The following is a 133182-nucleotide window of genomic DNA, read 5'->3' on the forward strand; positions in this document are numbered from 1 at the left end:
CCACCCACCACCCAGACACAAAATAGCTTTGGGGACATTATTTGCACCATTCCAGGGGCTAAATGCACATTATGGAACAAAGAGAGCACATCTAAATCTAGCCGAGAAGCGGGAAAGGTTCGGCAGAGGCCAATTTACTGGTGGTCCGTGGCCCCTTGATGATGCGGCTGGCCTCTACTTGGGCCAGGGCTTTAAGGGCCCTGGCCCCTGCCTGGTGGAACACTCTTCCTCCATCTGTCCGGGCCCTGTGGGATCTTGGTGAGTTCCGCAGGGCCTGCAAGACGGAGTTGTTCCACCGGGCTTTTAATGGGGCCACAGCCGCTGATTGCGCCCCCCCCCCCCCCGCTAACCTGGATAGCTTTAAAAAGGGCTTGGACAGATTGATGGAGGAGAAGTCGATCTCTGGCTACCAATCTTGATCCTCCTTGATCTGAGATTGCAAATGCCTTAACAGACCAGGTGCTCAGGAGCAGCAGCAGCAGAAGGCCATTGCTTTCACCTCCTGCACATGAGCTCCCAAAGGCACCTGGTGGGCCACTGCGAGTAGCAGAGTGCTGGACTAGATGGACTCCGGTCTGATCCAGCAGGCTAGTTCTTAGGTTCTTGTGTTCCCCTCTACATCTGGGATCCTGCTAACATCACCGAGACCATCGTCCCCCCCCCCTTTTCTTGGGGAGGGTTTTCATGTGGGTTTTAATTGCAGAACGCTGCCAAATTTGTATTGATTGCTGCATTTTAAAGAGTTTTTAGCATTATGACTTTCGGGCCGACCGTGTATTATTTACGTATATCTTGTAATTTGTTTATGTGCCCCACTGGCTTTATTGTTATATGTTATATTGTACGCCGCCCAGAGCCCTTTGGGGGAGGGGCGGTATATAAAACTAACAATAAATAAAATAAAATAAAAATTTATTTATTTTATTATTGGGTTTTGTATCCCGCCCTACCCCCGAAGGGCTCTGGGCGGTGAACAACATAAATCACATATATACAATAACCCTTAAATACATTAAAACAATTTAAAACGCAGCGATCAGTAACAAACAATGTCCGCAATAACCCTCATTAAAACCCTCCCCAAACGGGGGAGAAAACGGGTCCCATAGATGGTAAGAGACCCAGAAAGGTGAAGAAGAGGAAGAGGAGGGGGCACCTATCAGCGACCGACTGGACACTCCAAAAGCCCGGCGGAACAACTCCGTCTTACAGGCCCTGCGGAACTGGCCAAGATCCCGCAGGGCCCGGACAGCTGGAGGAAGAGTGTTCCACCAGGCAGGGGCCAGGGCTGTAAAGGCCCTGGCCCGCGTGGAGGCCAGCCGCATCATTGAGGGGCCAGGGACTACCAGCAGATTGGGACATATGGGGTAATGCTAGTAGGGACATATGGGGTAATGCTAAGGTGACCAGATGGTCACCTTGTAAACCCGGGACAGGGGTAGGCGGATGCGCGCGCAGCCGCAGGAGCACACTGCCTTCTGGGGCGCTGCCGTTTCCCGCCGAAACAGCAGCACCCCAGAAGGCAGTGCTCCTGAGGCCACGTGCGCACGCTTGCACGGCCACAGGAGCGCACGGCCTTCTGGGGCGCTTCCGTTTCCCACCCTGTCACAGGGCGGCAAACGGCAGCACCCCAGAAGGCTGTGCTCCTGCGGCCGCACACGCGGGAGGCTGCCACACTGCCTTGCGCCCCAGAAGGCAGTGCAGCAGCCTCCCAAAAATCGGGACAATGCAAGGAACCCGTGGGACGCGGGACAAATTGTGCGAAGGCGGGATTGTCCCGCCAAAAGCGGGGCGGCTGGTCAGCCTAGGTAATGCCAATGAGGAGGACAGTGCCAGCTTGGTGAACACTAGTTGGCAAACGGCACATTTTAGTTTATTATAAACAGACTCCTTCAGATGGGCTGGGTCGATACCGGGTTTAGCTGGTTGCCGCGCAACATTCTCTTCTGACACCGTCTCCTCCAAGCGTGTTGCTGAAAGACACCAGAGAGGGACTTTAGCACATCTGCATCCTTGGCGTGGACTTTGTTTCGCAAAAAGCCATGGCAAAGTCACCGGCTGCCCCTCTGTACTTCGTGCCAGCAACACCGTGCCAACCGTGCCAACGCTGACGCGGCCGGCCGAGGGCCTGGCAATTAGTGTGACTAATTAACTCTCGGAGGCTGTTACTCATTAGCCCGGCGACTGCCTCTCGGGGGCGAGAGCCTCACACTGAGGTCTGGGAACTGGTGTGATGGCCGGAGGGAGAGTAGCTGGCCTTAACGCTAGTCTGCCACTGCAGTCATGAGGAGATATGGGGAGGAAAGAGAAGTCTGATGGGAAATGGATGCCTTAAGGGGGCTGGGGGGGGGGAGAAAAGACCCACAGAAAATGACAGCCACGAGGGGAGATGAGAGAGTAGTTGGATGGGAAATTGAGGCTTTGAGGAGTATGTGGAGAAAGCCCACAGAAAATGGCTGCTGTGGTGTAGGAGGTTAAGAGCTCGTGTATCTAATCTGGAGGAACCGGGTTTGATTCCCAGCTCTGCCACCTGAGCTGTGGAGGCTTCTCTGGGGAATTCAGATTAGCCTGTGCACTCCCACACACGCCGGCTGGGTGACCTTGGGCTAGTCACAGCTTCTCGGAGCTCTCTCGGGCCCCACCTACCTCACAGGGTGTTTGTTGTGAGGGGGGAAGGGCAAGGAGATTGTCAGCCCCTTTGGGTCTCCTGACAGGAGAGAAAGGGGCGGATATAAATCCAAACTCTTCTTCTTCTTCTACTGTGAGTTTTGGGAGGTCCATCAAAACTGGCCGTCACAAGGGGACATAAGGAGAGACAGAGAGACATTTAATGGCTACTGTAAATTTAGTGGGCCTGGGGAGAGACGCTGCCCCCAAATGATGGCCACCATGACGGCTTCTGAGGAGATAATCCCACTGAAAATGGCTACCACGTCAGAAATGTACATTTGAATGGATCTGGGGATGAGACACAGCTCACAGAAAATGGCTGTTGTGAGGCGTTTGGGGACAGAGTCCCACACAAAGTGACAACAATGAAACTGACCATCTGGAAAACACCAATCCGTGGTGGCAAACCTTTGGCACTCCAGATGTTATGGACTACAATTCCCATCGGCCAACTGGCCATGTTGGCAGGGGCTGATAGGAATTGTAGTCCATAACATCTGGAGTGCCAAAGGTTCGCCACCACGGAGTGGAGCAAACAGGGCAGGAAGCCAGATAGCCCTCTCTTTCTATCTGCTGCCAACCTTGGGGCACCTTAGCCTCCAAAGACTATTTTTCACAAACTCTTGGGAAAATGGGAGTGGGTTCTCTATGGGGAATAAAGGGGACTATGGATGCCAGCTTTGTCAGTAAAATGAAACAAAATGGATGAATGTAGGTTCAGCTTCTCAGTCCAGCAGAAAGCATCATGAAGTTAAAGGTTATGTAAAGTTCAAGTGACAGTTAGGCTCAGTGGTGGGATCCAAAAATTTTAGTAACAGGTTCCCATGGGGGTGGGATTCAAACTGTGGCGTAGCGCCAATGGGGCTGGGCGGGGCACGACGGGGGTGTGGCTGGGCATTCCGGGGGCGGGGCATTTCTGGGCAGGGCTGTGGCAAGGACGCAGCCGCTGCGCCAGTCCTTGGGCGAGAAACGAATGCACGCAGGCGCAGGCTGATGGAAAATCTTTATTGATCTTAGAAGGATAGAAGGCCGAGCCAACTCTGAGCCGGCTACCTGAAACCAATTTCCATCAGAATCAAACTCAGATCGTGAGCAGCAGAAGAGTTGGATTTATATCCCCCCTTTCTCTCCTGTAAGGAGACTCAAAGGGGCTGACAAACTCCTCCCCCCCCAAACACCCTGTGATGTGGGTGGGGCTGAGAGAGCTCCAAAGAACTGTGACTAGCCCAAGGTCACCCAGCTGGCATGTGCTGGAGTGCACAGGCTAATCTGAATTCCCTAGATAAGCCTCCACAGCTCAAGCAGCAGAGCGGGGAATCAAACCCGGTTCCTCCAAATTAGAGTACGCCTGCTCTTAACCACTGCACCGGGGCAAATCTGGCAGCCGTTTTATTCACACACACTAATGCACACACCATGAGTTCAACGAAGGTCCCTTGCTGTGGCATCCCACGGGTATGCAGGAACAACAGGATGAGTGGGCTATTGTGCATAGAGGTGGGCAAAGGGCAGTGGTGGGGGGGATCTTCCGTAACCTTCCCCTGCAGAGGACAGACAGCTCAGCCGCTGAAAAGGGACTTGTGATGAATTCAAATCCATCTGCCTTTTCATCATTCTGAGCTGCAAAGCCAAAGATGTGACGTCTTGGATGGGAAAATGCCTCCCAAACCTGCATGACTGACTTTTCCCTTCTTTCCCTGGACTACCGTGTTTCCCCGAAAATAAGACAGTGTCTTATATTAATTTTTGCTCCCCAAGATGCGCTATGTCTTATTTTCAGGGGATGTCTTATTTTTCTGTGCTCTGTTCGTCGGGCATTCTTCCAAACAAAAACTTTGCTTACTTTCGGGGGATGCCTTATATTTCGCACTTCAGCAAAACCTCTACTATGTCTTATTTTCAGGGGATGTTCGGGAAAACAGGGTACGTGCCATGGGTACCTCATCCAGTTTCTAGAAAGATGGTTCTCTCTGGCGTCAGGATTTCATCAGGATCACGGCAGGGTCGATTACCAGGATGGAGCCAAAAATGGCTACAGGGCTGGGTTCCGTGGGAGGGGTGGCCTTTCAATGGGCCCAGCTGGTCTGGGAGAAACGAGTCTGAGGGGGTGGTCCGATTGTCTGCATCCCTGCCTGCATTGGAGGTATTCTTGGGGCAGGACAGAGAATATTTACTTTCAGTCAAAACAAAAAGGCCGAGCATGTCTGCGCCTGGAGTCCACTGGATCTCAGAAATGAGAGAAGAGGAAAAGTTTGGATTTTTACCCCCCTTTCTCTCCTGCAAGGAGACTCAAAGGGGCTGACAAACTCCTTTCCCTTGCCCCCTCACAACAAACACGCTGTGAGGTGGGTGGGGCTGAAAGAGCTCTGAAGAACAGTGACTAGCCCAAGGTCACCCAGCAGGCATGTGTTGGGAGTGCACAAGATAATCTGGTCCACCAGTTAAGCCTCCACAGCTCAAAGGGCAGAGCTGGGAATCAAACCCCATTCTCCAGATTACAGCGCACCTGGTCTTAACTGCTACACCACCGCTGGCTCTCTGGAAGGGAATTAAGATGTCTAAAGCTTGGTTTCAGTGCCTGCCACATCTCCCATGACTAGAAAAATTATGCCAGTCGGCGGCTACGTCAAGTGGTGCTTCCGCATTACGCTGAGCACAGAATTCAAGCCTTATAAACCTAGGTGGGCTCAAGAGATGGAGAAGTGCCTTAATCAATGTGGCCTTCCATATAACATCCATATGATCAAAAATGGGGATCATTTTAAAAGTGAACTTACCCAAAGAATCAAAGATGTATCACGGCAGTCTGATCTGGCAAGATATTCAGATTTTCCTCTAGGCTATACACAGGAATATATCACCGCCCCTGCTCCTTATTTAACTTTTCTGGATAACAAAGATCTAAGGAGAGCTTTTTCTCTTGCAAGAAGTGCACATTTACCTTCTGCTGTCTTAGAAGGGAAATATCAAAAGATACCTTACGCTGCAAGGTTATGTTCTTGCTCTCTGAATTCTGTAGAAACCATAGAGCATGTTATTAGTGTCCCCTTTATGAGGAGGCAAGGAAAAAATGCCTGTCACATCTACTATACAAAATGACATATTGTTCTGATAAAGTTTGTTGTGAAAAACTATTACAACATAAGGAGAATATTACTAAATGGGTAGCAAAATTCTGTCTATTCATTATGAAAAAGAAAAAAATGATCTGAATATGATATCCCCCTTAGATATTTTTGTTTTGTTTAGTATTTTTATGCTGTTTGGTGTGTTTACAAAGTATAATGATATATATAGATGGATAGTGCTGGAATACGGGAGAGAGATCTGCATTCTTGTTTTGTTGTAGATATTTTCGAGATTTGTAATATATCTGGTCATTGACTGTAAATAAAGTATTCTTCTTATTCCCTGTGATTCTCAGCTGGCAGCTGGAAACAACAATAACAAAACAGGTTTCTAGTCCTAAGTGAGGCTCCTTGCTTCTTAAAATGCAATCCTATGCAGAGTTTGATTGGATTGTGTTACTGGTAAGCAGTGTAGGGAGGCAGGTGCTGTTTCAAGAGTTCAGCCTTTGACTGTGACCCTTTAAACCTTTAAATACAGTGGTATTTACTTCTGAGTAAATGTACATAGGATCAAACCATAGTTTCTTAAAACAGGAGGCCTCGGGGCATATTCTGGGCGTTCTTTCACGGCTAACGCGGAGATATGGGAGGGTAGGTGTGGGCTGCCAAACTACAGAAGCCACTCTGTGTGTGCTCAGGGGTACTATGACCTTCATAATGTGATTTGCCTGTTCCAAGGCAGAAAGCTGGTGCTAAAAACAGGTTTGGAGCAGCAGAGGAGCCCAGGGGCGCCAGGACAGAGCACCTAAAGCACTCCAGTCCAGCAATCTGTGGGAAAACCAGATGCCCACAAGAGAAACACTGTTATTACCCCCCCCCCCCGACAAAGATATACTGCTTCTAAGTAGGGGAGTTCCATTTCGGCATCTTGGCTGCCAGCCCTCAAGCTATCCTCAGTGCCAGATTTAGAAGAAGAAGAGGAGTTTGGATTTATATCCCCCCATTCTCTCCTGTAGGAGACTCAAAGGGGCTTACAATCTCCTTGCCCTTCCCCCCTCACAACAAACACCCTGTGAGGTGGGTGGGGCTGAGAGAGCTCCGAAAAGCTGTGACTAGTCCAGGGTCACCCAGCTGGTGGGTGTTGGGAGTACACAGGCTAATCTGAATTCCCCAGATAAGCCTCCACCACTCAAGCGGCAGAATCAAACCCGGTTCCTCCAGATCAGAATGCACCTGCTCTTAGCCACTACGCCACCGCTGCTCCTTAGTTGAAGAGAAGCCCTAGGGCAGGAGTATCCAACTCTGACCCTCCAGATGTTCATGACGTACAATTCCCATCAGCCTCTGCCAGCTCTTGAATTGTAGTGTATCGACATCTGGAGAGCCAGCGTTGAATACCCCAGCCCTAGATTATTCCACTTGTGAGGCCCCTCCCAATCCCCACCCTCACAACCAGATGGAAGAGTGTTTTAAACAAAATTGAGTACAGTCAAGAATGACAATGGGTGTTTAAAACTCCGCAATTTACAATTCCTTCTTTAAAAGGCATAAGATGTTATTGTTAAATACCAAAGTGATTGGGGCGGGGGGAGCATGAATATATTCTTCTGAAATGGAGCGCAAGGAAAATTACTGAAGGGTTGTTCAAGGTTGTTGTCAGAGACCACAGTGCGTTATGACAATATGTGTTAAGAAAGGCCTAGGCCAGTGGTGGCAAACCTATGGCACTCCAGATGTCCATGGACTACAATTCCCATCAGCCAATTGGCCATGCTGGCAGGGGCTGATGGGAGTTGTAGTCCATGAACATCTGGAGTGCCATAGGTTCGCCACCACTGGCCTAGGAGACAATACCAAAAATATGATACACCTTGGCCAGAGGCTGCCTACTGGGCTTCAGTCTGCCCAGCCTAGACAGAAATCTGGCCCTGGCTATCCGGCTTGAAGATGAATGTGCAGGAGAGGCGGCCCTGGGAAAAGGGACGCTGGAAGGCTGAGCCCCTGGCGGCCAGCAAGCCAGGCAGTCATCCATCAGGGGCGCTGTCTTCCGCAGTACCACAGCGCCATCTGGTGGCTCCTGGCAGCAGCAGCAGCCACCTGGGCTCTCCTGGCTCGGTGGGGCTTAGAGCGCAGCACAGCTCCTAGGCTGTGAGCCCCTCCCCATTTGCAAGCACCGCTGCGGGAGGGCACTCTGTGCATGCTCAGAGAATGCTGGCCTTGAAGCCAGAAGTCGAGAGGCAAAGGCTGGCGGAGTCATTTGCAAGGAACAATGCCCATAAAAGCCCTCCTTGGGTTCTACTCGCAACTCTTATAAAAATATCTCTATGCAAATTCCCACAGTCTGTCCTTTTGCCAGGTCACCCAACATAGCCGCATTCTGCAGGCGAAACAAATAGCGCCGGATTTTAAGAGTATTTGCAGCATTCCAAGTGGAGCCGGTTCGGAATCCAGATTTCTGTGCCTTTGACTTCCCCCAAAGAACCTGGGGGTTGTGATAAATGGAACCGGGGTGGGGCCCTAGATAAGTGGTGGCGAACCTTTGGCACTCCAGATGTTATGGACTACAATTCCCATCAGCCCTGCCAATTGGCCATGCTGGCAGGGGCTGATGGGAATTGTAGTCCATAACATCTGGAGTGCCAAAGGTTCGCCACCACTGCGATAGTTAATGGAGCATAAAATTGGCCAAGATCCGTCTCACAGACATTACCAGCCTGAAGGTTACTCGGAGAGCGGAACAGAGGAGCTCTTTCTCCACCTTAACTCCCCAATTCAATGCTTGCCCCAGAGGTCTGATCCCTTCTCTCCACCCTCCTGAGCCACATGGTTGGAACCGGCCGGTCGGCAATTTAGCACAACACCCTCTTCTCCAGTAAGTCCCTCGCAGCACCTCTGGCCTCTCCCAGACTGCCTTTCCCAGGCGGCTTCTTGCAGGATTGATTTGTCAACGGCCCAAGATCCCAAAAACAGACCCTGGACTGCTTTGGATGGGGGAGGTTCAGGGATCGCTGGCACTGATATTTTCTGTCCATCACCAGCATCTGTTGCAGCACAAAACAGACAAGCGGGCTCTTTGAGCAGGAGCAGCAGGTGTCAGCAGGAATCAAGAGCCTCAGAGCGAACTGAGAAATCTCCAAGTGCTGAGCAGGTCTTCCGGGATGAGCCTCTGGCCTCCACAAGGGCAGTTGGGCTGTGCACTGGGATGCGATTGGGACCAGGGGTCAGGAACCTGTCCGAAATAGGGCCTCCTAACCAATGCAGTCTCCTTCCAAACCAATCCCCTCCTCTGGTGCAACAGGTCTGGTCAAGCCAGGGTAGCTCCCAAGCGGCAACAGTTTTACCCACTAGTCATTTGTCACATCCATTCCCACACAACGGACCAGGGAACAGAGGCGTAGCTGCCAGGGGGAGGGGTGGGGCTTCAGGCATCGGACATGTGGCTGTGTGGGGGTGGGCAGGGGTACAGAAGAAGAAAAAGAGTTTGGATTTATATCCCCCTTCTCTCCTGCAGGAGACTCAAAGGGGCTGACAATCTCCTTTCCCTCCCCCCCTCACAACAAACACCCTGTGAGGTGGGTGGGGCTGAGAGAGCTCCGAGAAGCTGTGACTAGCCCAAGGTCACCCAGCTGGCGTGTGTGGGAGTGCACAGGCTAATCTGAATTCCCCAGATAAGCCTCCACAGCTCAGGCGGCAGAGCTGGGAATCAAACCCAGTTCCTCCAGATTAGATATACGAGCTCTTAACCTCCTACGCCACTGATGCTCCTCCTGCACAGTTTCCTCTCACTATGGCTCTGCCAGGGAGAAAGGTCTGAGCTGCGAAGGCCGGCACCAAAAGGCACAGCAGAGGCACAGAACCTGCCTTGGTCCATCTGAGCCTGGAACTGCCGGGTTGTGGTTCTTTGGATCCTCCCTCCCCAGTAGCTGGGACCCAACATCCTTTCCGGAGCAGGGCTGACTCTCTGTGTAGGAATCAGGGGCTCTGGCCCAGCCACAGACTTCCCCCCAAGAAAACAAAGAGTGCCCCACCATGCAATAAATGCCCCACTGAAGTGCTTCTCAGGAATCACAAGTGGCCAGTCAGAGAACATTGGATGAGCCGGCAGAGGGGTTTAAGGTGTCAGCGAGATATTACGCTCAGTAAGTGGAGGAACCGGTCTACTCCGACTCCGAGTGGGAGTCTGGTCCAACAGAGTCATCTTACAGTGGTAAGGACGCAGCCTGGAGAATTTTCAAGGGGGCTTTAAAATAAAGGCGTGTTTGAAATAAAGTTTTTAAAAGCCCTCCCAGTCATCGAGGAGGGCAGAAGTTGAGGAGGGCAGGTGGGGTGGAGCTCAAAAGAGACCCGGCTTGTACTGCTCCTTGGAAAAGCCCTCTCTGTTGTTATTATATCGAGATATTACTATCTCAGTATGAGCATTTAGAGAATCTCGATATAATAACAGAGAGGGCTTTTCCAAGGAGCAGTACAAGCCGGGTCTCTTTTGAGCTCCACCCCACCTGCCCTCCTCAACTTCTGCCCTCCTCGATGACTTCCAACCAGGGGCCTAATGTGAGAGCATTAACCCCCTAAGTTGAGACCTTAAAAGGAGCCAGACTGGGAAGTGGGACAGAGGAGAGCACACAGCTCTGGACATGCACTGCCAAAGCCGTCGTTGGTATCCCCATGGAAAAACAAGGTTTGAGTCTATGAAAAATGCTGCTTAGTGTGCAATCGCAGACCAAACAGCATTTTTCATGGACACAAACCTCATTTTCCCACCGCATCCTACGCATTCGGGTCAAGAAGCTGCTTAGCGGACAGAATCTGCTCACCCACCAACTTAAGCAAGACCTGGTACTCAGCATTCTCCTTTTCGTCTGGAAAAACATCAGCGATCCAAACCATCAGAGTCCAGCAATCAAAACTTCTAGCTTTTTGCCCATACATCAACTGCACCCACATCAGTGCAATCCTCCTTGCGTACTAAGTATGACATTTGGAACTTGCTGTCACCAGAGGGCAGAGTTTAGAAAAATCCTCCGGAAAGTTCCTTCGCTGCTGTAGCTACATTGCACGTCCTGGCTCTGAGGCGGCCAATAGCAGATGCCAGGACAAACTGTAAAATGGCAGACAGCCTTCCCGGAAGGAAACCCACAAGCGAGTTGGGACTTCCCAGGGGCCTTTAACTGGCTGCTGCTGAAAGCAGGCAAAGATTGACAACTGAGTAGGATACAGTGCTTCTAAACATGGCGGTTCTACCTGTTGTCCCAGCAAAATACTGAATCATAGTTGAAGCACTAGCTTATCCTATACTCTGTTCCACAGAAAGATTATAGCCGGGTTGCATATTCCTCCACCACAGAACGAACCCTACCAGACCTTCTTTGTTGTAGGATGCTCTACCTGGGTCCTACCCTGTTTCCCCGAATATAAGACATCCCCTGAAAATAAGATGTAGTAGAGGTTTTGCTGAGGTGCGAAATATAACGCATCCCCCGAAAGTAAGACGTAGCAAAGTTTTTGTTTGGAAGCATGCCCGACGAACAGAGCACAGACAAATAAGACATCACCTGAAAATAAGACATAGCGCATCTTTGGGAGCAAAATTTAATATAAGACGCTGTCTTATATTCGGGGAAACACGGTAGTACCCACCTAGCCCTGCTCCCCCATCCATTTGAAAGTAACAATACATTTTGGCATAAAGGCTCTTGTATCAAAGTACCGTGCTCAACAAACGCACCAAGTTCTAATGGTTTGACAAAGGCAGAGCACCAAAAAATGAATAATTCTCACATTCGCTTGACAGAGCACAAAAAAATGAGCAATTCTCACATTAGACAACAGTCTAATGCGGAAACGTACAACTTTCTCAACCGCCGCACCTCGAGCGACCAAACTAACATCTTCATGTGAAACAGAGTATGGCGACGGCTTACAAAAAATCTGCAAATATGGGGAGCTGAACAGATTGCTGAGGGGAACTGAGGACAGTCTGTCACACAATCCTCTTAAAGCTTCGGCCGCTCAGAGTTTTAAACAAGGCTGTCCCCTTGCTGTCACACACACACACACCCAAATTTGCAACAACAGAACACCCCAAAGAAGACCTGATGGGGGCAGGAGGGGGTTAAAAAAGTCAATTCCTCCCCAGGCCAAGACTCAGTTCCTCGGAAAGGCGCCAGGGGGCGCTCTGCTCCAGGCTTGCCGCACGAGGCCGGGGAAGCGAAACGCAGTAAAGAAAGAGCGCCTCCCCGTCGGCACGAAGCGGCGCTTCCGGTCCCGCAGGCCCCCCCCCCTCCCAAAAACCAGACGAGACACTGCCAAAAAGTCCTGCGAGAAGTTTTTTTTATGGAATGTGGTGCATACAAGGCCAACGAAACGAGAAAAAAAAAAGAGGGGGGGGGGAGGCGCGAATATTAACATAAATACGGTTCGGCCGGAAAGAGGGGGGGGGAAAGGGGTGCAGTCTGGGCGGGGTCCGCACGCCAAGTCTCTCCCCCCCCGCCCGGAGTGGGGGGGGGGGGGGAAAGAGAGAGAGAGAGAGAGAGGTCGGCGCAGGCGCCTTGGGGGCGTCCCCCTCCGCCCGCCCCGTCTGTCCGTGTCCGTGTCGGTGCGGGGCCGCCGGGCTCAGCAGGCGGGCACCTGGCGCGGCTGGGGCAGGAGCTGGCAGCCGCTGTTGACGTGGCTGAGCACCTTCTGCTTGAGCTGGGCCACCTGCTCGCGCAGCAGGGAGGCGGTGGAGGCGAGCTCGGTGTTCTGGCTCTTGAGGCTCTTGACCTTCTCCTCCAGGCGGGAGATGCGCTCCAGCTTGCGCCGCCGGCACTTGGAGGCCGCGATGCGGTTGCGCAGCCGCTTGCGCTCCGCCTTGATGCGCTCCTGCGTGTCCATGTCGATGGGCGACAGCGGCGGGCTGTCGCCCAAGCCGCCCGCCTCCGGCACCGTCTGCGGCTCGTCCTTGGCCGGGTAGGGCGCGGGGCCGCCGTCGGCGGGGCCGTAGCCGAAGGGGCTCAGGTTGGCGTAGATGGGCGGCTCCGGGCCCGGGCCGGCGGGCGAGGGCAGGTCCGGGGGCTGCCGGTGCAGGTCCTCCAGCGCCTTCACGAAGCCGGCGGCGAACTCCTGCTCGTCGGCGCCCTTGGCGAACGGGAAGCCGCCCGCGCCGCTGGTCGGCGTGGTGGTCACGAGCCCGTTGGACTGGATGATCAGCCGCTCCAGCTCGGGCGAGGCCAGCTTCAGCAGGCCCAGCTCGGAGGCGGCGGCCGAGGCGGCCAGCAGCGCCTGGCCGCCGTCGGGCGCCTTCAGCTCGCCCGGCGCCCGCGCGTCCTTCTTCAACATGGCGCCCGCGGGGAAGGGCCGCAGCCGGCCGGGGCTGGGGGGCGCCAGGGCCGTCAACGCCTCGTCGTGGTAGAAGGGAACGTCCATCCTCGCCCCCGCCGGCCGGGCGGGCGGGCGGCGCGGTGACCCGACGGGCGAACCGGACGACGCGCTCCCCGCCTCCTGCCGCCGCCGCCGCCGCCCGCGCGCGCTTAAGGCGTCCGCCGCCCGCCTCGCCGCCCTTTTATAGCCTTCCCCGGCGCGATGAGCTCACCGCGCGCGCCTCCCATTGGCTGCGGATGACGTCTCGCGGGCGAGCAGATTTGCATAGAGGTGGGAGGGGGGGCGGCTGGCCACGCCCCCTCCCTCCCGGCGCGACCGTCGCCGAGGCGACCGCCTCGTAAACGGCACAACAGCGCGCGGCCTCTTGGGCTGATGTCATCGAGGCCGGAGCCACGTGGGGCCGGCAGGAGGGGAGGGGCGGGGCGGCTCGAGGCGCGGAGGAGGAGGAGGAGGATTGATATTCACGTTATAAACAATACTGTAAATACTATTACTCGTAAGTAATGTTACTATTATATTATTGTCAATATTGAACTTACTATTAATAATACTATTTTAAAATACTATTTAATAATATTAATACAATAATTTCTTGCAATCCTGGCATTCGTGGAACGTGCCCTGATTCAAATCAAATCAAAGAACCCTTATTGGCATAACAATATTATATTCACAGGTCCACTTAACTAAATAGAGGAAACTAAAATAAAATACAAGGAAAAGAGGGAAAAGTTCAGATTTTGCTCCTAGAGCGCTGTTTCATATACGAATCCAAGTATTTGGCAACTGCGTTATTTGCGTCACTACTGGGGTTGTCCAACAGAAAGGAAATCTTGCAAGTCAGATACATGTTCTTTTTTGAGTAGCAGGGATGACAAATATTTAACTCTGGGTACAGCGTAAAGTGGGCCCTGATTCATAGCAAGATGGCAGTGGGTGGGGAGCCGCCCTGACAGATTGGATTTAAAAATCCAGGACCTCAGAGCCTGCAAAGATCCTTGGAACTGTCTTGAAAATTCCTGGAGATTGGCTTGGATGGGGGGACGGGAGGGACCTTAGCGGGGCATGATGCCATGATGGTGCCCACCCTCCAAAGCAGGCATCCTCTCCAGCTGGACTGAGCTTTGCAGTCTGGGGATTCAGTGTAAGTCTTGAAGGTCTCCAGGCTGCTCCTGGAGATTGGCAAGCCTCCCTGCAAGGTCTCTGGTCCAAAGGCCCGGCAGTGGGCACTGAGTGGGATATAAGCATAAGCATTTTATTGTCATTGTGCACGCACAACGAAATTTACAGCAGCATTCCTCGATGCACGCAATTTCAGACTCATACCCCATCCTCACTTTCCCCTTCCTCCACCCATCCCTACACAGCCCCAAACACATCAACACAAAGCCCCGGAGTTCAGCATAGCCACAGCTCTAGAGTAGAAGCTGTCTCTAAGCCTCTTTGTCCTAGTTTTGATAGACCTGTATCGTCTGCTGGATAGTAACAGTTCAAAAAGAGAGCGTGCTGGATGAGACGGGTCCCTCAGAATATTTTGGGCTTTCTTTAGGCTTCGGGAATTATAGAGTTCTTCCTAGGAGGGGAGAGGGCAGCCGATAATCCTCTGTGCAGTAGTGATCACCCTTTGGAGCGCCTTCCTATCCGCCACTGTGCAACTGGAGAACCATACACAGATGCAGTAGGTTAAGACACTCTCTATAGCACAGCCGTCAAAGGACACCAAGAGTTTTCCATTCAGTTGTTGTTTCCTTAAAAGTCTCAGATAGTACAGTCTTTGCTGGGCCTTCTTAACCACCGCGGCAGTCTGTACGCCCCAGGTCAAGTCCTCTTTAATCATAACGCCCAGAAATTTTAATTTTAATCATAACGCCCAGAAATATTGCCTCTGTGACTCAGCCCTGGCTGGGCTTTCCCTCCTCCGTGAGGCGCGTTCCTTCTTTCGGGAGCCCCCTCTAGTGCCCCCCACCCCCACCCATCACTACATCCCAGGACAGCAGGTTCTAGGACGCCTTGTTCAAACTAGTCTTTTCTTTCACCTGCCTGCCCCCGGTTGACTATTGTATGGCCCCCAAGTGCAAATATTTTGAGAGAGGAAGTTCTGCAGATTCATAACTCTGTTTTTCTAAGCTTTTCAGCCATTAATTCACTTGTTTGCTTCACGGGGCCAGGAGAGCAATGAAACAGCCATCTGAGCCCCAGAAGGGTCAGAGCTTCAGCGACTGGGGGCACGGAAGAAGAAGAGTTTGGATTTATATCCCCCCTTTCTCTCCTGCAGGAGACTCTAAGGGGCTTACAATCTCCTTGCCCTTCCCCCCTCACAACAAACACCCTGTGAGGTAGGTGGGGCTGAGAGAGCTCCGAGAAGCTGTGACTAGCCCAAGGTCACCCAGCTGGCGTGTGTGGGAGCGCACAGGCTAATCTGAATTCCCCAGATAAGCCTCCACAGCTCAGGCGGCAGAGCTGGGAATCAAACCCGGTTCCTCCCGATTAGATACACGAGCTCTTAACCTCCTACGCCACTGCTGCTTGCCCCGTGGGACTGCCCCAAAGTACAAGAATTCTCCTCTCTGTGCCAAAAGACAACCTCCAGGCCTGGCTTGGCCTTGAAGGCTTTGCTGCGGATGGAGGGGGGGCTGCTTCTTCATCCTGGCAGCGTGTCAGGGTGGGAGGTACATAGAGAGGGGTTCCCTCCCCTGGGAAGGAGGGAAAGAAGAAGGTTAACCAGGAGCAGATGTGAGGGGCTGGCAAAGGCCCAGCTCTGGCAGCAGAGGCCAAAGTGGCCGGCTCTTTCAGGGCACGAATTACTTGGGCTGAAGCATAGGGAGGCAAACGGCATCCTCAAAGGCTGATTCTGCAGCGGGCAGGAGAGCTCTCCACTCTCCTGGGCAAGAGCCGTTCCTTGGGGCTCTTCACCTGTTGGGTTGCTCGCAAAAGGCGCAAACCCCAGAATTCTTCAGCTGCCCTTAGGAGCCGGGCCTTCTCCTAGCTAACATGGCCACGGGTAGACTTTTCATTAAACCTCCTACGCAGCAGTGGCGTAGGAGGTTAAGAGCTCGTGTATCTAATCTGGAGGAACCGGGTTTGATTCCCCGCTCTGCCGCCTGAGCTGTGGAGGCTTATCTGGGGAATTCAGATTAGCCTGTGCACTCCCACACACGCCAGCTGGGTGACCTTGGGCTAGTCACAGCTTCTCGGAGCTCTCTCAGCCCCACCCACCTCAAAGGGTGTTTGTTGTGAGGGAGGAAGGGGAAGGAGATTTTAAGCCCCTTTGAGTCTCCTTACAGGAGAGAAAGGGGGGATATAAATCCAAACTACTACTACTACAACTACAACTACTACGACTACTTCTTCTTCTTCTTCTTCTTCTTCTTCTTCTTCTTCTTCTTCTTCTTCTTCTTCTTCTTCTTCTTCTTCTTCTTCTTCTTCTTCTTCTTCTTCTTCTTCTTCTTCTTCTTCTTCTTCTTCTTCTTCTTGACCCGCAGTGGCCGGTGATTGTGATTTCTGCAAGCGTTGTGGCGAAAAGAAACCCTTTCCGTCGCCTGCCGGTCTTTTTACCTGCCGGACACAAGCAGGAAGGGGGCTTTATGACCCTGGGTTGCAAAAACTGATCAAGGCCCTGCCTGCCTCAGATGGACCATCTGGTGGTGGGTGGGGTGGACTCGAGACAAAGAAAAAGAGCCAGAGCCGTGACCCTCGCTGGCTCTTGCTCAGTCACTGGGGTAGTGAGCGGGGGAAGGAGAAACTCGAAAATCTCTCTGTGGACAATGGCTTGGAGAAGTCGCAGAAAGCCACAGAAGAGGCTGAGGGTTTGGGGGCGCCTTTCGCCCCCTGCCCATGCACCCCCCGAATGTGTTGCAGGCCCAACAACACAAGCAGGCAATGCTCTCAGGCTCAGCTCAGACCAGTGATGGCGAACCTTTTCGAGACCGAGTGCCCAAATTGCAACCCAAAACCCACTTATTTATCGCAAAGTGCCGGCAACTTAACCTGAATACTGAGGTTTCAGTTTAGAAAAAGCAGTTGGCTCCGAGGCGTGCGTTACTCAGGAGTAAGCTTGGTGGTAGTCAGTGGCTTAGCTTTGAAGCAACCGTGCAACTCTTCCAACGGGTGAATCACGACCCGAGGAGGGTTTACTCAGAAGCAAGCCCCATTGCCAGCAACCGAGTTTACTTCCAGATAAAGGATCGCGCTTTAGTTCTTTGCATGAAAATCAGTGGGGTTTAACAGCGCTTATCAGGGTTACCTACACTGCTTCCCCAAAACTAGGTCTCAGGTTTAATGCTAATAAGAGCCCAGCGGCCCAGGCCAGCCTAGATGTGGGGCGGGGGGGGGGGGGGGGAGCTCTGTTTGTGCTTGCCCACTGAGAGGGCTCTGAGTGCCACCTCTGGCACCTGTGCCATAGGTTCGCCACCACTGGCGCAGACCTTCCAGGTCTTTGCCAGCAAACGTCTGGCCTTCCTGCTGCGAGACTGAGGGTTTTTACATGCTGCTGCAGCAGCAAAGTTTACAGAGGGCTGGGTCCACACCTTTCCCCCGCCATGCTGCTAATGGGGATCTTTTTGATATGGCGATAATGCCACTCTGTTGGTATTTCAGTGTGTCACTTACCAATTGTGGGGGGGGGGGGGCTCAGGGGATTGTGGCAGGGGGAATGGCTGCCATGTGGGCGGGAACGGGGGAAACCTGGACTTTCCTGCCCCCCACAGTGGCCAACCAGACTTTGCTGGGATCTTTCTCAATGCAGGCAGGGGAAGGTCAGAGAGGATCCAGGAGCTTCGATGTCGTTCAGAAGGCTGGGATTGGGGGGGGGGGGGGAATCCCCCTCAGCTCCTGCACAGCATCAATCCCAGGATAAATAATCTGGGCTGGAAAGCCCCCAGAAGGCCACGCAGAGGCCCGCAGATACGCCGGCTTGCCTTGCGGTCTCTGCTGATGCTTTGTGTGGTCTACAGAGGATGCTCCCTTCAGGACAACAATATTTTCCTAGCGTTCAAACTGGAAAAACTATTGTCAGTATGAGGTCCTTACCCCCAGCAAGCGAGAATACTGCAATTTCAGGCACCAGTGAAGAATCCGAGAGTGTGGCTGAGCAGTGGGGCAAGTGTATTGTGGGGTGCTGTGTGGTTTCCGGGCTGTATGGCCGTGTTCTAGCAGCATTTTCTCCTGACGTTTCGCCTGCACCTGTGGCTGGCATCTTTGAAGGATCCTCTGAAGAGGCCAGCCACAGATGCAGGTGAAACATTAGGAGAAAATGCTACTAGAACAGTGATGGCGAACCTTTTCGAGACCGAGTGCCCAAATTGCAATCCAACACCCACTTATTTATCGCAAAGTGCCAACACGGCAATTTAACCTGAATACTGAGGTTGTCGTTTAGAAAAAACGGTTGGCTCTGAGGTGCGCGGTACTCGGGAGTAAGCTTGGTGGTAGTTGGTGGCTTTGCTTTGAAGCAACCATGCAACTCTTCCAAGGGGGTGAATCATGACCCTAGGAGGGTTTACTCACAAGCAGGCCCCATTGCCAGCAACCGAGCTTACTCCCAGGTAAAGGATCACGCTTTAGTTCTTCGCATGAAAATCAGTGGGGTTTAACAGCGCTTAGAAGGGTTACCGACACTGCTTCCCCAAAATTAGATCTTATGCTAATAATCTTATGCTAATAATCAAGCCCAGTGGCCCAGGCCAGCCTAGATGGGGGAGGGGGGGGACTCTGTTTGCATGTGCCCACAGAGAGGGCTCTGAGTGCTACCTCTGAAACCCATGCCATAGGTTCGCCACCACTGTACTAGAACATGGCCGTGATCCTCTGAAGATGCCAGCCACAGATGCAGGCGAAACGTCAGGAGAAAATGCTACTAGAACACGACCATACAGCCCAGAAACCACACAACACCCCAGTGATTCCGGCCGTGAAAGCCTTCGACAATACACGTGTGTTGTGTTGGAAGGACGTGGGGTTCAGTTTCAGGCATCTCCCATGAAAGCATCTCGGCAAAAATCGTGAAAGGCTTTTCGGTGTTTGTGGTGGGGGACAGCCACAGTTGTTCGAGAGAGTTCTGAACTAGACGGGCCAAGATTTCACCCAGTGACTCACATGGGGTTCCGATCTGGTATAAACCAGCTTCGTATTTCTTAGCTTCGCGGTGCATCACCTGCATGCAGAACCGTTCTTCCCTCTGGTTGTGGTGGGTTTGTCACTGGACACAGTGTGTAACAGACTTCCCTCTGTGATACACCTCTGAAGATGCAGGCAAAACGTTAGGAACAAAACCCACCAGACCACGGCCACACAGCCTGGAAAGCCCACCACAATCCATTGAATCCGGCCGTGAAAACCTTAGACAATTCTTCCCTCTGCTGAAAGTTCTGCAGTAACATGGATGGGAAATACTGCTCCCCCCCCCCCCAAATTGTCCCCCATATTGGCAATCCTAAACAGAGGTCACTTTGTATTGTCGAAGGCTTTCATGGCCGGACTCAACTGGTTGTTGCGGGTTTTCCAGGCTGTGTGGCTGTGGTCTGGAAGATCTTGTTCCTAACATTTCGCCTGCACCTGTGGCCGGCATCGTCAGAGGTGTATCACAGAGGGAAGTCTGTCACACACTGCGTCCAGTTGGGAAAGTTGCCAAAAACACACGTGGGAAAGGTGCCCAGACAGAGTGTGTGACACACCTCTCTGTGATACACCTCTGAAGATGCCAGCCACGGATGCAGGTGCAACGTTAGGAACAAGATCCGCCAGACCACAGCCACACAGCCCGGAAAGCCCACAACAAACCAGAGGTCACTTTGCATACTTTGGTTGCCAACTCTCCCCTTTCCCAGACAGGGCTTGTATGCCCAGATAGGTTGATCCATCCAAGGCTTTACTCCTGAGCTGCTGAAAGTCTATAAAATTATGCATGGGGTAGAAAATGTTGACAGAGAGAAATTTTTCTCTCTTTCTCACAATCCTAGAACCAGGGGGCATCCATTGAAAATGCTGGGGGGAAGAATTAGGACTAATAAAAGGAAACACTTCTTCACGCAACGTGTGATTGGTGTTTGGAATATGCTGCCACAGGAGGTGGTGATGGCCACTAACCTGGATAGCTTTAAAAGAGGCTTGGACAGATTTATGGAGGAGAAGTCGATCTATGGCTACCAATCTTGATCCTCCTTGATCTCAGATTGCAAATGCCTTAGCAGACCAGGTGCTCGGGAGCAACAGCCGCAGAAGGCCATTGCTTTCACCTCCTGCAGGTGAGCTCCCAAAGGCACCTGGTGGGCCACTGCGAGTAGCAGAGAGCTGGACTAGATGGACTCTGGTCTGATCCAGCTGGCTTGTTCTTAAAGACACCGGAGCCCAGTGGGGTGGGGAGTCCTTGGCAGCCCCGCCGGAGGAGAGCACTTGTTTTTGCGGCCTGGGTTGCAAGCGAAAGCGATTCCAGCTGTGGCCGAGCTGGAGTGGGTGTTGGTGTTTTTGCTGTGAGCTGAATCACCGGTGCTTGGCCTTTTGCGATGGGAGGAGAGGACAGCTTGGCCCCTGGTTGGGCATCCTTGAGCGGCTGGGAGGGGTGTGTTTTCTCTCTCTCTCTTTCTTTCTCTCTCTCTTTCTCCACCCCCCCTTCTAGTCCTCCCTCCTCCAGTGAGGTCAGGCTCCTTTGGGGGCCTCTCAGCCAAAAGATCTGCTCCTCTTTAACTCCTTGCCGGCTGGACGCAACCTCTCTCCCTCCAGCCTAGTGGCCCGACTCCACCATCGAGGGTTTCGTTGGCCCGCCCTGCCTTGCTGGACAGGCAACGAGGATGATTGAGGGACTGGAGCACCTTCCTTATGAGGAGAGGCTGCAGCGTTCGGGACTCTTTAGTTTGGAGAGGAGACGGCTGAGGGGGGATGTGATTGAAGTCTATAAAATTATGCATGGGGTAGAAAATGTCGACAGAGAGAAATTTTTCTCTCTTTCTCACAATACTAAAACCAGGGGGCAGACATTGAAAATGCTGGGGGGAAGAATTAGGACTAATAAAAGGAAACACTTCTTCACGCAACGTGTGATTGGTGTTTGGAATATGCTGCCACAGGAGGTGGTGATGGCCACTAACCTGGATAGCTTTAAAAAGGACTTGGGAACGGAAAGTCGATCTCTGGCTACCAATCTTGATCCTCCTTGATCTGAGGTTGCAAATGCCTTAGCAGACCAGGTGCTCAGGAGCAGCAGCAGCAGCAGCAGGCCATTACTTTCACATCCTGCACGTGAGCTCCCAAAGGCACCTGGTGGGCCACTGCGAGTAGCAGAGTGCTGGACTAGATGGACTCTGGTCTGATCCAGCAGGCTAGTTCTTATGTTCTTATGTTCTTACAGGTAGAATCTGAGCCCGGACGCTTCTCCCTGCTTGGAAATAGGAATGGCCAAGGACGTGAGAGAGATGGCTCACCTCCTGTTGGCATCCTGGGCACGGTGTTGGTTGCCCATCCCTGAAAACAGCTGGGGAAGGTGCCAAAAGAGGCCGCCCAACGGAGCCAGGTTTTGGAGCACTTTGCCAAGAAGAAAGACTAAAGAACCGGGAGCAGCAGTGGCATAGCGGTTAAGAGCAGGTGCATTCTAATCTGCAGGGAGCGGGTTCGATTCCCTGCTCTGCCGCTTGAGCTGTGGAGGCTTATCTGGGGAAATTCAGATTAGCCTGTGCACTCCCACACACGCCAGCTGGGTGACCTTGGGCTAGTCACAGTTCTTCGGAGCTCTCTCAGCCCCACCTACCTCACAGGGTGTTTGTTGTGAGGGGGGAAGGGCAAGGAGATTGTAAGCCCCTTTGAGTCTCCTGCAGGAGAAAAAGGGGGGATATAAATCCAAACTACTACTCCTCCTCCTCTGTTTCGGAAAAAAGGTGTCGGGAGGGGGCAAGATAGGGGTTTGTCTGATGAGCAGGGTTGTGGGTAATGTTGGTGCACTGCGGGTCTTTGGTGTTGGCTCGGTGGGACCCCGAAAAGCCATCCGCTGTTTGCACAGGAAGTGAAACTTTCCACAAGAAGGAAGCCCTCTCCGCACAAAGGGAATCCCAGCAGGGTCTAAAATGACTTGGTCATGGAGAAATACTGCAAGCTGAGAGCGGCCTCTAAAATGGATGGGCAGTGGATTCGGCGCTTCATTGATTTGTGCACCTCCCAGAGAGCCAGCATGGTGTCCCCGTTAAGAGCAGGCGGACTTTAATCTGGACAACCAGGTTCGATGACTCACTCCTCCACATGAAGCCTGCTGGGTGACCTTGGGCTAGCCACACTTCTCTCAGAACTCTCTCAGCCCCACCTGCCTCACAAGGTGGCTGTTGTAGGAGAGGAAAGGGAAAGGAGTTTGTAAACCGCCTTGATTCTCCTTACTGGAAAGAAAGGCGGGGTATAACTTCACATCTTCTTCTGCTACAAGCTGTCATTGGCGCCCGTTGGTTTAAATGGCTCTCAGAGGGGAATAAACTAAAAACCTTGCCTGGATGAACCTCCATGGAGAGAGGCAGTGTACCAGATGCAGATGAGAACAAAAGCAAGGCAGGCTTGGGCAGCCGGACTTGAAGGGGCACTCGGGAGGCATTTAGCAGACCGCTGCTGGGGGCAGAATTCTGCACCCGGTGGAGCTTCCTGGGCCTGATCCTGCCTGATCGCCTTACCTGGAGCCCCTGAATCCACTGCCGCTACATTTCCTGCCGAGAGCTACATTTTGCATCCGTTGCTGTAGCCCCACTTGAGCCAAAAGCCTAAAAGCAGTTAGCTTAACCCAAGCTGGAGCCAAAATTGGTGACAGCTTGTAGCAGAAGAAGATGTGAAGAATAGCGACGGGGAGGCTTCGAGACCCTGCTGAGCAAGACAGGCAGGTATTCCACGGGTGCAGCTTGCCCGGGATATTCCACAGGTGCAGCTTGCCCGCCATCCCGTCTCCGTGCCAGCCTCCCTGAACCGACAGAGTTCATGAAGCCGACAGGGGGTAGCAGGGGAGGCTTCACCGAGCGAATTTCTGGCTAGCACGCGGCTCTTTAAGGTGACTGGAGAACGGAGGCGGCCTCGGGAGCGCTGTACAGAAGGCACCGGGCAGCAAGGGGTTAAGGTGGTTGCCGAGCGTCACCAGCGGTGGGGCGGGGGTGGGTGTAACGCGTCAGCGGTGACGTCAAAGCCCGGGACTGGAGCGGCGCGCGGGGGCTGGAAAGCACGCGCCGCCCTGCAGGTGCGGCCCGAGTTGCAAAGATGCAAAGCATCATCGTTTGCAGTATTTTTTTTAAAGCTATTTGCGTTCGTTAGGATGGAGCCTTAGTTGTTGTTATTATTTTTAATTTAAATGCTTTATTAAGGTACATCAAGCCGTAAAAACAACATCTTACATTCTAAATTACATCATTCTCAATAAACAAACTAACTTTTTTTTAATATTCGCGAACAAAATCATTACTTCGCAGACTTTGCTCACCTTTGCTCACAGGCGTCTTTAATATTGCAGTGGGGATCGCCCAGAAAACAGCCACCCCAGCGAGGAATTAATTCTTCTTTGCTTAGTTTTCACTTAATTTCGACCAACTTCAACCAGATGTAACAAACGGACATAGTTCTTTCAGACTAGGTTCTTCCGCAGTTTAAGCAATAAAGAATAACAACCTTAAATACCTTAGAAAGGTTTGATTTGATTATCGCAGGTTTAAATAAACAAAGAATTCCTTCTGGGTTTTTGTCCTCCTTGTAACACAAAACCTGAGATAGGTACTCCAGGATACCTTGACTTCAGCCATAATATTAAGGGATCCCGTTTCTGAGAGAGAGGTGTAATTTTGATCTCTTAAAAATGAAAATTTATCTGCTTCAGCAAGGTCTATTAGATTTAGTATCCAGTCTTCAGAAGATGGTGTTATTTGGACGTTCCGTAGCTGAGTGTTAGATAACCTCGCCACAGTAATCACATATAATAATACATCAAGTTTTAGTTTTCCAGATCTCACCGTCTTAAATAGAAATATTTCCGGTCGAAAACGTAACTCTAATAATCGTTTTAATCAGCCTGTACATCCTCTTCCAAAACTTTCTAGCTTGTTTACATATGCACCACAAAGGGAAAAGGGTTAATTATGGTGCCTGCCATCTTTGTTAATTATACAGGGAAACTAAAGGGCTTTTTAAGCAACCCCACTAGACCAGGCTGTCTGCCCTCGGGGGAGGGATCCTAGCTGGCACAGTGGAGCCTCCTTGGACTGCAAGAGTCTTCCTGCGAATGTCATTACATTCGCAGGAAGACTCTTGCAGTCCAAGGAGGCTCCACTCAGCTGTGAAGCAGGAAACCATTCCACAGGGAACACTGGCCTCAGCCCTCCATTGTTATCCCCCCAGGAACTCCCGACACGGAACTTGGTATTTCTCTCCTCCATTTGGTTTTCACAACAGCCTTCCAGAGTAGGTCCAGGACAGCAAGAAGAGAGTGGCCCCAAGTCTCAGCTAAACAGAGCTGCATCATCTTAAGCTTGATGCTTTCATTTGGAGTAATAGATAGAATAGAAAGCTGGAAGCTTCTAGGTTAGCACCTGCTTGTTACTGCAGGGTAACGGGTTCAAAATATTTAAAAGCCAAAAGAAGCTTAAAGCCCGACAAAGGGAATAAAATCAGATGAAATATTTTTTATTCAACGTAACATGACTTGGGGCCGAGCAAAGACCAGCATCAGAGGAGCTGCTTTAAAATGCGCTTGCTGTCTCTTACTTTTATGCCGGTTTGCATCAGAATAGCTTAAGTAAAAGAAAGAATTGCACCCCAAAGAGTTCATCATCATCCAAATCCAATCACATTTGAGAAGGGGTGGAGATGCGTCCCCCTTGCTCTCCAAGGCAACCTTTAAGGGGCAAACTAAGTGCCCTTATTGGAGAAGATATCAAGTATACTGCTTTTTGGCAGTCTCTTAAGAACTTAGGCCCAACCTCCCCTTATCAGTTATGTGTTTTCCCCTACTGTCCCTACTTTTCTAGACAAAAGAGCCTAAAACATTTAGCCCATGTTCTTGCTTTCCTTAGCTAGTATCAGAAAAGAGAGCATGACTCAAAGGTGCTTGGCTGGGGAGCAAGAGACCTCGAAAACAACAGTTCATAATCTCATACATTCCCAGGTAGAATTGAGAACAAAGGGCATTTCATCCAGGCTGTTTGCTGATCTGGCTAGTAACAAAAGCCAGAAAGCAAAAAGGCCGACTTTGGTTCATCTTTAATTGATCATAATTAAAGCATAAAATCATAAAGGCAATGCAATTAGAGAAAATATCAGTATGGAAACTTAAAAGGTTTTTCAATACTCGTTCTGCGCCTACATGCTTAGGATGTAGGAGTTGATAATAAAACTGCAAGGATTGTCATGCCCTTATATAAAGCCGTGGTGTGACCGCCCTTGGAGTGCTGTGTTCAGTTCTGGTTGCCACATCTGAAAAAGGATATCGAAGAGATAGAAAAAGTGCAGAGAAGGGCAACGAGGATGATTGAGGGACTGGAGCACCTTCCCTATGAGGAGCGGCTGCAGCGTTTGGGACTCTTTAGTTTGGAGAGGAGACGTCTGAGGGGGGATATGATTGAAGGCTATAAAATTATGCTTGGGGTAGAAAATGTGTGACAGGCAGAGAAATTTTTCTCTCTTTCTCACAATACACTAGAACCAGGGGCATCCATTGCCAAGAAATGTCTAGGGGAAGAATTAGGACTAATAAAGAGGAAACACTTCCTTCAACTTGCAACGTGTGAGTTTGGGTGTTTGGAATATCCATACTGCCACACGGAGGTGGTGATGGCCACTAACCTGGATAAGCTTTAAAAAGGGCTTGGACAGATGTATGGAGGAGAAGTCGATCTTTGGCTACCAATCTTGATCCTCCTTGATCTGAGATTGCAAATGCCTTATGCAGCAGATAGCCAAGGTGCTCTCCCAAGGAGCAGCAGCTACATGAAAGACCATTTGCTTTCACCTACACTGCCTGTGAAGCTCCCAAAGGCACCTGGTGGAATGGCCCTCACTTTCGCGAGTAGCAGCAGGGAGTGCTGGACCCTAGATCCTGAGACTCTGGTCTGATCCAGCAGGAAGGCTGAGATTCTTATGTTCTTCACTTGAGTGTGGAGGGCTGTTCCCTTGAGGCTTCCAAGGCCAGAGATGGGACACACGCAGCCCCCCCCCCCCAAATCTGTCAGGTGTGCCTCTGGTTGCCACCTGCCACACTGGCCTCTTCGGGGAAACCGGGCCCCTCCCGCGCTGGGCATGCAGCTTCCCAGACGCCCAACCGGCTGCTCAACCTCTGCTGCTCGAGGCCGAGTCACTGCGACGAAAACAAAACACCCAACAGGAACACACCCCAGCCGAGCAGGAAGTCCAGTTTGGGTGCTGAAACCTGGAGGCAGGAAGAAGCCTTCCTTTGTGGCTGGGCTCCCTCCGCCTCTCCTCTGCAGGGAGAGAGGCTGGGCCGCGTCCCCTCCCAGCAGGGCAGGCGTGCCGGCAAGGGAGATGGTATCACACGGGGCCTCCACAGCTGGCTGCCTCTCTTTTCCAGTCCCAGAGAGCACACACCCAGGGCTGAGCCATGGAAAATCCAAGGCGGATGGAAAACCAGCCGGTGCTGGAGGAGAACCCCCAACAAAAAAAACTTCGCCAGCAAGTTGCATAAGGGATTCTTTTTAAATGCCTGGGATGAGTCAACAGGGATGCGGAGGAAGGCGTCACTTGTGAACGCAGGGAAGTTCTCGCCCCAGGTTTGCTTTGCAACGCAGCTCCCTTCCCCACTAAGCATTTGGCCTGGCTCGGAAGTTGATGGGATCTTCCCTGCAAACACAACACAACGCTTCCACACAACTGTCCGGTTGCTCTCAGCTTCTCGTAGTCTTTTCTGCAGTCTCTCCTAAAGTTGCTTTGCCAGGATTTTTCGGGAAGTTTGCATGTAGCAAAGGAAGACGGCTAAAGTTAAAACCAGGGGGCATCCATTGAAACTGCTGGGAGGAAGAATTAGGACTAATCAAAGGAAACGTTTCTTCACGCAACATGTGATCGGTGTTTGGAACATGCTGCCACAGGAGGTGGTGATGGCCGCTAACCTGGATAGCTTTAAAAGGGGCTTGGACAGATTTATGGAGGAGAAGTCGCTCTCTGGCTAACAATCTTGATCCTCCTTGATCTGAGATTGCAAATGCCTTAGCAGACCAGGTGCTCGGGAGCAGCAGCAGCAGCAGCAGGCCATTGCTTTCACATCCTGCAGGTGAGCTCCCAAAGGCACCTGGTGGGCCACTGCGAGTAGCAGAGTGCTGGACTAGATGGACTCTGGTCTGATCTAGCAGGTTCTTTCTGATGTTCTTATGTTCTTAAAGTTGCCATGGCGGAGTAACTGTGGCACCAGAGCACTGCCACAGCAGACTACAGAGAGAAAAAAATATGGGGAACTTTGTTGGCAGCTTCGTGGCAGCGAAACCCTAAACCACACGGAATATTTCCTCTCTTTGTGGCACTGGCCTGGGATTAAAACACTCACAAATTGATTAGATTTGCTTCCTAGGCAGTTGGTCAAAAACCCGGAAGTCCTACAAAGAAAAAAAAAGCGATATCTGGAGAAGTCACTTCTTTATTTACATTGTTAACGGTCAGTGCAATCCATGGGATGAAAATCTAATGAGCAATGTAATAGGACTAGGTTGGCAGGAATCTTACACAGAGCATAAAGTACTGGACACGATATGTTGAAACAAAGCAAAAAAGGGTATTACGCACATAGAAGACAAGGCAGCGGTAACAGGATAGCGTGGAGAGCAAACAACATTGCTTATCTATGTAAGAGGCACAGTGATAATGGATGTGAAGGGTCTCTGAACATGTGCTGAGGGCTTTCCCCAACTGCAGCAGAGCAACAAACAACTCTTATATATCTGGCCAATTTGGTGGCCAGATAATAATAATAATAATAATAATAATAATAATAATAATAATAATAATAATAATAATAATAATAATAATAATAATAATAATGAGGAGGAGGAGGAGGAGAAGAAGAGGAGGAGGAGGAGGAGGAGGAGTTTGGATTTATATCCCCCCTTTCTCTCCTGCAGGAGACTCAAAGGGGCTTACAATCTCCTTGCCCTTCCCCTCTCACAACAAACACCCTGTGAGGTGGGTGGGGCTGAGAGAGCTCCGAGAAGCTGTGACTAGCCCAAGGTCACTCAGCTGGCGTGTGTGGGAGTGCACAGGCTAATCTGAATTCCCCAGATAAGCCTCCACAGCTCAGGCGGCAGAGCGGGGAATCAAACCCGGTTCCTCCAGATTAGATACACGAGCTCTTAACCTCCTACGCCACTGCTGCTCCTAAGATTAACCTGAGCCCCGGCACTTCTTTGCTCATGGGCGCGACAGCATTCGGCCACTGAAACCGGCAGCTGGATTTGGTGCCGAACACCTCTCACCAGCCCCGAAGGCCTGAACCTGTCCCTCCAGCAGCAAACCCCACCCCGGGTTGCTAATTATGGGCTGGCGAGGTGGTGTTTTCCACAGCACACGCTTCAGCCCAGAACTTCCTCTCTCTGCAGGAGGTGGCCTCGAACGTAGGCCTCCTCCCTTAACCTCTCCGATAGCTCTTTGGCCCATTAGAGAAAAACAACCCACGAGGCAAAGGGCTATGATTTGGCTTGTTGCTTTCTCAAGGGATGCTCTGAAGCAGGAAGCACACCCCCCCCCCCCCAATAGTTTCTGGCATGAGAAAAAACTCTGGCCCGTCCCCTGCAGCAACCACACGCCCCGTCCAAACTCTTGTTTGTAGGCACAGAAGTGACGATTGGATGCCAATGTAGCATTATTGATTGCTGTTTTAATGGGGTTTTATTGTAACTATTGTTTTATTGTGTTGTTCACCGCCCAAGAAGGCCCCTATCGCGAGCCGAGGAAGTGCATTCGCTATAAAACCAATTATAAATAAATAAATAAATAAAATAAGGAGAATATACTCTGTGAAAAAGCAAAGGTTTTCTTCTGGCCCCCCATTACTTTCTTTCTGTAAAGGGGAGTTGGCAACCGTAATGTAGCTGACCAAAGTAAAGATGCAGGCTTGAGAATCTATTTTTTTTCTTGTTACTAGGCAAGCTTGACAGCCCAACAGAATGCCCCTTGTTCAGAGTTAACCAGAATGTGCAAACTCAACTGTTTTAAGGTCACACTGCTCCCGACTAGATACCTTGAATTTGCCCTTCTTCTAGGAGACAGAAGAAAGAAACATGAAAATGTTTAGGCTCTTTGTCTAGGAAGAAGGGCAACAAAAAGGCAATAGAGATAAGAAAGAAACAGGCCCTAGTTCATCTTGCGTCAAAGGACCAGGTGCCGACACCTTCCAATAAGGGTCTTAGACATCCCCAGATGTTTTGGGAAAAGGGGAAATCTCCACCTTTCTGTATGACTGATGGATGATGTGGGCATTTGGGGGTGTATTCTTTTCTGCCATTTTGAATGTAACCTGCGATAATGCTATAAAAGTAAGAACACGCTGCCATTTTGACTAGGCTCCTCTAATACTATTTTTTGCCCCAGTTGGCTGAATAAAATTCAAACTGATTTTATTCTGTATCGGCTTGAGCTTTCTTGAGCTTCTCTTACTCTCTGGGTTAACCCGTGTTAACATGTTCAGCTCTGATCCAGTATAACTTAACGTGTGAGGAGATGGGTGGGGGTGAATGTTAGGCCTTAGGAGCAGCAGTGGTGTAGGAGGTTAAGAGCTCGTGTATCTAATCTGGAGGAACCGGGTTTGATTCCCAGCTCTGCCGCCTGAGCTGTGGAGGCTTATCTGGGGAATTCAGATTAGCCTGTGCACTCCCACACATGCCAGCTGGGTGACCTTGGGCTAATCACACAACTTCTCCCGGAGCTCTCTCAGCCCCACCTACCTCACAGGGTGTTTGTTGTGAGGGGGGAAGGGCAAGGAGATTGTCAGCCCCTTTGAGTCTCCTGCAGGAGAGAAAGGGGGGATATAAATCCAAACTCTTCTTCTTCTTCTTCTTAACCCGTGTTAACATGTTCAGCTCTGATCCCGAAGGCAACTTAGCATTACGTGCGAGGAGGCCGAGCAGGGGGGTGAATTTTGGACCCAGGCCTTTTGCCGTAGCCCTGCTCCCTGGGTTTCAGAAACCCAAGCAGGTGCAGGGACGGAGAAACAGGGCGCCGAACTCTCATTGCAGCTGGAAGAATAAAGGACAGCCTTGCCTGCCCCCACCCCTCGCCCCCTCAAGCGCCACGGGTTTCCAACTGAGCTGTGCGCCAAACTGGGCCCCTCCGGCCCGGCCCGTGTCTTGTGGGACCCTTGCCCCGGCCCCTTTGCACAGGGCGTTCCTCCCCCATCCCCGCCCGGCTCTCATTGGAGGCCGCTAAATGAAAAGCAGCTGGCAGGGTCTGCTCTCCGTCACAGGCCTCTCCTGGCTGGCCGCCAAGGATGAGAGCAGCTCTTTCTGGGAGAGAGGCCTGGCCCTGCTGGAGTTGCCGTTTGACGGCTGCGGCACCTGGCAATTAAGCAGTGGGCGTTCCCGGCTCTCCCCTTCCAAGGAGGCTGATCGCAGCCTCTGGTGACCATGGCAACCAGGTTGCGCCCAAGTCGTGGTGGCGATGCCTGGGGATCCCATCTTCCCCCAGGAGCAGCAGTGGCGTGGCGGTTAACAGCAGGCGTGCTCTCATCTGGAGGAACCGGGTTTGATTCCCCGCTCTGCCACCTGAGCTGCGGAGGCTTATCTGGGGAACTCGATTAGCAGCTTCTGCGCAACTTACACGCCTCAGCTAAGAGTGCGGACCTTGGGCTCTGAGTCACGAGAAGCTTCTCGGAGACTCTCATCGGCCCCACCACCTCACAGGGTAATTGTTTGTTGTGAGGGGGGAAGGGCAAGGAGATTATGCCAAGCTCCTTTGGAGTCTCCTGCAGGAGAGAAAGGGGGGATATAAATCCAAACTCCTCCTCCTCCCTCTCCTCACTCTCTCCTCCCTCTATCCTCCCTCCCTCTCTTTCTTCCCTCTTTCTCTCTTCTTCTCTCTTTCTTCTTCTTGCTTCTTCTTCTTCTTCTTCTTTCTTCTTCTTCTTCTTCTTAGTGCTTCTTCTTCTTCTTCTTCTTCTTCTTAGCTTCTTCTTCTGTGTCCACTGTTCTTGGTAAGAGTCTCTCTCAGTCCCCATCCCCTAAGCTCACAGGAACGTGCACATTTGTTGTTGTGAGGGGGAGGGAAGGAAAAGGAGATTGTAAACCCCTTTGAGTCTCCTTGCAGGAGAGAAAGGGGGGATAGAAGTCCAACTCTTCTTCATCTGTAGGGGTTTGGTGACAGGTGATTGGGGCAGACGAATGAGGAGCCGTAGCAGTGAACAAAGAGGCTATGGGTGAGGGGCGGGGGGGAAGAGCTTTTGAGGAAAACGCTCCTTGGCTTGCTGGGGGACCCACCCTCTTTTGTCTTTAGATTAACCTACAGCCAACAGATAGGGCCCAGCAGCAAGGCCAAAACTTTTGGCGTCCGACAGCCCAAAGCAACCGACGGCCCACTTTTTTTTGGCATGAGAACTAGGAACATGCTCCATTGGGTGGTTTACGTGCGTTTCTTCTTCCAGTTGGCCTTCCAGGTGGGGAAGGTTCCGGGCTACGTCCTGTTGTGGGCAGTCCCCAAAGAAGCGTAGTGGTTAAGAGCAGGTGCATTTTAAGCTGCAGGAACCGGGTTCGATTCCCTGCTCTGCTGCTTGAGCTGTGGAGGCTGATCTAGGGAATTCAGATTAGCCTGTACACTCCCACACACGCCAGCTGGGTGACCCCAGAGCTTAGTCACAAAGATTCTTCCGGGAGCTCGGCTCTCAACCCACCCATTCCTCACAGCGAGTGTGTTTGTTAGTGAGGGGCATGGCAGAAGGGCAAGGGCAGATTGTCAAGCCTTTGGAGTTCTCCTTCAGGAGAGAGACGGAGAGATATAAATCCAGCTCTTCTTCCTCTGGGTAGAAGTTGAGCTGGCGGAAATAACAGGGCAGACTTTTTTTCCCTCTCTGGTGTAAGCTTTTCGGTTCACTTGCTCTCCTGGCCGGAGGCGCCGGGATGAGGCTGCCGTTCCCAAGGCGAAAGATTCCGGCTTCTATTCTTAGCTTTCCTTGCTGAGGGCTCTGGCGTTTCAAGCTGCCCCTCTGATCTGTGATCTGGGTCATATATATAGACACAGACACATACAGACATGCCTGAGGGCAGTATTCGTGGCATGTGGATGAGGTTGCGGGGGTCTTTCCCAGGTCCCCACGCCCTAACCCAGGTAAGCCCGGGCTAGCCTGATCTCATTAGCCCTTAGAAGCTCAGCCTGGGTTAGTACTTGGACAGGAGGCCACCAAGAGAATACCACGGTCGCTATGCAGAGCAGGATCAGTGCTAGGGTTGGTGTTGTTGGAAGAAAAGGACTTTATGCTGTTACGCTGTTTCCTGTCTCGACCTACAGAGAGGGTTTTACTAGATAGTCAGTGACTAGATAGGGACCTAGGGATTGTTACCTTTACTCTATCATCCTGGCTCTAGGAGCAGCAGTGGCGTAGGAGGTGAAGAGCTCGTGTTATCTAATCTGGAGGAACCGGGTTTGGTTCCCAGCTCTGCCGCCTGAGCTGTGGAGGCTGATCTGGGGAATTCAGATTAGCCTGGGCACTCCCACACACGCCAGCTGGGTGACCTTGGGCTAGTCACAGCTTCTCGGAGCTCTCTCAGCCCCACCCACCTCACAGGGTGTTTGTTGTGAGGGGGGAAGGGCAAGGAGATTGTCAGCCCCTTTGAGTCTCCTGCAGGAGAGAAAGGGGGGATATAAATCCAAACTCCTCCTCCTCTTCCTCCTCCTCCTTCTTCTCCTTCTTCTTCTTGGTCCTGGAGGCCAAGCACCCAGTGGCTCTTTCCTGGCTAAGCCCTGGGCCTCCCGGGAGGTGTATTGAGCTCTGGTTTGCGCCTGATCCGTCTCTCTCCAGCGCTCACCTCCACCTGCGAAGCAAAGCGGCAGGTGCTCAGGCCCGACCTGGGTGCCAAAGGATCGGGAATCACACGTGTGACCAAGGATTTTGGGGAATCCCAGGTGAATGCACACACAGGTGCGACTAATCTATGAAACTAACCATCTATGGATGGGAGCTGTATGGTAGAAGCAACGCACCGCATGCTTAACAAGATGATTCATTCCAAAATAATGTGTGACACTGCTTATTGATATCTAAACTGGAAACTTTAGCCAACAACACTGTTCAGGAGCAGCAGTGGCGTAGTGTTTAAGAGCAGGTGCATTCTAATCTGGAGGAACCGGGTTTGATTCCCCGCTCTGCCGCCTGAGCTGTGGAGGCTTATGTAGGGAATTCAGATTAGCCTGTGCACTCCCACACACACCAACTGGGTGACCTTGGGCTAGTCACAGCTTCTCGGAGCTCTCTCAGCCCCACCTACCTCACAGGGTGTTTGTTGTGAGGGGGGAAGGGACAGGAGATTGTCAGCCCCTTTGAGTCTCCTAAGGGGGAGAAAGGGGGGGATATAAATCCAAACTCTTCTTCGTCTTCTCTTCTTCCTCATTCCAGAGTTACACTGTATACAGTATTTGTTACGCTTTCCCTTTAAGAAGATCGGAGTCCACTCCTTCTGGTTTGCAGGTGAATAGAGAATCTGAAGGGGATGTAGAGACTCAGTACAAAACACAGAATCTGCTGAAGGATCTTGCGCACAAATGGGACTATTGAACTGTACAGACGCGTGTATACGTTGTCCATGTTACAACACTGTTGTGTAGCCCTCGAACCACCCTCACTTCTGTGTGTCTTCTTCAATGTGTTGTTTTTGCACATACACCCTCCGTCAATAGTTGAGCGGCAAGAGTTTAACGCGTTCTGTTCTTAATTACCGTATTGTTACGCTGCATTCGCTCTGATTTTTTTCCCTGTCAAGGCTGCCTGCGGATATGCTCGAAAAAGCTGCGCTGGACTCTTGGGCTTAGCTCCGGACTACTGCTTGCCCGTGGAAGGTGAGCCGGCACCGAGGCCCCAGGCCCCTGTGACAAACCAGCTAAAAAAAAGAGAAAAGGCAGCAATACAAAGGAAAAGGGGGGGGAGGGTAAGAGGTGGTATTTTTAGCAGCTGAGCACCAGCCTTTGCCTGCCCAAACTGGCTCTTCTTCGTAGTCAGTGAGTCACCGCCAGAGCTCACACCATTCTCCGTGCGCACGTCAGACAAGTGCGTTAGAAAAGGCCGCGGCTGCGCTCCTGGCGGGGAAGGGGGTGGGTGGGAACACACACACACACACACTCCTACTCCTGACAACTCTGCAGGATACCAACAGCCCCTGGAAAGGGAAACAGGGAGGGAGGAAAGAGACCGATCGATGGAGGCAGCAGAACCGGTTCTACCGCCAACCCCACCCTCGGCAGAGCTTTCCAAGAAAGGCCAAGCTGGGTTGCTTGTGCCTGCAACTCCCTCTGCTGACGGCTTCCTCTTAGGACAGTGGTGGCGAACCTATGGCACGGGTGCCAGAGGTGGCACTCAGAGCCCTCTCTGTGGGCACACGCAAACAGAGTGCCCTCCCCACACATATATCTAGGCTGGCCTGAAGAAGAAGAGAAGAAGAAGAGTTTGGATTTATATCCCCCCTTTCTCTCCTGGAGGAGACTCAAAGGGGCTGACAATCTCCTTGCCCTTCCCCCCGCACAACAAACACCCTGTGAGGTAGGTGGGGCTGAGAGAGCTCCGAGAAGCTGTGACTAGCCCAAGGTCACCCAGCTGGCGTGTGTGGGAGTGCCCAGGCTAATCTGAATGCCCCAGATAAGCCTCCACAGCTCAGGCGGCAGAGCTGGGAATCAAACCCGGTTCTTCCAGATTAGATACACGAGCTCTTAACCTCCTACGCCACTGCTGCTCCGCCTGGGCCGCTGGGCTCGATTATTAGCATTAAACCTCAAACCTAGTTTTGGGGAAGCCGTGTAGGTAACCCTGTTAAGCGCTGTTAAACCCCACTGATTTTCATGCAAAGAACTAAAGCGTGATCCTTTACCTGGGAGTAAGCTCGGTTGCTGGCAATGGGGCTTGCTTCTGAGTAAACCCTCCTAGGGTCGTGATTCACCCGTTGGAACAGTTGCACGGTTGCTTCAAAGCAAAGCCACCGATTACCACCAGAAACTTACTCGAGTAGCATGCGCCATTTTCAGAGCCAACCATTTTTTTCTAAACTAAAACCTCAGTAATCAGGTTAAATTGCCGTGTTGGCACTTTGCCATAAATAAGTAGATTTTAGGTTGCAATTTGGGCACTTGGTCTTGAAAAGGTTCGGCATCACTATCTCAGGAAGATCTAGTAGAGAAGGCACCCGGCTGCTGCTCTGGTTCGCAGCCCTTCGGCGAGGAGGGCGTTTCCAGTGGGGAGCAAAGAGGAGAGCCGCAGCCCCTGCTTGACGGGCCAAAATATCTGCCCAGGTTATTTTCAGAGGACAGCGGTGTTATCCTGCCACAGGAGAGCTACAAAGACCAGCAACTCCTGAGAGACCAGCAAGAGGTTTGGGGAGTACGAGCTTTCGAGAGTCAACGCTTCGTTCGTCAGATGGCGCCTAACAAAAGGAACTTGAAATCTTGAAAGCTCACAACCCAGAAATCTTGTCGGAGCTCCTGCACTCGGATCTCGTTCATCTGCTACCCTGTTTCCACGAAAATAAGCCCTACCTCGAAAATAAGCCCTAGCATGATTTTTCGGGGTTTTTGGAGGATGCTTGAAATAAAAACCCTGCTCCAAAATAAGCCCTAGTTACAGATTCCCCGACGCAGCTGATCCGGTCATGCAGGAGGGGTGCAAAATCATGGAAAATAACAAGACCTCCCCTGGAAATAAGCCCTAACGCACCTTTCGGAGCAAAAATTAATATAAGCAGTGGCGTAGGAGGTTAAGAGCTCGTGTATCTAATCTGGAGGAACCGGGTTTGATTCTCCGCTCTGCCGCCTGAGCTGTGGAGGCTTATCTGGGGAATTCAGATTAGCCTGTGCACTCCCACACACGCCAGCTGGGTGACCTTGGGCTAGTCACAGCTTCTCGGAGATCTCTCAGCCCCACCCACCTCACAGGGTGTTCGTTGTGGGGGGGAAGTGCAAGGAGATTGTAAGCCCCTTTGAGTCTCCTGCAGGAGAGAAAGGGGGGTATAAATCCAAACTCGTCCTCCTCCTCCTCCTCCTCCTCCTCTTCTTCTTCTTCTTCTTCTTCTTCTTCTTCTTATTATTATTATTATTATTATTATCATCACTATTATTATTATTATTATTATTTTTAGGGAAACACGGGAATAGACTAACATGACTGCTATGTCTAAACTCTGCATCCTGAGAGTTTTGCAGTGTTGCTGCTACAGATAAACATTGCAGATACACATATATTGATTACTAAAAGCATTTTGCACCAGATCTCAAAGGAGAATAAAAAGAAGAGTTTGGATTTATACTCCTGTAAGGAGTATAATCAAGGCAGCTCCCGTCCTCTCCCTGCAATAGACACATTGTCAGGTAGCTAGGGCTGAGAAAGTTCTGAGCGAACTGTAACTAGCCCAGGGGTCTGCAACCTGCGGCTCTCCAGATGTTCATGAACTACAAATCCCATCAGCCCCTGCCAGCATGGCCAAGTGGTAGGGCTCATGGGAATTGTAGTACATGAACATCTGGTGAGCCACAGGTTGCAGACCCCTGAACTAGCCCAAGGTCAGCCAGCAGGCTTCACATGGAAGAGCAGGGAACATCTGGAGAGTCCATGAACATCTGGAGAGCCGCAGGTTGCAGACCCCTGAACTAGCCCAAGGTCAGCCAGCAGGCTTCACATGGAAGAGCAGGGAACATCTGGAGAGCCGCAGGTGGCAGACCCCTGAACTAGTCCAAGGTCAGCCAGCAGGCTTCACGTAGAAGAGCAGGGAAACAAACCTAGTTACCAGATTAGAGTCCACTGCTCACGTGCAGGAGTTGGGAATCAAACCCAGTTTTCCAGATTAGCGTTCATAGGCCTTAGCTGCTACACCATGCTGGTGTAACCCCTATGTTAATAAGAACATAAGAACAAGCCAGCTGGATCAGACCAGAGTCCATCTAGTCCAGCTCTCTGCTACTCGCAGTGGCCCACCAGGTGCCTTTGGGAGCTCACGTGCAGGATGTGAAAGCAATGGCCTTCTGCGGCTGTTGCTCCCGAGCACCTGGACTGTTAAGGCATTTGCAATCTCAGATCAAAGAGGATCAAGATTGGTAGCCATAAATCGACTTCTCCTCCTCCATAAATCTGCCCAAGCCCCTTTTAAAGCTATCCAGGTTAGCGGCCATCACCACCTCCTGTGGCAGCATATTCCAAACACCAACCACACGTTGCGTGAAGAAGTGTTTCCTTTTATTAGTCCTAATTCTTCCCCCCAGCATTTTCAATGGATGCCCCCTGGTTCTAGTAGTGTGAGAGAGAAAAATTTATCTCTCTCAACATTTTCTACCCCATGCATAATTTTATAGACTTCAATCATATCCCCTCTCAGCCGTCTCCTCTCCAAACTAGAGTCCCAAAGAATGGGACTCTATGTTAAGAATGGGATGACCCAGAAAGGGGCGGAGTTTGGAAGAAGCAGAACTCATGAGGTTGGAGGAAGCAAGGCTACCAGGCTGAGACCTGGACACATTATTATAGGCTCTTAACACCTTGTTTAAGGCTTTTTGTGTGTGAAAGGTTGAGAGTTCTTTTGGGGACCTTCATCATCTTGAATCCAATACACCCAGCTTCTGAAGTTTTCATGAGCCACCCGCTCGCAGGAAGAAACGGACTTAAGAACATAAGAACAAGCCAGCTGGATCAGACCAGAGTCCATCTAGTCCAGCTCTCTGCTACTCGCAGTTGAAGAGATAGAAAAAGTGCAGAGAAGGGCAACGAGGATGATTGAGGGACTGGAGCACCTTCCCTATGAGGAGAGGCTGCAGCGTTTGGGACTCTTTAGTTTGGAGAGGAGACGTCTGAGGGGGGATATGATTGAAGTCTATAAAATTATGCATGGGGTAGAAAATGTTGACAGAGAGGAGACATTTTCTCTTTTCTCTCTACAATGCTAGAACCAGGGGCATCCATTAGAAAAATGCTGGGGGGGAAGAATTAGGACTCAATAAAAGTAAAGTACTTCCTTCCGCGCCCACGCAACGCATGTGGTTGGTGTTTTGGAATATGCTGCCACCAGGAGGTGGTGGATGGCCACTAACCTGGATAGCTCTTTAAGCGGGGCTTGGACAGATTGATGGAGGAGAAGTAGATCTATGGCTACCAATCTTGGATCCTCTCTTTGATCTGAGATTGCAAATGCCTTAACAGTCCAGGGTGCTTAGAACTTAGCACACCGCATGAAGAGCCATTGCTTTCAACATCCTGCATGTGAGCTCCCAAAGGCACCTAATTGGTGGGCCACTGCAGTAGCAGAGAGCTGAACTAAGATGGAATCTGGTCTGATCCTAGCTGGCTTGTTCTTAAGTGTTCTTTAATGTTCTTGAAAGTGGCCCTGCCAGGTGCCTTTAGAAGCTCAAGCATGCAGGATGTGTGGGAGAAGCAATGGCCTTCTCGCGAACCCAGGTAATTACAAGGCTGGAATTAGGACTTGAAATGAAACTTAACAGGACCGTGAAGTGTTAAGTTAAATGTTAATGTTTCATAGGTGTTATATGTTAAGAAAAGTAAACCATTTTGTTTAAAATTTAGTTGTTGCCGACTCCTTCCACATTCTGCCCGACAGAACCCATAAGCTGAGGTTCCGCTGGCTCACGACGCCTCTGGCTTCGAGACGGCCCAACCTGCTCGAGATGCATTTTGAGAAGGAACTTTGTGTCGGACCTCGGATCTGGAAACAACGGAAACTGTAGATTTGTTCTAAAGCAGTGGTGGCGAACCTTTGGCACTCCCGATGTCATGGACTACAATTCCCATCAGCCCCTGCCAGCATGGCCAATTGGCAGGGTTTGACCCAGCATGCAAAGTGCTCCAAACGGGAACGGAGACTGGATAGTCAGCCAGCTCGAGCACCCCGCTGAAGAGTAACCAGTCTGCATAACCAAGTGGTCGATCTATGGCAGTGATAGCAAACCTTTTCAGGACCGAGTGCCCAAATTGCAACCCCAAACCCACTTATTTATCGCAAGGTGCCAACACGGCAATTTAACCTGAATACTGAGGTTTTAGTTTAGAAAAAACGGTTGGCTCAGAGGCATGCGTTACTCGGGAGTAAGCTTGGTGGTAGTGGGTGGCTTTGCTTTGAAGTAACCGTGCAACTCTTCCAACGGGTGAATCACGACCCTAGGAGGGTTTACTCAGAAGCAAGCCCCATTGCCAGCAATGACCCTCCCAGGTAAAGGATCACGCTTTAGTTCTTTGTATGAAAATCAGTGGGGTTTAACAGCACTTAACAGGGTTACCTACACTGCTTCCCCAAAACTAGGTCTTAGGTTTAATGCTAATAATCAAGCCCAGCGGCCCAGGCCAGCCTAGATTGAGGGGGGGGGGGCACTCTGTTTGCGTGTGCCCACAGAGAGGGCTCTGAGTGCCACCTCTGGCACCCGTGCCATAGGTTCGCCACCACTGATCTATGGCAAGCGGTCCAACTGTCATGTTGGAAACTTCCACAGGAATTCATTTCTGTGATTTACAGCCTGGTTTCCTCAAGGCCGAGCGAATCGGTACAATTAACAAAAACGGGACGTTCAATAAACAATGCGTTACGACCGTAGAAGCCCAGAACCAGCCAGAAAGAACTGGAAACAGCCGACACGCAGCATTCCGACACTTCGTTCTCTGCAAAGGCAAGGCTGGGTTGAGAGGTTCCTTTGGGAGCCCTACAAATGCTCACCGCTCCGGAGATTTACCATCGCTTAAAGCTAGATTATTCGATCGAGAACATCAATTTCTCCTGAGCAAAGTGCAAAGCTCTTGCTCTCCAATATTCTTTGGGATTATCCCTCAGAAATCTAGCCCTGCTATATACCTGGAACATCTTGTTAATTATAATTGCAGATGGGTCATGACTAGAGCAAGGTGTAACTCTTTTCCGTCAGTACATCTTCAAGGTCGCTTCTCTAATATCCCACAAAATGAGCGCTGCTGTCGTTTCTGTCCTGATACAACTGATTCACTTTCTCATATTCTGCTTCACTGTTCAAAATACGACAACATCAGAACTGATTTGAGAACTGTATTACCAACAGGATTTATGCTCCTTTCTGATAAGATAAAAATGGCTAAGCTTCTAAATAACTCTCATGCTGAAATCTCTGAAGCTGTTGCTACATTTTTATTCTGTGTACTGCAAGTTGTGCAATAATGATCTTTTTACTGTATTTGGAACTCATGACACACATCGGTTTTATGCCTAATAAAGGATTTGGATTTGGGTTGAGAGGAGAACGTGGTGTGTGTGTGTGTGTGTGTGTGTGTCTTCAAGCCTATCAAGAGGGAAAAAAAATACAGCAGAGATTTCAAATGAACAAACTTTATTTCACTCCCAGTTTGGAAACCGAGTAACAAAAAGAAATATTTTCACAGACAGCATAAACGTACAAGCCTGTCTATTCTAAACCGGTGGCAAATGGCAGCAATGCTCGCTCAGCTGGGACGTCACCTTTGCTGGGGGAATGACAGGATCTCAGCCCTGTCGTCGCAGCCAAGTCCCTCCACAGGATTGTGTGAATGTGGCGTCGCCCCCCTCCGCCCCCGAAACCTTCAGTGCATCTATGGGCTACTTCGTCTGCATCTTGGGTGGGGAAAGGGGAGCCAGCGCTGGATTCCCAAAGGAGAATGCTCAACGTCAGGGCGACCGCTCTTCAGTGGCTACCCGGCCGTGTCAGAATGCAAAGCCCTCTAATCTGGATAGCTCAGGGGTCTGCAACCTGCGGCTCTCCAGATGTTCATGGACTACAAATCCCATCAGCCCCTGCCAGCATGCTGGCAGGGGCTGATGGGATTTGTAGTCCATGAACATCTGGAGAGCCGCAGGTTGCAGACCCCTGGGATAGCTGAAGGGGAGTAACAAAGACCCCCTCATCCAACAAAGAGGTCCAATTCTGACTCTCTTGCCCATGACACTCTTACCAGAAGGAAGCCAGCCTGTGAGATGCAACACAAATGTGTTCCCAGGGACAAGATGGGTGGGTCAATCCAAGTTCACTGGAAACAGTGGCTTTACACATTTCTTTGCCACAAGGGGGTCAGTCCTATCTGGCGAGAGCTGCCACTCAATTCTGGCCATCCTCATTCTTGGGCCTTACTGCGTGTTTGTCACAAACGGTCTTTATAGGGCAGAGCCAATGCCCCTTAACAACCCAAAAAAGGAATAATTTTGTTTAAACGTAGTTTGCGGAAGGGAGGAGGCCGGGGATTCTTGTAAATATGGCAACCATTTTCAATTCTATTGCTTCTAAAGAAGGTGAATTACTTCTGTTTGCATCAAAGCTATTCCAAAAGGGAAACAAACAAGTTTTGCACAACCAAACGGGGCTGAAAATACAATTCGCCGGGGCACAATGACAAGTGTCCACTAAAGCTGATTTCAGAAAAGTGGCCAAGAGGCCTGCAATACCCCGGGCATGATTTCTAATCACAAACTTTGTCTAAAACCACTAACAAAAGCCTCGTTGGCAGGGGGTGGGGGTGTGGAGTCGAGTCAGGCCTCACTTCTGGATCTCTGCAAGAAGGAAAAACTGAAGAACCTAGAATTCGTTGTGTGGAGAGACTGCGGGAGACGGCAGCTCTTCCTCGCTTGAACACACAGAACTGGAAGCCAACGCAGTCTCTCACAATGAGCGCTTCCTCACTGTTTTGCTGGCTGTCTCCCCGGCTTCTTTTCTTGCTGTCCTCGGCCACTCCCGGGTATGGCGCCTCGGCCGCGGCCACCGAACACCCCTTGGACAGAAAGAGCAGAATTGAATCAGAGACTCCCTTCGGCAGGAGTTTCGCCCACTCGCCCCAGGACTGGCCCAAAGGGAGTCCCAGTCTTGTTCACCCCGGCAGCTGGTACTCAGCTAGCCTGTCCTCCCAGTGCAGAGGCTCCATTTCCCAGCCCAGAGGCAGCCTAACTCTGGAGCTGGAGCTCTGCCACCACTGAAGGAATACCTCGCCCTGCGCTGCCGATCCCGCGCCCCTTCTGCTGCTTCTGCTGCTGCATTCCGCCCCGGCCCCGGCCTTTTGACACCACTTCCTCCTTCACCATGTCAATGATCTCATCTGGGATGCGCAAGTACTTGATGGTGCTGCCACGGATGTAGCATTCGGGCATCCTCCAGAACTTGTCTCCATCCTGCCCGGGAGAGAGGAGAGGAAGATGAGAAAGAACTGAGCTGCCGGCTCTCCCAGCTGCACGGCATCAGGCTCTGCCTTACCTCGCGAAGAAGGGCTTGGAGCTGGCTCTGCTGCCTGTATTCCCTTGTGAGGAGCTAGCTCCAAATGCACGGTGTCTCCAGGCTCCACATCAGGGTTCTCCGGGCCCAGGGATTGGCTCACGACACCTATCTTCCCTGCTTCCTGCACTCCACCTGTTGCATGTGTGGCCCTCCAATGCTAGGAGTTTGTGGCCTTGCTGACTAAGCAGCACGCTCGTTGGGCTCTAAGAGTACAAGACCCCTAGATCAGCAGTTCTCAACTTGGGGGTCGAATGAGCCTTTCACAGGGGTCGCCTAAGACTCTCTGCATCACTCCCACCCAGTTAATCACCAAAGGGAAGGAAAGTTCAGGTCGATCGCTTATCCAAACTCTTTTGGCTGACAGGAATGAGACAACAGCAGCTCCAGAGGCACTTTTTTCTGACCACAGGACTGATTGAAAGATCTCAAACAGATCCTGATCTCAAACAGATCTCAAACAGATCCTGAACTAAAAAGAGGAACAGCAACATCAGGATTAGCCTTTCGGACAACGTAATATCTGGAGCAGTTCACGCCGAGCACAATTTAATATTTTGAAGCAGTTACTACATGAAATGAGGACCAATTAGACCTCCGTTTGTTTTTTTAAAATGCCATTAAAGGTTTCTGATTGTGATTCTATCTTTGATCTTAAGGTGATCTGGCCCCTCCTGCAGACTTCCCATTTTCCACCCAACAGCGTGCCCTTTGCTTCCCGAAGGCTCAACCTGTGGATGACTGTTGCCCAAAGAGAAAACTGGAGCCTTCCGGAAGGGCCTTCCACTGCCCTCTAGTGGATGCGAAATCAGGAAGGAGGCATGCAGAACGAGGCTCGTTTACAACACATAAGAACATAAGAACAAGCCAGCTGGATCAGACCAGAGTCCATCTAGTCCAGCTCTCTGCTACTCGCAGTGGCCCACCAGGTGCCTTTGGGAGCTCACGTGCAGGATGTGAAAGCAATGGCCTTCTGCTGCTGTTGCTCCTGAGCACCTGGACTGCTAAGGCATTTGCAATCTCGGATCAAGGAGGATCAAGATTGGTAGCCATAAATCGACTTCTCCTCCATAAATCTGTCCAAGCCCTTTTTAAAGCTATCCAGGTTAGTGGCCATCACCACCTCCTGTGGCAGCATATTCCAAACGCCAATCACACGTTGCGTGAAGAAGTGTTTCCTTTTATTAGTCCTAATTCTTCCCCCCAGCATTTTCAATGGATGCCCCCTGGTTCTAGTATTGTGAGAAAGAGAGAAAAATTTCTCTCTGTCAACATGCACAATTTTATAGTCCTCAATCATATCCCCCCTCAGACGTCTCCTCTCCAAACTAAAGAGTTCCAAACGCTGCATCCTCTCCTCATAAGGAAGGTGCTCCAATCCCTAAATCATCCTCGTTGCCCTTCTCTGCACTTTATCTCCTTAATATCCTTTTTTGAGATGTGGCGACCAGAACTGAACACGGTACTCCAAGTGCGGTCGCATCACTGCTTTATATAAGGGCATGACAATCTTTGCAGTTTTATTCTCAATTCCTTTCCTAATGATCCCCAGCATAGAGTTTGCCTTTTTCACAGCTGCCATGCACTGAGTTGACATTCCCATGGAACTATCAACTAAGATGCCCAAGCGTCAGGGATGCTGACCAGCCGACTTGGCATCGTCGACGGAGGAAAACAAATGCCAGTGAATCCAGACCATTCGCTGGCATTTGTTTTCCTCCGTCGATATCCAACGCCTATGGCGTGATAGTTTTGGCTGCATTATCAAAACAACTCACTGACGCAACTCACCTTGAGAGAACCCCATCACTCTAAATGGTGCACAACAGTTATAACAAAGATTGGGGAATTGGGCTATGATAGTGACTCTCTGAACATGCTAACCCTTACTGAGACATTTGCCCTCACCAAAGAGCGGCTACTAGCAATGGATTATCAACAACTGCAGAGCTTGGCCAACAAAGCCTGCTCGCCAATGAACGTGGCAATTCCATTTGTGCAGGGAAACCCAGCCTACTATATTGCAGCGCTTACCAACCCTATATATAGGAGAGCCTACACGCTGGCTAGGTTTAACATTATGCCATCCCCGCTCCGTAGAGGAAGACTCAAGGGTCTACCAAACGATAAGAGGCTTTGCCCCTGCAGCCCAGGGCAGTTGGATTCCATTGCGCACATCCTCTTCACAAGGGCTTTGGGAAAAGTTGAGAGAAGCCCAAGGTGGGGAAGTTGTCCCAAACCGCATTTTGTTCGTTCCTGAGCTTCGCCTGGCAACTTTGGGAGGCGGGAGGGAGGGGCAGGATCCGAGGGCGAACCTGGAAAGCGTGGAAAGAACAGGGCTCCGTTTCAGCCTTCCACCAACATTAAAGTCTATACAATTATGCCTGGGGTAGAAAATGCTGACAGAGAGAAATTCTTCTCTCTTTCTCACAATACTAAAACCAGGGGGCATACATTGAAAATGCTGGGGGGAAGAATTAGGACTAATAAAAGGAAACACTTCTTCACACAACGCGTGATTGGTGTTTGGAATATGCTGCCACAGGAGGTGGTGATGGCCGCTAACCTGGATAGAAGAAGAAGAGTTTGGACTTATATCCCCCCTTTCTCTCCTGTAGGAGACTCAAAGGGGCTGACAATCTCCTTGCCCTTCCCCCCTCACAACAAACACCCTGTGAGGTGGGTGGGGCTGAGAGAGCTCCGAGAAGCTGTGACTCGCCCAAGGTCACCCAGCTGGTGTGCATGGGAGTGTACAGGCTAATCTGAATTCCCCAGATAAGCCTCCACAGCTCAGGCGACAGAGCGGGGAATCAAACCCGGTTCCTCCAGATCAGAGTGCACCTGCTCTTAGCCACTGCTCTTAGCCACTACGCCACTGCTGCCAAGCTTTAAAAGGGGCTTGGATAGATTTATGGAGGAGGAGATGTCAATCTCTGGCTACCAATCTTGATCCTCCTTGATCTGAGACTGCAAAGGCCTTAGCAGACCAGGTGCTCGGGAGCAGCAGCAGCAGGCCATTGCTTTCACATCCTGCCTGCGAGCTCCCAAAGGTATCTGGTGGGCCTCTGCGAGTAGCAGAGTTCTGGACTAGATGGACTCTGGTCTGATCCAGCAGGCTCTTTCTTATGTTCTTATAAGGGTGGCAAGACTCGACTTCCGACATGGTGACCCTTGGAATCCACGTCCTCCAAAACGTTCTACCATTAACCGCCTTGCTCAGGTTTGCGAACTGAAGGCCGTGGCTTCCTTTGTAGAGCTGATCCATCTTATGTTGGGTCCTCCTCTTTTCCTGCTGCCTCCAACCTTTCCTGGCACTATTGTCTTTCCAGTGACTCCTAATTATGTGACCAAAGTACAACAGCCTCAGTTGCCACGGGTGTCAAACTCGCGGCCCTTCAGCATGATGCTGGCAGGGGATGACGGGAACTGTAGTCCATAACCTCTGGAGGGCCGCGAGTTTGACACCTATGACTGGTTCTAGAGAGAGTTCAGGTTTGATTTGATCGAAAACCCACATTGGTCTTTTTGGCCATAGCATTCATAAAACCTGCCTCTGGGCAGGCCCAGGATCAAATCCCCGCCGCTCTCTCAGCCTATCATACCTCACAGGGCTGTTGTGTAATTGCGAATGAGAACAGGACAACTGCATATACCAGTGATGGCGAACCTATGGCACGGGTGCCAGAGGCGGCACTCGGAGCCCTCTCTGTGGGCATGTGCACACAGAGTTCATCATGTGGGTGGTGGAAAATCACCCCCACACCACACACACATATCTAGGCTGGCCTGGGCCACTGAGCATGATGTGCATGCACCGTGGTGAGCAGGGAGGACTTGGCTGGCGGGCCTGGTGCCTGTGCTCCGGGTGGCTGCTGCCCGAGGGGGGGGGGTCGCCGAGGAGGCAGAGATGCTAGAGAGGCACAGAGCGGTGTGCGCGGGACTTGCTGGAGGCTAGAACAGGCTGGCCCCTGCTCGAGCGGGTGGGGCAGAGGAAGAGGGAGCCAACCGATTTTTTGTAAACTAAAACCTCAGCATTCAGATAAAATTGCGGGGTTGGCACTTTGCGATAAATAAGTGGAGTTTGGGTTGCAATTTAGGCACTCGGTCTCAAAAAGGTTCACCATCACTGGCATATACTATACTGAACTTCTTGGGAGGGAGGGTGGGACAAATATACAATTACTTATTATCCCAAGCATACTGGCTTGCTTTTTAAGTTCAGAATATGAAAGCAGACCATGTGGATTCCAGTAAAGACCAGGAACACATTTTACGGGACTAAAGTCAACTGTTGGCAGGCAAGCATGGGGCAAGGTGTGTGTGTGTGTGGTGTCTTCAGACTGACCCCTACCAGTTACCCTATTTTGGGTTCGTATATGGTTCAGGCTAAAAGATGGATGCCCAATATTAATCCTGGACTTTTTGATTCCCCAAATGTCAGGAGGCCTGTGATTATGGGTTTTGCTTTTGCTGCTTTCTAAATGCACGGGGGGTGGGGGGGGTGGTGGAGGAATGGGTTAAATGCATTTCTAAAGGATCATTCCGCACATGCAGAATAATGCACTTTCAAACTGCTTTCAGTGCTCTTTGAAGCTGTGCGGAATGGCAAAATCCACTTGCAAACAGTTGTGAAAGTGGTTTGAAAACGCATTATTTTGAGTGTGCGGAAGGGGCCACTGTCTTTCTACTGTTTCTGTAGGATGTTATGCAGTACCAGGTGGTGCCCAAGGTCACTGCCTGACCATCTCACGTTATCTTTCTTATGGTAACTTTTAGGCGTGCTTTCCCAGGCTGGGGAGTGCAAGTTGTTTTAACTATTGGGTGTTGCGCGGGCAATTCTCAGTACTGGCTTTGACCAGGGAAGATCCAACACTATTAAAAACTACTGTTCTTCAACAAGAGTTTGCGTGTGTTTTGGGGATTCTGACACCAAATGAGAGGCTTTGCCTGAAGCTATTCTCCGCCCCCTTCCTCCCCCCCCCCCCAAATTAAATATGGATAGCAGCTAACAATGTCTTTCCTGCATCTTTGACCATTTAGCCATCTGGATAAGCGAACTCCCACAGCCTGGGAAAACAATAACAAACAGCCTGGGAGAGCCACACCTGTGCTCTCCCCAAAAGGGGCCATGCCGGGTGCCTGGCATCTGAATGGCAATTGACACCTTGCCCCTTCCTTCCCTACAGTGTTCATGGGATTCCTTATTCATTGCTTATCAACTGACTATGGCTGTCTTCCTTCCAGGGAGACCAGAGCACTGCGCTAGCCTCACAGCGTGCTTGCCATATAGCTGAATGGGGATTTGAAGCAGGCCACCTCACCTGAATCCCACACTCTAACCCAGTGATGGCGAACCTTTTTGAGACCGAGTGCCCAAACTGCAACCCAAAACCCACTTATTTATCGCAAAGTGCCAACAGGGCAATTTAACCTGAATACTGAGGTTTTAGTATAGGGTTGGCTCCAAGGCATGCGTTACTCAGGAGTAAGCTTGATAGTAGTCGGTGGTTTTACTTTGAAGCAACTGTGCAACGCTTCGAACAGGTGAATCACGACCCTAGGAGGGTTTACTCAGAAGCAAACCCCATTGCCAGCAACCAAGCTTACTCCCAGGTAAAGGATCATGCTTTCGTTCTTCCCATGAAAATCAGTAGGGTTTAACAGCGCTTAACAGGGCTACCTACACTGCTTCCCCAAAACTAGGTCTTAGGTTTAATGCTAATAATCTCCCTGAAATAATTACACTATTATCACATGATGAACTCTGTGCACGCGTGCCCACAGAGAGGGCTCAGAGTGCCACCTGTGCCGTAGGTTCGCCACCACTGCTCTAACCCCAGAGGAGCAGCATAGGAACCACCAAATGCAGCGCTCAGACACGAATCAAAGAACACGAAAGGCACTATTTCAGCCAGAAAAATCAGAAATAGCAGAACACATAATAAACCAACCTGGACACAGAATATTTGAAAACACAGAAATTCTGGACCACTCTGACAACCACTACGTCAGACTACACAGAGACGCCATTGAAATCCACAAGCACGTGGACAATTTCAACAGGAAGGAAGGAACAGAATTTGGCTGCCAGTTTTGAAAAACACTAGAGTCAAGACAGTGACTAATCAGCTCCACACAGACACAGGATGGCTATAGATAATCAAAGGGAACAAAGGCCAGACTACTATTCAGATGCCTCACCTATTGACCTTGCTATCTCCATTGTTACTCACATGCTACACTTCATTGTTACTCAGTTGCCAGGCCACTCCTATTCAGATGCTCTCACCTATTGACCCTCACTCACAAGTATATATACTCCACTTGCTTTCCTTTCCAACTATCAGATCCTCTGAAGATGCCAGCCACAGATGCAGGTGAAACGTCAGGAGAGAATGCTGCTAGAACACGGCCATATAGCCCGGAAACCACACAGCACCCCAATCATTCAATAAAACAGATTTCATTATCAATCAAGTCTGGATATTGGACAAACTAGGGCCACGACAGTTTGAGAAGACTGCTTTTTGGCAGCCTAAATTGTGTATATGGTGTGCATAACACAATAGAAGCTGTTAGAACAGCTAGCATAACAATGTAGGATTAAGAACATAAGAAATAGCCTGCTGGATCAGACCAGAGTCCATCTAGTCCAGCTCTCTGCTACTCGCAGTGGCCCACCAGGTGCCTTTGGGAGCTCACAGGCAGGATGTGAAAGCAATGGCCTTCTGCTGCTGCTCCCGAGCACCTGGTCTGCTAAGGCCTTTGCAGTGAGATCAAGGAGGATCGAGATTGGGAGCCAGAGATCGACTTCTCCTCCATAAATCTGTCTAACCCCCTTTTAAAGCTATCCAGGTTAGTGGCCATCACCACCTCCTGTGGCAGCATATTCCAAACACCAATCACACGTTGCGTGAAGAAGTGTTTCCTTTTATTAGTCCTAATTCTTCCCCCCAGCATTTTCAATGGATGCCCCCTGGTTCTAGTATTGTGAGAAAGAGAGAAAAATGTCTCTCTGTCAACATTTTCTACCCCCTGCATAATTTTACAGACTTCAATCATATCCCCCCTCAGATGTCTCCTCTCCAAGCCAAAGAGTCCCAAATGCTGCAGCCTCTCCTCACAAGGAAGGTGCTCCAGTCCCTCAATCATTCTCGTTGCCCTTCTCTGCACTTTTTCTATCTCTTCGATATCCTTTTTGAGATGTGGCGACCGAAACTAAACACAGTACTCCAAGTGGGGTCACACCACTGCTTTATATAAGGGCATGACAATCTTTGCAGTTTTATTATCAATTCCCTTCCTAATTATCCCCAGCATAGAGATTACAGAGGTCACATCCCATCTGGCAGACATGGCAAGAGCTGAGCAGGTCTTGACACCACGGCTTGTCCATTCCAATCTTGCGCTAAAATGGAATATGGCAGGACGGGGGGTGGGGGTGTCCAGGTGTGACTTAGCATCTTATTTTTGAAGCTGAGCACCTCTTCCCCCAAGCTGGCATCCCTGACGAGAAGTTGCGCCTTCTGCCAACCCAAAGGGGGAAAAGGACAGCTGTTGGCCTTACCCTAGAGGTACAGATGACTTCCCGCAGGTTGATGTTCATCCAGTTGTCACAGCTCACCAGATGGCCGTTGTAAGTCTCTCCATTTTTCAGCTCCACCAACTGGAAGAACAATGTTAGTTACAAGATCTACCATTTGAGGACGGATTAGCCTGAAGCCCAGTACTTCCACATGTGGGGGCTTCAGACTGAAGGGAAGCAGGGGCTTCAGACTGAAGGGTCTCCCACCCAAGTATTGACTAAGGCCAACCCTGCTCAGCTTCAAGTTTTTGCCCAGTCTGGGCGTTGTAGGCTGCTGTGCTATTGATACATAGATTGTGAATTCATTTAATACAACAGTATTTGTGGTATCGTACATCAATATATAAAAATTAAGGATTTTTAAAAACATTGCACTAGAGGCTTCTAGGAACTTGCCAGCCAGGATCTCATCTGGGGGCAAAGCTTCCTCCCAAACTTGCAGCAGCAGGGACTCGCGGGCTATCTATAAACATTGTATGTTTGCTGCAAGCCCATGTGAAAAGCAGCAAGGGCGCAACAGAAATGTAGAGTGAAGTCAGTTGACTTTCCCCAAATGCCACTTCTTTAAGGACAGAGATACTGCCAGTGTTTTGCATGCGGAAGTTCATAACATCACACAACTGGTTTGCTCTGGGAACAGCACAGCTTTGGGGTTCTGAGAACAGCCCTGATTACTCACCATGGGGTGGTTCTGTGCCGTCTTCAGCAAGGACAGGGGAAGCTGCAAGGGGAGAAGAATTGGACAGATGGAGCAATAGGCCAACCAAGCAAATCAGCTTCCTGAATCAAAGCCACATCTACTGTTATCATCCTGTATCCAACTGGGGACCAGAGTTGGTGCAGCTTTTAGAAGCAGACGTTTCCTCCCCGCTCAGCCTGAAGAGTTACAGTCTGCCGACACCTACTGTGCTGCCAGGTTTCATTTCCATGACTAGAAGGACCCCCACACGTTAAGAGGATGAGATGGTTATCCTCAACCAACCTCAGATGGTGCTATGGACACCCCAAAAATGGTTTTTCCTGCATCATCTGCAATTTTTAGAAAATGTCCACATCCACCGATTTCCCTGCCTTAAAGTAGTGGTGCAGCCCAGAAGCAAGGAGTGCAGATTAACAAAGCCTTAATTCAGACCTCCCCAATTACTGCTTTAAAACTACTAAAATCTTCAAGTATTTATCTCCATTCCCCACCCCAAAAATCATTTTCCATTCCTACCTCTCCCTCTCTTCCCCCGGGGACAGTTTTATGTAACCCAAAGGTCTGCAAACTCCATTGTCAACTTCAATTTATGCCAATGACACAGGAAAGAGGTGCATAATATGGCACCCGTGGGCATTACGGCACCCACTGACACCTTTCCTGGGCTTACCCCCCCAGGAGGAAAAAACAGACTACTCCCTCTCACATGTTTTCTTTTTAAAAAGCAAGAACAACTGGTTTTGAGACCCCCTCAGCCATCAACGTAACAGGCAGCATCAGGCACACTGCTGGGACATTCCAGCCTCTTTGCAGACGATGATACTGCCTTCAGTTACAGGGATGTGGCAGACCCAAGCAGGCTCGCAGTCCTCCTTTCCCATAATACCAGAATAATGGTGATTATGACAGCCTTCCTTAATGGATGGCTGCCAGGCTAATAAGGGCACACGCATTATGCTTCGCGAACTTCAATTCATTATAGACAAGACACTGCAGCGCAACCAAGGTAGAAGAGGAGGAGTTTGGATTAATACTCCGCCTTCCTCTCCTGGAAGGAGACTCAAGGATGGCTTACAAACTCATTCTCCTTTCCCCCTCCCCATAACGGACACCATGTGAGGCAGGTGGGGCGGAGAGAGTTCTGAGAGAACTGGGACTAGCCCAAAGTCACCCAGAGAAGGCTTCATGAGTAGGAGTGGAGAAACAAAGGCAGTTTGCTTACTCCCGAGGAAGCCCCTTCAAAGTCAACAAGGCGAATTTAGGAGCCCAACTCCCCCCCTCCACTCCCCCCAACCTCACCATCTTCCCGCGCCAGACACCGGCCCAAAGACGCCAACTTCCGCCGGCACTTCCGCCCGCTCTAGGCTTTTTGGAGCACCAGCGAGCTAATCAGCGCTCGGCTCCGCTCAGGGGAGGGCGGGGGAGTTTCGGCGCGCAGTGACGCAACGCGAGGAGCTCCTTTTACCCATAATGCTGCAGGGTGAGCAGCAATGGAGGGAGGAGAGTCGCTGGGCTGCCCACAATGCCTTGCGGCGGCAGAAATTGCCCAGGCGGAATTACCCGCTAGCACCACCCACCCACCCACCTCTCTCTCTCTCTCTCTCTCTCTCTCTGAATATATGATTTATTTGTTTCGTTTATTTATATATCCCACTTTCCCCTCCAAGTGGGCTCAGAGCGGCTAACAATCCACACATAAACACAATCTTAAATAATAAAAACATTTTAAAAAGTAACGCTCCAGCACAGTAGTGCCCCCTCTTTTTTTAACTTGCACACCTCTTGGCAACCCATTTCCTTAAAATTGTGCCTCCTTATTGTCAGCGCATCTGCAGATCAGCTTCGAATCCGGATTCTGTCAGGCGTAGAATTTCCTGGAGTCCAAAAACCCAATCAATGGCTCATTCCGCACATGCACTTTCAAACTGCTTTCAATGCTCTTTGAAGCTGTGCAGAATGAGCCCTTCGGGGGTAGGGCGGTCTATCAAATCGAATAAATAAATAAAAAAAATAAAAAAATCCACTTGCAAACAGTTGTGAAAATGGTTTGAACACTCATTATTTTGCGTGTGCGGAGGGGGCCAATGACTCCAGAGACTTCAAAATACAGATTTTTCCTTGAGCCGTATCAGAAAAGTGGATATAAATAGACTTCAATAAAACAAACTAAGGGCAGGTAAGAAGAATAAAACAAATAGTCTTTACCTAACAAATAGAGTTTCTAATAGATTTTATCTAAAAAAAAATTTTACCTAACATTTTTTCCTGCTGTAAAAAGCAAGAAGTCGTAAATGTGGCTTTTGGGCTCCTGCTGGGGCAAAAAAGCCAATAAACTGTATTTCTGCCTTCTTGCTTTATGTACTTATGTGTAACCCCAAACACTCTGGTGCATACTCCAGGGAGTACAGGTACGCCAGGTTGGGAACTTCTGCTCTAGCTCTAGCAACATGGCGTACAATATCATACTTCCTTCTTTACATCCCACATTTCTCCAAAACAAGGATAGAAAATGGCTTACATAATTCTCTTCTCTATCTTCACAACGACCCTGTGAAGTGTGTTAGGCTGATAGTGTGTGACTGCTCCAAGATAAAAAATATGGCAATTTTATTTTTTATCTTATTTTATTATTCAGTCACATAAAGCAGACATTACCAAAGCATAACAATTAAGGGAAAAGCAAAATAATTGTTTTACAGTTTTACAAAGATGCTTTTATTTATTCACAATGTTTATAGTCTACCATTCTTATCAAGGATTACACAAAGTGAATACAATCAAGAGGCTGGGACATCCAGTAAAACAATTCAATAGGATTTGTATTGTAAAAACTGGAAATGGAAAGGGTGATCGCGTCTGAATTCCAAAGGTCCCTTCAGGCTCAAGCAGGTTGGGGACACCTGTACTAGTCTACTGACAACCCACTGTTTTTCCATGTTATTGCTGCACCTTTTCTCAACCCAAATCTAGGGATAGTGTTGACGAATGCACGCAGGCGCAGGCTGCCACGCACGTCGGTGCACCTCCTGCTAGACTGCATCAAGTTCTGTGCGCTACTGCTGAGAGGAGGGGCGTAACTAAGGCAAAAATCACGTGGCAAAATCACCCATTAGTAACCCCCTCTCGGCACACACAAATAATTAGTAACCTACTCTCGGGAACCTGTGAGAACCTGCTGGATCCCACCTCTGGGTCCAGCACAGAGAAGAAATGTGTGTGAATTAACATGAGTGAAGCCATCATTATTTTCTGCAGGGGTCCTTCCTGGCTAAAACAAGAAGAAGAAGGAGGAGGAGGAGGAGGAGGAGGAGGAGGAGGAGTAGTTTGGATTTATATCCCCCCTTTCTCTCCGGCAGGAGACTCAAAGGGGCTTACAATCTCCTTGCCCTTCCCCCTCACAACAAACACCCTGTGAGGTGGGTGGGGCCGAGAGAGCTCCAAGAAGCTGTGACTAGCCCAAGGTCACTCAGCTGGCATGTGTGGGAGTGCACAGGCTAATCTGAATTCCCCAGATAAGCCTCCACAGCTCAGGCGGCAGAGCTGGGAATCAAACCCGGTTCCTCCAGATTAGATACACGAGCTCTTAACCTCCTATGCCACTGCTGCTCATCAAAAGATGAACTTTTGCGCTCTAACAAGTGTTTCTGCTGGCTTTGCTGTTCTAAAGACGGGCATCCCAACCTCCAGGGGCCGGTAGCTGCACGGCAGGCCAGATGACACGAGGGTTTGGATTCTATTTTGAGCCAGGCAGAAGCAGTTATTCCACCTCTTCAAGCAGGAGGTATTGGTCTGACAGGTATGGCTGAGAGTGAACACCCGTTCCATAGATGAATCCCAGAACCTGTGACAGTGAGCAGTGGTGCTAACCCAGCAGTCCGTTGTGAGGATAGAGGTGGCATAGTCAATAATGAATCAAAACAGGAGGTCCTTCTCAGCAACCCTTGAAACTCCATCATGGCGCTCTTCATGGATGGATTGGAGTGGCATCTATCCGTCCTGTGGGAATGTGCACGCCCACATCCCTCCCAGCTTGGATCAAAGCCACCAAGGTAGCGGATGCACCGGGCTAAGGTGACTAAGGTGCCGACCTCAGCAGCAGGTGGGTGCCAGGCAGGTAGGCAAAGAATGGCAGGGGCCAGTGTCCCATGTTTGATTTACACCCACTCTTCCCCCACTAGGGTGGTCCCCCCAGACTCCAGCGTGGTGGCCATTCTGGCTGCCCCCACCGGCGATCGCCATGTCTGGATTGTTGTGCAGTGGCAACAGCAGGAGTGACTGTACAAGGGTCCGGATCCGCATCATGCGTCTGTCAGACAGTGATTGTCTGGGCCACTTTTGACTAGACAGGGTCACCATGTGGTCACTCACATGTGGTCCAAATGTAAGGTGACCAGATTGTCACCTTTGTAAACCGGGACCCGGGTGGGTGGCCGCATGCGCGGGGCTGCAGGAACGCACTGTCTTCTGGGGCGCTCCCGTTTCCCACCCTGAAACGGGAGCGCCCCAGAAGGCAGTGCGCTCCTGCGGCTGCGTGTGCGGGAGGCTGCCGCACTGCCTTCTGGGGCGCTCCCGTTTCCCGCCCTGTGACAGGGCAGAAAAAGGGGAGCGCCCCAGAAGGTAGTGCAGCAGCCTTCCAAAAATCAGGACGGTTCAAAAAACCCGCGGGACGTGGGACAAATTGGTTTACGGCGGGACTGTCCTGCCAAAAGCGGGACGTCTGGTCACCTTGTCCAAATGTGGGAAGCCTGACTCCAAAACCCACATCACCTCTTGCGTAGACAGCATCCTAATCCACTCACACTCAGAAGAAAAGACCCACGAAATAACTAGGGAGGTTCTCAGCTTAATTAGAGGCACCAGCTTCAAGGTGCCCACCCCACCAGCAGTGGAGGCCAACTGGACCCTGTGAGCTGGCAGAGGACATACGCCCCCTATGGGGGATTCTCAGGGCTTTTTCGGTCCTATTTTGGGCTTCCTATGTTGTGGGAAAGCCCTTTGGAGGGGGCAAGGCAGACCCCTCTCGATGGGGCGGTTGGAATTTCCCTTTATTGTTTCGAAAGCAAGCAAATTCATATAAAGCTTCTTAAATTAGAGACTTTAAAATGGAGTCTTTTAATATATATTCCATGTGTGCTCTTCCAGTTACATGTGTTTAATAAAAGGAAACATTTCTTCACACAATGCATGATTGGTGTTTGGAATATGCTGTCACAGCAGGTGGTGATGGCCACTAACCTGCATAGCTTTAAAAGGGGTTTGGACAGATTTATGGAGAAGTCTATGAATGGCTACCAATCTTGATCCTCCTTAATCTGAGATTGCAAATGCCTTAGCAGACCAGGGGCTCAGGAGCAGCAGCAGCAGAAGGCAAATTGCTTTCACATCCTGCATGTGAGCTCCCAAAGGCATCTGGTGGGCCACTGCATCTGTGACTGGCATCTTCAGAGCAGAGGTGTATCACAGAGGGAAGTCTGTTACACGCTGTGTCCAGTGAGAAGGGAATGTTGTAGGGGGATATAAACTGTCATGTTCCCAGGTGGGGAACCAATCAGGAAGTGTTTGGGTGGAACTTGCTATGCAAAGGTGTGGTTGATAGTATACTATTGCAGGTGGGGGTTTTCAGTCCAGGGAGTGATTCACATTTGCATTCTCTGCAGCAGCAGCAGTAATGGTGAATGCTAATCCTGTGTTTGGGTAGATTCCATTGTCCATGAATTTAGCATGCCCTTGGACTTCACTTCTGGTGTTTTTGAGTACTGGTAGCCAAGCTTTGTTAATTCTCTTAGCCCCTTCCGCACATGCAAAATAATGCGTTTTCAAACCACTTTCACAACTGTTTGCAAGTGGATTTTGCTATTCTGCACGGCTTCAAAGAGCACTGAAAGCAGTTTGAAAGTGCATTATTCTGCATGTGCGGAATGAGCCAGAGTCTCAAGATGCTCAGACTCACAAGAACTCTCTGTGTGTGTGTGTGTGTGTCTGCTGCATTGAACCGAGTGCTTGTGAAACCCCTATCCCTATAATAAAGACTGTCAAATTTGCATTATATTCCTCTCTGTGGATTTTTTCCAAGAGCTAATATTGGTATACATTGGTATTAAAGATTTCCTACCCAGCCTCTCGTTATATCAGTAAGCAGTCTGTTCTGAGCTAATATTCCCCACTTTATTGAGAGACTGAGTAACACCAGAGAGTAACACCTGAGTAACACCAGAGAGCTTTTGAGAGGCATCCAGAAATGGTTTGCTGTTGCCTGCCACTGCATGGACGGAGACAGTGCCAACTGAGACGTTATCTTGTTTTAACTGAGGTTGTAAATTGCCTCGAGCCTTTTAAGGAAGGGCAATGAAAAAGTCTGATGAATAAGAAAAGTAAAAAAAAAACTCATGGAACAGCCTTCTGAATAGCACACCTTGGACGTGATATCTTTGCGTGCGTCAATGGCCTTGACAACTTGGCCACCCCCACCTTCATTTGCAGAAAGCCCACGTCAACTATGTCCTGTATAAATCATTACCTAGAAACTGCTAAACCATTTTTAATCGTTTTTATTCTCGTCTTGACAAGAGTCCGCCATTAATTTGTATTACTCATTACGGTACAATGTCTAATTGTAAGTAATGATCTCCGGCAGTAATCATATATTGCAAAAGAAGGTCTATTTCCCTCTGGTCAGAGGAAAAAGGTTAGGATTCAGTGGCATCTTACGTGGAGTGTTGGCAGAAAGGGGGCCAAGGTGAAACAGTTGACCACGCCAGCCTCCCAAACTGTGAATCAGGTCTTAGCAGCAGTGGCGTAGGAGGTTAAGAGCTCGTGTATCTAATCTGGAGGAACCGGGTTTGATTCCCAGCTCTGCCGCCTGAGCTGTGGAGGCTTATCTGGTGAATCAGATTAGCCTGTGCACTCCCACACACGCCAGCAGGGTGCCCTTGGGCTAGTCACAGGGTGTTTGTTGTGAGGGGGGGAAGGGCAAGGAGATTGTAAGCCCCTTTGAGTCTCCTAACAGGAGAGAAAGGGGGGCTATAAATCCAAACTCCTCCTCCTCCTCCTCCTCTTCTTCTCCTTCTTCTTCTCCTTCCTCTTCCTCCTCTTCTTCTTCTTCCTCTTCTCCTTCTTCCTCTTCTTCTTCTCCTTCTTCCTCTTCTTCTTCTTCTTCCTCTTCTTCTTGTTCCTCTTCTTCTCCTTCTTGTTCCTCTTCTTGTTCCTCTTCTTCTTCTTCTTCCTCTTCTTCCTCTTCTTCTTCCCCTTCCTCTTCCTCTCCTTCTTCTTCTTCTTCCTCTTCTCCTTACTCCTCCTCTTCCTCCTCCTCCCTCTCCCCCTCTCCCCCTCTCCCCCCTCTCCTCCTCCTCCTCCTCCTCCTCCTCCTCCTCCTCCTCTTCTTCTTCTTCTTCTTCTTCTTCTTCTTCTTCTTCTTCTTCTTCTTCTTCTTCTTCTTCTTCTTCTTCTTCTTCTTCTTCTTCTTCTTCTTCTTCTTCTTCTTCTTCTTCTTCTTCTTCTTCTTCTTCTTCTGGGGTTGTCAGCTTTGGGTTGGGAAATTCCTGGAGATCTGTGTGAGGGGGCTGGGGAAGGGAGGGACTGCAGATGCCAAAGCATCCATTTTCTCCAGGGAAACTGATCTCTAGCTTGAGGCTCAGCTATAATCCCAGGAGATCTCCTACTACCTGGAGGATGGCAACCCAATCCCCCTCTTCCAGCAGTCCACGGGCCAGCATGGTGTAGTGGTTAAGAGCAGGTGGATTCTAATCTGGAGAACCGGGCTTGATTCCTCACTTCTCCACCGGAGTGAATGAGGCTTATCTGGTGAACTGGATTTGTTTCACCACTCCTAGGCTCGTTCCGCACATGCAGAATAATGCACTTTGAAACTGCTTTCAGTGCTCTTTGAAGCTGTACGGAATGGCAAAATCCACTTGCAAACAGTTGTGAAAGTGGTTTTGAAAATGCATTATTTTGTGTGTGCGGAAAGGGCCTTACATTCCTGCTGGATGACCTTGGGTTAGTCACAGTTCTTCGGAGCTCTCTCCGCCCCAGCTGCCTCACAAGGTGTCTGTTGTGGGGAGAGGAAGGGACAGGAGCTTGTAAGCCACCTTGAGTTTCCTTACAGGAGAGAAAGGTGGGGTATAAATCAAAGTTCTTCTTCTTCCATCTTCTCCTCCTCCTCTCCCGCAACACTATGTAAACCCCAACCTGGATACTCCATAACTCAAACAATAGGGTGTGCAACATGGACCCTCACAATGCACAGCATTATATTTCAGTGGCAAGAAATGTGGGGTGGAGCTCAGCACTCACACTGTCTTGCACTGCATAGCACTAACTTACACTGTTTTGAACTTCCTGTATTCGTCTATAATTATTTTGGTAGATCTAATACGGTACAAATGCTTGAAGTTGAAATAAAGTTTTTTAAAGCCTCCTGATCATCGGAGCTCGCTTAGGTTCAATTCCGTTTCCATAAATATCTGGATGAATGGGATGTTCCCCTGGCCTTAGAAGAAACTGGGGATCACAGGAGGCTGGGTAGGGGTTAAGGTTTCCTCCATCCATCCATCCATCCATCCATCCATCCATCCATCCATCCATCCACCCACCCACCCACCCACCCATCCATCCCTCCATCCACCCATCCATCCACCCACCCATCCACCCATCCATCCATCCATCCATCCATCCATCCATCCATCCATCCATCCATCCATCCATCCATCCATCCATCCATCCATCCATCCATCCATCCATCCATCCATCCATCCATCCAATCTACCTATCTACCTTATTGCCATCCCCTAAGGGCTCTGCAAGGGCTCTGCCCCATCTATCTATCTATCTATCTATCTATCTATCTATCTATCTATCTATCTATCTATCTATCTATCTATCTATCTATCTATCTATCTATCTATCTATCTATCTATCTATCTATCTATCTATCTATCTATCTATCTATCTATCTATCTATCCATCTATCCATCTATCCATCTATCCATCTATCCTGGCCCATTCATTCATCTATCTATCTATCTACCTACTCCGGTACCTTACCTGCCTGCCTGCACCTGCCTGCCTGCCCATACCTGCCTACCTACCTGCCTGCACCTGCCTGCCTGCACCCTACCTTACTGCCCATCCCCTAGGGGACACTTACCCAAGGCCTCTGCCCCAATTCTTCCTGCAAAGGCAAGAAACCTGCATATGCTCTAGAGAACCCATGCTGGCAATGCAATTAAAAGTTTACTTAGCTGGATTCGTTCAACTGCATTGCTTTTTATTTTGGGCTTCTGTGTGCACTTGGGTGCTGTGTGGTTTCCGGGCTGTATGCACTGTTTGTGTGTGTCCCCCCACCCCCCCTGTATTTTTATTCCGCCCTTTCCCACCTTTTTTTGAACTCCACTCTTTTCTTTTTTCTCGTCCCTTTTATAGTAAACCTAAACCAAATACATTTTCTGTCTTCGCTTAGTAATCTATTTTTCTGGGATACTTCTCTGAGCCTCTTCCCTATGTGCTAGTAGTAGACCATACAATTGTATACAATTTGTGATAAGGTCGCTTCGTTGTTGCTGTAGTAGTGCACCAGGAGGGTTCCTAACTGGGGGCAGCTGTTTACAGGAATTTCCCACGGTTTCTACCCTATCGTCATTCAGCTTAGTTTGCTCTAGGTAAAGGGTGCGTACCAGCATGTGCCACTGGCCATGCTGGAGGAACTGAAATGTAGCTCCCTGAACATCTGGAGAGCCGCAGGTTCCCTACCCCTGCTCTAGTAGTGCACCAGAAGGATACCTCTCTCAGTGGGTCAGTCTTGATGTTCTCAGGAGGTACCTAAGGAGTGGCAGCTGTTTGCCAGGGTGTTCACTAAGGAACTCTTGATCTACGGCACAGGTGTCAAACTCGTGGCCCTCCAGATGTTATGGACTACAGTTCCCATCATCCCCTGCCAGCATCATGCTGGCAGGGGATGATGGGAACTGTAGTCCATAACATCTGGAGGGCCACGAGTTTGACACCAATGATCTACGGGACCTTCTTAGCAAGGAGAGATACGCCTCTCCCTTTCTTCCATGCTGGCTGGCATCTCATGAAAAGCTGAAGTGAGTGGAATGTGGAAGCAACGACGCGTTTGAACCCTCCCGTTGCGTCGAGGCGTCGAACGAAAGTCGGAAATATGGATGCTTGGCCTCTTTGAAAGAGTGGTTGTCCCCTCACGTCAACGTCATTAGAGGCGTGCAATGAGAACCGGAAGTGTCTATGCATGACGAGAGGAAACTCTTTGGGAACGAATAAGCCTTTCTTTCCGGGAAAGACGGGACGGGGGCCGCTCTGGGCGCATACTCTCGGTGGTTTTCCCTCGCCTCTGACGTAGCCGCCGGAGGGGCGGGACCCGGGCGGCGTCACGTGGCCCTGCAGGGGCGGGGCCGCGTGCCCTGAGGGGGGCGGGCGCGACGCTCAGTTAGTCAGTCTTTCGCCTGCTGCTCTTGCAGGCAGGAGGAGAGCGGGGCAGGAGACGAGGCGGCCAGTGGAGAAGTTCCCCCCGGCGGCCCGGTAGTAGTGACGGGTACCCCTACCTGCTTACTAAGGAGCCCCTAAAGTGGCCCCTGCAGGAAGCCTGTCGGGGCATCTTTCCTGCAATCGGAGCTTCGGCCTCCCCGAAACTCCCCTTCTGCTACGAGGTCCCACCCGACACCGTTCCTCCGCATACAGTTCCGCCCCCCCCCCCGCGACGAAATCCCCGCCCTGCCACTAACTTTGTTAATTCGGCTGCAGGTGTATGCACCCCCCCCCCCGGAACCCCGGCGTATTTTTATTCCGCCCTTTCCCACCTTTTTGAGACTAACGGGGATACTCAGTATTCAAAGCTGGAGTCCCTTCAGTTCAGTAAACCTAAACCAAATGCGATCTTTCTGTCTTGGGGGGGGGCTGCTTAGTAACCCCGTCACTTACTATTCTGGGATACCACTCCGCCCTTAACTTCCTATGTGCTGGTTACTCTACTATTAATTGTATACAATTTGTGATAAGGTCGCTTCGTTGTTGCTGTAGTAGTGCACCAGGAGGGTTCCTAACTGGGGGCAGCTGTTTACAGGAATTTCCCACGGTTTCTACCCTATCGCTTCGTTGTTGCTCTAGTAGTGCACCAGAAGGATACCTCTCTCAGTGGGTCAGTCTTGATGTTCTCAGGAGGTGCCTAAGGAGTGGCAGCTGTTTGCCAGGGTGTTCACTAAGGAACTCTTGATCTACAGCTGGAGTGTCAAACTCGTGGCCCTCCAGATGTTATGGACTACAGTTCCCCTCATCCCACTGCCAGCATCATGCTGGCAGGGGGATGATAGAACAAGAACAACATCGGAGAACCCTGAGTTATTTCTCAATAATCTGGGACCTTCTTAGCAAGGAGAGATACGCCTCTCCCTTTCTTCCATGCTGGCTGGCATCTCATGAAAAGCTGAAGTGAGTGGAATGTGGAAGCAACGACGCGTTTGAACCCTCCCGTTGCGTCGAGGCGTCGAACGAAAGTCGGAAATATGGATGCTTGGCCTCTTTGAAAGAGTGGTTGTCCCCTCACGTCAACGTCATTAGAGGCGTGCAATGAGAACCGGAAGTGTCTATGCATGACGAGAGGAAACTCTTTGGGAACGAATAAGCCTTTCTTTCCGGGAAAGACGGGACGGGGGCCGCTCTGGGCGCATACTCTCGGTGGTTTTCCCTCGCCTCTGACGTAGCCGCCGGAGGGGCGGGACCCGGGCGGCGTCACGTGGCCCTGCAGGGGCGGGGCCGCGTGCCCTGAGGGGGGCGGGCGCGACGCTCAGTTAGTCAGTCTTTCGCCTCAAGTTGCCCGGGCAGGAGGAGAGCGAGGCGGGGACGGGCGGCCATGGAGAAGCCCCGGCGGCCGGTAGTAGTGACGGGTAAGGGCGAGCACAGAGGGAGGGGCCCCCCGGGGGGGGGGAAGCCTGTCGGGGGGGCACTTTGAACGGGGGACTTTTTGTCCCTCCCGAAACTCTCCCCCCCCTTCAACGAGGTCCCACCCGACACCGTTCCTCCGCATACAGTTCCGCCCCCCCCCCCCGCGACGAAATCCCCGCCCTGCCACTAACTTTGTTACTTCGGCTGCAGGCTTAAGTGACCCCCCCCCCCCGGAAAAATGAACTTGCTGCTTTAGCCGTCCTAGTTAATAGTAACGGGGATACTCAGCAGCCCCACCCAAAAGCTAATTGTTCAGTTCAGAACAATTAGCTCTTGCGGGGGGGGGGGGGGCTGCTTAGTAACCCCGTCACTTACTATTAACTACCCGCTTTTAACTACCTGTTAACTGCCTACTTACTATTGATTACCTGCTTAGTGATTCCCTTACTTACTACTAACTACCCGCTTTTAACTACCTGTTAACTGCCTACTTACTGTGAAGTACCTGCTCAGCCTTGCTCCTTATCTCTGTGGCGAGTTCTGAACAATTGGCTCTTGGGTGGGCCCGCTTACTAACCCCGTTGGTATTAACTGCTTTTAACTACCTACCCGCTATAAACTACCTGCTGAGCCTTGGCCCTTCTCTCCGTGCACTCCACCTGTGGACTGCTTCCCTGTCCAGTCCAAACAATCCCTCTTTTAATTACGACCGTCTCTCCCCTTGTTTGGTTTCATCTGCAAACTTTTTCCCGATTAAAATGTTTCTTTCTCTCTCTCCCCCTCCCCAGAATTTATCCTTGATTGTCTTTTTAAAAAACCCCTTAAGGAAGTAATATTGGCCAACCTCATCCTCCCCCCCCCCCCCCCGCCTCTCTCCTCTGCTGAATATGCCCCTTGTCTGGGGAGTGGTCGGCTCTGAAAGGTCGTTGGAGGGAGGAGGGCTTCTTGTTGCTGGCCCCACCTCCAAGCTTTTTTCAGGACTCATCAGTGGGAAAGTGTAGTGGTGTTATCCTGGTAAAGTTGTCTTGCCTTGCTTGCCTGGTTGAAAAGGAAGTTTTGCGTGTTACTTGAGAAGCAGAGTCCCTGCAACATGTGGGTGCAAGAGACCAGCCCTGTCTTCGATTCTCTGCTGCCTCCCCCCTTGTTGGGCTGTTTCCAGGGGGCTGCACAAAATTTGGCATCCGCTGGAACTTTGGGGGTGGGTCGGGTCACGGTGCCGGCACATGGCATGTTCTCCCCCCCCCACTTATTCCCAAAGCCCAAAATCAGCACCCCCGTCACTTTGCAAGCCATTGTTTGCACCCACAAATGTTGTCAGGCACAACAGGTTGGGTCTGGGAGAAGGAGAGAAAACTGGAGGAATATCATTCACTTAGTTCAGTGATGGCGAACCTTTTCGAGACCGAGTGCCCAAATTGCAACCCCAAACCCACTTATTTATCGCAAAGTGCCAACGTGGCAATTTAATCTGAATACTGTGGTTTTAGTTTAGAAAAAATGGTTGGCTCCAAGGTGTGCGTTACTCGGGAGTAAGCTTGGTGGTAGTCGGTGGCTCTGCTTTGAAGGAACCGTGCAACTCTTCCAACGGGTGAATCACGACCCTTGGAGAGTTTACTCAGAAGCAAGCCCCATTGCCTGCAACCGAGCTCACTCCCAGGTAAAGGATCACGCTTAAATTCTTTGCATGAAAATCAGTGGGGTTTAACAGCGTTTATCAGGGTTACCTACACTGCTTCCCCAAAACTAGGTTTGAGGTTTAATTCTAATAATCGAGCCCAGCGGCCCAGGCCAGCCTAGATGTGGGAGGGGGGTTTATTTTGTTTGCACGTGCCCACAGAGAGGGCTCTGAGTGCCACCTCTGGCATTCGTGCCGTAGGTTCGCCACCACTGACTTATTTATTTATAGTCCGCCTTTCCCCCCTGAAACTCAGGGTGAATTACAGGATGTCAATCAGTGCAACCAGGCAGAATAAGGCAGCTGGAGATCTGTGCCGGTTGAGGCGCAAAGTGGGGTTCAGGGGTGGGGGTGACAGGTGGGAACAGCCTGTTGCTTGCGTGCAGGGATGAATTCCGAAGGGGCGCTCTCCTCTCAGCTTGAGCTGTGGTGGTGGGGCTGCTGCAGGCCTGGGAGAGTTCTGTTTTTTTGCCCAGGAGGCAGTTGTCAAGTGTGTGTCCAGATGTGGAGCTTGAAACAGGGAAACCCGACATGCTGGGACCTGCTCCCTCGCAGAGGCGTCCTCGCACACCTGTGGAGTGCGGCTTGGCCAGCACGCTCTCGTGGACTTGGCAGCATCATGTGGTTTTTTTTTTTTTAACGAAGCGTGGTTTTTTTCCCTTTTTGCCCGGAGAAGTTTAACCTGCCGCGTGCATGTCAGGATAATCGCTTCCAAACTAGCAGCTGGTTTTCTTCTGATTAGCCCGGGAGGCCTCTGGGATGAGGGCCTAGGAGAGGGCAGAGGCACAAAGGAGTCCTGAGGGGCGGGGGCGGGGGGGGGAGAGTGGGCGGCGCTTTCTGTCTCGGAAGGCTGAGCAGCACAGTGGGCACCTGTAGCGTTTTTTGCTGCATGCCAAAGCTCTGGGCTGGGAAAGGACCAATCTCATCCGCTGCTGTTCTCTTGCAGAGCAGGCAGGCAGGCAGGCAGTCTGCACGGAGCTTCAAGGCCAGGACACGGTCTCAGAGGGCCCCTTGCCCTGGGCACCCGAGAGTGTCTTGCAGAGTTGCTTTTAAGCTAGATCTGGCTGTTGGTGGCAGCCTGCCCAGCAGAATCAGCTGGCAGGTTCATCACGCCCATGCCTCTGTGTGTCCACAGCCAAGGCTGGTGGCTCGCTTGAGGGTCTCGTCGTGTGTGTGTGCTGCTGGCAAGGCAGCAGTAAAACAGCCTAGGATGACTCAAGTCAGCCTGCAAGCAGCCATACAAGATTTGTCGTATATGACGGATTAATGAGGGTTGATGGTTTACTGTTTCGGGTCAAATGTGCCGCAGAGGCGTGGATGAGAACAGGTATGTTTGTGTGAATTCTCTCACAGGGCAGTTTGTTTGGGGATCCAGTGACCCTTCACGTGTCTTGAAGGGGGCCACACGGTAGTGTCTCCATTTTATCCGTCCTGTGAGGCAAATTTGACTGAGAATGTGAGTCTGGCCCGAGAAGACTCAGCAAGATTCCTTGGATGACCAAGAGACGTCTCCGCCTTCCAAGAGACCCCTTGAAAAATGAGTGAGCGAGGTGGCGAACGTTTGTCAGACTTCCGGTGCGCCCTCTTCTTGGTGCACGCTGCAGGCAAGAAGCTCTGCCTCAGGATGGGGCAGAATGGCTGAACTCTTGTAAGCGCTGAGGTAGCAAGAATCGGGATTTTCACTTTCTGTGTTCTATACTTTTCATCTCTTAGATTGCCCCATTAGCTTGTTTCTGTGTGCACAGAATAAAACTGCTTTGTTCGGTTTGTTCTTTGACTCTTCAAATTATTTTCTGTCCTCAGCTTATTGCTAATGCATGCTCTACCCCACAGGTGTCAAACTCACAGCCCTCCAGATGTTATGGACTACAGTTGCCATCATCCACTGCCAGCATGATGCTGGCAGGGGATGATGGGAACTGTAGTCCATAACATCTGGAGGGCCGTGAGTTTGACACCTATGCTCTACCCCAAGAGAAGGTGTGTGTGTGTGTGGTCTCTCTCCCTAGCCCAGGGGTCTGCAACCAATTGGCCATGCTGGCAGGGACTGATGGGAATTGTAGTTCATGAACATCTGGAGAGCCTCAGGCTGCAGACCCCTGCCCCTAGCCTCTCGTACATTCAAGCTACGTTCAGTAAGGTATTTGATTGGCTATCCTAGATCTGTCAGTTATACATGCCTAAAATCTCTTATGCGGAGAGAGCTTTTACTACAGGGTATCCAGTTGCATCCATGAAGTCTGAGATGTGCGCGCACACAGCCGATCTAGGGTACAGGTAACTGTAACACCTGGAACTGCCTGATCTTTGGCTGGCACCGAGATTGAGGGATCTTGTTCACTAACAGCAATCACGGCTTACTGGTTAACTAAGTTATTCATTAGAGGCAGGGAATGCAGACGCAAGCAGTTATTGGCAGGTCTCTGTTGCAACCTTTCGTGTCTTAGCTGTATTCTTTCGTAATTCTGCTTTGTCCAAGAAGATATATGACTATCTTGTGGCTGAAAGGAAGGTTCTGGGCTTAAAGGTCCACATTTCTATCGGGCTGTAAAGTTCAGTGGCTAGTACCAGGTCTGTTATTTTCTCTTAGCATAGTGAACTTCCTAGAAGGGTTGTTATGAGGATAAGGCAAGGGTAACCAACACGTAGGGCCGCAGTCAGAGGTGGGATCCAGCAGGTTCTCACAGGTTCCCAAGAGTAGGTTACTAATTATTTATTATTATTACTTACCCGAGGGGGGGGTTACTAATGGGTGATTTTTGCCCGTGATTTTTTGCCTTGGATTCGCCCCCTCCCCTCTCAGCTGTAGCGTGTATGAACTGGAAGCTGCAGTGCTCAGCAGTGAGGTGCACCGGCGTGCGTGGCAGCCTGGCCCTCCGCGTGCAGAAGGTTCATTTCCCGCATGGGGACTGGCGCTTGGCGGCTTCACGCTCCATACCCTGGCCGCCCCTGGAATGCCCGGCCACTGCCCCCGTGCGGTACCCGCTTATGTATCCCCATTTTGGCGCTTCATGCCATTAAAGTTTGAATCCCACCACCATGGGAACCTGTTACTAAAATTTTTGGATCCCGCCACTGGCCGCAGTGTTGTGCTTATTGCAATATATGCAATGTGAATACATGTGGTTCATGGAGAGAATCGGGTTCAAACCTGTGCTCGGAAGAGAAACTTCGGAAGAGGTCTTGGGTTTGTCCTTGCACCTCACTCACCTCCCTTGGTCATTGTCAGACCAGCCCCATCAGCCTTAGTCTCTTCGGAATCTGAAGAAGAAGAGTTTGGATTGATAACCCTCCTTTTGTTTCCTGTAGCAGGGGTGGGCAACTATGGCCCTCCAGATGTTCGTGGACTACAATTCCCATCAGCCCCTGCCAGCATGGCCAATTGGCTATTCTGGCAGGGGCTGATGGGAATTGTAGTCCACAAACATCTGGGGGGGCCATAGTTGCCCACCCTGCAGGAGTCTCCCAGGCAGTGGTGGGATCCAAAAATGTTAGTAACAGGTTCCCATGGTGGTGGGATTCAAACAGTGGCGTAGCGCCAGTAGGGGCTGGGAGGGAGCCTGACGAGCGTGTACAGCATTCCTGGGGCCGGGGCATTAATAATTTCTCTATTTACTGTAAAAAACTCTTTACTGTAAAAAAAAAAAGTTCCTAATTTCCAGCTGGTATCTTTCTGTCCATAATTTAAACTTATTATTATCGCAAGTCCTGTCGTCTACTGCCAACAGAAACAACTACTTCTCCTCTAATTGACTGCCTGTCAAATACTTCATACTTTCAAATACTTAATTTTGTTTCTAGAAATCAAAAGAAGGAGACTTTCCTTAAACAAGGAACTTTACCATATTGCTAAAACATGTTTTTAAAACAGCCCCACAGGGAGAATTATCCCGTTTTCTACCTTCGCTAACCAGCCACATAGGAAAGAGCAGGGACTTTATGGTTTTTTGGACCCTGGTGAGTTTCTAACAGAAAAGCAGACCCAATTAGTAACCCCCTCTTGGCACACACAAATAATAAGAAACCCACTCTTGGGAACTGGTGAGAACCTGCTGGATCCCACCTCTGTTCCCAGGGGCTTACAAACTCTTTTCCCTTCCTCTCCCCACAACAGACACCTTGTGAGGTAGGTGGGACCGAGAGAGTTCTGAGAGAACTGAGATTGGCCCAAGGTTACCCAAGAGGCTTCATGTGGAGGAGCGGGAAAACAAATCCTGTTCACCAGATAGAGGCCACTGCTCATGTGAAGGTGTAGGGACTCGAACCCGCTTTTCCAGATTAGAGTCCGCTGCTCTCAGTCATTATACTTCATTGGCGCTGGTAAATTCTCTCTTTGTCGGATGAAGGTTATTGTTTAATGGGGACATCTGTGGTCACCTTTGATCCAGACCAGGGGTGTCCAACTCTGGACTGGACTATGATTCCCGGCTGGCGGGTGCTGATTGGAATTGTAGTCCATGAACATCTGGAAGATCAGAGTTGGACACCCCTGTAATCTAGGCATTGCCCCATTTGCACAAACCGAAGCTGTTATCAAATGCTTGCTATCAGATTTTGAACAGTCCTGTGTTTAGACTTGGAGGACGGAGGTGGGGGAGTCTTAAAATTTCTCTGTATAAGGAGATTGTCTACATTAGTCTCCCAGAGTTGTGGCTTGCAGTGGCGTAGGAGGTTAAGAGCTCGTGTATCTAATCTGGAGGAACCGGGTTTGATTCCCAGCTTTGCCGCCTGAGCTGTGGAGGCTTATCTGGGGAATTCAGGTTAGCCTGTGCGCTCCCACACACGTCAGCTGGGTGCCCTTGGGCTAGTCACAGCTTCTCAGAGCTCTCTCAGCCCCACCCACCTCACATGGTGTTTGTTGTGAGGGGGGAAGGGCAAGGAGATTGTCAGCCCCTTTGAGTCTCCTGCAGGAGAGAAAGGGGGGATATAAATCCAAACTCTTCTTCTTCTTCTTGCTTGTTTTAAAAACTTGTAGTTCACCATTCCTATCTTCAGGGTGGTTTGCTTAAGAACAATTAAAGCAAAGAGAACTGAAAAAAATACAGCATACCAGTTAATATCGAAAAGCTCTGTAAAACAAGACCATTGTGCCCGCACTGGCCATGGAGGAGCTTCCTGTATTACTTCCGGAAGGCCAGTCCACAGAATGGGGGCCACTACTAAGAAGGCACTGTGATTCTTTGGATAGCGCAGGGGTCTGCAACCTGCGGCTCCGGAGCTGCATGCAGCTCTTTCAGCCTTACACTGCGGCTCCACATGGCCTGGAGGTCGGAGGGTAGCGTGGGTGTGTCCCTTCAGCCCTCCAGAGCAGCGCTGGAAGGAAAGGTGAGTGGAGGGGCCGAACCGGAGGAGGCTCCGTGCGTGAGGGTGCTGCTTTTTGTGTCCCCTCCACTCCCTCTCCTTCCAGCACTGCTCTGGGGGGACACGCCCACGCTGCCCTCTGACCCCTGGAGGTCGGAGGGTAGCGTGGGCGTGTTCCTCCAGAACAGCCGCCATCCCCCCTCTGCCATCCCCGCAGCTGCCATCCCCCCTCTGCCACATGGAGCAGGCGGCTGCTCCTGATTCATGTACCTCAAGAAGCCATGAATCAGGAGCAGCAGTGGCGTAGGAGGTTAAGAGCTCATGTATCTAATCTGGAGGAACCGGGTTTGATTCCCAGCTTGGCCGCCTGAGCTGTGGAGCCTTATCTGGGGAATTCAGATTAGCCTGTGCACTCCCACACACGCTAGCTGGGTGACCTTGGGCTAGTCACAGCTTCTCGGAGCTCTCTCAGCCCCACCCACCTCGCAGGGTGTTTGTTGTGAGGGGGGAAGGGCAAGGAGATTGTAAGCCCCTTTGAGTCTCCTGCAGGAGAGAAAGGGGGGATATAAATCCAAACTCTTCTTCCTGGGTCGTGAGGGGGCTTTATTGGTAAGAATTGCTCCCTTGCATTGAATCTGCAATGTCTGTTGTAGTTTCAAAATTGGAGGAATATCTTTGTCTCTGCCCCAATGCAACCAGCAGGCTGTGTTTTTGACCAGCTGAAACCTCCAAATAGTCTTCACGTGGTTTGAAGAAGGTGGGCTTGTGTCCAGTGGTGGGATACCTTTGCGACTGTCTCACCCCATAAATCCCAGGTGGAACTTACTGGTGATCCCCGGCCCCTTTATGATGTGGCTGGCCTCCACCTGGGCCAGGGCTTTTACGGCCTTGGCCCCTACCTGGTGGAACATTCTTCCATCTGATGTGCGGGCCCTGCAGGCCCTTGGTGAATTCTGCAGGGCCTGTAAAACCGTACTGTTCCACCGGGCTTTGGAGGAGGCCGGCCTTGGATTCCCTCCCCCGGATGCCCCCATGCTGAGTGCCATAATGCCTTTGGCACATCTGATATAACATCTTTTCAGCACGGCCTGTCCCCTCCCGACCTTCGGATCGGGCGCCACCATTTTATATGGAATATGGATTGCTGCTATGTTTTTATAGAATTGAATTATGAATTTTGAACTTATTATGCACTGTTATATTTGTGCTTGCTGTACACCGCCCAGAGCCAGAGGTGGGATCCAGCAGGTTCTCACAGGTTCCTGAGAGTAGGTTACTAATTATTTGTGTGTGCCGAGAGGGGGTTACTAATTGGTGATTTTGCCAGGTGATTTTTGCCATAGTTACGCCCCTCCTCTCAGCAGTAGCGCGCAGAACTTGAAGCAGTCTAGCACGAGGTGCACCGGCGTGCGTGGCAGCTTGCGCCTGTGTGCATTCGTTTCCCGCCTAAAGACCAGCACAGTGGCTGCGTCCTTGCCACAGCCCCACCCAGGAATGCCCGGCCATGCCCCGTCGTGCCCCGCCCAGCCCCATTGGCGCTACGCCACAGTTTGAATCCCACCACCATGGGAACCTGTCACTAACATTTTTGGATCCCACCACTGCCCAGAGCCCTTTGGGGGTGGGCGGTTCCCAAATCTAACAAATAAAGAAATAAAATAACAAATGTCTAATTTAACAACTGGTTGTTTACAAGCGCCATTTTAACAACCGGTTCTGCCGAAGTGGTGCGAACCGGCTGAATCCCACCACTGCTTGTGTCCTCTCGATCCGCTGTGCTAACAGCAGCGCCGTCCTTCCCCGCTCCGTTAGGCATCCCTGTGCTCTTGAATAGGGTTTGGAAGGCGTGGAGAGAAAGGTTGCTGCGGGTGGCACTTCCTGCGCCTGTCGGCAGTTTTCCCAATCCCAGTAGCTTTTCCTGCTTGCGTTCCCTGGAACAACATCAACTATGTGGAAATGTGTTTCTGTCATTCCAGGATTCGGCCCATTCGGAGAGCATTCGGTGAACGCCAGCTGGATAGCCGTTCAGGTAACTAACGAGCTTTGGAGAGCTCCTTCTCTCTCTCTCTCTCCTCTCTCTCTCTCCTCTCTCTCTCTCCTCTCTCTCTCTCTCTTCTCTCTCTCGTCTCTCTCTCTCCTCTCTTCTCTCTCTCTCTTCTCTCTCTCTCTTCTCTCTCTCTCTTCTCGCTCTCTTCTCTCTCTTCTCTCTCTCTCCTCTCTCTCTCTTCACTCTCTCTTCTCGCTCGCTCTCTCTCTCTCTCTCTCTTCTCTCTCTCTCTTCTCTCTCTCTCTTCTCTCTCTCTCTCTTCTCTCTCTCTCCTCTCTCTCTCTTCTCTCTCCTCTCTCTCTCTTCTCTCTCCTCTCTCTCTCTTCTCTCTCTCTCTTCTCTCTCTCTCTTCTCGCTCTCTCTCCTCTCTCTCTCTCCTCTCTCTCTCTCTTCTCTCTCTCTCTCTCCTCTCTCTCTCTTCTCTCTCTCTCTTCTCTCTCTCTTCTCTCTCTCTCTCTCTCTCTTCTCTCTCGCTCTCTCTTCTCGCTCTCTCTTCTCTCTCTTTTAAATTATTTTTTCCTCGCATAAAAAGACAACAGACAAAACACAAAAACATACAGGAAGAAAAAAATACAACCCGTTGCACATCATAAGGTGACTTCCAGCTATTTCACCTTTTGACTACAGGTTAACGCTAACTTCGGTGCCTACAGTCGACATACTGTTTCAGTGTTTCAACAACAACACAAGCCTTTATTGGCATATAAAACAGGACAAAATTTTAAAACAAAACAAGGTTAAGAAATACAGTTGCTAAAATTACTAATTTCCAATATAAAATTTGCAACAGTTTCACAAAAGAGCACATCAGAGCTGTTCGGGAGACTGGGTATCTTATAACACTCATGCCACTGAGAACATTGCAAGAAAATGGATTCATGTATTTCATGCGTATCTTATTGTATTTTAGGGCATAGAAACAAAGAATGGTCAAGTGTTTCAACCGTAGTCATATCACATGTTTCAGCGATTCTTTCTTAAACGTCTTCTGTTAATTACAATCTACAGTTTTCTTTAGATTTCCACCTCAGTACATCTCTATTTGAATAGTTCTTCACAAAGTATTCTGTAAAGGGCTTTCAGTTTTGTGAAAAATTGCCCGAACTGTTGTTTCTTAATAACGCTGTCAGTTTTTGCCATTTCTAAATATTCTGTCAACCTTCAGAATCCAGTCATCTTTTGTTGGTATTGTCCCTCATTCTTTGTGCAAATAAAGTCCTTCCTGCAGTTGTCATAGATCTAAATCGAGTTCTGAATTGCTTAGGAAAGTTTTCACCTGTTGTTTCTAACAGAAAGACTTTTTTTTCAGAATTGCTGTTTTCAAATTTTTATTGCAGTCCCTTGAGTACCATATCTCAAGAAGTTGCGGCCTTTCTACATGGCCACCACATATGAAAAATGACCCATCTTGCTGGTGACATTTCTTCTCTTTGGTTTAGGCTGGGGTGGCCACCTGTGGTGCTCCAGATGTTCATGGACTACAATTTCCAATTGGCCATGCTGGCAGGGGCTGATGGGAATTGTAGTCCATGATCATTTGGAACACCATTGGTTGGCCACCCCTAGCTCAGGCTATTTGCTGCTGGCATTTCTCTCCTGACACCTCCTACCTAGCCTTGAGCCAAGTCTGTCCCCTCCAGCCAACCCACCAAAGGTTAATCAATAATGCTCTAATCCACAGGTGTCAAACTTGCGACCCTCCAGATGTTCATGAACTACAATTCCCATCAGCCCTTGCCAGTATAGCCAATGCTCATGTTGGGAGGGACTGATGGGAATTGTAGTTAATGAAGAAGAAGAAGAGTTTGGATTTATATCCCCCTTTCTCTCCTGCAGGAGACTCAAAGGGGCTTACAATCTCCTTGCCCTTCCCCCTTCACAACAAACACCCTGTGAGGTAGGTGGGGCTGAAAGAGCTCCGAGAAGCTGTGACTAGCCCAAGGTCACCCAGCTGGCGTGTGTGGGAGTGTCCAGGCTAATCTGAATTCCCCAGATAAGCCTCCACAGCTCAGGCGGCAGAGCTGGGAATCAAACCCGGTTCTTCCAGATTAGATATATGCGCTCTTAACCTCCTACGCCACTGCTACTCCTGAACACCTGGAGGGCCGCAAGTTTGACACCCCTGCTTTAATCCATGATTGATAACTCACCTGACTGGTGAGGGTTTGGAAATGCCCAAGAATCTTAGCAAGAAGAATAGCGCAAAAAAGATGGCTCGTGTTTTGGGTCACCTGGCTATGTGCAGTTGGGAGGTTTGGAATCTGGGATGCGGCCCTTTGCGGCAGTTGTCGTTGGCAGCATCCGTGGGGCTGAACCGTTGAGCGGGTTATGCTGGGACTCAGGAGGAGTGTGAGGGCCTGGGGCTGTTTATTCTGGAAGGCCTATTCAGTGTGCGGAAGACTTACCCCAGGGGTCTTCAAACTATGGCCCTCCAGATGTTCATGGACTACAATTCCCATCAACCCCTGCTAGCATGGCCAAGTGGCAGGGTGGATGGGAATTGTAGTTCATGAACATCTGGGGGGCCATAGTTTGAAGACCCCTGACTTACCCAAAAGCAGCTGCTGAGAAGGGCCCGGACGGCCGCCGCCAGACTGGGACCAAAGAGCAGCCTCTGCATGGGGCGGCTTCACATCCCTTCTTACTTGTCCCACCACCTTCGTTCAGGACGTGGTTTGATTCGGGGTGACCTAAACTGTGACAGGTACTTCTCCGGCAGAGCCTGGGGCGCTCGAGGTCTTGAGTCCTGTAAGGACCCCATTCCCAGGTAGCCTTCAGAAATGAACCTGAGCTCTGCAATGTGGAAGGAACCGTTTTAGGGCATTGGAGCGGAATCGGCTGAGCCGATGGCTTCTGCAGAAGCTGCCCTCTCGAAAGGGGAGGTGGTTGGACACCTGGGCAGAGGTTATTGTTGTTGTTTCGATTTATTCCTTTGCAGTAATCTCAGAACAGGCCCAGTGAGGGAACCTTTCCTCGCCTCCAAACCCAGGAAGTTTTCTCTGAGCTGTGCCCTTCTCTGTGCCCGGGATGTTTATCCATACATCCCGTGCCAACGCCCTGCAGGGTGGCCCCAAACCGCAGCCCAGATCACCCCCGCTCAGCTGTTATTCCTTGGTATCTCTTGGAGGCTCACTTACGTAGCTTGTTGGAAGCACAGCCTCGTTTCTGTTGTGAGGAATGCTGGGCGTTTTCTACCCAACTGGCACGAGGCCTTGTGTGGTTCACTTATTCCTGAATTCCCTGGAGGGGATCCTGCCCTTTATCGGTAGCTTCGTCTTTCTGGAGGCCGGTTATCAGCTTGTCCTGCGGGGTGGTCTATTCATTTGATACGGAGATTTCGTTTGCATTTGAACATACGTTTTACAACTCGGTGTCGAACTCACGCCCTTCCAGGTGTTATGGACTACAGTTCCCATCATCAATTAATAAACAAACCATTGATTCTGGGGTCCTATTTTCACTCAGCACCGTAATTATAGTAGAAGCAGCAGAAAGGACACACACTTCTGTGCTTCACCATGTTTAAAAATAGTCCTGACTTCCAGAATGTCTACTGCTATTTGAAACCCATCATGCTGGCAGGGGATGATGGGAACTGTAGTCCATAACATCTAGAGGGGCGCGAGTTTGACACCTAGATCAGTGTTGTGTGTGTGAGGGGGGACGTATCAGAACCTATGGCACGGGTGCCAGAGTTGGGCACTCATGCACAGAGTTCATCATGTGGGAGGGGGGTGGAAAATCACACACCCCCCCTCACACACACACACATCTAGGCTGGCCTGGGCATGATCCTTTACCTGGGAGAAAGCTCAGTTGCTGGCAATGGGGCTTGCTTCTGAGTAAACCCTCCTAGGATTGTGATTCACCCATTGGAAGCGTTGCACGGTTGCTTCACTAAGCTTACTCCAGAGTAACGCGTGCCTCGGAGCCAACAGGGTTTTTTTAAACTAAAACCTCAGTATTCAGGTTAAATTGTTGTGTTGGCACTTTGCGATAAATAAGTGGGTTTTGGGTTGCAATTTGGGCACTTAGTCTCGAAAAGGTTTGCCATCACTGACCTGGATGGATCCATGACATCTTCAAAATACGTTAAAAACCAGGCAACCAGTAGGACGGTGAATTCGTGGCCAGTCGCTGGCTGCTCCACTCAGTTGCAGGCTGTTGTCCTCCATTGGAGGACTGCCCTCCAAACAGTGATAGACAGAGCTTTCAGCTGCATTGAGGGCAAGAGCCTCCTTGCATTTAACTTACAGATTCAGTTCTTTTCTGGTCGCCACATCTCAAAAAGGATATTGGAAAGATAGAAAAAGTGCAGAGAAGGGCAACGAGGATGATTGAGGGACTGGAGCACCTTCCTTATGAGGAGAGGCTGCAGCGTTTGGGACTCTTTGGTTTGGAGAGGAGACGTCTGAGGGGGGAATATGATTGAAGTCTATAAAATTATGCATGGGGTAGAAAATGTTGACAGAGAGAAATTTTTCTCTCTTTCTCACAATACTAGAACCAGGGGGCATCCATTGAAAATGCTGGGGGGAAGAATTAGGACTAATAAAAGGAAACACTTCTTCTCGCAACGTGGGATTGGTGTTTGGGAATATGCTGCCACAGGAGGTGGTGATGGCCACTAACCTGGATAGCTTTAAAAGGGGCTTGGACAGATTTATGGAGGAGAATTCGATTTATGGCTATGAATCTTGATCCTCCTTGATCTGAGATTGCAAATGCCTTAGCAGTCCAGGTGCTCGGGAGCAGCAGCAGCAGAAGGCCATTGCTTTCACCTCCTGCAGGTGAGCTCCCAAAGGCACCTGGTGGACCACTGCGAGTAGCAGAGTGCTGGACTAGACGGACTCTGGTCTGATCCAGCAGGCTCTTTCTTATGTTCTTAGATCTCATTGCCACCACATGCAGCCATCAGGTGAATGTCTTGAAAAGCGAATTAGCCAAATTCGAGAGGCCCATCAGTGGCTGATAATGCTGATAGCTGAACAGAACCTCGGTACTGAGAGACAGCCTCCCTCTGACTATTAGCTGCTGTTTCCCAATGCTGTCTTCCTTCTGGGATTCTGGCGGGGGGGGGGGGGGGGGCAGTCATCACCGGAGGCCAGAAGGTATGTTAGCTGACCCTCAGCTGCCTCAGAGAGGGACTCCTCTGAGGTGCTCAGTGGCCGGGTCATTCTCTTGCCCGTGCTTTTTGTGTGCATGCGCCTGTTGCCCATTGAATATTCTTGTGCACTTTGGGGGCCTTTCTGTGAAAGAGAAGCACTGTTTTGGGCAAGCTGGGGCTGCCAAGATCCTCCCCTTTCCTCGGATCCCGCTTCAGGTCCTCCCCCTTCCTCAGAGGAAGACGAGTCCGACTTGGGATGCAAGGGGAGTTTGAAATTTTGTCCAACAGGACTCATACCAAGGTGAAAGCCCAATAGCCTGCAGCCGTTGTCTCAGTTAAACCTGTGTGTCGTCCTGCCTCTCTTCTTTTTTCACTCTTTCTCACAATTCTAGAACCAGGGGGCATCCATTGAAAATGCTGGGGGGAAGAATTAGGACTAATAAAAGGAAACACTTCTTCACGCAACGTGTGATTGGTGTTTGGAATATGCTGCCAGTGGTGATGGCCACTAACCTGGATAGCTTTAAAAGGGGCTTGGACAGATTTATGGAGGAGAAGTCGATCTATGGCTACCAATCTTGATCCTCTTTGATCTGAGACTGCAAATGCCTTCACAGTCCAGGTGCTCGGGAGCAACAGCCACAGAAGGCCATTGCTTTCACATCCTGCAGGTGAGCTCCCAAAGGCACCTGGTGGGCCACTGCAAGTAGCAGAGAGCTGGACTAGATGAACTCTGGTCTGATCCAGCTGGCTCGTTCTTACGTTCTTATGTTCTGTACTTGCTTGGAACAAAAGTTGCATTTGCTGGAAGTCCTGAGCATTCGGTCCCCTGGCTTTCTTGGAGTGCTGCATGATATGTTGTCCACACGCTCAGCAAACGGAAGGAATCCCTCCTCTCTCTTTTGCTTCTTTTTTAAGACGCCAAGTTTTCAGGCGGTGGGATTCCGAGCCCAGTTTTTCCTCCTGTAAAAACTGGGGTGCGCACAACACACAGAGCCCAAAGGGGGGGTCTTTGTTAGCGCAGCTGATCTGAGCCAGGAGCCAGGCGGTCTCCTCTTCCCTTCCCGTTCCCCTCTGGAGCTCTGGGAATACTCCTTGTAAAGACTTTCCAAATTAAATCCCAGACCGTAATCAATTGTAGCTAGTGAGTGGCGGCCAGCCAGATGCTTGTTGGTGGAGCCGAGCGAGAGAAGGGCTCTCTCTCTCTCTCTCTCTCTCTCCCTCCCCCCACCTTTTTATTTTCGTAAGATGCAGCTGTGCTTTGGAGGATCTGAGCCTGGGTTGGGATAATCCCGGCTACCTGCATTAGCCAGGAAAAGAGGCGCCCATCTGTTTGATCGCTTAAGTGGGGCACCCCTCCTCTGCCCACAGAGAAAGCAGACAGGGACCCTTTTTATATTTAAATTGTCAGACGGGAAACCCCCGGGCCCTGGATCAAACAGCTTTGCTGATGGGCTGGAAGTCCTTCCTTCCTTTGCAGTTGCAGGAATCCTTTGAGCGGCTCCTTGCTACTGTCTCTCCTTCCTCCCTTGCCCCTGACTAACTCTTCTTCCGACCTGGTGGTTCGGATAAGAACATAAGAACTGGCCTGCTGGATCAGACCAGAGTCCATCTAGTCCAGCACTCTGCTACTCACAGTGGCCCACCAGGTGCCTTTGGGATCTCACGTGCAGGATGTGAAAGCAATGGCCTTCTGCTGCTGCTGCTCCTGAGCACCTGGACCAGGGGTCCCCAAACTACGGCCCGGGGGCCAAATGTGGCCCCCTGAAGGCATTTATCCGGCCCGCCAGGCATGGCAGCGATGGCTCCATTCATGTGCAGTGGGGGCTCGAGGGAGAGGAGGAACCGGCCCTAGCTTGGCTGTTGGATTGCAATTACATGATGGCACCCCAAATCTCCATGAATTTTCCTGACCCAGAGTTTAGAGGAAACCTTACATGCTTGGCAATGCCTGCTCCAGCCCTTCCCTCTCAAGCTACTCCATGTTGCTCTCCAGGCTTTCTGTTCCGCCTCACTCCCATTGGCATCCAGCCAGGCTGGTGAATCGCTAAGCTGGCTGCCTAGGAGGAAAGAACCCAGGAAGATATATCCTGGGTTAGATGGGAGAATGCTTCATTAGGAAAGTTCTGCTTTTTTTTTTACAGGGGAAGGTATTCCACAGCCTCCCAACAATATTTGGAGACCCACCCTGTACTTGGCATACTTTGGTCCACTGTTCTAAAATAGACCATGACAGAAAGGCTGAAAGGTGAAATCAAACATTTTACAATCATTTGTGCATAGGAATTTGTTCATAGTTTTTTTTTAGTCCGGCCCTCCAACAGTCTGAGGGACAGTGAACTGGCCCCCTGTTTAAAAAGTTTGGGGACCCCTGACCTGGACTGTTAAGGCATTTGCAATCTGAGATCAAGGCAGATCAAGACTGGTAGCCATAGATCGATTTCTCCTCCATAAATCTGTCCAAGCCCTTTTTAAAGCCATCCAGGTTAGTGGCCATCACCCCCTCCTGTGGCAGCATATTCCAAACACCAATCACACGTTGTGTGAAGAAGTGTTTCCTTTTATTAGTCCTAATTCTTCCCCCCAGCATTTTCAATGAATGCCCCCTGGTTCTAATATTTGTGCTTTGTTTTCACTCGTGACCCTAAGGCAGTGGTTCTCAACCTTCCGAATGCCTCAACCCTTTAATGCAGTTCCTCACGTTGTGGTGACCCCCCCAACCATAAAATTATTTGTGTCTCGGTTCCTAACACCATTGGAAATATGTGTTTTCCAGTGGTCTTAGGCGACCCCTGGGAAAGGGGTCGTTCGACCCCCAAAGGGGTCGCAACCCACAGGTTGAGAACCATTGCCCTAAGGAAACTCACCAGTGAGGGAACCGCATCTTGGTTTTTCTGTTTCGAAAAGAACCGATTAAGGAGATGGCGGGATGCTAATTGTGCGAGTTGGATTAAAGGCAGTTGATTCAATTTGTGTAAAGCCATGTCAGAGTTTTTTTAAAAAAAAAACAATTGGAAGGAAAAGAACCTGGGTTTGGGCTGCTGCATTAAGGTCACTCTCAACGAGGCGTGAGGATGGGACGGTGACCGCTTCTCAGATGGTAATTTTGGAAAACGAAAACCCTTGTGTGTTCCCCCGCCCCCGCCCCGGCAAGGAATCTACTGCCCGATTGAATCGCTCAAACGGCTCCAATCTCGTAAACGCGTCAGCGTGGGGACCTCGGCTTCCCGAAGGAGAGGAATTTTGCAGCTAGTTCGGCGGCATCTCAGCCCGGAGTTTGTCCAACCGGGGGTTTGGCTTGCCCCGAGACTGGAGAGGCCCAGACAAAAAGGAACAGCATGCCTTTGAACACATGCAAGAGAGGCATTGTGCCTGCCTCAGACAGGACTTCACGGGGCGGAGTGGACACAAAGCACAGTGTCTGAGTCTCTGAGTCCCAGACGGTGTGATCTGCATCTTAATAGACAAAAAATCAATTAAACAATCTTAGCAAATCCTCCTTGGCTTGAGGGGGGCTCAGGCAAACTCCCACTTTATTCCGTCTCCGGCGTTCTCTTGCAGCCCCAGGCTTGGGAGGAGGGGGGAAAGGTCCTTCTTGGAGGGGGGGGGATTTCTTTTTGTCCACCTCCGTGGTGGAATCTCTGCCCCCAGTTGATGGCTTAGATGTGCTCCCCCGGGACTGGCTCTGTGTCCAGACAGGCAGAACAGGTAGACAGCAAAGTTCATCTCTGCAGGAGGTGGAAACGGAGTTTCAGGCCGGAGGGGTGGCAGATCTTTGGCAAACTGTTGCTCTTCCCTTTAAAAGCCGGGCGTGTTTATCTTTTTCCTTTCGCAGTTGTGTTTTGCGCCGGCAGCTCGTTCGCTTCTCCGCTTTTGTTCGACACGCTGAAAAGCGTAATGCAAAAGCGAGATTCCCTGCTCTGGAGTTCTGCTCACTTGCTCTCCTCGCTCTGTTCCTGTCTCCTTCCCCGCCCCCCCTTCAAGTTGCTAAAGGACCAGGTGTGCCTTCCAGTCTGTGTACTTAATTGGCTCCTACACCCATCTCCCTCCCTCCCCCCATGCGCACACACACATGTGTTTTTCTGCCTGAGCGGGAGCGAGGTCAGAGTGTGTTCTGACATTCGTGTGGACAATTGCTGTCAGGGCGTCTAGACAGCCCAGATAAGGATATTAGACACTCACAATGGGAGCCATTGTCTAGGGGTCAGGGAATCGGTCAAACCCCCGTTCGTTTTTTTTCACTATTTGTCAGGTATACGGGATGGCCGACCAGTCGTCTGGTTGCCGGAGGGCTCTTTCCCTTGCCTAGTTTAAGGACAAGCCCTCGGCTTGGTGAAAAAATCTCTTCAGGAGCAAATTTGTAAAACCGTGGGGACAGGTAGCCAGGCAGGGCTGCTTCGAAAATGATTTCTAGCTCAGGAGCCTGCACGCCGGACGATCCTTTTCTACTCTTTTTTTTTAAACTCACTTATCCTAATTAAATAGGCTTGATTGCTTTTTCGGAGAGTAAAAACAATCACTTAGGTAATTTCCGGCAGACTAGTCATGACTTAATAACGCAGTGCCGTCGCAAAAGACGAAAGAGGCAGGAATGAAGTCGCAGGAGAAGCAGCCGTCAGCATCACAGGGAATCAGAGCATGAACGACAACGGGTCCCGAGTCTGAGAAAGGGAAATGCGGTCTGTCCTGGAATCAGGAGATGTCAGACGTTGGAAAGTTTGACTTTCAGTAGTGTTGCGTTGGAATAAGGTTGTTTTGAACACATGGAGTTGCCTTATAACATAGGTGTCAAATTCGCAGCCCTCCAGATGTTATGGACTACAGTTCCCATCATCCCCTGCCAGCATGATGCTGGCAGGGGATGATGGGAGCTGTAGTCCACAACATCTGGAGGGCCACAAGTTCGACACCTATGCCTTATAGCAGTGATGGCGAACCTTTTCAAGACCGAGTGCCCAAATTGCAACCCAAAACCCACTTACTTATCGCAAAGTGTCAACACAGCAATTTAACTTGAATACTGAGGTTTTAGTTTAGAAAAAACAGTTGGTTAGGAGCTTGGTGGTAGTTGTTGGCTTTGCTTTGAAGCAACCATGCAACTCTTCTAACGGGTGAATCATGGCCCTAGGAGGGTTTGCTCAGAAGCAAGCCCCACTGCCAGCAACCGAGCTTACTCCCAGGTAAAGGATTGCACTTTAGTTCTTTGCATGCAAATCAGTGGGCTTTAACAGTGATTTACAGGGTTACCTACTCTGCTTCCCCAAAATTAGGTCTTAGGTTTAATGCTAATATTCGAGCCCAGCGGCCCAGGCCAGCCTAGATGTGGGGGGGCGATTCCCCCCCCCCTCATATGATGAACTCTGGTTGCACGTGCTCACAGATAGGGCTCTGAGTTCCACCTCTGGCACCCGTGCCATAGGTTCCCCACCACTGCCTTATAGCAAATCAGACCATTGGTCTTTCAGGGTCGGTATTGTGCGTTCAAATTGGCCGCGGCTCTCCGTGTCCCATTCAGAGGTCTTTTGCATCACTTCCTGGCCAGTCCCTTACCTGGATATGTTGGGAGGTTGAACCAGGGAACACCTGCATGCCAAGCGGGTGCTCTGCCCTCGAGCCTTGGCCCCGTCCTTCTTAAAGGCATCTTTCAGATTTGGCCCAAAACAGGCAGTTTACAGCTCATGAGAGTAGGGTGTGGCTTTGAGAGTGACCAGCTTCTCCTCCCAGGACAGGTAGGTCCAGTGCAGGTGTGGATGAGGAAGGTAGCTTGCAAGCTAGAGGTGAGCAGGCCCCGGTTTGAGGCGACGCATCTCTCGTTTTCGGGAAGCAGCCCGGGTCTTCCGGTGGGAGAGAGGAGGGAGCTGTCTCTTCATCAGGTCTGGAAGCAGAGCAGAAAATCCTCTTGCCGTTCTGGGAGATGAACGTGAACTCGGCAGGGAAAATCTGTCTGAGATGACTGTTGTGGCTGACAGTTGTAGGTTTTCCAGGCTGTGCGGCTGTGGTCTGGTAGTTTTTGCTCCTTTTGCCTACATTCCATGGCTGTAACAAATATTACACCCATGCGTATCCAACTCACTAAGTGAGTATCATTTTAACATATTCTTACTATCATAAATATACAAAAAATGTTTACTAAGTACACCGTCAGGTATGGCTATAAAACCTCTAGATTAGGTTTTTATTTCGGCAGTCCTTTGTCAAGCCAATAATTGTTGTACAAAGTGTTCTTTTTCTTACTCCTCTAGGAGCACAACTGTTTTTTCTTACACTAAATAGTTTCCTAACTGAATTTCAAGTTTCACTTCAATGGCTCTTCTTTAAATAGTCCTTCTCTCTGGATATCAGGATCTCATGTGAGAGCTCTGGGGGTGATAGTAAGAATATGTTAAAATGATACTCACTTAGTGAGTTGGATACGCATGGGTGTAATATTTGTTGCAGTACCTGTTGTACACCTGCCTTGATTATTATGGTACATTCCATGGCTGGCATCGTCAGAGGTACGTTGCAGCCAGCACCTGAGGATGCCAGCCAAAGATGCAGGTGAAACGTTAAGAGCAAAAACCACCGGACCATGGCTACACAGCCCTGAAAACCCACAACAACCAGTCAATTCCAGCTGTGAAAGACTTTGACAATACACAGGGGCAGAGCGAGGGGGAACTGCACCTGGGGCATGCCTGCATCCTCTGTCCTGCCAAGCCCCTGTCATGCCCCTGCCTTGGCGTGTGCCTGGGGCGTCGTGCCCCACCCCGCCCCATTGGCTCTACGCCACTGACAATACATCATAGTTTGCCTTTGCATTTGATGTGAGGTGCAAATATTTGACCACCTAGAGCAGTGGTGGCGAACCTTTGGCACTCCAGATGTTATGGACTACAATTCCCATCAGCCCCCTGCCAGCATAGCCAATTGGCCATGTTGGCAGGGGCTGATGGGAATTGTAGTCTATAACATCTGGAGTGCCAAAGGTTCGCCACCACTGATCTAGAGGATTCTTCCTCAAATGTTTAGCTTCAGTGGCTACGCAGCAGTGGCGTAGGAGGTTAAGAGCTCGTGTATCTAATCTGGAGGAACCGGGTTTGATTCCCAGCTCTGCCGCCTGAGCTGTGGAGGCTTATCTGGGGAATTCAGGATTAGCCTGTGCACTCCCACACATGCCAGCTGGGTGACCCTTGGGCTAGTCACAGCTTCTCAGCCTCTCAGCCCCACCTACCTCACAGGGTGTTTTGTTGTGAGGGAAGGGCAAGGGGGGGTGTCAGCCCCTTTGAGTCTCCTGCAGGAGAGGGGATATAAATCAAACTCTTCTTCTCTTCTTCTTTAAAAATAAAAAAAATGAAAGCATGGATAAGCCTCATGGTTGCTCAGAGAGGTTTGCAGGTCTATGAGCAGCAAGGCATGTGACAGGGGCTGAGAGATTCTTCCTGTTTGGAGATCAAGGCTTCCAGGCCACGTTTGACTCGTGCCTCCTGTGCGCCGTCAGCAGACCAGAATGGATTCTGCAGAACAACAGATGGAATTGATATGTGTCACTAAGGCGGATTCCGCATGGGCCAAAAACAGCGGCGTGAAAATGGTGTGAACCCTTTTACACCATTTCAAACCGTTTTGCGCTGCTTTCACACCATTGTTTTTGGCCCGTGCGGAATCCGCCTGAGCGTCTCTTATTCCACCCCAGTCAACTCCATCAGGGGGCATTCCAGATGAGGGAGGGGGACCCTATCTAGGACTGAATTGGCTTTCCCTCCCGTTCTTTCATCAGTGGTGTAGTGGTTTAGAGCAGGTGTACTGTAATCTGGAAGAACCGGGTTTGATTCCCCACTCTGCTGCTTGAGCTATGGAGGCTTATCTGGGGAATTCAGTTTAGCCTGTGCCCTCCAACACGGAGCTCTCTCAGCCCCACCTACCTCACAGGGTGTTTGTTGTGAGGGGAGAAGGGAAAGGAGTTTGCCAGCCCCTTTGAGTCTCCTTACAGGAGAGAAAGGGGGGGGGGGATATAAATCCAACTCTTCTTCATCATCTTTGATTTACCCAAACCACAACTTGGGAGGCTCAGTGATATTGTCGTATCCTGGCGACCCCCAAAACGGCCCCTGAGATCTGGGAATGTAGTCTTGCGAGAGCTCAATGGGCATTCATTTCTAAAAGCTGCAGGCTTTTCTCAGCCCCACCTACCTCACGGGGTGTTCGTTGCGAGGAGGGGAGGGAAAGGAGTTTGTCAGCCTCTTTGAGTCTCCTACAGGAGAGAAAGGGGGGGGGGGGATATACATCCAAACTCTTCTTCTTTCAAAAGTGAGCCGGATTTTGTGTGTCGTTTCCTGTCTCTTATCTTTATGAAGTCCGCCTAATGCGTTTGGAGGCTTCTTTTCTGCCCTTCATCTCCCAGCGGCACGGTTCAAATCCCACCCCTGCTAATGAATTGAGGTCTCTCAGACTAGGGTGGGGTAAGAAACCTAGGATGAATTCTGCGTCACCTGCTGCTTTGCTGACCCTATAACTCAGGGGTCTTCAAACTGTGGCCCTCCAGATGTTCATAGTACAATTCCCCATGAGCCCTACCACCAGCAGCAGCCCGCGTGGCGGGGCTGATGGGGCTGCCAGTCCATGAACATCTGGAGAACGCAGACTGAACCTGCTCGCCTCACACTTGCGCTGATGAGCAACCTTGTCACCCCCAGTCCACTTCACTTTGGGGGTGGGGGTGGAGGTGGGGTATTCTAATGAACTCCGTACCTCTGACACTCCCCAGAGCGAGCGTGGTGTAGTGGTTAAAGAGCAGGTGGATTCTAATCTGGAGAACTGGGCTTGATTCCCCACTTCTCCACCTGAGTGGCAGAGGCTTATCCGGTGAACCAGATGTGCTCCTACATTCCTGCTGGGTGACCTTGGGCTAGTCACAGTTCTTCGGAACTCTGTCAGCCCCACCTGCCTCACAAGGGGTCTGTTGTGGGGAGAGGGAGGTAAAGGAGCTTGTAAGCCACCTTAAGTCTCCTTTTAAAAAATTTTTTTAAATAGAATATTGTTATATTTGTTACATTCAATATGTTTGTTCCAACTATACATTTTTCCTTTTTCACCCCTCTCCCCCCTCTTTTCCATTGATTATTTCAAGCAAGCAGCAGAAGGTTCATTCTTCTTATTCTCTTGTTCCATAGTTCTTCGTTAAATCCGGCTTCTTCCATCCATTTCTCATGCAATGTCCATAATTTCATAATATCTTCTCATTTCTCTTGCCACAGTGTATTTTTTGCCAGTCTCTCAAAAATTTCTAGCTGTATCTGTTCCCAAATATATTCTAGCCATTTTGAGACACCGCCTTGAGTCTCCTTACAGGAGAGAAAGGTGAGGTATAAATCCAAACGCTGCTTCTCTTCTTCCTGTGTCCGCTTGGACCCTGTTGTCCTCTTGGAGTTAAATTGAAACTTCCTAAGAGACTGTGAGAGCTGGGGCCAGTTTTTGTATTCTTGGACTCCCGCCCAGGTTGCTGCTGCTTTGGCGCCAGCGTGGCAAAGCGCAAGCATCTCGGGCTGGGAGCGGGAGGATCTGTGTCCAAATTCCTGAACTGTCACAGAGCTTGCTGGGTACCACTGGGCTGATTGACACTTGGGCTAGGAGCAGCAGTGGCGTAGGAGGTTAAGAGCTCGTATATCTAATCTGGAGGAACCGGGTTTGATTCCCAGTTCTGCCGCCTGAGCTGTGGAGGCTTATCTGGGGAATTCAGGTTGGCCTGTGCACTCCCACACCACATCCAGCTGGGTGACCTTGGGCTGAGTGCTAGTCACAGTTCTTGGGAGCTCTCTCTCAGCCCCACCTACCTCCGCGAGTTTGTTGTGAGGGAAGGGAGACAGGAGATTGTAAGCCCCTTTGAGCCTCCTTCAGGAGAGAAAGGGGGGATATAAATCCAAACTCTTCTTCTTCTTCTTCCCTCTGCTGGGGAACATTGGGGGTCAGGGCGTGGAAAAATGGACACCAGGCGGAGCTCCTTCAAGGTGTGGTGGGATGAACATGGCACCGACGGGTGTGGGATCTTTCCTTTCCCCAGGTGGTCTGCCTCCAAGAGAAAGTGACTCAGGGCAGACGAGGAGGACCCCCGTGTACGTAACTCTGTGGGACACCCATGGCGCCTCACCGAAAAAGGCCTTTGTGGATTTTTGGCCTACCTAAAGATGACCAGCCGCTCTTGTTTCTTCCAGCTTAATTGCTTTGTGAAATCAGCGCCATTTATTTCATTTCTACCTTGCACCTTTCCTGGCAAAGCCAACTTAGAACAGTCCCTTTAAAAAATAATTTAAAGGACAAGCTGAAAAATCTATTTTGGCTGCCTGAGGGAAGAAGAAGAAGAGTTTGGATTTATATCCCTCCTTTCTCTCCTGCAGGAGACTCAAAGGGGCTGACAATCTCCTTGCCCTTCCCCCCTCACAACAAACACCCTGTGAGGTAGGTGGGGCTGAGAGAGCTCCGAGAAGCTGTGACTAGCCCAAGGTCACCCAGCTGTCGTGTCCAGGCTAATCTGAATTCCCCAGATAAGCCTCCACAGCTCAGTATGCATGAAGAATCAAACCGGTTCCACTGAATGGGCTCCTGAAACTCTTATCCACTGAGCCACCAAGAACATGCTGTTCGTTGCATCTGTGGTGATGGTTGAAGTCCTTATTGGGTTAGATTAGTCAAAGTCATCAGATAGTTGGCTGTTTGGCCTTGAACGGAAGGAATTGCGAGGCTTAGAGGTGAACAGGTCCTTTTGGCCACGTTTGTCAGTGACTGGAATTCCCAATCAAGAAGTTTCGCTTTTAGGGTTTTATAAGCCTCCTTAGAGGTGAGCATATAAAGTGATTCCATTGAAAGACCAATGGATTCAATTTTCTCCTTGATGATATTACACCAATTCTTGAATTTACTGTCTTGCATAAAGGAGTATATGAAGCTAGAGCAGGGGTCTGCAACCAGTGGTGATCCAAAAATTTTTAGTAACAGGTTCCCCATGGTGGTGGATTCAAACTGTGGCATAAGCCAGTGGGATGGAGTTAGAGGCCTTGACGAGGCGTGGCCGAGGGCATTCCGGGCGGGCATTCCTGGACAGGGCTGTGGCAAGCTGGCAGCTCTTGCCGGTCCTTAGGCTGGAAAGCAGTACGCAGGTGCAGGCTGCCACCACATGCCAGTGCACCTCCTGCTAGACTGCTTCAAGTTCGTGCTGCTGCTGAGAGGAGGTAACTAAGGCAAAAAAATCACGGGCAAAATCACCCATTAAGTAACCTCTACGGCACACACAAATAATTAGTAACCTACTCTTGGGAACCTGTGAGAACCTGCTGGATCTCACCTCTGCCTGCAACTTGTGGCTCTCCAGATGTTCATGGACTACAAATCCCATCAGCCCCTGAGCTAGAGGAATCCTGCTGATAGTGGATTTTGAACCAGTATTTGAATGTTCTTAACCATGCCATAGTCTCGAGTGTGGAAGTCCTTGTTGGTTTTAATTGGGTCTTCCAGTGGGGTGGGGCGGGGGGCAGCACCTGGCCGATCAGCCTCTCATTACCCTCTCACTATTCAGTGTGCAGAGGTTTTTATCATAGTCTGTGAAGAGAGGACTTTGCAAAAGGTAGGAATTCCCTGCAGAATGCTCGCCGAAGAGAGCAAATCTTGTCCGTTCCTTCCCTGGCTGTGTTAGTTGAAAATGCCTTCTGATTTTAACTTGACACCTTCTTTAAGAAAAAGAGAGAGAAAAGAATTCCACATGTGTCGCTTATTTTTCTCCGCTCCCAGGTGAACGCTACCTCGGCCTCACCTCCGGGGCCTCATGCTTGCTCTGTTGGGAAGCTCAAAGGTCAGGCGGCTGCCGGCTGCATCCATCAGTGTGCGGGAATTCCGCCTCCCACCCCTCCCGCATCTTGTTTTCCCGTTTGAAACGTGTTCCTTCTCCTTCTCCCTGATACCTTGAAATTCAGGCAGAGCCGTCTCTTCTGAGGCAGGGGAGGGAACTTTCGCATCCTCGGAGTGCACCCTGGGTAAGAAAAGCTTTTTTGAAAAAGCCACCACTCCCAGACTGAGCACTGACACGGCAAGTCTGTTTCCGTGGGGCACCCCCCCAGCTGCCAAAACGGAGAAAATATGAGCGTTCCCGGAGGACGCAGCCATCTGCTGGGAAAGAGGGAAGACTGCCTTCCCAGGCTACTTTCTCTCTCCTGTCTGGAAAGATGTTGTGAGCGCGACGGAAGCAGGTGTGGGAGGCGAGGGCGCCCTTCTGGGCATATCAGCGGATTTTAATGCCTGGGTTTGAGCGAAGGCTTTCTCTGCACCGTTTACAATAATTTCATCCCACTTTTGTCAGGCTCGAAGCTGCGCGCAACAATTTCCGCCATCATGCAGCTCCTTAGTAATAAAACAGGCAACTGGATGCCTCTAGAACAGGGGTAGGGAACCTGCGGCTCGAGAGCCGCATGCGGCTCTTCTGCCCTTGCACTGTGGCTCCACGAGCCGAGTCACGCCCGGCCCCATCCTTGCACCCGCCCTGCAGGCAGCAGGGTGGGCGCACTAACACCTACGGTCGGCTGGGCCTTCGCGGGCCTCTCGCTCGCCCGTTGGAGCAGGGCAGAAGCGCTTTCCAGTGACTGGTGAGACTGAGCGCCCGGCTTCATCCTTGCCACGCCTGCAGGAGCAGGGCGGGCGATCCATCAAGCTTCTCAGAATGAGCGAGTAAAATGTAAAAAAACCCCTATATATACATAGTGTTATCTTTATTTTAAATGTAAAAAATTATTTGCGGCTCCAAGTGTTTTCCTGTGGAAAACGGGTCCAAATGGCTCTTTGAGTGTTAAAGGTTCCCTGCTCTAGAACAGTAATGGCGAACCTTTTTGAGACCCGAGTGCCCAAATTGCAACCCAAAACCCACTTATTTATCTCAAAGTGCCAACCCAGCAATTTAACCTGAATGCTGAGGTTTTAGTTTAGAATAAACGTTGGCTCCCTCTTCCTCTGCCCCACCTGCTCGAGCAGGGGCCAGTCTGCTCTAGCCTCCAGCAAAGTCCAGCTCCTCGCCTCTCTAGCAGCTCTGCCTCCCTCTGCATTACCCTTGAGCAGCAGCCACCCTGAGCACAGGCACCAGGCCCATCGTCCTCAGTGGTCCAGGCCAGCCTAGATGTGTGTGTGTGGGGGTTGTGATTTTCCGCCCCCCAAATGACGAACTCTGTGTGCGCGTGCCCACAGAGAGGGCTCCGAGTGCCACCTCTGGCACCCGTGCCATAGGTTCGCCATCACTGCTCTAGAACACGGGTCTGCAACCTGCAGCTCTCCAGATGTTCATTTGGCCATGCTGGCAGGGGCTGATGGGATGTGTAGTCCATGAACATCTGGAGAGCCACAGGTTGCAGACCCCTGCTCTGGAAAGTCCACAGTTAGGTGTTTGCAGGGGTATGCTGCTTCTAAACATGGAGGTTTCACTTAACCAAATAAACCAAAGGGCCTTAGTGTGCCTTGAAAGGCTAATAAAATTTGTTTCAGTATGAGCTTTTGTGATTCAGAATGCGTTTATACGAAGGGAAGTCATACTGGGAGATTTCACGGGGCAGGTTATGATGGGGAGGGACCAAGGGCAGGCGAGAGTCTTTAATTAATTAATTAATTAATTATTTCACTTTTATACCGCCCTCCCCCGGAGGGCTCAGGGTGGTTTACAGCACCAACAAACAAATAGAAACAAAATAAATACAAAGTTAAGAGTTAAAATGCAGCATTCAATTATCAAACACAATTAAAATAGATGGCATCCATCTATTAAAACTCCTCTTAAAAGGGGAACAGTGGGTCTTAGATTGTTTCGGGCACCCACATCAGCAGCTGGTCTCCCCAAAGGCCCGGTGGAATAGCTCCAGTCTTGCAGGCCCTCACGAGACTCGATGAGGTCCCTTGGAGACCGGACAACTGGAGGAGAGCCTCCACCAGGCAGGGGGCCAGAGACCATAAAGACTGTGGGCCCTAGTGGAGGCCAGCCGCATCATAGAGGGGGTGGGGATCACCAGCAAATTGGCCTCTGCTGAATGCAGGGACCGATGTGGGACATATGTAAATCTCCAGGTAAGGAAGAAGGCAAGCGAGAAAAGTCAGATGCTGATCCCATCATAAATTGACAGAACTGGCAAATCCGCATACTGGATGGTGGAGAAGGTCAGCGCTTCCAGCAGACATGCAGATAGTTTCAGTGAAGATTAACCAATATCAGGGTAAGGTTATAGTCTCATGTTAAGAATGGCAAATTAAAACTTCTATAAAACAATCCCTGTAGTTTATGACAATAGTGGGACATTGTATATTCCCTTTGAAGCTCTTTGTGGAGCAACGACTTCCAGGTCTGGAATGGTACAACCAGGAAGATTAAAAAGTTCCCCTGCTGGTTTCTGAATGTTGAGCGATTTCTTGTGTCAGGTTTGTGTTCATTGAGTCTATCTCATGGGGACCTGTCATGTTTGTCCCATGTAGGCAGGAGAAGGGCGTTGTAGGATTGCGTAGCAGCATATGCCAGCTAGACCTTGCACTCCAGTACAGTGAGCCCAGGATGGTGTAACTGATGTTGCTAGGTCTTGCATTATTGTTGTCGGAGGAGGAGGAGGTGTTGTTGTTGTTGTTGTTTGGATTTATCTCCCAAAGGGCTCACAATCTCCTTGCCCTTCCCCTCACAACAAACACCCTGTGAGGTAGGTGGGGCTGAGAGAGCTCCGAGAAGCTGTGACTAGCCCAAGGTCACCCAGCTGGCGTGTGTGGGAGTGCACAGGCTAATCTGAATTCTCCAGATAAGCCTCCACAGCTCAGGCGGCCGAGCTGGGAATCAAACCCGGTTCCTCCAGATTAGATACACGAGCTCTTAACCTCCTACACCACTGCTGCTCCAGATGTGGGGACAGAGTTGGCATCTAGGTCTATTGCAGAGTTTTCTTCCTGGGTCCATTGTTGTAGGTGAGAAACTGTTCTGAATTGTGTGCAGATTAGGTCCTTTACTCTACTGGACAGGTGTTTTAATTCAGGGAACGTTTTTGGGTAGATTCTTCAGGTGAGAGTCCCTATCTGATAGGTCAGAGGAGACCTGATTGTAAATTCAGTGCTTTGTATGTTCCGGATGACAGCTGGAGGCACACAGGTAGATTTGGTCATCAGTAATTTTTGCTAAGGTTGTGCTTACGTGCCCATTGCAAAGTTTACGGCCGTGGTGGCGAACCTTTGGCACTCCAGATGTTATGAACTACAAATCCCATCCAGCCTACCAGCATGTGCGGGGAAAGCTGATGAATTGTAGTCCATAACATCTGGAGTGCCAGACTCTCCTCACCACTGACTACGACATCCAGGAAATGTACTTGCTTAGCAGATGTGTCAGGATCTGTTGCTTTCCCTTGTAGAATTCCATGAGACGCAGAAATAAAGGCTTTGGGAGTGAAAGTCCATTTATTAAGACATCTTAGAAGCTCAAGTACACTTGGTGGCAGGAATGACACTTCCCCGCCAGAAGCTGGGTTATAACAGTCACCCCATCCCCCCTTCCTGCTTCCCATGGGAACAGAGAGGCTTCATCTCCCGCAGAGATAAAGTCCTTGAAGCATCTGGCCCATCTTGAGCTGTGGAATGCACTCAAGGTTACTTCACCATCAACACTATTGAATCCTTTACACTCTGCCTCCCCTAAAGAAGAAGACCCTTCCCCAGGTTTGTCTTGCGAAAGGTGCTGTGGAGCAGCAATAAGGTGGGGGCTTCAATGTTTTGAATAGACCCATTGATTATACCCAGAATATCCCACCAAGAAACTAAATATTGCAGAACGATTAAGCGAGGAGTCCAGGATAAGCGCCAATTTCAGTAGTGCTTGTGGCCATCAATAATAATAATAGTCGGTGAGGGCCTCTCTCCAGTGCATTACCAGGCATGAGGCGGGAGCCTCTTTGAGCAACTGGAATGGAAGACAGGATTGGATGTTACTAAGAGAGTTAAGGCAAATCTAAGCGGGCAGTGACATCATTAATCACTTTAGTAATTTGAAAGGGTCCCACAAATCTCTTGCCAAGTTTAGAAAATTTATGCACGCCTCTGAGGAATTTTTTGTAGATAAATACACCCAGGAGCCCACACGCAGAGGGAAATCCAGTGATTGTTTATCCGCTTGCAGTTTTGGGAGTCCTTTGCTTGTTGTAGGCGGTCTGGACCCACTTCCATCCCTCGACTAGGGATAGAAATCCATTGTTGAAATTCTGGGGTCCAAGGTCGCTCGCGAGGTAGTTGTGCTTAGCGGGAAGGAGCTGCCAGACACAATTTCAAAGGGGTTTCTTTATTACTATATATGAACCGCATTGTTGTAAGTGCATTCACTTAAACGAGGAATAAGCTTCGCACCAATTGTCTTGGTGGTTGTTGGTGCAACAACGTACATACTGCTTTAGGGTTCTGTTCGTTCTCTCTCCGTCCGCCCGCCACTTTGAAGGCGTGGTAGGGGGGGCGGCTGACGGCGAAGCTGACTTAACAACTAAAACGCTTCCAGAACTTTGGAGATGAACTGGGGCGGCGGTCTGAACCACCTGCGGAATGGAGAGCGGTAAACATGTTGAATAAACAGCCCGTGCCAACTTAGAATGAGGAGGATGGAAGCACATGGAATAAAATGGGCTTGCCAGAATAAGTCTACCACCACCCAGCAAACCGTGCCATGACTTTCGGGTAAATCTGTAATGAAATCCATGGAGATGACTTCCCAAGGCCGGGAAGCTACCGGGAGAGGTTGCAATAGTCCATGGAACTTTCCCGGGATGGTTTTGGCTTCTGCACAAACCGAGCAGCCTTTAATGTATGCCTCAATGTCTTTGCGCGTGCAGCCACCAGAACTGCCGGCCGGGCCAGAGGTGTAGAGTTTTCAAAGCCAAAATGCCCAGCCGAGCGAGCATGGTGGCAAGCTTCAAGAACCTGCTTGCGGAGGGGGGGAGGCACTCAACATTCCCCCCTCCGCCAAACTCCATTCTCCAAACGCAATTGGGAGTCCCTTCGCCGCAGGAGGCTCGTGCAGCCCCGCCTCCTCCAATTCCCGCAGGAAAGGAGAGACGAGACTGGGAATGGGGGGCGGAGGAGAAGTGGGTGTTTGAGATCGAGTGACAGCCAACCCCAACTGGGAGGGGGAAAGAACAGTGCGTGGAATGTCTCGTAAGGCAGCTCCACCCCCCTCCCCGGTAGGCGCGAGAGCGCCAGCCAGTTTGTTGGTTTTCCCAGGGAAAAAATGGACTGTAAAAAAGAAACGAGAAAAGAACTCGGCCCAACGAAGTTGGTTTGCGGACAGCTTGAGGGGGGCGGAAAGAGCTGCCAGGTTTTCATGATCCGACCAAACTTGAAAGGGATGTTTAGCCCCTCCAGCCAGTGGCGCCAAGTGGAGAGTGCTGCTTTGATGGCTGCAGTCTCTTTGTCACCCACAGTCCAGTTGAGCTCGGCACCAGAGAATTTTTGACAAATAAGCACACGGAACCAGTCTACCATCTTTATTTTTCTGCAACAGGGCTGCCCCAAGTGCTTTGTCCGAGGCGTCCACGGAACCACAAACGGGAGATCCGGTCAGGGTGCTTTAGGATAGGTTCGGTGGTAAACGCAGATTTTAGTAGTTCAAAGGCTGTTTGACATTTTTTCAGACCAGAAAAGGGGGGCCCCGGGTTTGGGCGGACAGTGGATCCTTACCCTTAGTGCGTAAGAGGTCTGTGAGAGGGAGAGTCAGTTTAGCAAATTGGGGTATAAAATCACGATAGAAATTAGCAAAACCAAGAAACGACTGGAGTTCTTTGCGGTTGGTGGGGGCAGGCCATTGGAGGACTGCGTCAATTTTAGCAGGATCCATTTTTAAGCCCTCGGGCGAGATCCGGTAACCCAAATAGTCAATGGAGGTCTGATGAAACAGCATTTGGAGAGTTTGGCAAAGAGAGAGTTGTCAAGCAAGCGTTTCAGCACCTCTCGAACCAATATTTCATGCTCTTCTATTGTTTGCGAGTAAATTAAAACGTCATCTAAGTATACAACAACTCCCTTGTACAGTAAATCATGGAGAACTTCATTAATAAGAGCCATGAAAGCCCCGGGGGCCCCACTTAACCCGAATGGCATTATTAAGTATTCAAACTGTCCAAACTTTGTGTTAAACGCAGTCAGGTGTTCATATCCTTCAGCAATTCTGACTCTGTAGTAAGCTTCTCTCAAGTCCAATTTAGTAAAAATGCCCTTTGCCGAGTGCATCTAAAAGGTCCTTGATCAAAGGCAAAGGATATTTATTGGACAGGAAACCGCATTGAGACCTCGATAATCTGTGCAAAGCCTTAAAGACCCATCTTTCTTTTTGACAAACAAAACAGGAGCAGCGTGTGTGTGTTTGGTAGCCCACCGCATGAAACCGTGGAAAGCAAGGTTCTTGTCTAAGAAGGCACGTAGTTCCTTCTCCTCATTGGGACTCATGCGGTAGATTCTACCCTTGGGTAGTTGCTCTGGTTGTGGCTATGACAATTTTACAGTCAGTGTCTCTGTGGGGTGGCAACTGATCACATTCCTGCTCCTGAAAAACTCTGGCTAGATCTTGATATGCAGGTGGGATGCCAATAGAATCGGGAGCAATCACTGGAGGAAGCCAGAGAGGGGTGTGTGTCAGGAGACGTTGGGTTTTCTTCCCAATTCATGTGTTCACCGCAGGGAGGGTCAGTGAATTCTAGGATCCTGTCTTTCCAAATGAATTTTGGTTCATGTAACAACAACCAAGGCATGCCCAAAACTATGGAGTGTTTGGCCACTGGCGCTAAAATGAAACTAATTTTCTCCCAATGGTCGGCGCAACGGAGGAGAACCGGCTGTGTTTTGAACTGGGCCGGTCCTTCGTTTCCGAGGGGGCTGCCGTCCATTTGGGTGAATGGTGTGGGCTTAGCCAGGGGAATTCGGTCCAGACCTAGCTCCTCTGCCACCTGGGGCCGCATTAAGCAGTGGGAGCAGCCGAATCCACAAGGGCCGAGGCTATAATGCGAAAGTGTGTTTAGCGGGGTTGGCCAGAAATGCTTGAACAGTAATGGGAGCGCTGCCTTCACTCACCGGTCAGGAGTCGGGCCCATGTCCATGGGGGCTGAAGAAAGGCAAACAGCTGCTTCCCCCTCCTCTGGGTCGCCTTCGGTCACCGCTTTGGACGAGCCAGTGGGAGGCGGCCCCGACCTGCGTGGTGGTTTGGCAGACGGAGTGCTGAGCTGGGGTCGTTGGTTTTGCTTCTTGGGACAGTTGGCGGCTAGATGACCTGGCCCTCCGCAGTAAAGACACAACCCAAGTCGGCGGCGGCGGTCGGAGGTGGTTTCAGTAGGAGCGGCTGGGCTTGACTTGGTGGACACAGTAGTGGTTTTAGGCGTGGCGCCTCCTTGACGAAGCGTGATTCCAAACGAGACGCCACTTGAGACCCCAACTGGATCCAATCCGCGAATGGTAATGGAGGAACTCGAATTAGAAACACCGTTTCACGAGCTTGCTGTCCACAGCATCTGAGAAGTATTCGCATTTCATGCGTTCAGGCCACTCCAGGAGGAAGTCGAGGCAGCCGCCGCATCTAAATTCACGGACAAACTCTGCAAACGGGCGGTTGCCTTGCTGGATGGTTTTGATGGTGCGGATGGCTTCATTCTCGGCGCCTGGATCTTGAAAGCGCGCTCTTAAAGCTTGGAGGAATGCGGGCACTGTGCGAGAGTCCTCATCCTGTAAATCCAAGACAGTCACGAACCAGTCGGCTGCTGCCCCATCCAGGACTGAGCCGATGTCCCGCATTTTTTCGCTGCTCAGACCGGTACAGATCATCATAGTCTTCCAAGTGGGCATTGAGTTGTAAGATGAAGTAGGGAAGTTTGGAAGCGGTCCCATCAAAACGGGCTGGTATCGGGGGCCGATAGTAGCCCCGTTCGACGGCTCTTGGTGCCTGCTGAGGAGGGGGTTGCGCGGGTTGAGCGGGTTGGGCAGGCAGCGGTTGTACGGGGGAGCCGGAATCGGGCGCTGGCGGTGCCGCTGGCGTTTGGGTGGCAGGACCCAGGTACGTGGCCCTGGCGCCGGCATGATCAGTAACAGCATAGACTCCAACTTGGGGCTTCCCGGTCTGCTGCCTCCTTAGCTCCCTTTCCAACGCAGCCAGATCCCTCTCCTTGCGAGCCAATGCATCCTGGAAAGCATGCAAAGCAGCCTTTTCTCGCTCCAATTTAGCCAGTTCGTCCCGCTTAAGGGCTTCAGTGAGCTCACTTTGCGCGGCGCAGAGCCTGAACGCTTACGTTGCCGTTGTAAATCCAGTCTGGACTGTTCCAGGACTTTATCATGGACTGATCGATTCTGGGCATATTGTCGCTGGAGCTGTCTTTGGCACGGTCCAACTCGAGCTGGACTTCTTTGCGTTGCTGTTCCCGGTCCCTCTGCAGGTTTTCGCGCTCTTGCTGCAACTGTGCCCGCTCCTCCTCCCATAACTGGCGTTCACGGTTCCATGCCGCTTGGGCTTCTCGCAGTCGTCCCACTTCCTCATCCCAGTCCTCCCTCGATGGGAGAGGAAACCGGTCTGGCTGGGAACGCAGGCTTTCTTCGACTCCTCGCCGCCTGGAAGCGAGGCATCGGAGACACCGTGAGTCCGCCGCAACCACCGGTGGCTCCCCGAGGCACCTCAGGTGCGGTCGCTGGCCCAGGATCAGGGGTCCGATTGGGAAGCGGTACGGATACCCCTCCCAATTCCAGGTTTAGTCCCGGTGTCTTTTGGACGGGCCCCAGTGCTGTGCCACGGTGGTTCTTTGGGAGCATCACCAAAATACGAGTCCAGGAATCGTTCAATGGACTCCTGGGTTGACGCATGAAAGGTGGTCAAGCCCGTCTCCTCCATGACAGGTTGCATCTGAGGTTTGTAATCCACATGAAAACGGGTAGAGATCCGATCCACAGGCCGATCCATAGACAGCTTCCAAATCCATTCTTCTCAAGGTCGCCGCCACGCCCCTCGCTCAAACGGAGTAAAGGAAGACTCGTGCTGATACGAGGACGGGAAAGAGCCACCAGCGAGGCCCGTTCTCCTGCCGGTTCCTCCAAATCAAGAAGGGAAAGGTCGGAGCCCTCTTTGGGGGCTACCGCACCTTCCGCAGTAACATTCAACCTCTCCATCGCAAGACAAGAGGTCCACTACACAGGAATATAGATGATTTAAGATTCCTGCCACAATGTAAGGAATTCCATAGACGCAGAAATAAAAGGCTTTGGGAGTGAAAGTCCATTTATTAAGACATCTTAGAAAGCTCAAGTACACGCAGTGGCAGGAATGACACTTCCCGCCAGAAGCACAGGTTATAATACCAGTCACCCCATCCCCCCTTCCTGCTTCCCATGGGAACAGAGGCTTCATCTCCCGCGCAGAGATAAAGTCTCCGCCGAAGCATCTGGCCCATCGCCCGGGCTGTGGAATGCACTCAAGGTTACTTCACCATCAACACTATTGAATCCTTTACACCCCTATAATCAGACTGTTGGTTTCAGAAACAGGTTTATTGAAGGGAGCTGCGAGTAGGATACAAGCAAGTCTTTGCTGGAACTAAGTTCTATTACACCTTCTTTGTTTAATATCTCTTTGTTTCTCCAAACAGCCCTCTCCAGCCCCTCCCTCACCACCCCAGTGAGGTGAAATCACCAAAAATGTTCTCAGGCAATGCAAAGATTCCAAGACCAAAGCCGAGATTAAGTCCAGGTGCAGGCCTGAAAGCAAAAGTTCAGGAACACGAAGATAACAGCATAACAAGCAAGGTTCCCACAGTCCCTTGGCCAGGAAACAAACAGGCCAGGAAACAAACAAGATCTTGACAGTGAAGCAGTGGCGTAGGAGGTTAAGAGCTCGTGTATCTAAGCTGGAGGAACCGGGTTTGATTCCCAGCTCTGCCGCCTGAGCTGTGGAGGCTTATCTGGGGAATTCAGATTAGCCTGTACACTCCCACACACGCCGGCTGGGAGACCTGGGGCTAGTCACAGCTTTTCGGAGCTCTCTCAGCCCCACCTACCTCACAGGGCGTTTGTTGTGAGGGGGGAAGGGCAAGGAGATTGTCAGCCCCTTTGAGTCTCCTGCAGGAGAGAAAGGGGGGATATAAATCCAAAACTCTTCTTCTTCTGAAGTATCCTGGGGTGAGCTTGCTGGTGTGGTGAACATGTTGGAGTCCTGGTGGAATATCTCGAGAGCTCCCTTCCTGTGAGTCCAGCTGGTGAAAAGACCCTCCATAAATCCTAGGTGCCGGGCAGGAGTTAATTGGCGGGGTTGCTCCGAGTCAGCTGTGAATTGCACTGTGGCGTAATGCAGGTCCCCATCGCTACGCCATTCGTCGAAAGATATAAACTGTTATAAAATTGAGAGCGGTTGTGGGTTAGAACATGTAAGCAAGGTTCAGTAGCCAGGCTTGCGTTGGGTCGTGAGGGATAATCTTCCTGATGGCCAGTGGCCTGTCCTTGTTTGGCAATTTGGTATATAGCAGTGGTGGCGAACCTATGGCACGGATGCCAGAAGTGGCACTCAGAGCCCTCTCTGTGGGCACGCACAGAGTTCATCATGTGGGGGGGGGGATCCCCCCCCCACATCTAGGCTGGCCTGGGCCACTGGGCTCGATTATTAGCATTAAACCTAAGACCTAGTTTTGGGGAAGCAGTATAGGTAACCCTGTTAAGCGCTGTTAAACCCCACTGATTTTCATGCAAAGAACTAAAGCGCGATCCTTTACCTGGGAGTGAGCTCGGTTGCTGGCAATGTGGCTTGCTTCTGAGTAAACCCTCCTAGGGTCGTGATTTACCCATTCGAAGAGTTGCATGGTTGCTTCAAAGCAAAGCCAACAACTACCACCAAGCTTACTCCGAGTAAGGCACGCCTCAGAGCCAACCATTTTTTTCTAAACTAAAACCTCAGTATTCAGGTTAAATTGCTGTGTTGGCACTTTGCGATAAATAAGTGGGTTTTGGGTTGCGGTTTGGGCACTCGGTGTCAAAAAGGTTCGCCATCACTGGTATATAGAGTCTCAGCATCCATGGCCACCAAGATCGTAGAATCATAGAGTTGGAAGAGACCCCAAGGGCCATCAAGTCCAACCCCTGCAATGCAGGAACAAACCATCAAAGCACTCCTGACAGATGGCCATCCAGCCTCTCTTTAAAAACCTCCAAAGGAGGAGACTCCACACTCCGAGGTAGTGAACAGCCCTTGCTGTCAGGAAGTTTTTCCTGATGTTTTCGTGGAATCTCTTTTTAGAACATAAGAACATAAGAACAAGCCAGCTGGATCAGACCAGAGTCCATCTAGTCCAGCTCTCTGCTACTCGCAGTGGCCCACCAGGTGCCATTGGGAGCTCACATGCAGGATGTGAAAGCAATGGCCTTCTGCGGCTGTTGCTCCCGAGCACCTGGACTGTTAAGGCATTTGCAATCTCAGATCAAGGAGGATCAAGATTGGTAGCCATACATCGACTTCTCCTCCATAAATCTGTCCAAGCCCCTTTTAAAGCTATCCAGGTTAGTGGCCATCACCACCTCCTGTGGCAGCATATTCCAAACACCAATCACACGTTGCGTGAAGAAGTGTTTCCTTTTATTAGTCCTAATTCTTCCCCCCAGCATTTTCAATGGATGCCCCCTGGTTCTAGTATTGTGAGAAAGAGATGTGTGAGCTCCCAATGGCACCTGGTGTGAGCTCCCAATGGCACCTGGTGGGCCACTGCGAGTAGCAGAGAGCTGGACTAGATGGACTCTGGTCTGATCCACCCTTTGGCACACATCGCATCTTGTACAATACTGCTGCACATTTTTAGTAATGCCTGACCAATAAAATTTCCTCTGCACCTTAGCCAGTGTTTTCTTAATACCCAAATGTCATGATAGGGGTTTTAACACCTCCTCTCTGAATTTCTTGGGTACGATGAGCTGTTGGACAACATTATCTACCCCCCCCCCATTTTCCTTTCTGAGGAATTGTCTGTAAAACAAATCATTTATCCACAATATTTTAACAGAATTGCTAGGAGTGAGCTCTGCAGGGCTGGTGTGTACTTTACCCCTACAGTCAGCTAAAGTGGGACATCTCTGCTGCTGACAGTTCCTGGCCAAAGGTTGTGGGGCATGTCCCTTTGTCATTGGTTTCTTGCGTGGGAGAGGGTAGCCGCTTCACGATGGTCCTTTCCACACAGACACTTTAAGACATTTTGATGCCTTAAATAAAATGTTTCCTCCGCACTGCTTTTACCTCAAAACATTCTATTTGCTGCCTCAAAAATATTTTAGATGGATTCCCTTTTAAAACAATTCTCCGGCTGAAATGTTGGCCATATGGTCTCTTTAAGACGTTTCCCCGTGCCTCTCTGCAAATCCGGACTTTCTCCTCGGTGTTCTGTGCTCAATCTCCCCCCTCTTGTTTTTGGAGCCTTTCTCTGTTTGTTTGTCATGGGGGGGGGGGGGGCGCTGTTCTTCAAGGGATGCAACCCAGAAGGTGCCGAGAATCACAGCACAAAGCTGGCAGGGGCTTATAGGATTTGTAGTCCATGAACCTCTGGAGAGCCGCAGGTTGCAGACCCCTGGTATAGATACTTAAAATGACCTATATCCAGTGGTGGGATCCAAAAATTTTAGTAACAGGTTCCCATGGTGGTGGGATTCAAACAGTGGCGTAGCGCCAATAGGGCTGGGCGGGGCACAACGGGGCCATGGCCGGGCATGCCCCCCCCCATCAAGGCCATTCACAATTGCAAGCAAGATTTTAGGGATAAAAGTGAAGTTTGGATTTGCACATTATCTTTAAGGAGTCTCCAAACAGCTAACAAATGCCCCCCCCTTTCCTCTCCCCACAACAAACACCTTGCAGGTGGGGCAGAGATTGCCTCCCTAGCCGGCCTATGGACTTCTCCTGTGCTGGCCGGCGCCCGCCCACTGGGGAGAAGGCTTGAGACTGAGAGCAATGGCAACGTAGAGAATAAGGCACTGCACTCTGGGTGAGAGGGAGGGGAGGCGGAGCTCCTCATCCTGGGAGCACAGTGGTATTTCTCCCCCGCCCTATGGACACTCAGGGCCACCGTAGAGAGTGGGCGGGGCTACGTCAGGCTTCCTTAAGTCTTGCAGCAGCGGCTTCCTCAATTCTGGGCTTGCTGGGGCTTGCAAAATCAGTCTGTGTGGGCGGACATTTTGGCGCCCCCCCATGACTGCAATGGATTCGCCCGGGGACATGGGGTACCCCTTGTCCCTAGGCAAATACGCCACTGCCTCTGAGCGGACCCAATTAGTAACCCCCTCTCGGCACACACAAATTAGTAACCCACTCTCGGGAACCTGTGAGAACCGGCTGGATCCCACCTCTGCCTATATCTAACTAGAGACGTGCTGATTATTAAATAGTTTCATTGTATTTATCAGGTGTGTTGTGTTGTCATTTGCCACCCTGATGAGGTCTAAATCTAAAATTAACTAAACTCGAGGAGGCAGCCTTTTCTCCGGAGTTTGTTTGTTTGTTTGTTGGATTTAGAACCCACCTATTCCCAACCAGGTGGGCTCAGGACAGCTCACAAAAACTATGGTGACAAAACCAAAACAACTGTGGTGAAACACCGCCCAGAGCCCCTCGGGGATAGGGCGGTATAGAAAACTTAAACAATAATAAATAAATAAATAATCTATGGTGACAAAACCAAAATTTACACAATTTCCCTGACTCTGAAATTTTTGATTATTTTGGTGCCCTAAAACTCCTATGTAGTGGAAACCTGACCAGAAGAAGGGAGCAAGACAAGGAAATATTCACAGGGAATTCCTGAAGGAAAATAAGGAGGGCACAGGGATGAAAAAGGAAACAAGGAAGACAGAGGGGAGGGAGGCCAGCCAAGATGGGCACGGTTCCTGCGCTCAGCCACAGACCTGGCAGTTTTAAAAGGGGCTTGGACAGATTTATGGAGGAGACGTCGATGTATGGCTCCCAATCCTGATCCTCCTTGAGCTGAGATAGCAAATGCCTTAGTAGACCAAGTGCTCGGCAGCAGCAGCAGCAGCAGGCCATTGCTTTCACATCCTGTGTGTGAGTTCTCAAAGGTGGGCCACTGCAAGTAGCAGAGAGCTGGACGAGGTGAACTCTGGTCTGATCCAGCAGGCTCTTTCTTACGTTCTTATGTTCTGCCAGGTTGGTCCAGAGCTAAAAAGGCTGTGACTCTGGATCAGAATGGCCAGCATTTTTCAGGCGAGGGCCCACCAGTAAATTGTGACTGAAGAAGAAGAGTTTAGATTTATATCCCCCCTTTCTCTCCTGCAGGAGACTCAAAGGGGCTTACAATCTCCTTGCTCTTCCCCCCTCACAACAAACGCCCTGTGAGGTAGGTGGGGCTGAGAGAGCTCCGAGAAGCTGTGACTAGCCCCAGGTCTCCCAGCCGGCGTGTGTGGGAGTGTACAGGCTAATCTGAATTCCCCAGATAAGCCTCCACAGCTCAGGCGGCAGAGCTGGGAATCAAACCTAGTTCCTCCAGATTAGATACACGAGCTCTTAACCTCCTACGCCACTGCAGGAATTCCTGGAGCTCCTCTGCAACAGCTACAGGGTTGCCGTTCTTTCAAGCTCTGCCTTTCTCCCTGAGACTCGAGGCAAAATATTGCACAGGAAAAAAACACCAGCCTACCGGGTACGAGGAATGCAGTAAAACTGGACCGCGGAACCAGAGAACAATGAAATAAAAGGATGTGTGCAATAAATAAAGGGGCAGTCTGCCCATTCCCCCCCCCCCCCCCCCGGTTAAAACTACCACCCTGTTTCCCTTTCGGAGAAGTACCCTCCTGAACAATTCTGTTTCACCGTCACCCTGTTCTCTTTGTGCCAAAGGATGCCCAAAGCGTTCCTTGGAAAAGCTGTTGCGGGGAGGAGCAGCAGTAAATCTCTCCCAACTTTCTGCAAGTTTGGGGGGTGGAAGGAGAGCTACACCCCCCCCCACCTCTTTGCTTTGCCAAGTGAGAAGCTCCTTTGTTAGTTTCTGGGGGGGGGGTAGGAAAGGCCTCCAGCCTGTGGGCCAGCTGTCCTCCTTTTGCGCAGGCAGGCGAGAACAAGGGCCTGCAGTATTTCCACATGTAATGCAAACCACACCGAAGGAAGTCGGCTGTCTCTGAAAGAAGCTGCGCTAACAAAGCCTTCCCCCAACCCCCTGGCGCAGTGGAGGGACGGGGGGTTTGTCTCGCTAACTCCTAACCCTTCGTGGCCTAGATAGGCAAGTTTTAAAAAAGTCTCGCAGGCTGTAAAGCAGCGATGGCGAACCTTTTCGAGACCGAGTGCCCAAATTGCAACCCAAAACCCACTTATTTATTGCAAAATGCCAACACGGCAATTCAACCTGAATCCTGAGGTTTTAGTTTAGAAAAAAACGGTTGGCTCCAAGACATGTGTTACTCGGGAGTAAGCTTGGTGGTAGTCGGTGGCTTTGCTTTGATGCAGCCGTGCAACTCTTCCAACGGGTGAATCACGACCCTAGGAGGGTTTAATCAGAAGCAAGCCCCATTGCCAGCAACCAAGCTTACTCCCAGGTAAAGGATCGTGCTTTAGTACTTTGCATGAAAATCAGTGGGGTTTAACAGCGCTTAACAGGGTTACCTACACTGCTTCCCCAAAACTAGGTCTTAGGTTTAATTCTAATAATCAAGGCCAGCGGCCCAGGCCAACCTAGATATGTCTGGGAGGGGGCACTCTGTTTGCACGTGCCCACAGAGAGGGCTCTGAGTGCCACCTCTGGCACCCGTGCCATAGGTTCGCCGCCACTGCTGTAAAGCATCACTGAAGTTTGGTAGGAAAGCAAGCCTTTGATAAAAAGTTTGGGCCTGGCTTGTGGAAGTATTGAAATGTCAGGCTCTTCTGCTAAGGATGGAAAAACTGAAGCTCGGTGCAAAATCTGGATTAAGGATCAAGCTTGAAAAGGGAGATAATTTTGCACAGCCCCCCCACCCCATGTTTTAGCAGCTTTTGGGAGGACCAAGAGCAGCAACCAGTGGGCCTGAGGTTCATTGGTCCACGATGCTGGTTGCACAGTGGCAGATAGGAAGGCACTCCATAGGGCAGTGGTGGCGAACCTATGGCACGGGTGCCAGAGGTGGCACTCAGAGCCCTCTTTGTGGGCACGTGCGCCATCGCCCCAGTTCGGGCACTCGGCAGTGGCATAGTGTCAAGGGGGAGAGGGGTGCGCAATGCACTGGGAGCGTGACCCTGAGGGGCAGGGCGAGGGCATTCCAGGGGTGTGATGGGGGTGTTTCGGGGCGTTCCAGGGCAGGTTGGGGACAGGCAGGGGCGCGGGGCGCACACGTGCCCTGGACGCACTTTTCCCTTGCCCCGCCCCGGCACTCGGTCTCTAAAAGGTTCGCCATCACTGCCATAGGGTGATCACTACTGCCCAGAGAATTATTGGATGCCCTCTCCCCTCTTTGGAAGAACTCTATAATTCCCGCTGCTTAAAGAAAGTTCGGAATATTCTGAAAGACCCGTCTCACCCTGCATGCCCTTTTTTGGAAATATTGCCATCTGGCAGACGATACAGCAGTGGTAGCGGGGCTGATGGGAAATGTAGTCCATGAACATCTGGAGTGCCATAGGTTCGCCACCACGGCGATACAGGATCATAAAAACAAGGACAACTACCGTGTTTCCCCGAAAATAAGACAGTGTCTTATATTAATTTTTGCTCCCAAAGATGTGCTATGTCTTTATTTTCAGGGGATGTCTTATTTTTCTGTATTCTGTTCGTCGGGCATGCTTCCAAACAAAAACTTTGCTACGTCTTACTTTCGGGGGATGCCTTATATTTCGCACTTCAGCAAAACCTCTACTATGTCTTATTTTCAGGGGATGTCTTATATTTGGGGAAACAGGGTAGGCTCAGAGACAGGTTCTATTCTAGAGCTGTGGTTGTGCTGAACTCTGTGGTGTCACGTTGACGTGGCTGTGTAGGGATGGTTGGAAGGGGGATTGTGGAAGATGGGGTGTGAGGACTGCGGAAATGTGCATCGGGGGATGTTTGTATTTTCGTTGTGTGTGCCCAATGACATTAAAGTTTATCTTAACTTAATCTCATGAACCTGGCCAGGGAGCACAATAGCTTTTTTCCCCTTGTGTGGTGAACTGGCTGGAGCGTTGGCCTAGGTCACAGGGGTCTGCCACCTGCGGCTCTCCAGATGTCCATGGACTACAATTGCCATCAGCCCCTGCCAGCATAGCCAATTGGCCATGCTGGCAGGGGGCTGATGAGATTTGTAGTCCTTGGACATCTGGAGAGCCGCAGGTTGCAGACCCCAGGACCCCAGATGTTCATGGACTACAGTTCCCATCAGCCCCGGCCAGCATAGCCAATTGGCCATGCTGGCAGGGGCTGATGGGATTGGTAGTCCTCGGACATCTGGAGAGCTGCAGGTGGCAGACCCCTGGCCTAGGATCTGGGAGGGTGGAGCTCAAATCCCTGTCAAACGGCGAAGCTTACCTTGGAACCCGAATGCCGTTCCTGCCCAGCCTACCCAGTAAAGCTGTTGTGGGGATAAAAGCGAGGAAGCGGGTGCCGGAGCCCCACTCCGGCCTCCTTTGAGGAATAGGCTTTGAAACATCCCCCCAAGAGGGTTTGTTTGACCACAGTGGTTCTTTCTGTCTTGTCCCCCTGGACTTCTAGGAGCTGGAGAAACTGGGCCTGGGGGACGACGTGGATCTCTACGTCTACGAAATCCCCGTGGAGTACCAGGCGGTGCAGAGGCTGATTCCTGCTCTGTGGAAGAAACACAGCCCTCAAGTGAGTGAGTAAAAGTCAGCAGCAGGAGTAGAAATTGACCGTGTCGTGATCCAGGGCCCCTGAGAAGCCGGGAGGGGTTTGGCACCACCTGGGAAATCTAGTGTCTCTGCTCCCTCGTAACCACAACATTGTTTGGGCCTTGGCAGTCTGGATTTTGGGTTGAGAAGAACAGGCTTTGCAACTCGTGTAAGCGACGCCACTCGAGAAATAGCTGCAAATCACTGTTTGCCTGTGGTGCAGCAGTGGCGTAGGAGGTTAAGAGCTTGTGTGTCTAATCTGGAGGAACCGGGTTTGATTCCCAGCTCTGCCGCTTGAGTTGTGGAGGCTTATCTGGGGAATTCAGATTAGCCTGTGCGCTCCCACACATGCCAGCTGGGTGACCTTGGGCTAGTCACAGCTTCTCGGAGCTCTCTCAGCCCCACCTACCTCACAGGGTGTTTGTTGTGAGGGGGGAAGGGCAAGAAGAATGTCTTCTTCTTCTTCTTCTTCTTCTTCTTCTTCTTCTTCTTCTTCTTCTTCTTCTTCTTCTTCTTCTTCTTCTTCTTCTTCTTCTTCTTCTTCTTCTTCTTCTTCTTCTTCTTCTTCTTCTTCTTCTTCTTCTTCTTCTTCTTCTTCTTCTTCTTCTTCTTCTTCTTCTTCTTCTGCTTCTTTTTCCATTCATTCATTTAGTCCTCACAGACCAACAAGTCACGGGCAAAGGGAAAGGGTTCATTTATAACACTGTGTTCAGCTCTGGTCACCACATCTCAAAAAGGATGTCGAAGAGATAGAAAAAGTGCAAAGGGCAACGAGGGTGATTGAGGGATTGGAGCACCTTCCTTATGAGGAGAGGCTGCAGCGTTTGGGACTCTTTGGTTTGGAGAGGAGACGTCTGAGGGGGGATATGATTGAAGTCTATAAAATTATGCATGGGGTAGAAAATGTCGACAGAGCACATCTTACCTGTGCAGTATTATTTTGGTATAATTGTGTATTAACCAGAGGAGCCAGTGATCCATAGAGGTGTTCAATGTATTGTCAAAGGCTTTCAGTGGAGCAGCAATGGTGTAGTGGCTAAGAGCAGGTGCACTCTGATCTGGAGGAACCGGGTTTGATTCCCAGCTCTGCCGCTTGAGTTGTAGAGGCTTATCTGAGGAATTCAGATTAGCCTGTACACTCCCACACACGCCAGCTGGGTGACTTTGGGCTAGTCACAACTTCTCGGAGCTCTCCCAGCCCCACCTACCTCACAGGGTGTTTGTTGTGAGGGGGAAAGGGCAAGGAGATTGTAAGCCCCTTTGAGTCTCCTACAGGAGAGAAAGGGGGATATAAATCCAAACTCCTCCTCCTCCTCCTCCTCTTCATCTTCTCCATCTTCTTCATCTTCTTCTTCATCATCATCATCATCATCATGACTGGAATCACTGGGGCGTTGTGTGGTTTCCAGGCTGTATAGCCATGTTCCAGTAGCATTTTCTCCTGACGTTTCGCCTTCATCTGTGGCTGGCCTCTTCAGATCCACGGCTATACAGTCCAGAAACCACACAACAACACCTCAGATCCACTGAGGACTTGGCTAATTTTCCCCACAATCTGGCATGGGCAATAGTATCGGAAGCCCTTTTTAGATCCATATGGGATGCATTAAGCTTTCTGCCAGATGGTTTGGTATATTTGTCATTCACCTGGGCGACTACTACACAGTGGTCAACGGTAAAGGTCCCTGTTTATAAAGCTGACCTGGGATAACGTAAGGGCTTCCTTTTCTATCAGCCACATTTGTGGTTTGATAAGTAGGTAAGAAGTTGGATGATTTGCCCATGCAGCACTGTAGGCCTATGATTTTCAGGTAAGGAATAATCTTTTTAATAAATTGGAACGATTTCAGAGTTTCGCCAAGATTGCAGCATGGAGCCAGAATGATAAACAATTGAGAAAAAAGTTGCTAGATCACATGGGTCTTCCACCTGCGGCTCTCCAGATGTTCGTGGACTACAATTCCCATCAGCCAATTGGCCATGCTGGCAGGGGCTGATGGGAATTGTAGTCCATGAACATTTGGAGAGCCGCAGGTGGCAGACTCCTGTGCTAGGATGTTACTCCAGCCCGAGATGTTACCCTTGGAAAGGTTGTTATCCGTGAACTCAGAGCCGGAGACCTTTGCCCTTTCGAAGCTTTCTAGCGAGACTTGCTATTTGGGGGCCAGGGAGGGGGGCTATCGAACGATATATGTACATTGGTAGCCAGAGGGGGGTGGCAGAGTTGAAATCCTTTTCAAAATAACATCCCCAATCACTTCAGGAAATATGGGAGCATGAGCCTTATTGATTAGCAACCAAAAATTTAGGGTATCATGATTGAGAGCCAGAGTGGTGTAGTGGTTAAGAGCAGGTGTACTCTAATCTGGAGGATCCGGGTTTGATTCCCCGCTCTGCTGCCTGAGCTGTGGAGGCTTCTCTGGGGAATTCAGATCAGCCTGTGCACTCCCACACACGCCAGCTGGGTGACCTTGGGCTAGTCACAGTCCTTTGGAGCTCTCTCAGCCCCACCTACCTCACAGGGTGTTTGTTGTGAGGGGGGGAAGGGAAAGGAGCTTGTCAGCCCCTTTGAGTCTCCTTACAGGAGAGAAAGGGGGGATATAAATCCAACTCTTCTTCTTCTTCTTCTTCTTCTTCTTCTTCTTCTTCTTCTTCTTCTTCTTCTTCTTCTTCTTCTTCTTCTTCTTCTTCTTCTTCTTCTTCTTCTTCTTCTTTGCTGTAATCAGTCTTTTCCAGCTCTCTTTTAATAACCTTTAGGTTTGTTTTTTTTAACCAAATTAGGTTTTTAAATTGTCTGTTTCAGGCAATCAGGGCTGTCTGTTATCTTTCAGAGTTGGTACAACTGCAAGCTCTGTATATTCTATGGGTTTCCCTGAGCGTATGCCTGTCATCTCTCTCAACCTAAGGTTTATTCCCAGTTTGAACCCTGGGCCTTGAATGTGTTTCTCCTGTAACCCTGGCCCCTACGGCCCTGGCCCCTACCTGGTGGAACAGGCTCCCAAGTGAGATCAGGGCCCTGCGGGACATACAGAGTTTCCGCAGGGCCTGTAAAACGGACCTGTTCTGCCAGGCGTTTGGCCAGACGGGATAACACCACACTCCTGTGATAAATATCTGGCCTCCTGTGGGTGCAAGAATGGGGAAGGCGAAACAATTTTAATCGCCATCTGAATTTTTATAATTTATATATGGTTCTTAACTGGGATTGGGTGTGAAATGGATTTTAACTGTTTTATATAATGTTTAACTGTTTTTAACTGTAATTTCTAACTTTTATATAATATATAATATATTATATAATTTTTAACTGTTTTATATAATAATAATTTAATAATTTTTAACTGTTTTATATAATTTGGGGAAGGGCGGTATAGAAGTTTAATAAAATAAATAAATAAAATAAATAAAATAACCAATAGATGCTCAAAAAGCTGAAATATTTGCTCAAAAAGTATTAATTGCTCAGAGAACGAGATCTCTTTAGCGAGTCTGTGGTGAATCCGTGTTTTATCCGGGGAATCAGACAAGTTAGGTGTGATTTCTTGTGTTCTCTGTACGTGATTCACGATGATTCTCCCAAGAGCAGCTTTTAGATCTCTCCCACTTGTTGAAATCCCACCAGAAGGCATCCCTGCTTGGTCTGACTGTTGCTGAATGGCTTTCCAGGGTCTCAGGATGTGGTCTGTTAGATTACTTCCCGCCTGGTCCTTTTAGCTGGAGACACACTGGGACTGTCTAAGTCAGGGGTCTGCAGCCTGTTCTCCAGATGTTCATGGACTACAATTCCCATCAGCCCCTGCCAGCATTGCCAACTGGCAGAACACTGGTCTGTGTGCAAAGCAGAAACTGTCCCACTGAGCCACCTATTACAGATGATGGCCAGTCAGGTGAAGCTGTGCATTGTGAACTGGTGGAACTCACCGACACAGGATGAAGTGATGGATGCTCTATCGGGTAGCCTGAAAGAAGGTTAGAAAAATGCGGGGAAGAGAAGACCCCGAATGGCGCAGTTCAATTACATCTTCGTTTTTACCTGAAGCGGCAGCATCTCTGGCCGCTGGTTGTTGAGCAGGGCTTTGGCACTTCCGGGGAGGGGGAGGAGGAGGAGGAGGAGGAGGAGGAGGAGTTTGGATTTATATCCCCCCTTTCTCTCCTGTTAGGAGACTCGAAGGGGCTTACAATCTCCTTGCCCTTCCCCCCTCACAACAAACACCCTGTGAGGTAGGTGGGGCTGAGAGAGCTCCAAGAAGCTGTGACTAGCCCAAGGTCACCCAGCTGGCGTGTGTGGGAGCGTACAGGCTAATCTGAATTCCCCAGATAAGCCTCCACAGCTCAGGTGGCAGAGCTGGGAATCAAACCCGGTTCCTCCAGATTAGATACACGAGCTCTTAACCTCCTACGCCACTGCTGCTCAGGAGGCCTGCCGCTGGGCCTTGTGGGTACCGGGATGCCTGAACTGTTTTTGAATTTTATTGATTTTACCCCCAAACAGCTATATAACAACAATGGCAGCAAGTCTGTAGAGAAAAGATTTCTAGATATCTAAAAAGTGTGTCCGTGCTCAGCTGTCAGTGCACCAGATATTCAAACGTTGATAAGGTCTTTCATCCATCTATCAGTGGAAGTGGGCATTTCTCTTTCCAGTGTTGTAAAGTATTGTAAAGAACTCTTTTAGAAGCAGTAAGGGTACGGGGAGTCTGTTTTCTTTATTTTCCGAGAGACAGGCAAATATAGTTGAAATGTATGAAAGTTTCTTCAAAGATCATTTAATATTCTTTTTTCAGAATTCATATGAGTAATTACATCCTCCCCCAAAGACCCAATAACTGGACAGGCCTAAAACTTATGTTTAAGAAACACGTAAGTTACAGTACCAGAAAATTAAAAACTTTATGTTGCCCTTTCCTAAAAACGGGGCTGTGGTTGTCTAGTGCAGGGGTCTGCAACCTGCGGCTCTCCAGATGTTCATGAACTACAATTCCCATCAGCCCCTGCCAGCATGGCCAATTGGAGAGCCGCAGGTTGCAGACCCCTAGCTCTAGTGCATCCTAAACGTAATTTTATGCTGAGTAAGATGCAATTTAAAGTTTGTAGAAACAGTCAGTATAAAATGTAGGGCCACGTCCCATTGCTTTGGCAAAATATAAATATAAAACAGCTCCTTATTCTCTTCATTTCCAAGACGTTGCCTGTCATTCATTAGTTGCCATCAAATAAACAAATATTGTAGGTGTCATTTTTTTTGCATTGCGTGTTTCCCAGAGTAAGGGAGATTGCGAAATGCTTAGTATTTCTGGGCCATGTTTAGATACCAGCTGTTGTTGCCGTTTTAAATATTGCCTTTCACCAGAGGTTGATAGATCGTATCCGGGCCACAGCTGAGAAAATACAAAAAACTCGTCATCCCAGTCCATTAGCTGGTCCGCTATCTGTCCCAGCCTTCCATCAAAAAATGATTTCTCCCCAGTTTTTAAATCTGGATTGGCCCACAGTTTAGTCTGGCACAGTGTTTCCCAACCTTTTCGAGGTCAGGGTACCCTTGACCTCACTCTTCATATCTCACGGTACCCCTGCCGCCACCCGCTACCTCTCCCTCCCGCTCCTAGGAGGATTAGGTTTTAGGAGGGAGACCATTTTAGGAGCAGCAGTGGCGTAGGAGGTTAAGAGCTCATGTATCTAATCTGGAGGAACCGGGTTTGATTCCCCGCTCTGCCGCCTAAGCTGTGGAGGCTTATCTGGGGAATTCAGATTAGCCTGTACACTCCCACACACACCAGCTGGGTGACCTTGGGCTAGTCACAGCTTCTTGGAGCTCTCTCAGCCCCACCTACCTCACAGGGTGTTTGTTGTGAGGGGGGAAGGGCAAGGAGATTGTCAGCCCCTTTGAGTCTCCTACAGGAGAGAAAGGGGGGATATAAATACAAACTCCTCCTCCTCCTCCTCCTCCTCCGCCGCCGCCTCCTCCTCCTCCTCCTCTCTCTTGTCCCTTCCTTTCCTTGTTCTTGTTCTTGTCCCTTGTTCCTTGTTCCCTTGTTCTTCCTTTCCTTGTTCCTTGTTCCTGTTCCTTGTCTCTTGTTCCTTCCTTTGTCCTTTCCTTGTTCTCCTTGTTCTTCTTGTTCCTTCCTTGTTCCTCTTGTCTCCTCTCCTTGTCTCCTTGTTTTCTTGTTCTTCTTCTTCTTCTTCTTCTTGTTCTTCTTGTTCTTGTTCTTCTTGTTCTTGTTCTTGTTCTTCTTGTTCTTGTTCTTGTTCTTGTTCTTGTTCTTGTTCTTCTTGTTCTTGTTCTTCTTCTTCTTCTTCTTCTTCTTCTTCTTCTTCTTCTTCTTCTTCTTCTTCTTCTTCTTCTTCTTCTTCTTCTTCTTACCCAACCGTTGTTTTATTATATTTCTGGAAGTCTTGTATGATGTTTCTATCTGTGGTTTTATGTTGTACACCGCCCAGAGCCCTTCAGGGATGGGGCGGTATATTAAATAAACAAACAAACAAACCCTGACTTTTGCAGACAGTCCCGATGCTGAACGCAGTGGGTGTGCTTCGCCTCCGGAGAGGCCTGTCTTCCTTTCCAGCTTTCTTGTTGGCATTTCTGGAAGCTCTGAAAAGTGCGCAGTGGAGCTGTTTTAACTCTGGGCCCTCTCTCTCTTTCTGTCTCTCTCTCGCAGCTGGTGGTTCACGTTGGCTTGTCCGGCATGGCCACGACCGTGACGCTGGAAAAATGCGGCCACAACGTGGGCTACCGGGGCCTGGACAACTGCCGCTTCTGCCCGGGCTCGCACTGCTGCGTAGAAGGAGGCCCCGAATGCATCGACTCGGTCATTGACATGGATCAGGTGTGCAAGAGGGTCTCTGATCTGGACTTGGATGTCCTTGTGACGATATCAAAGGACGCCGGCAGGTACGGGTTCTGGGATGCCCGAGGACAGGGAGAAGGGTTTCCGTTTTGTTTTTCAGCTTCCAAAGGGTTCCCTGAAAGTTAAATAAACACTCCCTCCCCCCCAAAAAATCCCAGCAATTCCCACAATCAGTAATCGCGCAAAACCAAATGTGGCAAGACAGGATGAGCAACATGCGGCTGGAGTCTTTAAAAACCAAATCCTTCCCTCTCCCAATAACCTTGGCCCCTTCCGCACATGCAAAATAATGCGTTTTCAAACCACTTTCACAACTGTTTGCAAGTGGATTTTGCTATTCCGCACAGCTTCAAAGAGCACTGAAAGCAGTGTGAAAGTGCATTATTCTGCATGTGCGGAATGAGCCCTTGAGAGGAAGAGAGAGGGCCAGACCTGGTGCCGTACATTCAAGTTTTGGGCCAGGATTTGTTTTAATCGAGATGAACTGGACTATACATCCCAGGGACGCTCCATCCTCCACACATCCCAGTGGTAGGTTAAAATCGAAGCCAAACTTAATGAGTTGGGCATTTCCTTGGAGGACCTGCTAATGCTAACAGAGCAGGAGGTCTATGGGGCTGTCAAGAAGAGACTTTTTGACAGAGAGTTTCAACAGATGCTAGAGGAAGCTAATAAAACCTGTTCCCCGATCTCTCTGGGAATACCTGTGGATAGATTAATTGTAGCCCAGTACGTTTATCTCCTGGTTGAGGCCCGGTGGCGTAGAGCAATCACCTTAGCTAGGTGTAATGCCCTGCCTTCTTCCTTTAGCCTTGGACGCCACCTTGGAATCCCACATAAAGAAAGGAAATGCCCGTGTGGCATGGGTTCTGTGGAAACAGTATCTCATATGCTGTTGGATTGTCCTTTTTATGAGATAGGTAGGAAGAAGTACAAAATCCCCTTCCTGCATGGAAGTGAAGGCATTACAGATAAACAGAAGGTTCTATATCTTTTAAACAGCCACAACTACGAGCTGTTGGAAGCGGTGGCTAAATTTTTAAATGGTGTTATTTTAACTCGTCAGAAGTTGTAAAGTTGTAAAGGCTGTTATTATCTTGCTAAGTTAATCTTAAACTATTTATATGCCATTAAAGGTACTCGAAATCGAGTAATCGAGAGAGGGACAGAGAAAGAGCATCCCTTCTCAGGGAGGGTCTGAAAGTTCTGGGGCCCCTTGAGTATGGACACCATACTCAAGGGGGGGGCCTTTGGAGTTTCTTGCTCTGGTTGAGCTAGCAGGCAGGGGCTGATGGGAATTGTAGTCCATGAACATCTGGAGAGCTGCAGGTTGCAGACCCCTGTGCTGTACCTTTTTTAACATAAGGATCACCCAAGATTTGTGAATTTGTCTGCCATTTCTTGGATCTTCTTTGTTCTAGATCAGTGGTTCTCAACCTGGGGGTCGGGACCCCTTTGGGGGTCGAACGACCCTTTCGCACGGGTCGCCTAAGACTCTCTGCATCAGTGTTCTCCATCTGTAAAATGGATAAATGTTTGGGTTGGGTGTCACCACAACATGAGGAACTGTATTGAAGGGTCACGGCATTAGCAAGGTTGAGAACCACTGTTCTAGAACGCTCCAATTTGATCCTAGTGCCTTTGCGGCATAACTAGGCAGGCACTAGGACAGTGATGGCTAACCTTTTCGAGACCGAGTGCCCAAATTGCAACCCAAAATCCACTTATTTATCGCAAAGTGCCAACACAGCAATTTAACCTTACTGAGGTTTTAGTTTAGAAAAAATGGTTGGCTCCGAGGCGTGCGTTACTCGGGAGTAAGCTTGGTCGTAGTCGGCGGCTTTGCTTTGATGCAACCATGCAACTCTTCCAACGGGTGAATCACGACCCTAGGAGGGTTTACTCAGAAGCAAGCCCCATTGCCAGCAACCGAGCTTACTCCCTGGTAAAGGATCATGCTTTAGTTCTTCGCATGGAAATCAGTGGGGTTTAACAGCGCTTAACAGGGTTACCTACACTGCTTCCCCAAAACTAGGTCTTAGGTTTAATGCTAATAATCGAGCCCAGTGGCCCAGGCCAGTCTAGATATATGTGTGGGGAGGGCACTCTGTTTGCATGTGCCCACAGAGAGGGTTCTGAGTGCCACCTCTGGCACCCGTGTCATAGGTTCCCCACCACTGCACTAGGACCTGAGCAGAGCGTTCTAGAATGAAGAAGGTCCAAGAAATGGCAGAAGAATTCACAAATCTCCTTGTCATTGTTATGCTGAAAAAGGTCTATCAGGTCCCTTCTGCAGATGTTGCTACTAAACTGGGGCGGAGGCTTGTCTTGCCTGTCAAAGATGCTGCTCAGTCCTTTGATCAAACCGGTCCATCGGAGCAAGGCAAAACCAGCCAGCACAAACTCATAACTGATACAGTCCTTTCCAGGTTGCCTCCTCCTAAGGAGCATCAGTGGCGTAGTGGTTAAGAGCAGGTGCACTCTATAATCTGGAGGAACCGGGTTTGATTCCCCACTCTGCCGCTTGAGCTGTGGAGTCTTATCTAGGGAATTCAGATTAGCCTGTGCATTCCAACACATGCCAGCTGGGCAACCTTGGGCTAGTCACAGTTCTTCGGAGTTCTCTCAGCCCCACCTGCCTCACAGGGTGTTTGTTGTGGAGGTGGGGAAGGGCAAGGAGTTTGTCAGCCCCTTTGAGTCTCCTACAGGAGAGAAAGGGGGGATGTACATCCAACTCTTTTTCTTTCTTCTTCTGCCCAGCCAGTCCTTACAAAGGGTAGCCCTGCTGGTCTTTGGTAACCAGATTAAAAAAAAAAATCTTTTGTTGACTTTTCTCTCTCTTTTCCAGAAATTCCTCCTCTTTCTTATTTATCTCTTCCTTTCATGTCCCTCGCCCCACTTCTAATTTTTCTCCCCCCTCCCTTATTGGTCTTGTGGCGTAGGAGGTTACGAGCTCGTGTATCTAATCTGAAGGAACCGGGTTTGATTCCCCGCTCTGCCGCCTGAGCTGTGGAGGCTTATCTGGGGAATTCAGATTAGTCTGTACACTCCCACACACACCAGCTGGGTGACCTTGGGCTAGTCACAGTCCTTTGGAGCTCTCTCAGCCGCACCTACCTCACAGGGTGTTTGTTGTGAGGGGGGAAGGGCAAGGAGATTGTAAGCCCCTTTGAGTCTCCTACAGGAGAGAAAGGGGGGATATAAATCCAAACTAATCCTCTTCCTCTTCTTCCTCTTCCTCTTCCTCTTCTTCCACTTCCTCTTCTTCTTCCTCTTCCTCCTCCTCCTCTTCTTCTTCTTCTCCTCCTCCTCCTCCTCCTTCTTCTTCTTCTCCTTCTCCTTCTTCCTCTTCCTCTTCTTTTTTTCCCTTTTCCTCTTCCTCTTCCTCTTCTTCTTCCTCTTCTTCTTCCTCTTCCTCTTCCTCTCCTCCTCCTCCTCCTCCTCCTCCTCCTTCTTCTTCCTTCTCAATCATCCTGGGTTGGCAACTTAGAACATATCCAGTATTATGAACTGAAGAGGGGGGGGGGGGTTGATATTTCCCCATCATCTATCCCAATAGTAAAAGGAGGCCTCTCCCAGTGGAGTGTTCATCTGCTCTAGCAGTAATAAATGAGGAACAGAAGTTAGAGCTTAGATTCCTTTGCACGTGGCTCTCTCTCTCTCTGTGTGGTCAACCTGGCACCTTCCATGGTCAGGCTGAAGCTGATGGCCAATTTTGAGATTTGTAGTTTTATTTTCCGTTGAGTCGCACCTGCCGTAAACGGACAGACGGATGGATATACGTACCCTTTTATTATTGCAGATTCATCGTAACAGCCGGCCAGGTGACTTATTTTGTTAGGATATTTGATGTGGATGTTTGTTAGGATATTTGATGTCTATGGAATCAGACTCATAATGCTGCATCACAGGTGGGTAGTGAAAAGGGAAGAGATTTGTGCCCAAGGGGGAGGGAAGTGGGAACAGATAAGTCTACAGCATGGGTCTGCAACCATTGGCTCTCCAGATGTTCATGGACTACAAGTCCCATCAGCCCCTGCCAGCATGGCCATTCTGGAGAGCCGCAGGTTGCAGACCCATGGTCCACAGAATTCTCCCAGGTCAGGAGATGGGCTACAGAGCCCAGGGCAGGTGTAGACTGTTCTGCTTTTGTTTTGACTTCCCTGACTTCTCGTTCTCCGGCAGGTACCTTTGTGACTTCACGTACTACACTTCCTTGTATCAGAGCCACGGCCGGTCGGCCTTTGTCCACGTGCCTCCTCTGGGGAAACCGTACACCGCGGAGCAGCTGGGCCGGGCTCTCCAAGCGATCATCGAGGAGATGCTCAATGTCTTGGAACACTCGGAGAGCGACATTAACTGCCACAACGAGCATTGATCTTGGGCCAGAAGACCCCCCCTTTTCTTCCTCACTGTTGCACTTCCAAATCGTCCCGCCCTCCTTGCAGATTCCGGGGTGGGGGGGGAGGAGGGGGGGTTGAAAGCAGCACACCCGGAAACATCTACGGGGAGAATTGGAAACTCCGCCTGTCGGGCGTGGCCTGTGGCTCCGAGAGCCGCCCCGTGAACTTCCTGTCCGAGTCGTCCGAGTCTCGGCATCGCGGGGCGAACCGGCCAACTGACTTGGTTCCCTGCGGAGGATACCCAGTGAATCAAAGGAACAGGCATGTCCGGATGAGGGTCTGTCTCCCAGAAAAATCCAGGAATACCGGAGGTGGAAGACCGGGCCCTGATTGCTCACCAATCATGACTCCCTTTAACTTTGTGTGTGCTGGTTCTACGTAATTGCGTGGCCCTGAGCAGCAGGGGCCGGCGCCTCTGACTGCGGAGGCAAACGGAGCCCCTTCTCAAGAGCAGATTAAAAACCCCAGGAAGGCCATGGTAACTGAACGGAAGACTCTCGTGTTCTCGGTTAATGTTCGGTGATGGAACAAGTTCAGGGAGGAGAGCCCTTTCCGTCCCTCGATCCGTTTCTCATCTCATCGAGAGGCTCGAGTCGGGATTTTTTCGAAAAGAAAAAAATGCCCTCCGTTGGAACGCTGCCTTTCGTGTGCTCTGTAACCAAGTACCTCCATGTGCGGGGACGTCCCCCTTGTGGCCTCTTTCTGAGACTTGCGTTCACACCCTGGGGGGGTGCTGTACTTTATCCTCTCCCCGCCTCCCTCCTAGTGCCTCATGCCCCCGTGTACCTTAGAAAGTCATGTGGCGTTCATATCCGTGTAGACTTTTCTGCTCTGCTGGGAAGCTGAGGACGTGATGATGATTCGGTGTCCCCTCTTCTGCGGGCGACCACGCCTCCTGCGTGTGGTGGGCAGGAACTTCCCGGCACCCCTTCTGGGTGACTGTTGCCTGGAAGGGTGCCACTCATTCAGCTCTGTGGAAAGTACACTGCACTTTTTAGCCACATTTGTGGAGGGGGAGGGATATGCCCTGCCGGAAGTTGGGGCTGTGCAAACTTCACTCTAAACAGTAGGTAGCCGAAGCCGCTTTTGGTACAGTAGCTGGATGGAGCTACGGTTGAAACCGTAGGCGGTAGAGTCACGTGACTCGAAAGTCCCCGTTCAAAACGGGCAGCCTGCCAATCAGAAATGTCTTTGCTGAAAGAGACCAGTTAAAGGAAACCTCTCGGAGCGTGCGCTTTCTTTAAAAGAAATGTTTGTTGCTGTTCTGATCCTTTTCTTTTTATGATTCTGCTTTATTCTGCTTTTGTTAGTAACTCTCATCCAGCTGCTTTGTGTTTCACGTGCTTAACCTTTGAAAGGTCGGTCGCCTGGGTGGGTTTCTGGGCCCGTAGCTGACACTTTTTGAATTGGATTTTAGCTCCGGCCCCGACCCAAGACTCCCGCGGGCCTCCAGATCCCGAGCAGTTCTCAGGGGCGGGCTGCAAACCTCTTATTGTTTCATTTTTTTTGTAATTTATTATATTTAATTTTTTTTTGTCCACGTGTTGGTGACATCTGCACTTCTCTCTCTCTCTCCCTCTCCCGCTCTTTTTTTAATTTTCGGCAACATTTTGCAATATGTTTTGGATTCTGCCAGCAGCTCGGACCGTCGCATATCCTGTGACGCATCCCGAGGAGGGCTGCTTTAAAGAGAAGTTGTTTTGTGAATTCTGGTAACAGGTGCTTTCAAAACAGGGCTCTGAGATGTGGCCGGGGCAAATTTTATCCCTGCAAGTGAACGTCTTGACTAGAACCTCGAGTCCCAGTTTTTCACCAAGGGGAAGAATAGCAGGGCAGAAGCCTCTCAGTAAACCTAACTGCAGGCCCTCATCCCTGGGGGGTGACAGCACAGAGTAGAACACGACCCCTTTCTTGAAGCTGTGAAAAAATGCTGGGGTTATATCTTAGGAATGTTTCAGTAAGGGGCGGCCAGCCTATGGTGCTCCAGATGTTCATGGACTACAATTCCCATCAGCCCCTGCCAGCGCAACGAGGGGTTGGTGCGATGCGGAAGCCCAGGTGAGGTTCCCGAGGCAATCTCTCTGTCAGAGAGACGACCCACCCTGCCCCCCGCCCCCAGCAAACTTCAGCGTTAGCTCCCAGAGCTGACCCCAATGGAGCTTCTTTTGTGAAGAGGTGGCTACTCCCTGCGTGCCATGTGGCAAAACACACCTGAGCCTCCGGTGCTCCATGGTGTACAGAGCCAGGGCTCCTCAGCAAAGTGTGGCTCGTTTTTGGGGTGGCGCAGTCCACTGCCGACTTACCTGTGCCCTGACAGGGATGGTGAGGTAAAGACCGTCAGCCAGGCTGAAGCCCAGAAGTTCCACATCTCATTCCGGATTTGGAGCTGGGCCCCCCAGATTCGAACCCCCATTTCCTCTGCTACGCCAACTCACTGAGTGTCCTTGGGCTGTTTACCTCTTCTGGCCTGTCCTACCTCTCAGGGTTGTTGGGAGGATAAGAGAAGGCTGTTGCATATCACTTGGAGGTGGAAGCGGGGTACAGCTATCTAGGTCACTATTATATGCATCAGTTCAAGTAGTCATGTGACTACTCCCCAAAGGTGTATGGGGGGGAATGGCGCCTGGGGACAAAACCGCTGGGCGTCCCCGTGGGTTGCAGAGCCCCGCCCCTGCGTAGCCCCGCCCCATCATTGGGACGTAGGCGGGGCCAAGAGAGGCCCAAATCAGATGAGAAGACTGATTTTGTGCCCCCCCAGGTGACCAGATTAGTTGCGCCCGGGGAGATGGGTTACCCAATGTCCCCAGGCAGATACGCCTCGATGCCTCCAGCTAGTTATTGGATGTTAGTCAAACAAACACTGACTAAGAGTTATTGGATGTTAGTCAAAAAAAACAGACCTTATCACAAAGTAGTCCCTTGCGGGGTTGGGTCTGCTGATTGGCATTTCTCCTCCCATGCACTGGAAACAACCTCCAATTGCTTGTTCTGATGTGGGGGAGGGGGTGATCCCCCCCGCCCCCACCGGATTCTTTCTGTGCTCTGCCCCTTGGACTTGCCAGCAGACCTCCAGTTGAAATTATTTCCATAACGAACCTCTCTCTAGAGCAAAGTCCCCTCTTTGCTTTGGGAGTTAACAACAACTGATGCATGAAGGAACTGTTGGAGCTCTCCTTCCTGCTAACGCGTTTCAGGATTATTATTTTTTTTCCTTTTGCTTTGCTTGAACAGTTTTTTGCATCTTCTTGAGAACTTCTATTAAAGCCTCGTCGCGGCTGCTTTTTTCTTATTTTGCTAGCCAGAAAATATAATTTATTCTGTAATCTTCTGGTTCTTACAAACACCTTTGATTTAGGGGACAGCGGCTTCTCAAGCAGCTGATATCTTAAGTAGGAAGCACTTGTATATTTTTTAAGTTGCATTAAACTCATTTTATTCTGTTATAAATTTACAAAGTGGGGTTTTTTTGGTCTACTCCTCCTCTCTTCACCACCTCGCAATTTCTCACTGAGGCAGCACAGCCATGATCCAGAAATCCTGGTGTCGGGATTATGCTCTTCTCCTTCCTCGCTCCCGCCCAGAGGGGACTTCTGATACAGAGGCATAGCTAGGGAAAATGGAGCCCGGTGCAAAATCTGGGTTTTGCTGCCCCCCGCCCCCCATGTTCGTTTGTGGGTTTTTTGTATTTTTAGTGTTGTTTCAGTTTTTGGCCTGCAGGGGGTGCATTATTTAGGCTAGCAACATCAACATTTCAGGGTATCTTTAGGAGACTATCCTGATGATACCAGCCAGGTTTGGTGAAGTTTGGTTCCGGGGGTCCAAAGTTATGGACTCTCAAAGGTGTAGCCCCATCTCCTGTTAGCTCCCATTGGAAACAATGGGGGATGGGGGCACCCACTTTGGGAGTCCATAACTTTGGACCCCTTGAACCAAAAACTGAAGAACACTAAAAAATACAAAAAACAAACCTGAAAATTTTGCTGCCTTCTCCCCAGGTGCATGCCCGGTGCAACACGCACCCCCGGTCCCCTTGTAGCTACCCCTCGGTTCTGATACCCTGCAGCTTAGCAGAGAGAGTTTTGACATTTTCGGTTTCCGAGGGCAGAGGGGTGCCCACCACGCCCCCCCGGTCCCCTTGTAGCTATGCCTCTGTTCTGATACCCTGCAGCTTAGCAGAGAGAGTTTTGACATTTTTGGTTTCCCAGGGCAGAGGGGTGCCCACCACGCACCCCCTGGTCCCCTTGTAGCTACGCCTCGCTTCTGATACCCTGCAGCTTAGCAGAGAGAGTTTTGACATTTTCGGTTTCCCAGGGCAGAGGGGTGCCAGCTGTGGTGCTACCAAGCAGAGGCAAGCCCTTAACCTCAGTCACTGAAGAAGGTGTGGATCTTGAGGAGGCACCCCAAGGAGGACTCTGTACCTGTAAAAAGAAAAGAAACCCCAAACCTTTAAGGAGTGAGACGCTGCAAAAATCTACATTCTATCACTGGATGGAGGTTAGGGCTTCTGACTTTCCTTTTTTGAACTGAAGTGACTTTACAGGGGGGAAAAGATTTTGGCAAGGTGTGGTTTGGAAAAGAGGCATGCTTCGATAAACCTCTGGCCAGAAGCATAAGTGTCTTTTAAAAACCACCCAATATTTCTTTTGCTGGGCAGGTCTGGGGGTGAAGGGGAGCAGTTGGCTGGACCAAGACAACCTTTTGCTGGGAACCTCCTTGTGGCTATTCTGAAGACCTCCCCAAGAGCCACACCACAAGCAGGCAGGGAAAGAGGTCAGCTAGTTATTCTTATTCTTATTTATTGTATTTATAAACCGCCCTCCCCCGAAGGGCTGGGGGCGGTGAACAGACAATAGATAGAGCACAATAAAATCAATATCAAAATTTAAATAAACATTAAATGATGGCTCTATATTATTAAAACCAACCCTATTAAAATGCAGTGTTCTACATCAGATATATCGATGGCGTCCAACTACTAATCCCCTAAGAAAAGGAGGGGAGGAAGAGGGGCGGCAGGGTCCACAGATGTCATAGAAAAGGGGGGGGGGAACCATCAGCGGCCGGACTCCCCAAAGGCCCGGTGGAACAGCTCTGTCTTGCAGGCCCTTGCGGAAATCATTAAGATCCCGCAGGGCCCGCGTAGCTGGAGGTAGAGCGCTCCACCAGAGCCTTTACGGCTCTGGCCCGAGTGGAGGCCAGCCGCATCGTTGAGGGGCCAGGGATCACCAGTAAGTTGGCCTCTGCTGAACGCAGAGGCCGATTTGGGACATATGGGGCAAGACGGTCCTTGATAAACTTCTGCAATTTTATTTCTCTGCTGCTGGGACCACAAGGTAGCAGAAGTCGAGATTCAAAGTGACTTTATATTTTTATCGCCATGAATTGGCTACCTTTTGGGCTTTCTAGCTGGAGAATGAAATCGGTTTATGCCACCTTGGTGGCCACCGGGAAAGGTAAAACCAACAGGGAGATCGTTCGCCCACAAAATATCTGCGCTGATCAAAAAATTTTTTTTCTTGCCCTCTGCTTCTTGCCTTGTCCAGGATTTTGTACTTTGCAGCTTGTGTGATACTTTTGCTATGGAGAGCCAGCGTGGTGTAGCGGTCAGTGGGATTTGTCCCTAACAGGTCCTGCCAGACCAATCTCGTTTCCTTTTTTTTTTGATCGAGTGACAACCTTACTGGATTGAAGGAATGATGTGGTTTACCTGGATTTTGCGAAAGCTTTTGACAGGCTGTTTCCCATGACGTTCTGATGGATAAACTAGAGCAGGGGTCTGAAACCTGCGGCTGTCCAGGTGTTCATGGACTACAAATCCCATCAGCCCCTGCCAGCTGGGATACATTTTGTAAGGTTCTGTGACATGACATCTGAATGGAGGGAGATGTCTAGTGGGGTGTCTCTCGGGGCTCCTTTTAAATACTGGCTCTTCTCAATATTTTTATAAATTATCTGGATGAGGAGGGACTACTTGTTAAATTTGCAGATCATACCAAATGGGGAAGAGCAGCAAGCCCACCAGAAGATCTGAATGCGCTGGAAAAGCAGGTGGACGTGAACAAAATGCCGTTCGACAAAGAAAAGTGCCACATTCTACATCTGGGTAACAAAAATGAGGTGCACACATACTGGATAGGGGAGACACTTCTGGATAGCAGCATGTATAAACAAGACGTTGGGGATATGGGTGGACTGCAAGTTAAATATGAGCAGCCAGCGTGACGCAGCAACAAAGAAGGCAAATGTGATCTTGGGGCATATCCACAGAGGCAGAACATCCAGACTGCAAGATGTCATCGTTCCTCTGTACGCTACGCTGGTTAGGTCTCGCCTGGAGCGTTGTGTACAGTTCTGCAGACCTCGTTTCGAAAAGGATGTCAACAGAATGCAGCGGGTGCAGAGGAGGGTGACGACGGGTGATCACGGGCCTGGAGACTGGTGTAGCTGCCTAAAATTAGGCAGGTCGCATGGGAGTCATGTTGCTGGCCGCCCACCACCCCTGGCGACTGTGCCCCCACTCAAGCTCCACACGGACTTCCGGAGCAGGAGGCTGCAGTTCAACGCTGAGCTGATCATCGCGACTCACCCTGCCCTGAGCTCCATGAGCCAACAGGATAAAGCTGCAGCCGGTCAGTCCAATAACTCAGTCCGATGCTGGGCTCAGCGTGGCATCAAGTCCGTGCTGGCCAGCCCAGTGTTCAACTGTGCCCCTGCTCCCGAATTCCATGTGGGGGTTGCGAGGCAGAGGGGAACGGCAACCCCCCCCCCCCCCCAATGTGATCTGCTGAAATGGCGCACAGGGCTCCAGCCCTCTCGATCCCCCCCTCATGCTATTGCCTGCAAGGAAAGGCTGAGGGGAATGTTGGGTCTGGAGAAGGGGAGATTGAGGAGGGACACGGTTGCTTTCTTTAAGGATTTGAAAGGCTGTCATTCAAGAGGGGGGCAGGGAACGGTTCCTGTTTGCAGCAGAGGAGAGGGCGTGTAATCGTGGGTTTAAATTCTGGGTGGAGATCCCAGGACAGAACGTGGGCGTTCTGGGCAGGCAAACCTCAAGATTCTTTCCTGGAAAGACTGGAAGTTACCTAAGGCAGCCACGGACGAGCAGTCTGACAAATCCGTGGTTCTCCCGAGTGGCCTCACCTAACTAGCACTGCCTGAAATGCTTGGACTGCGTGCCAGCCGGGCACCCTTCCTGAAGCACCCACAGCCACAAGAGCGGCATCCCACAGAGAGCAGCAGTGGCATAGTGGTTAAGAGCAGGTGCGTTCTAATCTGGAGGAACCGGGTTTGATTCCCCACTTCTGCCACTTGAGCTGTGGAGGCTTATTTGGAAAATTCAGATTAACCTGTGCACTCCCTCACACGCCAGTTGGGTGACCTTGGGCTCATCCAGGGGTCTGCAACCTGTGGCTCCCCAGATGTCCATGGACTACAATTGGCCATGCTGGCAGGGGCTGATGGGAATTGTAGTCCTTGAACATCTGGAGAGCCGCAGGTTGCAAACCCTGGGCTAGTCCTTCTGAGCTCTGTGAGCCCCACCTACCTCACAGGGTGTTTGTTGTGAGGGGGAAGGGCAAGGAGATTGTCAGCCCCTTTGAGTCCCCTGCAGGAGAGAAAGGGGGGATATAAATCCAAACTCCTCCTCTTCTTTTCTTCTTCTTTTCTTTTCTTCTTCTTTTCTCTTCTTCTTTTCTCTTCTCTTCTTCTTCTTCTTTTCTTCTTCATCTTCTTCAGAGGATGATGCCAGCCACAGATGCAGGCGAAACGTCAGGAGAGAATGCTGCTAGAACACGGCCATACAGCCCGGAAACCACACAGCACCCAAGTTTGTAAGCTGCTTTGAGACTACTTATTGTTGGAAAAAGTGGGGTATAAATCCAAACTCTTCTCCTTTTCTCGTTCTGATGCCTCCCGCTGAACCACCCAGTCTGTCTCAGCAGCACAGGGCCAGAACATCTTCACATAATTTTGCAGTTTCTTCAAGGCTTGTAAAGCCATTACAGAAGATTTGTTGCTTCTCTGGGCATTGCATGTCTAAGGCCACCAGGGGGCTCTGCAGTACAGCTAATACCGGGCCCTTCGTACCTTTGGCAGATCTATTGGACGAGAAAGAATCTGTCGGCTTTGTGGATAGTGGGTAGGTTAGGAGCTTCCTTTGTTTAGAAAGGGCACAAAACCTCTGAAATAGTCAGCAGGTAAGGGTAGGATGTCTGGCCCCAGCATCACGTTTCCACTGGTAGCCAGACAGACACTTGTTCTGGAGAGCTCGCAAGCTGGGCTGGAATTTATACCCCACCTCTACGCAAGATCTCGAGGTGGTTGGCAACATGAAAGCACTTCCATGCATTTCCTGGCATAGGAGGTTAAGAGCTCGTGCATCTAATCTGGAGGAACCGGGTTTGATTCCCCGCTCTGCCGCCTGAGCTGTGGAGGCTTATCTGGGGGATTCAGATTAGCCTGTGCACTCCCACACACGCCAGCTGGGCGACCTTGAGCTAGTCACAGCTTCTCGGAGCTCTCTCAGCCCCACCTACCTCACAGGGTGTTTGTTGTGAGGGGGGAGGTCAAGGAGTTTGTAAGCCCCTTTGAAGAAGGAGGAGGAGGAGGGGGGTGGCCAACCTATGGTGCTCCAGATGTTTATGGACTACAGTTCCCATCAGCTGCAGCATGGCCAAGTCCCCAACATTGGCCAGTCCCCAGGGTAGGGCCCAGACTGCTGATGACCACAGCTGCACCATTAACTGTTGTGTGGCTGTGCAGGAAGAGGGGTAGGCATCCAGGAACAGGAGGAGTAGGAGGAGAGAGCGGGTGACACAAGGCTGAGGGGGAGGAAAGCCAGAAGGGGTCACCCCCCTCACCTTGGTGGGTGCCATTAACCCTTGCGAGCCAATGCAGGCATCTGGGAAGAGGCAGGAGCTGGTGACAAGGGGCCAAGGATGGAGGAAAGGCTGGAGGGGTTGGCTCCCTCGGTGGGCGCCTCTAAAGCATCAAAAGTTTTCCGGAGCCCGTTGTAATTGTTTGTACAATGGGCTTTACTGCTAGCGTAGCATATAAACAGCAAGGACGCCAAAAGACGTCCCCGTCTGAGACCTTTATAGGTTTTTCATGGGTCTGTTAAGTGTCCTTGTCAGCCGCATTTAACTCTAAGGGCGGCTTAATCACGAAGGGCTCGAATAAGAAGAAAATAGTCTTCCATCTACGGTGGAAGAATCGAGCTTTGCCCATAACGTGGGCCTTGAAATAAAAACAAAAGTTGCCCCGAAGGTCAATAAAAGCAGCGTACAGGGAGGTCTGTCCCTTGGAAATAAACTTTTCAATTAAATGTTCTATGGTCAGGCAATGTTCGAGGGTTGATCTGCCCTTTCTCTGCCCACTTACTGAACTGCAATCAGTGACGTAGGTATGGCTTTTTTATGGGGTGGGTTCGGGGGCGGGGCTCGGGCTGGGGCCACGCCCCCACCCGCCCCTGGGGGGGTGCACGCATGCACAGCAGAACTAAGGGAAGCCACCTGCACAGGAAAGGAAGTCTTGCCTCTTGGCTCTTGCGAAGCAGGTTTTGAGCCCAGGAGCTCTAGCGAGAGCCGAGACTTTCTTTCCCCGGCCGGCTGCCTGTGCAGGTGGCTTCCCTTAGTTCTGTTGCCCCCCCCTCCCCCACGCACTGGCCTCTCGTTTTTGCAGCGCCTCCGCCGTCACTCAGTTGCCTGGGCCCGGGGGGAGGCACAGCTGGGGCGGGAGGGGTGCGCAGCCAGGGCACAAGAGCACCTGCCCCCCCACCAGACATGCAATGAGGGGGGGTTAAGAGTTGGATTTATATCCCCCCTTTCTCTCCTGTAGGAGACTCAAAGGGGCTTACAATCTCCTCTCCCTTCCCTTATCACAACAAACACCCTGTGAGGTAGGTGGGGCTGAGAGAGCTCCGAAGAACTGTGACTAGCCCAAGGTCACCCAGCTGGCGTGTGTTGGAGTGCACAAGCTAATCTAGTTCCCCAGATAAGCCTCCCCAGCTCAAGCGGCAGAGCGGGGAATCAAACCCGGTTCCTCCAGATTAGAGTGCACCTGCTCTTAACCACTACACCATGCTGATGAAGTTGAAAAAGGATTGTTTTGAGTGCCTTTTGCATGTAACTCTCAGGACCAGCACTCAAACTATGCCAGCCTCTATTAGCTAAGTTAGCACACATGCTGACCTGGCACATTTTAAATGGCTTCTTTTATGGTGACTGTACAGGTGAATTTACCTTCACTGCTGGGACAAGATTTAGGATTAGATGTTGGTATGCAATTCTCTACTAGCTGTGGTCAAGAATTTCCAAATACTGACCATCTTCCCTTGCTTCTTGACGTTCTTCTACCATCAACAGTTCCATCTTTCATCTTTTTTTACTTTGGCCCTGGTCTGGTGGAACAGAGTCATCTCTCTGTGTGTTACTGTCTCCTATGTTACTCCTTCTTTTACCAGCTCCCATTACAGCAATTCACAATGTCTTTCCCTTCTTCCAGTTGATGCTTGTCTTAGCGTAAGGCAAGAGAGTCGAACGCCAAGAGAACATGAACATCAAGAGACCAAAAGACATTCCTTTGCTCCTGTTTTGCTCCTGTTTGACTTGGCAAGAAAGGGGCAGGCCAATTAAAATAGCAGCCATCGATTAATCACTCCAAGACCCGCAGCCTTTTAACTTTAATATGTAGATAAAGCTGCCTGGAGGAGAAAACAGCCCCCAAATAGCAGGAAAGCCTCTTGTAATTCAAAATAGTGCACTTTAAAACAAAAATAAAAGCCTGCACAAATACAGTGCCTGCACAACTCTGATCTATCTATGTTGTTTTAACTGGGGACCCCAGATTCTCCCTTTAAGATGGATTTAAAAGGAGAATCTGGGCTCCCTAGTTTAAACACCATTGAAAATGATGCTGTTTGGGGGTGGATTCCAGCATCATAGTGGCTGACCATTGGGGAAGGGGGCAAAACTGAGATTTTTCACTGGGCTCCATTTTCCCTAGCTACGCCTCTGCCTGGAGGGGAGGGCAGAAGGGACTGCCAGCCGCTGGCTGGGAGCCCAACCAGCAGGAGGGGGACCGGGCCGATGAGTCAGGGGAGTCTGCCATGCTTGGCCTCGGAGAGCTGCTTTTATAAGCACTGAGGCCGGGGGCGGGGCTTGGGGAGGCGTGGTCATGCCCCAGGGGCGGGTGGGGGTGTGGCCCCACCCATGACCCCTCCATAAAAAATCTAATATTAATAACGCAAGAACTGAAAAACAGCATATGATGTTAAGCTGTTTCGCTTTGTCCTTATTTCCCCTTCTCTCATAAGCGGATTCCACATGGGCCAAAAACAGCGGTGTGAAAACAGTGTAAAATGGTTTAAAATGGTGTAAAAGGGTTTACACCATTTTCACATAGCTGTTTTTGGCCCAAGCGGAATCCACTTTAGATTGACTTTTTTCTTATGTTTATATCATATATTAGATGAAGGTTATAAAAAAAATTATCTTTTCCAATTTCTTAACAATCTAACAACTTAGTTATTCTTTATTCACAAATTAAAGAAGAAGAAGAAGAAGAAGAAGAAGAGTTTGGATTTATATTCCCCCCTTCTCTCCTGTAAGAGACTCAAAGGGGCTTACAATCTCCTTGCCCTTCCCCCCTCACAACAAACACCCTATGAGGTGGGTGGGGCTGAGAGAGCTCCAAGAAGCTGTGACTAGCTCAAGGTCACCCAGCTGGCGTGTGTGGGAGTGTACAGGCTAATCTGAATTCCTCAGATAAGCCTCCACAACTCAAGCGGCAGAGCTGGGAATCAAACCCGGTTCCTCCAGATCAGAGTGCACCTGGTCTTAGCCACTGCTCTTAGCCACTGCGCCACTGCTGCTCCATTCTGATTTGTGCAAAGTGACTGGGAAGGGGGGGAGGCACACCTAGGCTGGTCGCAAGTGTGCTTGAGGCAGACAGTAGCGTTTGGGCTCCCATCACCCAGGGCGACCAGTTCTGGCGTCGCAAGCATTCCCTCTCTCTTCCAAAGGCCTGAATGCTCAGGAATTCGTCTTGGAAGTGGTGGGGTTGCAACACTGCTTCCGGCTGACACCTTTGGCGTTAACTTTTCCTGATACTTCTCGCCTCTGCTGGGAAATGACCTCATCCCACCCCCCCACCCCCCCACCCTGCTGGCCTCATGCTTCACTGATTCATCTTGGCTGGGGAAGAAGCAGTTCTTTGAAAAGAAAAGGGGAAAAGGCCAAGCACAGTTTGCCCAAACAGCGCACTACTGGATTGCAGACTATTTCCTGTTGCACATCATATTTGCATGCACGTTGTATAAATATTGGCGAGCCTGCTCTTCTTGAAGAAGAAGAAGAAGAAGTAGAAGAGGAGGAGGAGGAGGAGGAGTTTGGATTTATATCCCCCCTTTCTCTCCTGCAGGAGACTCAAAGGGGCTGACAATCTCCTTGCCCTTCCCCCCTCACAACAAACACCCCATGAGGTGGGTGGGGCTGAGAGAGCTCCGAGAAGCTGTGACTAGCCCAAGGTCACCCAGCTGGCGTGTGTGGGAGTGCACAGGCTAATCTGAATTCCCCAGAGAAGCCTCCACAGCTCAGGCGGCAGAGCTGGGAATCAAACCCGGTTCCTCCAGATTAGATACACGAGCTCTTAACCTCACTCTTTGCTCTGCACAGCAACGCCGTGATACGGCCGCCTTTGTACTTTGTAACCTATAGTATGTAAATTGTATTGTCGACGGCTTTCACTGGGGTGCTGTGGGGTTTCCGGGCTGCATGGCCGTGTTCTAGCAGCATTCTCTCCTGACGTTTCGTCTGCAACTGTGGCTGGTCCTCTGAAGATCCTCTGAAGATGCCAGCGACAGATGCAGGCGAAACGTCAGGAGAGAATGCTGCTAGAACATGGCCATGCAGCCCGGAAACCCCACAGCACCCAAGTATCTAAATTGTGCCCAAGCACCAGTTGGGCTGAGGCCCCTCCTGCAGACTTGAGAAGGAACGGTTGTCACTTGGTTGTTTCTGCTGGGCCTGGCAAGGTGAGGCAAAGGGGGAGGGGCGTGGGGGCAATTCCCCCCACGTGACCCTAATGGCACGTGCCCGGGGTGCAACGCCTCCCCGCTCCGTGGCAGCTACACGACTGGGGATCATTGAGGAAGTCCAGGGTTGCTCTGTAGAGACAAGATGCCATAGACTCCCTCTTGCCTTCAAACAATCAAGCAATTCATTTATACGGCACTAGGCCAGAATTTTTTAAAAAATATATCTGTATCAAATCAAATACCTTTAATGGCATATAAATAGAAAGAAAAAACATCACAACCTTCCAGTTAACACAGTTTACAACAGTGATGGCGAACCTTTTCGAGACCGAGTGCCCAAACTGCCACCCAAAACACACTTATTTATCACAAAGTGCCAACACGGCAATTGAACCTGAATACTGAGGTTTTCGTTTAGAAAAAATGGTTGGCTCCGAGGCGTGCGTTACTTGGGAGTAAGCTTGGTGTTAGTCGGTGGCTTTGCTTTGAAGCAACCATGCAACGCTTCCAATGGGTGAATCATGACCCTAGGAAGGTTTACTCAGAAGCAAGCCCCATTGCCAGCACCCGAGCTTACTCCCAGGTAAAGGATCATGCTTTAGTTCTTCGCATGAAAATCAGTGGGGTTTAACAGTGCTTAACAGGGTTATCTACACTGCTTCCCCAAAACTAGGTCTTAGGTTTAATGCTAATAATCGAGCCCAGCAACCCAGACCAGCCTAGCTGTGGCGGGGGGGGGGGGGACACACTGTTTGCGCGTGCCCACAGAGAGGGCTCTGAGTGCCACCTCTGGCACCCATGCCATAGGTTTGCCACCACTGGTTTAGAACGACTTAAAATTACACTGTTTAAAAATTTGGCCGGCATATCGTAGCAATGACTGTTTAGGAGAAATATAACCTTCCGTTTACCATTTGTCCCTTCCCTTCCACGCGAGAGGGGGGCTATATACTTCTCCCTATCTGGAACATAGAAAGGACAGTATAACAACATATGGGATACAGATTCCACACAGTCCAGGTCACACGGGCATTTCCTATCTTTATATGGGATCCCGAGACAGCGCCCTTGTTGGAGGGAGGAAGGTAGAACATTACACCTGGCATAAGTAAATGACCTACGCCACTGAGCCTCAATCAATAGATAAAGATATCTGGCAGCCATTAATCTATCAAAGGGGATTTCCAGAAACACAGGGGAACAGGATTTGTCGGCTGCCTCCAACATCTGTTGGAATTCTTTGTTGAAAAGTCTTTTCTTGATGACACTGAAGACCTCTTCCTCGGATAACATTGACAAATGGACATACTCTTCAGGAATACCATGTAACTGGAGTGCTTGTCATATAAGTGCACATGACACCCGATCAAATGCTTTTTCGAGGTCTAAAAATGTCATGTGCAGTGGTTTCTTCTTCTCTGTGTGTCCTTCCATTAATAGTCGTGCGGTGTGTTCAATGGTTCCTCAATGGTTCCTCTTCCTTCGACAAAACTGCATCGGTTGGATGTGATTGCTGCACGGTTCCTGAGCCTCTGATCCAGTACCCTTTCAAAGATTTTCATGGCGTGGCAAAGTAGCCTGATTGGTTGATAGTTGGAGCATTCACAGACGTCTCCTTTCTTTTTCCAAATGGGTATAGTCGTGCTTGTGGTCCAAGCTTCCGGAAGTTTGTTTTCTGCAGTAATGAAGTTGAAAAGTGATGCTAGGAACGAGGCACCATTTTCTTTAAGCCTCTTCTGGATCTCGACTGGGATGTCATCAGGGCCGGTTGCCTTTCTTGGTGGAAATATGTACCAAGGAACAATAAGTACAAAGCATTAAACCGTTAAAATGACAATATTAAGTTGGATAAAGAAGAGAAGAAGAAGAAGAAGAAGAAGAAGAAGAAGAAGAAGAAGAAGAAGAAGAAGAAGAAGAAGAAGAAGAAGAAGAAGAAGAAGAAGAAGAAGAAGAAGAAGAAGAGGAAGAAGAAGAGAGAGAAGGAGGGAGGAGGGAGGAGGAGGAGGGAGGAGGGAGGAGGGAGGAGGGAGGAGGGAGGAGGGAGGAGGGAGGAGGGAGGAGGAGGAGGAGGAGGAGGAGGAGGAGGAGGAGGAGGAGGAGGAGGAGGAGGAGGAGGAGGAGGAGGAGGAGGAGGAGGAGTTTGGATTTATATCCCCCCTTTCTCTCCTGCAGGAGACTCAAAGGAGCTGACAATCTCCTTGCCCTTCTCCCCTCACAACAAACACCCTGTGAGGTAGGTGGGGCTGAGAGAGCTCCGAGAAGCTGTGACTAGCCCAAGGTCACCCAGCTGGCGTGTGTGGGAGTGCCCAGGCTAATTTGAATTC

The 133182-nt window shown here is 50.3% G+C and overlaps 3 protein-coding genes across 8 annotated transcripts; 1 reads left to right on the forward strand and 2 right to left on the reverse strand.

Moving 5' to 3' along the window:
- Positions 1–12051: 12051 nt before the first annotated feature.
- JUND (JunD proto-oncogene, AP-1 transcription factor subunit) lies at positions 12052–13262 on the reverse strand. Its single transcript, XM_048498830.1, has one exon. It carries the CDS (start codon positions 13140–13142, stop codon positions 12351–12353), a length of 792 nt encoding a protein of 263 aa, XP_048354787.1. The 5' UTR covers positions 13143–13262; the 3' UTR covers positions 12052–12350.
- Positions 13263–41083: 27821 nt separating this feature from the next.
- LSM4 (LSM4 homolog, U6 small nuclear RNA and mRNA degradation associated) lies at positions 41084–52161 on the reverse strand. Of its 2 annotated transcripts, none has more exons than XM_048498607.1 (5): positions 52052–52161; positions 50732–50773; positions 50035–50133; positions 42184–42367; positions 41084–41973 (listed from the first exon to the last, which is right to left on the reverse strand). In XM_048498607.1, exons 1-5 carry the CDS (start codon positions 52052–52054, stop codon positions 41882–41884), a joined length of 420 nt encoding a protein of 139 aa, XP_048354564.1. In that variant the 5' UTR covers positions 52055–52161; the 3' UTR covers positions 41084–41881. The 2 variants fall into 2 exon arrangements, with proteins under 2 accessions (XP_048354564.1, XP_048354565.1); XM_048498608.1 differs by having other exon boundaries at positions 51975–52052.
- A 10343-nt stretch (positions 52162–62504) lies between these two features.
- Positions 62505–121272, forward strand: PGPEP1 (pyroglutamyl-peptidase I). Of its 5 annotated transcripts, XR_007244644.1 has the most exons (6): positions 62505–62649; positions 71600–71652; positions 106444–106560; positions 113234–113466; positions 117608–120695; positions 120741–121272. XR_007244644.1 is itself a non-coding variant. In XM_048498360.1 (5 exons), the coding sequence occupies exons 1-5, from the start codon at positions 62616–62618 to the stop codon at positions 117798–117800; spliced, it is 630 nt and encodes a 209-aa protein (XP_048354317.1). In that variant the 5' UTR covers positions 62505–62615; the 3' UTR covers positions 117801–121272. The 5 variants fall into 5 exon arrangements, 4 of the variants coding, with proteins under 4 accessions (XP_048354317.1, XP_048354320.1, XP_048354318.1 ...); XM_048498360.1 differs by having other exon boundaries at positions 117608–121272; XM_048498363.1 differs by having other exon boundaries at positions 117648–121272.
- The last annotated feature ends 11910 nt before the right edge of the window (positions 121273–133182 follow it).

The sequence above is a fragment of the Sphaerodactylus townsendi genome, linkage group LG05 (genome assembly GCF_021028975.2).
Source record: "Sphaerodactylus townsendi isolate TG3544 linkage group LG05, MPM_Stown_v2.3, whole genome shotgun sequence".
NCBI lineage: Eukaryota > Metazoa > Chordata > Lepidosauria > Squamata > Sphaerodactylidae > Sphaerodactylus > Sphaerodactylus townsendi.

Coding starts and splice junctions, on each gene's coding strand:
- LSM4 (XM_048498607.1), bottom strand. Junction 50,134..50,731: donor CGGCACAGAACCACCCCATG/GTGAGTAATCAG, acceptor TTGTTCTTCCAG/TTGGTGGAGCTGAAAAATGG. Junction 41,974..42,183: donor GATCGGCAGCGCAGGGCGAG/GTATTCCTTCAG, acceptor TTTCTGTCCAAG/GGGTGTTCGGTGGCCGCGGC.
- JUND (XM_048498830.1), bottom strand. CDS start 13,142: ATGGACGTTCCCTTCTACCACGACGAGGCGTTGACGGCCCTGGCGCCC.
- PGPEP1 (XM_048498363.1), top strand. CDS start 62,616: ATGGAGAAGCCCCGGCGGCCGGTAGTAGTGACGG. Junction 71,653..106,443: donor CCAGCTGGATAGCCGTTCAG/GTAACTAACGAG, acceptor CTGGACTTCTAG/GAGCTGGAGAAACTGGGCCT. Junction 106,561..113,233: donor GGAAGAAACACAGCCCTCAA/GTGAGTGAGTAA, acceptor TCTCTCTCGCAG/CTGGTGGTTCACGTTGGCTT.